The sequence below is a fragment of the Chaetodon auriga genome, chromosome 1 (assembly GCF_051107435.1).
Source record: "Chaetodon auriga isolate fChaAug3 chromosome 1, fChaAug3.hap1, whole genome shotgun sequence".
Lineage (NCBI taxonomy): Eukaryota > Metazoa > Chordata > Actinopteri > Chaetodontiformes > Chaetodontidae > Chaetodon > Chaetodon auriga.
In genome coordinates this window covers 9740388-9884566 of record NC_135074.1, presented here as the reverse complement: position 1 = coordinate 9884566, position 144179 = coordinate 9740388, and the positions used below count along the sequence as shown (strand labels likewise).

At 42.1% G+C, this 144179-nt stretch overlaps 3 protein-coding genes across 6 annotated transcripts; all 3 read right to left on the bottom strand.

The window, feature by feature from the left end:
- Positions 1 to 39293: 39293 nt before the first annotated feature.
- cyld (cylindromatosis (turban tumor syndrome)) lies at positions 39294 to 63694 on the bottom strand. Of its 3 annotated transcripts, XM_076748426.1 has the most exons (17): positions 63317 to 63694; positions 61289 to 61831; positions 57220 to 57531; positions 54973 to 55078; positions 54078 to 54179; positions 53415 to 53531; positions 49601 to 49989; positions 48524 to 48689; positions 48283 to 48424; positions 47549 to 47671; positions 47152 to 47243; positions 46826 to 46892; positions 45553 to 45685; positions 43488 to 43596; positions 43120 to 43238; positions 42513 to 42729; positions 39294 to 41627 (listed from the first exon to the last, which is right to left on the bottom strand). In XM_076748426.1, exons 2-17 carry the CDS (start codon positions 61778 to 61780, stop codon positions 41443 to 41445), a joined length of 2871 nt encoding a protein of 956 aa, XP_076604541.1. In that variant the 5' UTR covers positions 61781 to 61831; positions 63317 to 63694; the 3' UTR covers positions 39294 to 41442. The 3 variants fall into 3 exon arrangements, with proteins under 3 accessions (XP_076604541.1, XP_076604632.1, XP_076604716.1); XM_076748517.1 differs by lacking the exon at positions 53415 to 53531; XM_076748601.1 differs by lacking the exons at positions 53415 to 53531; positions 54078 to 54179.
- Positions 63695 to 64633: 939 nt separating this feature from the next.
- nod2 (nucleotide-binding oligomerization domain containing 2) lies at positions 64634 to 69717 on the bottom strand. Its single transcript, XM_076737125.1, is given in 12 exon segments — positions 64634 to 64738; positions 64972 to 65055; positions 65192 to 65275; positions 65416 to 65499; positions 65578 to 65661; positions 65779 to 65862; positions 65940 to 66023; positions 66168 to 67947; positions 68225 to 68351; positions 68833 to 69311; positions 69314 to 69388; positions 69617 to 69717. Coding segments are annotated over 11 exon segments (3003 nt in total). The 5' UTR covers positions 69354 to 69388; positions 69617 to 69717; the 3' UTR covers positions 64634 to 64665.
- A 15036-nt stretch (positions 69718 to 84753) lies between these two features.
- On the bottom strand, positions 84754 to 114028 carry nkd1 (NKD inhibitor of WNT signaling pathway 1). Of its 2 annotated transcripts, none has more exons than XM_076748210.1 (10): positions 113863 to 114028; positions 113723 to 113755; positions 113364 to 113503; positions 94914 to 94971; positions 90634 to 90737; positions 90395 to 90490; positions 88303 to 88450; positions 87340 to 87421; positions 86702 to 86829; positions 84754 to 86081 (listed from the first exon to the last, which is right to left on the bottom strand). In XM_076748210.1, exons 1-10 carry the CDS (start codon positions 113885 to 113887, stop codon positions 85546 to 85548), a joined length of 1350 nt encoding a protein of 449 aa, XP_076604325.1. In that variant the 5' UTR covers positions 113888 to 114028; the 3' UTR covers positions 84754 to 85545. The 2 variants fall into 2 exon arrangements, with proteins under 2 accessions (XP_076604325.1, XP_076604413.1); XM_076748298.1 differs by having other exon boundaries at positions 88312 to 88450; positions 113863 to 113999.
- Between the last annotated feature and the right edge of the window lie 30151 nt (positions 114029 to 144179).

Below are 144179 nucleotides of genomic sequence, written 5' to 3'. Positions count from 1 at the left end.
TGATAACATGATACAGAAAACGGATCTTTTGATTGGTGTAATTGTAGTCCTGCATAACCACAGCATTATCCCTGCCATGTGAGGAGCCTAACTCCAGAGTAAGCACCTTTCAGTGAACAGTGTTGTCTAATGTACAACACAAACTGGTGTGTTCAGTGAATGCAGCCAGCTTTGTACCTTTATCAACCATTTTAACCTCCTCTGTAACTCTATCCCAGCAAGCACTTTTTCATTAGCATCTTTTTTCCCTTTCTTTTCAAGGTCATCTGTAATGTGGAATCTATAAAATTCTCAATGAAGAAAGTTATTTGAATTCTTAGATTTTAATGGCTGAGCTTAAAAATTCCCATTTCAGACCTGCAGTTTTAAAATGATCCTACAATGTGTATGTCAGCAGATGAAATTACTGAGGGTAATTGCTCTCACGCTATGCCTCCCTCTCTTTTTCTCTATCTCGCTCTCTCTAATACACACTTAGGGTACACACACATCTCACACCCTCTCTGTCACATTTTGCATCTCTGACAGAGGTAGTCACAAAATATTACTGTTGCATCGCACTTTTTCCATCTAACAGCAACCTTACAAACAGCTATGGATTACAAGCTCAAACCCACAGCACTTAGTGGAGAAATAAACCTTTGGATTGGAAAATACATTTAGTGTCAATAATCATCCATTTTTCTGTTTTACCCTCTCTCTGAAAGTTTGATGTTTGACTCTTTTGAGCAGTTACATTGATCAAATTTCGCCTCAGGCTTTAAAACGTTTTCATTTTTTGCTACAGATTTACATTACCAATGAAAACACTTGATATTGTCATGAGGACGTATGACTCTTAAAGTCAGATGGAAGTAAATGCTGCTCTTGGTTATGTCTTGTGTTATCCTGGCCCTCCAAAGAAAACCTGCTCATGATGCCACCAGAAACATAAACCAAAGATTACATTAGAACAGATGCTGGTGCAAACAAATCCTCCAAATAAAACAGCAAAATACATCCTTTTAAAGTGCCGGCTGATCTGACGTCCAGTCAGCAGAGCGACATAATTTCTCAGGTTTCAACAATAAAACCATTTTCTGGTCTTACATAACCTCGGTGAAGGTTTTGTTATATTTAGGAACACAAAACAACTTGGTTAGAGGTAGAGAAAGATCATGGTTTGCATGAAGATATCCACTTGGTTTGGGTGGTTGTTGCAGAAGGACAGCAGATTTCAAACAACTGAATATCCCTCGCCTCACTCCCCTTTCCATGCATGTAGGAGAACCCATGGCTGCTGCAAAACTCGTGAACTGGTTTTCTAGAGTCAGTCTTTGGTTTGTCTCTTCTGGGCTACTGTAGATGGTGTACTCCCTCTGTAGATATAAAAAGCTCATTCTTGAGTAATGAGAATATAGCAATGATTTTCATGTGATTAAACATGAATGAAAACATATTTATGAGTATTATTTTCCATTTCTGCCATATTCTGCCAATAGATCTCCAGAAATTTTACACACTGGCCCTTTAAAGTCATAGAGAGTAGGAAAGTAAAATAGGAAAAGCAGGTTATTCCCGTCATGTGATATTTAATATAAGAAAACTGCGTGCAGGTGCAGAGTCTTGCTCCTTGTGGTTACCCTGGATGAAGAAATCTCTCTTCCCTCCTCCCTCCTCCCCACCCCCCCTCTCATTGTCCCCTCCTGACAGTGACGGTAATGCGTGAGTAGGTGAGCTGCCCTCAGGGCTCTGTACATCCGTGTCCACCTCGATATAAATCAGCACTTGTCATCACAGACTCATATCACACGCACTGATCCCACGTCCCCTCCACAAACGTGCAGATTCCTCCTTGTTGCTCGATACCGTCCGAGACGCCAGTGGCCACAGCATTAAACCTGTCCAGTCTCACCGGCAGTGTCTCCCTCTCTCTGTGTCGCTTTGTTTTCTCCCTCCTAGACCTGAAGGTGCTGCTGCATGGTGAAGTTAAACAGATGTGACTGCATTAGATTCAGCCCGGACAGCAGCACACCTCTGCTGCCCTGAATGCATTCTATAATTATCCACCACACCTTGTATCAGGAAGTCAGCTCATGTCAAAAGTGCAAGTGAAAGCTAGGGTCACTGCCAGAAAAATGAGTCCGATAGTGACAAGAGCCAAAGAAGCTACAGAGAAGTGAAATAAGGTTTAGTGTGCTGGAAAGATGCAGTCTGATGTCAATGTTGGATTTTTACTGTAAAGGTATGTCCAACATTGTGTCTTTGCCTTGTACCGTGACGCCCTGCTGACACTGTATCAGGACAGTCACGATGTCATTTTGTAAGTGATTCTGATTCTGACATCTTCTCTACTGCATTTCAAAGACTCTACCACACACTGACATTATACTTCTAAATAACAAGGATTAAGGTACGCTCACATTACACTATTCCCTCTAATTTCCCTCCACTAATTCCCCAGATAGACGATTTCTAGCGTGTGTTGCCCATTTCGGTGTGGACTCCAGCCAACTCCTGTGGATACGCTGAGTCCACCTTTGTTCAGCATTGACTGAGAGGGTTTGCACGTTTGGCCAATAGAAAAACTGCTGAAATGTGTTTGGAAATGCAGAAATTATTATGGCTGTTTCATCACCATTTTTGGTAAATCATCACACCACTAGTGCACAAACTGTTGCATCACTCTCACACAATGTTTATAGTTTGTGGTTGCTCCGATAAATGTATTTATTTCAATTTATTATCAGAAACGCAATATCATCTTATTTTTCAGGGCAGGATGTCCAATGTTAAGCTCGATGCTAACATCAGCACACAAACATGCTCGTCTTGACAATGTTACCATGTTGATGTGAACCAAGTATAATGATTACCATGTTCACCATAGCAGTTAAACATTGTTAGAATGCTTCATGACAATCCACATAACGGTTCACTAAAAATTACAAATGTCATTGTTATGGTGGCCCTTGACAAAAAGTCACTGTACCACCATTGGGGTTCATCCTCTGGCGACTGTGAATATCTGTACAAAATTTCTTGAGAATCCATCCAATAATTGTTGTGATATTTCAGTCTGACCAACAGTGGCGGACCAACCAGCTATCAGACCAACACCTTCATCCCTAGAGCGACGCCACTGTTGCGCAGCTTAAAACAGATCTCATCGTTACCAACACATATATCATTACATTACACTACTGAAATATTTGGTTGTCCTTAGAAACTTTCAGGTGGAAAAGTGTACATCTGTGAATGAACAGCACAGCATCAAGGCAATTTGTGAAATAGTAACACAATTTAATCAATTAAATGAATGTTTTAACCCAACCTGAATTTTTTGCCAGCAAGCTTCATTTTGAAAGTTCTGATGCTGCATATTTATTATTGCTAACTTGACCACAGAATGAGAACAGGTCCTCCAGTGAGAGGCATGCATTTTGACTTGTCTGCACTGAATGGATTGAGTTAATTTGAATACAGTTCATTTTAAAATAAAGAACTAATATATTTAATACATTCTAGCCTGTTTTATGTGAGATAAGTGCTGCATATAAATTATGTAAAAATTCTTCATGGAGAGTTAAAATTAATTTGATGCCTCAGAGATTATTTGATAGAGGAGGAGCAGCTGCCTTGGCCTGGATTCATCCAGCAACTCTGATTGTGGGACTGATTGATTTTCAAGTTAGGAAGAGGCAATCAGTAAATACCACCCAATCAGGGACCAAGAACATAGAAAAGATTAGACAATTTGAGGTAATCAATGAAAATATTCTCTTGATTTGTAGGCGCTCAATTACTGCCATAAATCAGGCATCATAGCACGCAAGTTAGTTCACAATAAAACAAAGGCCAGTGACAGGCGAACTATAAGAGATGAATTAAAGGTCCTGGGGAGGAAGTGCAGACTGGCGTGGTAATGAGACAGAATTACAGGCCACAGATTCCGGCCTGCTTCCCTTGCAGAAGCTGTCAACAACTAATGGGCTGCAGCGAGAGCTGCTATCCGTCATCCTGCTTCCTGTCCACATATTTACACACTTATTTATTGCCGCGATGCAATATCATCATTTTTAATGTTAAACACCCTCCACTCCCAGTAAACACAGAGTCCCTCCTCAGAGGACAGGATATGGATATAGACAGGATGTTGCCCTTGGTAAGTCAACACTACTTTGCATTTGAGATGGCCACCTCAGATTCTGGAGCTGCATCTTGATGACCAAAGGTGATGCTGTTTCAAGTTGGGTGAGTTCTAGTTTTGTTTCCAGTGAGTTCAGAGATTTTTCATCAGGATCTTAAGTGGCATGGAGATATCAGAACAAAGGGCAGTGTGGCCCTGTGGTCTGAGGTTCCATCACATAACTAGCAGGTGACAGTATCAGCTGCAGAATGGCCCATAAACAAGACGACCTCAATTCCCAACCTGCTCCGTCATTCAAAGGTGTTCTGGTTAAAGCTGCCGAACTGCAGACAGTAATCTCCTCATTTTCTTGTGTTCCCCCATCTTCGTGAGGGATGTACCCACTGAGGACCATGGAGCATCATGCTGTCCTGGCAGGGAGTCGGAGCTTCCGCATTCAGCCTTAATGGACTGACTAGACAGATGGTCCTGACAGCGACCCGTGCGAGTGCTTTTGATTCTATCATCTGCCATGGGGTCGGGCTGCTTTATCAGAGGAATTACCTAAAGTGCCTCTTATTTCATCATCCAGAATGTCAACGAGACGGCATTCTTTTAATTTATACACACCCCAAACAATCACTACATCATACATCACGCAACTGCCTCTAAAAACTTATGGTTAGGAGCCCGGGCCAGGTGCAGAGTCATTAACCTACACCGTGGTTTTGAGAGCAAGGTCATTATAGAACACTCCTGCAACGTTTGTCTGAGAGTGGCTTTTGTTACTTGACCTCTCCTTTATAAGACTATCTACACAGACAGAGGCCTGCATCGATAAACTCATTTCCTGCTCCCCTGGGCAGCTATGAAGGGTCAACAAATGTATTTTTCAACAATAACCCACCTCAGTTTAGTATCATACGTCTTTAAAAGTTAACTGAATTCTAGAGACTTTTTTTTCCTCAACACTTCCTCAAGATGTTATTTCCTGAAGTGCAGCTGTCTTTGATGTCTCCATTCTTTATCGGGTCAAAGCCGTTTCAGGAGTTCATTCCTTAAGTGGATACAAGGCATAAGAAATACTACATTTACTTCAGGTAAGTCTTTGCTGTAGCCTACTTGGAGTCACAAGTTGAGGGTTCCAATAGGTGAGACTGTCTCAGGTAAGTTTTCAGTCAAGCAAAAGTACACCATATATGTCACTTTTTAAAAAAATCAAGTTCAAATAAATTCAGACAAGCACATAATTTAATCTATATTAATTCAAACGCAGCCCACAGCCCAGCGTATGCTGAATGACATTGTGGCTGCAGTTATTTCTATGAGCAGCTGGCCAAGACTCTGACATTGACTCTGGGTAATTGCAATAAAGTGATATAACACTTTGCATCTGTCACCATGTGGCATGTTGTTTTTACTCCTGTATGGCTACACTAGTTCCTGCAGGTTATGTCTACAACAATGCTCACACCTTTTCCCTGTTCCTCCTGCTTTTTGCTCCAGCACGAGTGAATTTTGCCAGGAGAAATCCACTTCCACAGTGGCATTTCACAAGCACACACACAGGTGGACAGTACATTTTAGGAACACACCTCACTTGAATACAAGGCATGTATGTAGCACTAAGAATTTTGAATTTGAACAGATTGAATATTTAATTTTTGACAGCCCTGGTACGAAGGTTGGAGACATAGTCAGTGATTGTACAGTTGCTCTGACGCTCTGTCCTCTGTTCTGTTGCCTTTGCAACTTTTGTTGTACCTTACCATAGAGTTCTTTAACATTTGACATTGAAAAGGCATATAGACATACAAATATACAAGTACATTAAGCTATACAATAAACAGAGACAGCAGGACCTCACATATAGTGCAGACGGATAGTGCAAGAAAACACTATGACATGCGAATTAATCATGTGGGTGGAGGCATGTGCTGGTACAGTACTGACTCCTCTGACTTTGCTTACCCTTGGAAAGCTTGCTGCGCCCTATGATCCAACATCTGAAGAGCTGATAAAAACCCCTCAGTTGCCTCAAAGCAGCTGCGAGGCTTAACATTGTCAAAAAGGGGTTTTTATTTCCCTACCGTTTCGACCTCCTGTGTATATTTTATTGAGCTGTTCTCATCCCACAGCGGTGCGCAGCAGCCATAAGCTGCCGAAAATGTATTTTGAAGCTCATTAACACAGAGCGTGCATGCTTGGAACATGTAGCATCCTTTTTCAGAGACACTTGAGAAAGAGTGTGGAGGCGATGACGAAGAGCTCAGAAATCGTTGTTTTTGATATTCAGTGAGCTTTTCATCTTTTTTTTCTGCTGCAACACCACATGAGAGGATTAGGGAAGTTAATGAATTATCCTCACAGGACAAGACAGTATGTGCAAGCTGCACTATCCCACGTCTCATAACATGGAGCTGTTTGAATTTATTAAACTGAGGGCTGAATTTTCCCACACTGATCTGACCCAGTTCAAGATTATACCCAGTCCCCTTACTCTGTAATCAAGATGACAACGTGAAAGTCGTCTTAATCTTTATAAGTCAGAAATATCATTAACCTCAACCGAAAGCGAAGTTGACTGCATAGTTTAATGTTCACAGCAGCCTCACTACTCACTCTACAAGTTGCTAGATATATACAAAAGTTTCTGTGATCAAATCAAAGCCTTAAAGCGTGTGTCTGTGTGTGTGTGTGTGTGTGTGTGTTGGTGGGGGCTGGAGCTGGTGGATCCCCTGGGCAGCTAATGTTGGAAATTGTATGCTCCTGAACTTCTGTTAAGTGAAAACAGTCCGCAAAAGTGAAATATCACTTTAAGATGTCGCCTCTCGCCATTGGCGTCTGTTTGCTCAACCCACAGAGGCAGCCCAGTATCAAATGCACCAGCACAAATGATAATAACACAGCAAGACCTTTCTATTTTTCCAAATTAGGTTGAGCCTCAGATCAGTGCCCTTGAGGCCGGCACAAAGGCTCTAATTCTTCCCCGAAGATTTTTCTCTTCAGTTTTCTATCATATAAAGCAAATATCAAAAATGTGATTTGAATCCTGGAAAAAATTAAAGCTGAAGGGCGCCAGAAGGAGAAACAGTGTAGTGCGCTGGATGACAACACACCACCTCACTTGCCTCTCTTTTACAGCCATCGATTGAGTCTGTTTGGCTTACTCTCAGATGGCTACACTGCTAGGCAAACCCTGGAGAGGCTGTGCCCAGAGTCACTGAGCTGCAGACCAGACTGCCCCTGGGGTTAATTGAAGTCCCTCGAGTGACTCAAGTGCCCTCTCTTTAATGGGTCAACCCATAAAATGTTGGATTTCTGAACAGCAATGGGAAAAAATGGATCCTCTTACAGGCCTTTTTTTCACATCGCTTCTGTCCTTGAGAGGGGGACTCGGAAGTAGCCGGACCTAAAAACACTTAGCTTCTTGAACTTGAATAACAAAAGACACATCTTGAACAAGGTTAGGCTCATAATTATATGGCTGTCTCTCGTTTCCTGTGTTTTTTGTGTCTTTTTTTGTTTTGTTTTTTTTGTTTTGTTTTTGCTGCTACCACAAGTATTTCTTTAGGGCCAAGTGGATGGTGCTCACTTAAAGGTTGGAGCATTAGCTTGTGAGAATGGCTAAATACCTGGGCAGCTTGGGAAAATCATGATGAAACTTGAGTAGGACTCTTTTCTTCCCATAAAAGAAAAGTTTAACCATTTCTGTATATATTTGTTCACTTTCCTTTTGATAGTTAAATGATAAGTTTGATAAATTCTGTCTGTAAGTACAGTGGCAGACTCACAATGCACTTAGCCAATTTTAGTGTGAAGAGTGGACAATTTGTGTTTTAGTGGACATTTCATGTTGTTAGTATTTCTTCACCAACAGTAGACTACAGTGGTGTCCGGCAGTCTTGTCATCCCGGTTACCACACAATTTGCATTATTGACCTTATGAAACCCACCCGTTTTTTTGTTCCATGCCCAGTTTTGTTCCAGGTCTTATTGCTGGCTGTAGGACATACAAGTAAGAAGCTGCAATTCTACTATAAATTTGTTAGGAACAACAAATTGTTCAACAAACTGGCTCAGGAGGGGGAGCAGTCATCCACTTATCTGATGGTTGGACGTTCGATGCCTGGCCTTGGAAGTCTACGTGTCAAAGTATGCTTGGCCAAGATACCGAACCAGGCCTAGCTACTATTGTAAGAATGTGTGTGTAGGTGAATGAAGAGTTGTGTTGGAAAAAGTGCTTTGAGTGGTCATCGGACAAGAAAAGCCCTACATAAGTCAATTTACCATTTAACATGTACCACAGATTCAAACAATTAAAATGAAAGACCATCTTTGTATGGTGGCCGACAAAATGAAAAATTTGCTGGTAAAAGCCAAAGCAAATACATTAACAGCAAACATGGTGCAAATACAGAAATGGTATAAAGTCTGAAACACAAAAACTCTGAAAACAAGTCCAACAGAAAAACAATGCATATCCATTTAACACAACGGAAGCACTCCAGGCCTGTAGGGGCAGCACTAGTCTTTTTCCTTCCAGCGCTGTATCTTTGGCTCCTATGGCTAGTTACCTATTATGTTCACTAGCTAAACTATCTCAACTGTCTTTGTGTCGCAGAAGTAGCTTGATGTTTTTAAAATAAAACATTTCAAAGGTACTGATGTTTAACTTATCAGTTTATGATGGCAGATTTTGACTACAAGCTGTGCTTCCAGCTTTCCTTTCCATCATCAAGCTTACAGTGCCCTGGGTAAGGGAGGAGGCTTACAAGTGAGCACAAACTAAAACTGAGGTACACTTAGCTTGCAGCCGATGTTCAGCAGTGTGGTTCGAAAGCAAGGGTCCAATCAGTTGAGGTAAGATGCAGAAGGTTCATAGCCACATCAACATCAAGGCTACTCTGGGAGATGGGAGTTCAGGGCAAGGCCTGCCAGCAAGCAGTAACTGCCCTCTGGAGCTGGTGAAATGGGCTGTCAGTGCCTGTGCAAGAGGTGAAAGGACTCTACCTGAGTCCCCAAGTAAAATAGACGGCATGTAGGAGGTGAGCCTGGGAATCATTGCTGAACCTTCTGGAGGTGTCATGGAGGCAAATCAAATCAGAGAAAAGACAGCACCTACTTGATAACCCAGAAGATGCCATTGCTCACTTGCAGAGTCAAGGCAGCATGACTAAGGTGTGCAATGTAAGGAATACAAACAACTAGTCCTACAGAGCAGACCTGATTGTCAAGTTACTGACATTATTTGCATTCCTCAAAAATATAAACAAAAAAAGTTGATTTTGATTTGTTGGACTGGAAATTGATTGATAAAGATAAAGCTATGTACAACTTTTCATTTATTTTAATTGCTTTGTTATATTTTGTTAATCATGCCATTTTGAATAGTTTGTTAAACAATAATAAGCACAGTCAAAGAAAAGTGGACTGTTGTTGTTTTTGTGTGATTTATTGAACTTCATACAGACATTTGAAGGCACACAGTGATCACAAGCATCACATGTCAACCTGTTGTTGGTTCAATCCCTGGGACCAGCATTACCACCACTGAGGTGCCCTTAAGCAAGGCCCTTAACCCCAGCTGCTCCAGCAGCAGGAGCAGGAGCAGCTGTGTCTGGCAGATCAGACTGCAGTTGTACTGAGCAGCTTCCAGGTGTGAATGTATAAATGTGTGAATGTGATCAGGGCGCTCCGGAAAAAGAGGGCATTGCTTTCAGTGAAATTTCCCTGCATGAATAAAGAAGAAGAAAATTCAAACAAATAAGATACAAAGTGTTAATTGGTGAGCTTTGAAGGTGTTGGTAGGTGTACTGAACTTCCAACAAAGTCAGACTCGCTGTTTTTATCCTGCTTACAGTTTTTTTGCTTACCTAAGCTGATCGCCTCTTGACTCTCTACTTCACACATACACATGAATGTCAGGAGGAAAGGGAGCGACAAGCACGTTTCCCAAAATGTTAAAATGCATTTTGAAGAACCACAATCAAAGTGCTGATGAGCGTGGCACTGAATCCCCCAGCTGTACCAGTGGAGCTTGTTGGAGAAAAAAACTGAAAGATTATGTTTCTATTCCTCAGCCACAAGCTGTGAAAGCACACACACATAAATTAGTGTGAAGTAAGTATTACTGGAACACAGCATGTGTGCTCAGTTAAACATTTCACTGGATAAATAAAGGTTAAAAACATACACGGGGAAATGCGAGGTAAATACTGTTCCATAATGAAGCCTGGCTTTGCAGTGTCAACACATTTTACAGAGCCCCACCATCTATCAGTTTCAATCAACAGTGATTCCCCATGCTACATTGAATCAGAGGTATCTGCAAATGAAATCTTTAAACATCTTAAATCTTTAAAAACTAATTTACTTAATGTCTTACCATTCCCGATTAAAAGCTCTGTCTGCAATTATATTAGGCCAGTGATTACCAAGTTCCATGATTTACTCTGCAATTGTGTAGTGAGTGTGTCCATCTGCTTGTGTCTGTGTCTTTCACATGTGCTTATTCATGCAAGTTATGCTTTAAAGTGGTGAATCATTGTGTGAGAATGTACTAGCAAGCGTGTGTGTGTTTGGAGGGGTGTTAGAGAAAAACAAGATGGGGAGAGATGATTTTATTGGCCTGCGTTCAGAATGCCTTCCTTGCATCTCTGTCATTTGTTGGAAGACAATCTTGCCATCGATTCGTAAAAATGCTTGAAAATGAAATGAGAGTCTCTCATCCCACTTAATCAAGAGAGCATATTGATCAGGTTTCTAATGAAGGATCATTTAGATAGGGTGGAGAAGAATAGGCCAGCATATCATATCATGTCAAGCAGTAATAGGATGTCTTTATCTGAAGATTCCCGGATATCAGTAAAAGCAAGCCTTCTATATCTTCATAATGGAAAACCAGCTCTGCTGTCTCATTATCTAATGTTCTCTGCTTAAAGGGATATTACAAATATAACACACTGTGAAAACTATAGCAAAATCCCCCAGGTTTTCTTTGTAAAGGTGTCGTTTGATCTTTTTTAATTTTGCGTGGTTCAATGTGACAGTTGTTGGGGTCGAAAGTCAGCACTTTGGCTGCTCCTGAACAGAACCCTGAACCCTGAGCAGAGCAACTTAGCCTCAGCAACTGTGCCATAAAATGTGTGCATCTATGAAACTGTCCCAAAAAAATGGCAGCATCATTCATTTGAGCAACATATGATCAAGCTGAAGTATGACAAAAGCAAATGGGGAAGTCAGGTCATGTCGTTATATAGTCACAAAGCCCACATCAGGAGGAGGTCAGGGTGGATGGATGGGTCAATTAAACTTCAGACTTTAACACACTGTTCGTTTCCCATTTCAAACCAATAGACAATGTCTAACATTTAGCATTGACATGTAACCATGATTGTTCCTGACCTTAACAACATCTTTATTATTGTGGCCATGATGACTAAGTTCCCTAACCCTTAAGAAACAGTCAGTTTGACCCAAACCACATTTGCCAGACCTTAACTAAGTGCTTATTTTAACACAAACAACAACCTTTCCCTAAACCTAACCAAGCCGTTTTTGTGCCTAAACCTAATCCAACCTCAACCACAGCGCCGTCAGATCGTGAAAGTGCAGTTTTTCAGCAGTGGTTTGTAACGATTTTGGAAATGATGTCATGATCAGTCATGAAATCTTCTATTTTGTTGTTACATATGGAAAGCTTACTCAGTCTTACTGCTGATCCAGTGATGTCCATAAATGCTTCTTTACATTATTTAATTTCATATGAGATCAATGTTTTCAGTGACTCTATTTTTAATGGCAGATATTTTTGAAACATACGGCTTGCTCTAAATATGGATGAAGATGCAAAACAGAAAAACAGTATTTCAATACTTATTTAATTTTCTGGACGGTTTTGCATCTTCATTCTATTGACCAGAGCATGTTCCGGTAAATCCTAAGGCAACAATTATTACATTCTCAAAACACCTGCCATTAGCAAATAAAATGCCAACAAATATTCCATATGATGTTGATGATAACAGAAGCACACATTTCTAGGGAGCTGGATAGACTGTTGGATGCAGCAGAGTGAGGGGGTATATGTTTGGCAAAGGCAGTTACAGGAGGAATTAAACCTCACCCAGAGTTAACCCATGGTTATGTGACAGTGCCATGCTCACCCATTGAGCTACACTGTTCTGCTACGCAGAACCATAACAGTCTAATGCTGTGCTGTGAGTATAACATGGACCAAGTTCTTGGCAGTGGAGTGACCATTACACTGAGTGAACTGAGTGACCTTCCTCTAACAAAAGAGGGCTATGGACTCACCTCTTTTTCTGTTCGTTTCTAAGGGCCTCTCACATGTCTTTGTATCCCCAATGCTAGCACTCTCACGCAAAGTTTGAATCCATAATGCACTTCCCATAAAGGCCGAAAGAGTCATTCACACCTAATGGCGGTGTGTTAAAACACAGTGAGCGCAGCCTCCAGGGGTCCATATACTACCCAGAGAGCATTGACCACTGTGACTGCGTCCAGAAGGGCACCGTGTTTTGATCAAAAGACAGCAGCGGGGCTAGTGGGGACGGGAGACCGAAATCAGCTCTCATTATGGCTGTGAGACATCCATTTAAGCATTTTTAATATGTGTATCCTATTAGGCAGTTTAAGTGCTTTTTGATAATTGTGCTTTGTACTTTTACAGCACTTCAGTCTATTCCCAGTTCAATTTCCTCTTTTATCGGACGTTTGAAATATTGATCTCTGACAGATAAAAGCAAACACCATAATCTCACTCGGGTGAGCTGGTGAGTGAGTGAGCGTGCAGTGCGAGGGGAATACACCGGGGACCGGTCGCCCCTCCAAGCCCTTTCTGTTTTATTACCTTTATTCGTCAACAGAATTTGCTTACTGCTCTGGGATGTTTATGTAGAGCACCTGCACACTGATGGGTGGTTGATATGACCATCTCTTCCAGTGCTCCCCCCCAACCACCCCACGTACACCCCAGTCTCCCCACCAGCCCACCTGTCTCCACCCCTTCCATCAACCCCCCATGACATTTTGCAAAATGCAGCGCAGGGGCTCCTGAGGTGCTTCTGATGATTGCCGCTGCTTAAACTGCTGTCACTGCTGTCAGGATAACAGTGATTTATCTCCATAGCACTTTATGGAAGTTAGTGTTTTCTGTTAACCTGAGCACTGAATACTGCTTGGTGCTGGCTCGTAGTCACATTAACCTGAATCAATCACGTCTTGATTTTTCCATAAAAGAAAAACCCTCTGTAAATAACACTCGAGTGATTGGCGCAGTGAATACACTAAGCCCAATAGCAGCCCTGCTGAGCTTTGTTTGATGCGCAGATATCATTGTTACCTGTTTCCAATATCCTCATGCCAACGCAGGGATTTGATGCTTTGACTTGTGCGTATATTTTCTTCAAATGGAGCTACACTTAATACCAGCACTGTCAAGAGACACACTGAACCTGTGGTGTAAGGCCGAGAACTATGAAAAAAAAGAAGTTTGAAATCACAATCTTGCAGAAGTGAAACAATAATGCACATTGATTGTGTATGAAGCAGTATATGCTTTGGTCTGAGCTGAATCTGTTCAGTTTTAGATGGCAGGTCCCTCTCGAGATAATAGAAAGGGCTGTTTTGATGTTTAAAGCATTGCTAATCTCCTAAAGCCTCAGGCTACTCATCCCACCGCATATTTGCAGGCCTGTCAGTTTGAGTGGGGATGCAAGAGGATGGTCCTCTGAGCAAATGAATTTTTTTTTTTTTTTTTTTTGGGTCTGTTTTTCCTTTTTAGCTTTGCAGACACTATTTGAGATTTACTGCAAACATTTGACCACCGGCCTGGTGTATTGACTGCGTTTGACAAGCGTAATCCTTTTCTTCTTTCCAGTCACTTCCATTCTGCGATCAATCAGAGCATCAATGCCCTGTAGGCTGCTATGAAGTGCAGACGCAGTGTTCGATCATGAGCCAGGCACCTTGTGGACTTTCACTATAATATAGTGATTGATTCATCTTCAAAGATATCTTAAGTGGTTGGCTGGGCACGGTATATAATGCCTTTTGTTGACTGCAGCCTTTTCCTTTACCCAGCTTGCAATCCTTTAAAACAGCAACACAAGCACACACATCAAAACTTAACTCAAGACAAATAAACTGCTCCTTCATGTGATTCATTCCCGCTCACCTCTTGAATTTCTCTTGCGGGACAGAACTTTGATTTGAAAAATGATAAAGTGTCAAATTGTACAAACAGAAGATGTATTTTGAATCCCTTTGGATTTCACCATTACTTTCCTGTTTGAAAATTGCTCATTTGAACCTGAATCGCAATCGAAAACTGTTCCATAATAATCTGGCAGAAACCCTGTACTTTAGGGGAAAGTTTCAGTAGACCTATACTTTGAACAAACACAGAATAAGGCCAAATAATAGACTTTAGTTTCAGTGGAGACCAGACCAAGCCCATAGGTCTGCAATAGCTTTCATGTGCATTTGAGTTAGTGCGTGTTCAGATTTGGTTTACCTATTTCAGCTGTGATACGCATGATCAACGCTGTGACCTGAAGTTTAATGCCACAGTCATGCTACCAGAAACCAAAGCGCTGCCATTACTATGTCTCTTATTCACCTATTGACAGTCAGCGGAGGGAGATATGAGCATAAGGAATATGTTACCTCGCATGATCCTAGGTGAAGGGTCACAAACCTGCTCTTTGTCATCTAATAACAACAAGATCAGCACATTAAAAAGCTCAATTGTGAGAAAATGAAGAGAGTGTCGAGCTCACAATACAGCTGTAACTGCTCTCTTACTGATATGTTCATGTTCATCTGGAAGAGGTCTGTGTGTGTGTGTGTCTGTGCGTGTGTGTGTTGGGGTGGTGATGGGGGTGGCAGAGCAGTTGCATTGCAGAAGTATTAAAGGAAGTGTAGTAATTACAGCAGAGGCAGTGTCAGTGACCTCTAGATTGCACTATCTTGTCTCCTTTGTGCCTGCCTTTGCAGCCCGCCTCATTGAGTGAAATTGTATCTTTTCACTTTGGCTCTCTTAAAAATGTGCATGGTATTGGGAGCCAGTGAGGCGTGATGTTTTTTTTTTTTATGCCTTTTCTCCACCTCCTCCTCTATACCCCTCCCTCCAGCCTCCCCCAGCTGCCCCTCTCCTCCATCCCCACTGTCTTACTGGGAGGTATTTCATGAACAGCTGGGTCCCGGGAGAGGAGAGGTTAGTGAAAGAGGCGCACTGTGTATAATTCAATGATTATCAGGTGTGTGTATGGGTGTGTGTGTGTGTGTGTGTGTGTGTGTGTGTTTGTGTGTGTGTGTGTGTGTGTGCGTGTGGCCCTCCCCCTCTATTGGCAGGTGTCAGGTGACGGGCAGGCCATGTCACTGGCTGTCAGCTGGCTTTCTGTTGGAGCAGTCACACTGTTCACAACATTACCATAAGCTGATGAGGAACGCTCGAGCCCGTCTCAGCACACACACTCTGATCTGCAGCTCTGATGTCACAAGGGAGACTTGGACCATGTCAACTCCAAAGCACATGAATCTGAAAACCAGTCTTTTTTTTTTTTTTTCTCCCTTTTGGGCTTCCATTCACTCTCAGCGAGTATTTTCCATCACAGGAGACAGAATTTATCCAGAGTGGATGGATTTTTTAAAACACTGGCATCGTGTTGTATGAAAACCTTAAGTTTTTAAAGAGGCGGACAGATGATTGTCAACCTTCTCACAGAGCACTGCTTCCTATAGTAGTCTACTTCACATTGGCTACAATACTGTGCTAACTTATTTTATGTATTGATATAGTTGATAATCTAATATAGGTGTTGCTATGAATCAGACCAACACACCTGCACATATATTAGCCCTATTAACTTTGTCAGTTTTGTTATCAGTAAATATTCATGTGTCTTGATCGAATGCCCATCTTATACTTTCATGGTGGACTGACCAAAGACAATAAAAGAATAGAATGTATTTTATGTTTGGTTCTATCAAAATAAGATATCACAGAACAAACCTGCCAAGTCTAGTGCTGCAGCAATTGGTTGATAAACAACTGATGGGAAAATTTGGAGGCAACAGTTTTGATAATTAATTACTCGATTTAGTAGATTTTCAAGCAAAAGCTGACTTTTGCTTCCAGCATCTCTAGTGTGTGGAGTTACTGGTTTCTAAAGTTCTATATCATTTCAAACTTTGAACATGTGCATGGGAACTGTGGAAATAATATTACAGCAGAATGCACAATATGATCCATATGACTGAGGGTATTTAAAACAGCAGCTGAGTTTGTTGCAGCTTTAAATATCCTCAATCATATGGATCATGCTGTGTATGCATGTTATTAATGGTACGTTGTGTTTCAGACACTGTGGATGTCCATCCTGTCTGTCCTCACCTCCACAGGATGATACTGGGCTAGATGCTGCTCTGTGTGCGCAAGAGGATACTGACATTGTGGCTACATCCACACTGGTATGCTAGATTTTCGCTAGATTTACGCTTATCATCCATGCTACTCTGGTGTTGTAGAACCCCTAAAGCTGACACTTTTTGAAATGCTGCTGACCCCATTTTAATTTGAAAACTTTAGTTTGGGATAGTGTTGCCATTTGTCTTATCAGTCACGACGTATATTTCGCTGATTCAGTGCTATCAGCCATTAAGAATGTATGCGCCTTGTCTACCAGCAGTTCATTCAACATGGATAACAGCTACAGGCGTCGCTGACCTTGTTGTCTATGCTAGCAGCTGTTGTGTAGTTAAATTCTGCATTTTATGGCAAATACCTAACACTGACACACGTCTTCTCAGTGTACGTGAATGATCATGTGATCTGCATTTTCAGTCTGGATAGAGATTGTTTTCATTTTAAAACACTGTTTTATACTGAAACATATGAAGCCTCTGACACACCACCTGCCTTCCTGCGGTAGTGCGTTTGAAGACGTCACACTGGACTCCTGATGGACATTTTTGACAATTTATGATTAATGTATAATCGATAAAATAACCAATAACCTTAGCACAGACCAAAGACAATATCCAGCTATTTTTGTAAAAACAGTCCATCACTACTACCAGCTCCTCACTAAACAAGGAGATGGCGATGAAGAATCACTGTTTTTGTATATTATTCTCAGTTGGGACACGCAGGTTTTGTGAACGATCTTCTTTTGACACATAAGCACAATTTTCAAATTTATCCATAATTTTTCAATGGATTGCATTTTGCACACATGTACGACTTAAAATGAATTTCCCACCACAAGACATATAAAGCTCATCAACACCAGGATAAAGATCAAACCATTTGTAATTATGTATATTGTCCTCTCCGTACTACAGAATTTAATATGGTCTTCTTTTAATAAATAAATGTCTTTAATGTGGCTCCATGTGAGGCTCCAGTTCACATCCCTGCTGACTGACTCTCTGACCCTCAGTTTAACACAAGTTAGCCTCCAATCTCTGCACACTAAACTCCACATGCTTGATTATCCTGTATAAACACTGAGCCAATCTGCCCATTGCCAAGGATATGGCAAGACTGGTTCAGAGCGGGTTCAAAGATGGTCTCGCATTAGTGCTACCTTTAGCATGCTAATTGCTATTCTTCTCCTCAGTGGGGATCCTGTTTGAGATGGAGGGGACATGGGAACTGCGCTCGATCCCGAGCTGCTGTTCGTGGCTGTAATGTCAACATGCTCGGCCACGGGGAGGAGAGGAGAGCTGACACCAACATTAGCCAGGGATCTTTAAACCTAACAGCTTTCCTTTCATTTCTCTTCTTTCCTCAGAGCGCGTAATCTTAACCACTACACTGGTGTGAGAGCAGGTTCTCCATCGCTGTGTGTTGAAATAAGCACAAACGACAAGATAATATCACAGACATGCAAAGAAATAGGAATCTCCTGACTTTAAGCACTGACTTTATTTTTAACACTGAATTTGAATTTTTACAGGAGACAAAATCTGTAAATTGTGTGTATATATCTGTATATTGTGACTGTATTTTGTACGTAACTACATAGCACATCTTTGCTTAGGATAGTTCATAATCTAAATCTTCTGAAATTTCTAAAGACAAAAAAAAAGATGTAGCACATCAGAATATTCTTTAAACCTCCTCCATGGTCTGTTTATGAGAGGTGCACAATCTCGCACCAAGGATAATTAATGCCTCTAAAAGGACACCAGACACTTTTGAGGCTAAATGGCACACACAAAAAAGAACTTGTGTAAGTTTTAAAGGGGGCATGGCTAGTGGCAGCTCTGATCGATAGCATTAGCTGTGACAAAATACATAAAAAAGGGAATCAATGCTAATAAAGTGAGCTCAGCCTTGCAAGAAAGCCTCTGCCTTCTCCGTTCACCTCCAGATCTGTTGTCCTCGTTGTCCAGTCATATGTGAGACATGGTTGACTATCAGTGACATAAGGTCCAGGTCAGAGATCACATCTATTAACAATTATCAATGGCCAGGTTCCTGCAAAACAGCAGCAACTGAAAAGAAGATGATGACAATAGCAAGTTTTCTCATTAGAAGAAGGAGGCAAATAAAAAACTATGATACCGCTGCACCAAAAAACAATCTTTCAAGCACATGTTTACTTCAAAAGTGTATTGCATAATTAACACTTTTCCACAGACCTGATTGCTCTATAAAAATCTTTAAAAGTAACAGCATAATAGCACAGTGGTTGAAGGAAAGTGTACTGTTAAATGTCGTGCAAAGTGATGAATATGTTCCATCTGCTTGCCATGGTGTTTTTCCAGTGCTAACAACCAGGACTCCACTCAACATACCTGTGTTAACCTCCACTCTGTCAGCAGGTCTCCCTCTCTTAAGTCTCAAGCACGTGTTAAACTGGAAGAACACTTGACTGCATGACTGTGCGCTCAAAAAAATCTTGAGATGGCCAGTTCGCCTGGGAAAGCACAGCGTCTTTGTAAGCATCCAAATAGTTTTATGGTTAGAATGAAACCCAAGTGCCAGAAATTGTAATGTTTGTAACAGGAATCACAGAAATTAAGCATGTTCTGTTGTTATACTCATTGAAAGTCAATGTGGATACACTCAATGGTACATGAGAGTTAAATAAAGCATGCAGCTTTGGGGAATAATGGCCTTTTTCATGTGAAATATAACATATTTCAAACTTTGTGAAGAAATTCAGCTCCATCATCTACTGTTTTATATTTCATGTATTAGATCAGTGTTATGTGGCCTCATGTTGTTTTGTATCTTGTTTTCATGTACATAGTACAGTCCTACTGGGATTGCACATAGAGGTCAAGTTACACAAGGCCTGTTTGATTTAATCTACATTCATGGAATAAATGTTCATGGAAACTGAATGAACTCTACTCTTTTTTGTCATTCTGAAACTTGTGACTTTGTTTAAACGGAGATTAAATTCATGTTATAAGGCACAAGGATGCATTAGCATTGGGAACCTTAAAGCTTCAGTTTCATCAGGTCTAAATACAGATCTGTCTGTCAGTGTAATCGTTAAATCTTAATTTCTAATCACATAACAGAAACATTCAGGATACAGTGTGGAGTTATTTACTGAGAGCTCTACATAAAACTTTAAAAGTCTACTGAAATTGATCTACAGTATACCAATAAGTTCAGCCCTTATATTATTACCCCAGCACATAGCAACTTGTAATGGTTGATATAATGTTAAGGCAAAAAAGGAGAAAAAAAAGAGCAGCACTAGTGTGTGTAGTATGTTTTCTGATAATAATAATAATAATAGGATGTATTCCAGTTCAGTCTGGAAACACCATATTCAAAGAAAAGAAAACACTGATTCAACTTATGATCACAGCTATATTTGTATATATGTGTGTGAGTGTGTATGTCATTACCACACAAAAAACATGCACATACTGGATGTGTTTGTGTATTCATTCAAGCTCCGTCTGATTGCAGTTTGTGATCTGGAGCACAGCGCCCCACAGTGGCCCAGCCTGGAACAGTGATCCTCTCCTCCAGCACCTCTGTCCTCCTCAACGCATGAGCCTCTGCTCCAAGGTGAACAGCACATTTACATAAAGGTGCAGCCCCTTTGCGCCTGTGATCATCAGCGCTGTTTATCGTTTGATCAGCTATGATTGATGCTCTGTTAATACAAATTTAACTTAGCGTATTTTCCCTGCCAAGGGACCCATGAAGAGGTTCAATTACAGAGCAATCTCATTAATTCGAGAGCTTGTTACGGAGAGAGGAGAGCGGGCTTTTTTAAAATTCTGGAATGCAGATGTGTAAGGGACATAATTAGTAGATAAGAGTCCTAATTGGATCCTGCTGTGTGGCTGCAGAGGGTGTAGCCCTGGCTATGTTTTACAAGTTCCACGGTGTGGAAGTACACTTTTTTATAACCTGCTCACACACACGCACCATCCGTCACACACCAAGTGGGAGGGGAGTCTTTCGTGGTATTGTTAGAGAAAGATCGTCGCTGCAGACCTTCACTTGGCAAACTTTGCGTTTGGTTGTATGACATTTTAAACAGTGAAGCAGTTGTATGTACTGTACTATATGTGAATATCATTTGCTTTTAACAAAGTACAATTTGCTTAACATGGACCGCTAATTCAAGAGGTTGGTTAAGTTGAGTTAGATGAGCAAAGTTAAACAAAACCCAGCACTCTCTGAAGTGGACACGTTTTTTTGGTTGACAAAGAATGCAGGGTGAAAACATCAAACAGCCCTGTACGTCTGCTTCACAGCACTGTTGTAATGTTTTTATGACACAGGTCCTTTTTCCTGGCCTTCTCTCCTAGGCCACGTAAAATGTCAGAGAGGTGGAGGGTTGAGCAAGCCCACAGGGCTGCTCCACAGAGGCATATCAAAAGGCCGACCACCCCCTGGTCCAGCACAAATAGCCGGCTTCATTGCCCTCGTTAGATGGTCGTGTTATTTAAGCATGCCTGTCTCTTGGCCTCTGTGGGGGGACTTGCTATGTGGAAACGGGCAAGGCAATGCATCCGCCCTTCTCTGAGGGCAGATACGAGCCTGACGGCACTCATCACGGTGGTCCACCCACGTCTGGAACTCCCACGCTCACCTCCCCTTCTCTTAGGAGTGAGCAGACTGAAGGCTGAGGGCCAGCAGTGGCACAGCAGGACTGGGAGGCAGGGGCGCGGGGGAGGAGGTGGCAGCTGGGTGTGGAGGGGGGTGTAACCCCAGCTCTGGGTGGCGGATCTCCCCCAGCTGTGCCCATCTGAGGGGAAAAGCGGCCCAGAGGAAGCTCCATTAGTTCCAGGGGCAGGCCGGGCCCTGAGCAGCCGATGGCAGCAGCAGAGCAGAAACACACTCTCCCTCTCTTCCAGCATCAGCGACCCTCCACACTCAATTACTTCTCTGGGAAAGAGGTCTTTGGACAATGAACACAGCCTCTGGAGCACCGATTAAGAGTTTACACAAGTTTCTTCATGTTCTCAGTGAAATAAGCTTTTGGAAAAACGTGCATTGGAGTTGTACCTGAGTCTTGCTTGTGGCCAAGGCCCTGAGAGCTCTTTACAACATGTTCCTCTTTGATGCAGGCCCCTGACTGTGAACAGTGTCGAGCTTGTACTTTGCTCCGAGTATTGTATCACTGAAAAAGCAATCAGTCGAGGAAGTCTTACCTGAACTCCAAGTGTCTGATGACTTTGTCCTGTCTTCTACAGTGCAACGCCTGTATAATGTAGCTGATCCAGCATCAGTACAGATGTATTAATTGTGAAGCGGTTTTCTAATACTATTTAGACTGAGCATTTGAACTGCTGAAGAACAAAAGTTGAGCGGGACAGTTTTACAGAGAAGGATCGTGTTAACATCAAAGTCAGACATGCTCTCAGGAGCTCCTCCCCACCCTGAGAGCCTCACCAGAGGTTGATTCATTCACATCAGGGTGTTTCTTTAGCCAAAATGAAAGAAAAATGTCCCTATTTTGGAAGATGAGACTCACTGCACAGGGAGGAAAAAGAACGACAGAAAGAGCCAGTTGGCAAACGAGGCCTCGGTTGCCCACTGACCCACATCTCTGTTAATTACAAGTGTAGTTTATCTCTCACACCCCCCTCGGTTCTTACAGTGAGGCTCCTTCCCCCATAAAAATGGACAAGGGCACAGATTTGTGTCAGCTCCGTGACCTCTCTGCGACACAAACAGCCCTTATCTTCCGTCTATCTGCTCACCCTGGAGACGTTGTTGCAGTATCTTACATGTGACACTGGCATTTGAGAACATGTTTTCTTCCTGCTAAATATCATGTGTTAGCCCTACGTGGATGATTTATTCTTGCTTTTCTGTAAAGGAGAAACACTGCAGAAGTCTGTGTGTGCAGCAGAAATTGATTCATTGTTTGAGTACTTTACATGCAACCAACATTATGTCCTGATGATAAACATGTTGGCTTTGGAGGGTCAGGGTTTTTATCCTTGTGTTCCTTTGAAGGCAGAACATTCAGCCATCTCCCCCATATTCTTTGTTTTATTTGTCTGTTGCTCCTTTTTTTTGTCATTGATACCACCTACTTTGGCTCTGTGTCTGTGTCTCCATGTTAACTCGGTTTGTGTGTGTTTGTTTATGTGTCTCATAAGTCTTGGCCAGGCAATCTTGGCCTGGTTGCCTGCTGTGCTGTCTGTCATTCTTGCTTCCATTGACATTCACACTGAGCAGCTGTGCCTCTTCATGTTTTTCAATTAGACATCGCTTCAAACCACCTTGTTTGGAATTTAAAGGGCTCACTCCTTGTTTACACAACCAGGGACAAGAGGAATAAAAATCTGTGAAGAGGATTTCTTTAAATATAAAAATAAATATGCATCCTTTCTCTCTTACGACCTTGCGCTGTACTTTACTCAGTGCTGTTGATGTTTGCCTGCCTGTGTGACACCGTGATCAGTCAAATTGAAATAATAAAAGAGAGAATTGGATTCAGCAGCGACTGAAGGTGCTCTCTGTTAGTGGAAAACAGATACACAAAGCACGGGATCTTAGTTTGAAAGGAGAAGACACTAAGTTTTTGAATATTTTGGTGAAGAAAGTAGCAGCAGACAGTCAGAGAATATCCGACTCATCTCAACAGGTGTTCCCTCTGGAAAACAGGCGAGCACCCAGAAGTGGGACTAAATAACCCAAAAAGCTTGCATTTTTCCAATCACAACAGAGGTGTCATTTTCTTCCCCGTCACCAAGCGTGACCTGGACCCAGACTGAGCCCTGAGGAGACATGCTATTGATCCGCACAGCCAAGAAAGCCAGCTGCCATTAAAGCCACGACAGTGGAACTGTACGGCATCGATCGGCAGCGCCGTGGCCCCACCATATTATTTATAGAGGAGAGCTCCATCCACTACTCTCTTATGTCTGATAATTGATGGCAAGTGGGGCCTTGCTTCCTACCCTGACCCCGACAAACTGAAAGTCAGATGGATTACGTCTAACACAATTATGATTGATATTATCAGATTACGCCAAGCACGACAAGGCATGGTGGGTGAGCCGAGCTGAGGTATTCACTCTTTCGGGTTGTCTCACTTAATTCCTCCAGTGGGAAAAATGCTGTGCCTGTGGTGAAGAGGTGAAGGTGCACGTAGCTGTGAACAATAAACATGTGTGTCGGTGAGTAATGAGTTGGTGCGTGTATGAGCAAAATAAAGCCCAGAAATAAACAGGCTTTAAGATTTAAGGAAGGGTAATATCTAATGTCCTCACATCCATGAAGCTAAAACAAAAGATCTATGTTACCAAGGCGATGTACGCAGGCATATTAGAGGATCCACTTGCACAAAATTCCTTCTCTCCAGCAGAAGGTGTGAAAATATCTTTGCAGTTGACTTTGCTCGACTCGAGTAAATTAATAGGTTTGCTGAAATCCACGTTAGTGCATCCTCTCATTGATTTATTTCCACCACATGAATATGAGCTTCCCAAGTGTAATGATTTGATTGGACACTTCACATTGTCTTCCACCTCAATACATTAACATTGTTTTATGGTTTTGTGGTTTTTCTTCTCTTTTGGAAACAACACTTCCTCCGTTTTTCTTTGTCAAGGCACGAGAGATAAATAATGAGCTCTTTCATCTTTTCTAATGCTGCTTCCTCGACTATGAATATGTTGAGGATTTTGCTATGATAATACTAGTTTAAACTGGAGTCAGAGGCTGTGAGGGAACAGAGTCTTTCACATGCAGAACCTGAAGCTGACACATCATTTTGTATGTTTTTACTTACAGTCGAAGTGCGGCTTCTGTTTGCATGCATGTGTGAGCGAGCTTGTCCATGCTCATTCGCCTGACTATGAAACCTCTATTGCAGACACAGCAGGCTCAAAGTGGCACATTCAGAGAGCTACCGCAGTGCCCAACACAGACCCCTCCTGTCCCATCAATGACCAGCGTACTGTTCTCAATCCATTTCTTTATATGTTATTATTATGTGGTTCACTTGCATTTTTCCTCTAATCCAATTACCCTGGACAGCTATAATGCAATTTAGGCATTGTTTATTATTCAATTACCGGACATATCTGTCCCTCTCAAACATGCAATGCTTGCCTTTAAAGCCCCTCTTTATGGTTCAGAAGTTTCTGTGGAGATCATCATGATGGGGAATTGAATTAACGTGACAGAAGGGGCAGCTCCTTATGAGTCTTAAATTGTAACGACAAGCCCGTTAAAATTCATTTTCCACTCTGATTAGATTTAGTGTTATCATCATGGCTTCACAGATATGTCTGTTCTTCATTCATATTTAAGAAGAAAAAAAACATAAATCTCCCAAATTGGTTCCTGTCTCCTCTTGTTAAAATGATGGAGATTTATGGCTCGGCCACAGGACAAGGTCTCAACCGCCTGCCTGTCCTCAACATGAGCTTCATAAATATACCAACAAAAATGTTTCATTCTCCAATACTCACAGCAATTGTACCAAATTAAATTAAATCTGCATCTGTCTCCCCTTAGAGTTTTATGTCCAATTAATTAGCCAAACTAACATTCTTATTAGATACTGAGAGCGTGTGTGTTGAGCACTTGGCTAAATGTCTGCTGAGTGTTTTAGAAGGAAACATAATATTGTAATAAGCACTTTCAATAGCTGTGGCCTCCCACTTATGGACCTATGGTTTTGTGTGTGTGCGTGTGCGTGTGTGTTTGTGTGTGCAAGTTCTTGTATTTTTATACTTCTTCCATACTTCTCTAAGCCGGTTTATATTTTATGTTTAATTCGGGGGAATGTTCACACGAGGGTTAATGTAAAGGCTAGACGTGCAGTAGAGATGGTTATGTGACTGGCATGAAAGGAATTAATGTGTTAATGTCCTCACCTGATGGGAGGCCATTGTGTAATAAATAAAACGTGTGTCGATTTGTGTGTGTGCTTGCACGTGTGTGTCTCTCTGAGCAGACCTGGAGTTCCCTGTAGTGAATAAGTCGAGGAGGTGAGGAGGAGTAGGCTGGCTGGCTGGCTGAGTCTCCTGCTGGTCTGGTCCGGCTGAGCTGAGCCAAGTGCGTTTTAACACCTGGAGTCCTGGCGAGGCCCTCTCCAAGCACCACACTATAATGACTTGTTAAGGAGCTCAATAGAGGCAATTCACCTGATGAAAAAGAGAGGGGGAGAAAACCAACTTGAGATATTGAGTGTCAGCGAAACAAAAAAATGTCCCATTCAAAGGATGGTGTGTGTTACACTACGCTTAGTTCATCATCTTAATTTAATGGCCTCTCCTCATTTGTGAGATTTGATTTCATTTTTCACTTCGGCAAAGAGAAGGGGTCCTATATGTATGGTCAACATATGGCACATATTAGATTACTCATATATTGTGTTTTGTTTTGGCAGTATCATCTTTCTCATCCAATGGCTTCATGCAACATATGTTCCTCATATCACACCGGCTATTCAAGTGTATCTGGTACCTGATAGCAGCTATTACACTACTTTATATCTGCATTAAGGACCACTAAGCTCTGATAAATAGTTTTTCCTTCGGAAAAAAGAAAAAAACCTGTTATGAACATGAGGACTACCTGCAAACGCAGTCACCTGCCTGCCCAACATTTGGGAGCAATCGAACACATTAACTGGAACCACTGGGGCTCAGTGCTTTGCTTAATGGCACTTCAGTGGTGGTTGCTGAGGGATCAAATCTTTCTAATAGCCATTCAAACCATTTACAAGAGTCTACAGCCCCGCTAGCAGCTTTGTGAGGCTTTGGGTTTGGTGAATTGGACTTGAAACACTTGTGCGAAAGAAGCCTCAGAGAGCGAAGTAACAGAGGTTTAAGGCAATACAGCATCGCTTGAGTCCGAACGTTTTTCATGGTCTCATCTTAGTTTTGAGTGTTAGCACACCAACATTCACGGATTAGCACTGAACTCAATGTCCTGATGGGACAGCCATTAATTAGTCAGGTATTTAAATTACACTTAGACTTAGATTTATTGCCCCAGATGGAGATTTGTTTTCACAGCCACAATCAATCACAACAATCACCAAAGTCATTCTAATTCATTATGAGAGGGAGTGACAGTTCAACTGTCAGGATATTTAGCTGAAAAATAAAAATATCAACCTCATGCTGATGTGAGAGTCTTGGCATCATCAGAGTCAGTAGGATTCATCCTCGGGGGACCATGAATGTCTGTGCGAAATTTCATGACAGTCACTGAACTTCAGTGTAATTTAACAGAAAAGGTCTAACTACTGCTTTTCACATTATGTATAGAGCACAATAAACTGCCAATAAATGGATGATCCACATTTTAACATAACACTACTCTTAAGATTATTATAGTTCATTGTGTTGGCTGTGATAACAGCAGCACGCCTTTTATTAAGCCTTTTAATTTTGATTAATATGTGTTAAACAGTATGTCTGACTCTGAACCGACTCAACTGATATTCAACGATGTCCTTTGCTGCTGGCTGCAACACTGCAACAGAGACAGCAGGGCACTGGAAACACTGGGATAATGCTTTGCTGAGGGGAGAAAAGTGACATCATCCTGGACACTACTGGACTTCCTGTGTTTTTCCCTTCACAAAACATAACGGCAGTTTGTCTCTCTAGTGGTGCCCAGTCTTTGTATCTCTCCTCAGGGACAGGAAATCCATGCTGAAGGTGACCAAAAGAAAGTGATGACTGCAGAGAAATAAATGCAGTCATACATAGCTGGAGAGGTTGAACTGCTGTAATGATTTTGCATCAGGACAAAAATAAGTAGTGTACCCACACACAACACAGAAATAACTTAAAGCACTTTCATCACCCTATGATTTGTTCTAAATATTGGTAGATTGTGAAATTCAATTCTTGCTTGCTTTTATTGAGACCTTCAGTGAGAAATAACAATGCTGCTGAGATGACATTCATTTTCTTTGCCCACGTTTGGTGTGTGGCATCCTGAATGAATCATCAATTGTCTCATGTCTCTGTCTTTATCTAAATTGTATTATTAAGTCAAAACGGCATACAATACATCTTCAGCACAGCTACCGTGGATGTAATTGAACATATCAGTTCACAGAAGCTAATAAGACCTAGTTTTGTAATGTAGGAATTGTACATTGACAAACGGATTGCATTTACTTCTTCCTGCCCTGCTTATTATCAGTAACTTGTAATATAAATATGCAAATCTGCTGCCTGAACTTTACAATCCTCTGTTGAGGCTATTCATCTCCTTTAAAGTGTTCATTTACATGTGGAGAGCCCCCATGCATCAAACTGTGTCATTTTGAAAGCAAATATTAATCAATTTTGCATTGTGGATTGCCCCCGAGCAGTGTGTAATACATGCGGTGTCTTCGGCAGGATGGATGTACGCAGACGCTTCTCCACTCAAACTTCTGATGATAACTGTGGAGAGGCTGCACCGTTAAGGAGACTCTGCATCTCTAAGCTTTATCATATTAGGAGCACACATGCCCTGCCATGCCCCGCTCTGAGACCATTTTTTAATGAGAAATCAGTTTTTGCTCTAATGTTAACTGCCTTTTATCCCACCTAAATACACTGAATCGGGTGATTCAGCCTGGTATCCTTTTGTTGACTGTCTGGCTTCTCCTTGTTAACATTAGAGGAACGTATTTTCCTTGCTTGCTTTGGAAACTCATTAGGAAATACTCCACTGGTTTAAAAGTTGTAAATATGATCTAAAATGGATGATTGTAAAGAATCTGCAAAGCCAGCTGGTATGCTGGTTTACTGGCAGTGGCACATGCGTTAACTGACAGTGAATCACCCATATCGTCCAACCAACACGCTGCCTATTTAGTTCATAATACCTACTGAGCCACTCATGATAATCTTTCATAAACAGGCTGAAGTTTGTCTGAGTCATGCAAACTGGTCTGTTTCAGCCGACACGGTCCGTTAATGTTGGTCAGAACTCATTAACCTCATTCCACTGGGCCACAGCATGACTATTCAGTTTCATAGGAAGCTACATCAGTTTCACTTGAGTATAATGCATTGGAATAAGACTGTGATTTCCTGTGCTCAGGCTCACAGCCCATGTAATTTGCTTCTCGGCATAATAATGTTGCACTAATGAGCTCCTAACGTTGTGTCATGTTTTCATATGGTGAGTGCTGCTAATATCATGTGCTGGTGATGGGGAGAGACTGCATGTCTTTAGCCTTGTTACAGAGCTTCAGAAGCTGAGATGGATTCAAGGCTGTTTATCCATCTGCTGGTACCTTATGCACTGAGCTTCTCTCTTCAAGGCTGTCTTAGCAAGGAAACGTCTGGGTCAGATTTGGGTCTTTCTGTTGAGACTGCAAATATTTTAAAATATGGTGCTAATGTGTGACTTTCAGCCACACTGGCAGTTGGTGGGTCCACCACTTTGGTTCAGACTGAAATATCTCAACCTGCACAAGATGGATTGGCACCAAATTTGTACAGACATTCATAATTCCCAGCCGATTTATCCTAAAGACCTTGGTGATCCCCTGACTTTTGCTATAACACCACCATACGGTTGACAATTGTGAGTTTGAGTGAAATGTTGTCACTATTAACTATTGGATGGATTGCCATGAAATTTGGTACAAAAATCCATACGTCCAAGCTGTACTTTGTGTCTCATGCTAATTACCAGGTATTAGCATGCTAATACACTAAAGTAAGATGGTGAATATGGTGAACTTTATGCCTGCTAAACACACGTTAGCCTCGTAATTGTTGGTATGATTTAGCTAACAAGTCTTGTTATACGACAGTTTTCAACAGATCTACTTTCCAAACGTTTTACGTTCAAAGTGGTTGCTGAGCCATACAGAAAGAATATAATCCAATGAGAAAAGAGCTTAACAGGTATAGTCACTGTTTCCACATTACGTGTACAATATAGAAAAGCAAAAGAAATCATATACACAGTTGTACTGCTTCTTTGACCAATGGGTGCTCTCTGATTGTATGTTCTGTTTTTGTGTAAATGCAGCCAGGCCTTACAGAGCAGCTTTGTTATAGCACCACTGGGGCCTTGACGAGCTGTCATACTGAGTAATACCACATGAGGCCAGCCTCCTGGTTTTTGGGAACCGTGTAACAAACCTTACCAAGCAATCTGACAGGCTGGAACAACAATCCTGATAAAGCCAAGCTAGCAACTAAGTAAAAACGGAGCATACAGCAAATACAGCAGCCAGCCCCCATTTCCCTAAGGGCTCCCTCCTACTCAATAGCGTCAGACACGGCAGACAAACGATGATAAAGTGATCCTCTCATGACTTTGACAGGCACGACAGACAGCAGCAGGGCTGGCCCACGCAATAACGCCAGTCACCCAGGCTCTCGCTCAAAGCACAGGACTGAGACACGCGTTTCATCTGCAACAATGCAGTCAAAGTAAACGCCTACGCAAACAGTCATGCTCCTAATTACTGGCAACAGCATGTTAATAAATAAAAGCATATTGCTGCTTTCAGATCAGTAGCACACTCCTCTAAATGTCAGTTTTTTATTGGCACTTCAGAACAACAAACATGCATTTAATCTCAACTAAAAACAATGGTCCGTTCCGTTAGACACATGGTCTGTGCAGTATACACATGATGTAAGATAGTATGCCAGTGAAGGATCACCTTAATTCTTTGAGGATGTTTATTCTATTTTTCAATTCAAATTTGAATTTAAATTATTCAGGAGTGTCAAAAAGTATGTTTTGTCCTTCCAGTGCATTTGAGAAATAACATGTGTTAAATATAACATACAATTGATCTTTGACACAAAGGAAAGTGAAAAGCTGTGGTGTCGCAACTGCAATCATTCTGCAATATGATTAGGACGGTCTATTCAGAAGTCAGCCAAAGCAAAAGGATGATCTTTTTAACAGAAGACTAAATATTCCTTGACTAGTTTATGATACATGTCTGTAACTCTTTCATTTGTCCTCTTCATGCATCATACTGTGGTGCAACTGGGAGGCAACAACCGAAGAGTTTCTGATTGTAGAAATCTTTTTTTAGGTATTCCTCAAAGTGAAATACAAGTAAATGAAAATAGAGTTTTTAGTCTGTACCTAAACAGGTCCAAACACTGCCTTGCTTGGTCTGCCGGGTGATTTTAAAGCACCTGGAAGGACCATATTTGATTTGAAGAAGCTCAGGAAATGCAACGAGGCCACAAGGCGAGTGGTAGAACCAAAAGGTCAAGCATGTAATATCAAGGAGACAGCGCACTTGTCTCCAGTGCACAATAGGCTCCGGGAGCAAACAGCCTCCAGCCATTTCAACATAAGCCATCCATTTCTTTGTTAATTATAGTCATATTGCTGTATTGAAGTCCAGCGTTCCTTAACATATTCTTTGTTTTGAGTCCTTTTTGTCTCAGGTAATGGAATGTCAGCTTGGTGTGATTCCCGTGTGTTGCAGAGTGTTGATCAAAGTGACCTCTGTACCCCTCTGCTCTTGCAAATCAATACACACAGTCAACAGGAGCTGACAGAGGCAGGCACAACATATAATAAATGACAATTCACCATCACAATGGCAAGAGCATATCTGACAACTACTGCTCATGGCAGTAATTTTCATGTGATGCCAAGCTGTTATGTTCAAAGTGGGATTCATTTGCCAGGACTGTCTCACACAGATGCTGATATTACAAGGCTGACTTGTAAGCACCTCATCCCCCAGTCATACGTTCCTACTGAAGCTGTCCCAGCCAAGTGCTGACAGAGGCAACGGAATTACAGTTGTATCTTTTTATTGTTGTTGTCTTTCAAAGGGAGCTTATATTGAAAGCAATTTTCCTCTTAAGGCAGCAAATTGTTCACAGAAAATTGTAACTGCCATCGCTTGGAGATGATTGGCTGCATCTTTTGGTGTTGGCAGCCAAGAATGGAAGGATTTCATACGCGGGAGGGGTGAGGAGGAAAAGAGGGAGCATTAAAAGATGTGTTGTGAAAAATGAGTGTGAAATTTCACACGCTCCGGATGATGAAGATGGCTGCTGATAGATAAAGAAATCTGATGTGTATTTGTTGACGTGCAAAGAGACGGAGGCAATGTGTTGTGGGGTTGGGAAACGCAGGTTTTATTATGAGCTTCACTGTGGGCCCATCAGAAAAACTGAGACTGGCCATTTCCCTTCATGTTTTGCAGCTTTGTAAGGATCAAGAGGATTTGTTTCTGCTGGCAGCTTGCCCGTCACCTGAAACAGAAAAGCCAATTAAAGGAAAGGGACTTCTGGGTTGTGTTGTGGCCAAGTCGACCACAACTGATGCCAAAATGTCAAATGTCTGCTACTTGAGTTGGGTCAAAAACAATTAGACAAATGTCACATGCATGGCTCTGGCACTTGTTTCATAGGCTTTGCATTTGCGTGTGTGTGTGTGTGTGTGTGTGTGTGTGTGTGTGTGTTTGTGTTCTGGCTCTTATTTTTACCCAGCTGTTAGTGAATATTTCTGCCTGTCAGACAGTTCTGCAGACTTACAGTATGATGGCTTATGTACTTTTATGGTGTTAACACCATATAAGTACATCATTCTGTTGGCATCTGCATTGGGTCTGTATGACCACATGTATTACATTAATATCAATCTAGATTAAGTGCATAAGGTGCCAGATGCTTGCTGTTTATACATTTTTCTTTAAAGTCAAACTGTTGTTAAACTGTAGGTTTTCAGTTCACTGGCAGACATTAGTTAGTCTCACTGTAGTTGTTTCTGCTCCATCTCAGCCTTTCCCCCAGTACACAGCCCCCGTGCCCCCCTCCTCCACTACCACCAACCAACAGGTCCCTGCAGCTGCTGCTAATTGCCCATATCCTGACATTTCTCTTACTATAGACATAATGAATTATGAAAGTGTCAGACCAAGCCCAGCCTCCCTCTGCACACACACATTAACACACATGCATGCGCACACCTTCCCACACCTCCCAATAAACCTATTTGCTTTGGGCTGGCTTGCCCCATCCATTAGTTGTTATTGTTTTCTCTAAACATGACATTGATTCAATTTACCACCAATCAATTTCAAATGGTTCTGACATTCAGATATGACCTTAAAGCCAGGCAGACCAAGAACTATGATTAGGATTAAACTTTTGTTAATGAGGTGATTTCTCTTCACACGGGGGCGTGTGACACGATCCAACAGGAATGGTCAGTAAAAATTAGATCAATTATTGCGAACGAAATCGCTTTAACTTGATTACCCTATGCACCCGCTAGTTTGTGTAATTAATAACCCCCTCTCAGCTGCAGAGAGCAGTTTATTAATAACAGTCTATATCTGTGCTCCTTAATGAAATGGCAGGGGCCAGGCCATCCGTTCTGCAGGTAATGTCATAATCAATGGTGCCCAACACACATGTTAATTACCATAGTTATTAATTGTTACAGTTGGGCTTGAATGCTACATGCTGTCAGCTCCTTTGTCCTACCATGTATAGCAATCAGTGGATTGAAAATGGCAAATCTAATTAGCCATTCAGCAAGCAGGCTGGGAATCCAAATGAGACGGTATCAGCCCTGACAGCTGGCAGCCGAGGCGCCGTTCACACTGGGCCGTGAACAAAACCAGCATTATCCACTGCCACGGGAACAACAGGAAAAGGCATGTATCGCAAACTAATAAATACATTCACAGCAGCGGCCTGCCATATCACACAATGGTCTAATGAAATGCCTGCTTGATGCCTTTGTTTGGGTACAAGAAGAGTTTATGCATTTATCTGTACAGGGTGCACCTCGTCCATCCAGCAGGCGGTGAAGAGTCATTGTGGGGCAAGAGAGAGATTCTGCAACAAGAGCTGCTCCTGGTAAACATATGCAGTGATGTAATAACATGGTCATATGGGAGAGGGCAGATGTTTTCCTTCATTTGTTTTATTAATAATTAATCTATCCATTTCATTTTAATTTTCTGAAAAAATTCCAGATATTACTGAGATGATCCATTGTATTTAATGAAACATTACAAAGCTGACAGATTAAAAGCATAATGTGCGTTTTTGCATCTGCTTTTCTTTCTTCACACTCTCTACTTTGATACGTATCACCTACCCTCAGATTAATCATTTAATTGGCCTTTGATCGTCACATGATTATTTGCTTCAGATAACTGCGAGTCCCTGTGCACACAGCTGTCCAATCTGACCATTGTTGCTCAGTTTGTGAGAGGAAATAGTGAGGGAGATGGTGAAAGGTCACTGATGAGGAGAACAGGACATACATTATTTAACCTAATCTAACCCTCACGGTCATTTTGAACTCATTATAATGGATGATCAGGAAAGAGCACAATATTTAGTGTCTGTCTAAGGCCAGTCTCTCTATGTGCTGGTACACACTGTATCTTCAAATAATTTTATCTGGATTTGGTATTTGTTTGTGTCAGTTTACTTTAGCCATATTAGAAAAACATTTTTTTTAAAAAGTATAGTGGGTGGTGGATGTTACGTCTTGGGGTGTGGGACTCACAGTACTGAGGACATCATAACGGTGGGGGTAACTGACAGTCTCGTTGGTAGATGGTCACAGATCCACTTCCCGCTGCTCCCCGTGCTGTGCAGCCTGTCAGAGAGTACAGGGAAACAGAAGGTCTCTGTCTCTTGAAAACCATGTATCTCCAAAATATCAAGTATTGACAAGTTAATACAGTTGATAATACAGTTTTCCAGACAATTAAATGCCTTTTCAGATGGTTTTGCCAGTTGATGAAGTAAGAAATTGACTATAATTTACCATAAAGGATCACTTCACATCATTCTATCATTTAGGGACACATGGTTTTCATTGGACAGCAAATAAAACATCCTTTTTGAATTTGTTGTCAAGCTGCAACAACTGTGAGCAAACAGTTACTTTTATACACGTCAAGTAGCTGCTAAATGAACCACTATGTTCACCAGATAGTTAACCTGTGTAACCTGTATTTAACACTTCTCTCCCGCTGTCCTCGCGTAACCACAGAGTCCTCCGGTAACAAAGGTGGCAGTATGGAGAGCATTAGCTGTAGCATGTAGAGACAAGAAGTCATTAAGAGGACAGACACTTCTCAACATAACCGTTAGCTGGAAGAACATCAACTATGACTGAAAGGATGACAAGCCAACAAACATTAATGAACCTTCCTGAAAGTGATGTTTTCTGTGGACACAATGTGACGCAGAGTCTTTGTTGGTGGAAAATGTCTCGATGTGGATGGACGGCCAAGCTGCATTGGTGTGGACATGGTATGTCTCTCACTCTTTCACCAGCAATCTCTCTCTCTCTCTCTCTCTCTCTCTCTCACACACACACACACACACACACACACACACACACACACACACACACAACCATCCATATTTAAAGCTGACAGCAGCTTGTGTCTCCATCCAGAGAGCACCTGTAAATAATGCAGTGTTAAAGGTGGCAGCCAGGAGGGAATTAGAGGGCGAACAGGTGGATGGACCCCCCCGCCCATCCTCCACTCACACACCCACCCAGTCACCAACCCTACCACGACAAACTGACATGCCAAGTCTCACTCTCAGCCTCACCATCCGTAGTCTTTACACTTCAGGTGCTGAGCTCCAGCATGGCAGGCCCAGGGGGGCTGCCGGCCTTTCCTCTCGCCACACTCAAAGCAGTGATGGGCAATAAAAACACTTCACACCTTAAGTGAAAGATACGACTTTAAATATTTTACACACATTCTGCATATGCAATTTATCCACACCTGGCTCTTAGGAGCAACAACATCTGGTAGCTGTTGCTTTAGAGGCAATTAATTCTTCATCCAAGCGGCCAGGGTCCTTTCTGAAAATGTGGGAGAAGGACTGATGTGTTATTTCGATGAGCACAAATGTGAAGATTGCAATGCAGTGTAGTAGCATCATAGTAATACCCACTGGTGAAACAAAAGCGGCAATGACTTTTTGCACTAATACTCATTTTGCAGCACCCAAAGACACCAGAAAGCGTCAGAACTTGGATTGTAATTGCTATAAAACAATTTAAATTTGAATTATTTTGTCTACATTTTAAGAATGAAATGAAGGAAAAGCAGTGCTAATGCAAAAACATATTCAAATAATCACTGAAGATGATTATTAGTCTGTTCAATATCAATTTATATAAAATATTTTCTCAGTGTTATTGTAAAACTCACTGAAAGCAAGAGACAACAATGACAGGAAACAGAAATACAAATTTTGTGTCCTGACAACATTCAAACCAGAGGCACTCGTGTCCCCTGCTGATGAATCGAACGGATAGGCTAAATGTCTGACTGAGTGTAATTTTGGCAGGGCATGTGTCCACGGAAAGAAAACCGATCTGGGTAATGATGAAAAATAACTGTCTTCCGAGGCCTGAAGAAAAACTAAAACAATGATTTTAAGATAGCTTACGGTGACTGAGTAACTGCTGAGTTAATACTTGTGGCTATAAACATTTAGGTTGATTACACTACTTTGACTTCATCAGAAAGTGACCTTTGAAGACACTAAATAAAACTGGTTATCATGATGGAGTTAAAACAACACCTAAGTGGTATATTGAGTTAGGACTGATTGGCTTAAAACTGTTCATGCCCCACTCTTTTTCATCTTTAGTGCCGGAAATCACTGCTTTCCTGTTGTCTTAATGGCCTTAAACGTTTACCTTCCTTCTACACTGATAGGATTCCTTTGTTTAATGCTGTCTTTTCCCATGGGAATGAAAGTAGATCTGGAGTTCAGTGCTAAGTGAGAACTATCCTGCATTCCCATGTACTGTATAACAACAGGGGACACCATAGTACCTTATGAGATTGTGTTTACTGTGACCATACTGCCACCAAGGCCTGTGTCCATGGCAGGGATGTGAGAACCGCAGCAATAAAATGTTGACAAGGTTATAAAAGAACAAAACAGTCCTGTCTCAGTGAGAAAGAACAGGGAAGTCAGACATTTCAAAATCAGCAACAAAATAAGAGATTCTGTTTTGAGAGAATTTTACAGTTTAAGGTCAAGGCGGTAAAAGCGGACTCACTGTGGTGGATAGGAACGATGGAAACTCTGCAGAGGAAAGGTTAAGCCATAATGTACTTCAGGTCTTCTGCCTGTTTGGGTTTGCCTGCTGTTTGGGTGAATGGGGAGCTGAAACCCAGTCCAGGTTAAACTACTGTAATCCTGCTTCCTGTTAGTGTGTTTGGAGGGTGGGGTTAAGGTGTGAGATGGACACTGGTTGTGCTGGCTGTTTATCATAAACACAGCCTAGCCCAGAGAGGTCCATCTGCTTTGATTTTATTTAGTGATTCCCCCCAGGGGCCCTGAGCTGGAGCGAGAATAACAATACTTGAGCCCATCTGTTCCTGTAGAACCAGCCCCGGCTAAATTACCACACGCTACGAGCGGCTGGCATATGCTGTGGCATAAAGCTACAAGAGGGCATTGTGTGCCAGCTGTTCTGTTGACAAATACTTATCTGGCACTTCTGAAGTCAGCTTGCTAAGCTGGTTTCAAGTTTGACTAAAAACTAAACGGGGTAAGGTGTGGAATAGGGTTCCTGTGGGGGAGCTGCATGTATAATACATGCCGATTTATCCGGGGTATCGTTTTATCAGAGCTGGTTTGGGGAATTGGGTCACTGGATGTAAACCTAATCTGAACATGTAGGCCACATAGAGAACTAAAGCCAACCAAGTGGTCAAAACAGACCATACTTACTGTAATCTTTCGCGTTCTCCTGAGCATAACAAGCTGTGATTATATTGTTGTTGTATGTTTACAAGTCAGTGGATTATCACTGTGTCAGAGGCCTAAATTGGGCTTGATAATAGTAATCCAATCAGCAAAGAATCGTATCTTTGTCGGAGCGGATAATATACATCTTAAACACTGTAAAATACACCCAAAAGCTTGGTTTTACAGGGATTTAATGCTACAGCCTGCAAAACCTAGAGTACTGATATGAATACTAATACCTCCAATAATGATGATGATAAATTTTATACATTTAATAAAATGATCATGAATAAAAGCTGCATGTTCCTGAAAATGTACAGCCACTGCTCACATGCTGCTCTGCCACTCTCAGCGTCAGCGTAGCGACTATAACTCTGTGTACTGTTATCTTATCCCTAAAAGTGCAACACAGTTTTTATTTTCCTTAACAATGCAATAATATGTGAGATTTTGACTTCATAATAAGAGTCTAACAAGAAAACATGAGACTTGGTAGGCTTGTGCTGCATTAACCATCAAACCGTAGTGTGGATAAATGTGTGTTAAGATTTTTTTCTCCACTTCAGCTGCAAAGCTGCTACAGTTCCCTGCTTTTAAAGCCCCGCAGTGCATTTACAGTCACAACAGTCAACAGTCAGACAGACAAACAGTACGATAAAAACAGCACATGAAAATAAAGTTCAAAACGTCCCACTTCATTTAAAAGCCTAAGCAGGCTTATTGTGTGGGAACAGCTATTTGTATTGTCTTACAGTATATTGATGCTAGATGTATGGGTAAGTCAGTGTACACTGTATAATCAGCAAAATGTACTGAAGGGATCAAAAGCAAAAGCACTTGTTACATAAAATATGTGCCCTCACACTGATATATTATCATATCATATACATTATTAGATTGTTCATACTTATTCATCAGTGTGTAAGCAGGTTTAACCACTTTAGATGCAGTTCGGTAGTCCAGAGGTTCCCAACTGAAGGGGTGGCGCCTCCCAAAGGGTCACAAGATAAATCTGAGGGGTTGTGAGATGATTCATGGGAAAGCACACAAAAGTTTTGCAACACAAATTTACATTCACTTTGTGGACTTTGATCTTTGTATTTTGTGAAATATTTCATAATTTGACCTCTTTGGGGCTCAAACAGTTATTTAATTGAAACCATGTGAAAACTCTGTGGTGCAACTAACAATTCACAGATATCTAAAACACAACCAAGAGCCCAAACACGACAGATATCTTTTGTAAGGGCTCACAAGCCAAAAAGGTTGGGAACCATTCATTTAATATTTAACAATGTACTGAACGTTACGGGTTCATGTGTTTTGGGGGTTTTTTTTGTGGAAAATCTAAATATGCAAAGAAACAAGTAATTACAGATGTCAAATGCAGACGAGTAAAAAGCACAATATTTATCTCTCTCTAAAATGTACTGGACTAGAAGTATTAAGTAGCAATAAATAAATAAATACTTAAGTAAAGTCCAAGTATGTCAACATTGCATTACTTACCACCACTGCCACTGACACACCCTGTGGTTAACTTGCTAATTAAAAGGGAAATTTTGCTCCCATTCATATCTGATGGGATGAGTCTTTTCCTGTCATGTGCTGCAGACTGTATCCATCACAGTTACTGGTTGAACTGAAATAGTAAGTTAATGTTAAGCAATATATTTCATGTAGAAATCAAACATTCCAGCATCACACACAAGTAACCAGGTCAAATCAGACACTAAGATGAGCTTCTTCTTTTTGTTTTATCAATCCAGTGTGGTGGTCTGTGATTTGTCCACTTGGACGTGCTAATAACTGACTGTGCGCTAATAACTGTCCTGTGTAAGTGAAATGATTAATGAAAGTACAGACATAGTAATATGTTCATAAAATCCCTCCCACCCCAACCCAAAGCATCTGCAAAAGTCAGCCCTCGATCCCTGACGCTCACCTGCACTGCACCTCCCAAGCTGTCATCACACCACTCACAACATGCTGTGTACCCCTCAAAATGGGCTTTATTTTGTTAACATTTACAGGAACATCACTGACATTAATTTTCCACCCGTTACATATGTCTATACTGTACAGATGCAACAGAAAAAAAACAAAAACAAAAACAAAAAAAAAATCCCATCCTCCGTTCTGAGACTTCTCTCACAGAGAACAAGGCTCCAGTCAGTGACAAGCTTCAGCAGTGCAGAAAAAAGTTCACACAGGAAGGTCTCCTGTCAGGATCCCTGGGACAGTGGACATGACCACAGAGCAAAATGGAAGTTGTCAACTGGAACCTAATTTATAAAACGCCCTCACACATTTATTTTATACTCACAACTAAATCCGAGATCAAGTTATGATTTAGGAAAAATATATGTAATGCTGATGCCAACATGTGCAGCTTGTTGATCTTATCCAATTTTGTGTCATATAAAAAAAACAAGAATTATTCAGCTTGACTGACAGTATGATCGGTTTGCTTGAAGTACTCTTTAAAATTGGAACACAATGGAATCAAGGGTCTTTTTAACTTAATTGTTTTAATTTAAATACATATATATATATGTTGCCCCAAGGTTACCAGCCTTGTGCCTCATTCATTACCCGTCCTTTTACTCTACACTGTTCAATGTATCACTATTAACATTCAGTAGTTGCTATAAGACAGCGTAAACTACAATAACGCACTTCAATATACAGTGAAAGAGGACATGGAGTAACCAAACCAGTATCTTCAACCCCATTTCATCTTCTTAAAAAAGGGACGACGTATGAGTTTGTAATAGGATTAGAATATAATAAATAATAGTATTTGATCATTGTTCTGTTATCTGGTGTGTGGCTGAGAATATTGCATGTCTCGCCGTCATGGAGGGCAGCCAAAGTCAATACTTGCCATGACGGGCAGAGAAAAGGCTTCGTAAACATAAAATATAATTTAGATTAGAACTTAAAAAACACTGCATGTGAAATTCTTCAGAACCTACTAACTACTTTCAAGAAAATGGCCAGTCTTTTCCAGTATTTCACCTCATTGACCCTATGAATGCATGGAGTGCTCCACCAACCAGCTTTACAACAGGAGCCATTGTACAAGTCTCCCTTCATGCATTTATCTGGCATCTACTTTGCATTAGCAATGCAGAGCGTTCTTTACAGCTACAGAGGAGAAGCAAATTTGTATTCTGTAACACAAAACTCTGATGCCTCCCAACCAACAAATTAGCACTCACTGTGACTTCCAATGGGAGAGGAAAAAAAGAGCAAAGCCTAAATGTTTCCTGATAGGTCCACTTGGGGATAGAGCAAAAGTGCAGCATCAGTTGAGCAAGTATGTGGTAAAACGTGAGACTTTAACAATGGCTACATCTGTTTCTGCAAAACATGTACTGTATAAGACATTTACACAGTGTGATGGGGAAATATGCAAACCGGTTCACAAAGAGCAGAGTATTCTGGTCTTAATGCAACTGCACAGTAGGTTGACATCTATACTTTTGATGTTACTACCTTGAGAAATCTATGCTACTAAGAGATTTTACACAAGATTTTAGAACAGCACACAGAGGTTGGATGAGGATTTGCGCACTGCGTTGCTTCCTTAATGTGACGTTATGGAAAGCTCCCAACTTTTACAGTGATTAAGAATAGCAGGACTCCTCTTTTCTTAAGGTAAATGAGGTGGCCAAGGACCTCCCACTAGCTCATCTTGTTTTGTTGCACATGTTTTGTCAGCCGCGGCGACGTGAACATGCCCTCCGGCCCATCTCCCAACCCCCCGTCCTCCCAGACCAGGGAGTGAACGTTCATAAGGCCTACCTTTGCTTCGTCATCCACCACCTTTGCTCAGCTGTGAGACACAGGGAAGCTACATAGGACTACATGAAGAACACGACACTTCAACTAATGCACAGTGCAAATAGGCTTCTCCCCCTCTCCTCCATCTCTCCAGCCTCCAGAGATGGGCAGGCATTAAGGAGAGGTGGGGTGGAAAGGGTTAACTCCGGACGACACCCCTGCTGGCAGGCAGCCTTTCTTCTTTTAGTTTATTTTTCATTTTTGGTCTTTCTGGGAATCTCCGGCCCTGGGGGAGGGGAAGGCGGTGTGGCTGAGGGGTGGAGGGGTCGGGGGTCAGGGAGAGGATTCTACTTGTACAGGCTCATGGTTGGACTCTGGTACATGCACATGTAGGCATCGCACAGCAGGCGTCGGGCCTGGCCCTGGATGCTCTTGGGATCCAGGGCGTGCAGCTCCTCTGGGGTCATTTTCAGGTAGGCCTCCACCTCCGGACAGGGGGACACCTGGGGAATGTTGAAACCATTCTGCCCTCCTGCAACGCCACATGCATGGTTATTAGAATATGATCATTTGTAAGAGCAAACCCAGTGTCACGTCATACTCACAACGTTTGGAATACTACATGGCTGATTTCATCCATCGGGACAAATGAAACCCAGAAGTTGCCACAGGCACATAACAATGTTTTTAAAATACTTTCAAGTCAAATTTCTTCTTCCCAGCACTCATTATGTTGTTTTATATGACTTAAATAATTATGCACTTAAATGTTTGGACCAAAATAAAATAAAACAACAATTAGAGGTAAAACTATTTGTCAGATTGTCATTTAGCTGATCACCAAGCATGAATGAGAAACTATTGTGATGACTGACTTATCAAATAAGCATCTCCGGCTTCCAGCTGTGAATATTTGCTGCTTTTCTCTTTTTAAACATGACCAAATTTTACAAAACTTTCTTTGACATTTCACAGATCAAACAATTCACTGATTTATTGTAAAAGATCATCAGAAAGTTAATTTGTGATTAAAACAATGTACATTTGCAGCCCTAATAGCAGTTTTGCCCAGGTCAGATTAGAGCTACATCTCCAGCAGTACTTATCAGCCGTGGGAGTCATGTTTGATACCATAGGAAGAATAAATAGTCACAGTGTATCTCAAAGTGTTCGAATGCAAAACAATAACTTTGGTTCAAAATTTACACATTCATTTAGAGCGCATGAATGTCATTAATTGGTGTATTCTTCTCTGGATTTCTGAGGCCCCTTAATACCATCTGTGTCACTGAGCCCTGTGAATTCTTTCACCAGTGTTACGGAGACACTTTTCTGTACGCCCTGTACTTCACACATTCATTTCAAGGATCAGTTTGATGTCATAACAAATAAAGCATCCAAAGGCCGTGACACTTACCATCACGGTCAGCCATGCTGTCGAAGAAGAGCCAGGCAGAATCCGCGCTGCCGTACTTGACAAAGGCCACGTAGTGACTGGTTTCGATGCACAGCACAGCAAACAGCTCCATCCTCTGGCGGGGAAAACTGCCCTGCCGTCCCGTGCCTTCTTGCAGCTCCTTGGGGACAGACAGCTTGCCATGCCGATGGGATTTCCTCCTCGGGTGGAGGTGAACCTGAATCAGTACAAGCAGGTACACACCATCACACAGACTGTTTGTTAGTGTGGCTTCCTGGTTACATGTAATATGCAGAACATGTTTCATATAACATACAGACTATGGGTCACAGAAAAAAACTCTCCAGCACATTGGAGGAGTTATACTGCCAGGTGGGCAATTCATACATAAAACCAACAATATTTCAGTAAATGAGTATTGGTGAGAGAAATGAACAGCCCATTTGTGACGGTCTACTGCAGAGGCCACTCTGCGGCAACATAACTTCAGCACTGGCACAGTGTGATTCCTTTGGATTTGGCGCCACCAAAAGGTCAATCCTGACCCACACGCTACAGCTACTTTTTTGTTTTAACTGGTGTTGTAATAATGCCCTCTGTTGTTTACCTGTGTATTGCACTTTTCACAGAACTGTTTAATCTTGCCAGCGGTGATATCCCCGTCCTCATAACAGTCTCGACACTCGTAGAGCGCCAGGCCTCCGCAGATTCGACATTCCCTTGGAGCTGGATAATAAAACATATGCCTTTGTTCTGGTTGACACACTGCACAGAAGTGTAGTTCTTGGAAAAGTTAAGAGTCAGTTTGAAACCAAGACAAAAAAAAAAAAAAAAAAAGGATTCCTTCATCTCAGCTGAGCAGCAGTGACAACTCAGTGGGATTTCATTACCGAATGCCACACAGCTCTGAATCGCCATTGATCAGCAAGAACACATCAGACCTACACGCGGGAGAGAATATTAGCTATGACTCACTGTCTTCAAGAAGGTCTGTGATGTCTAACTCTAGTGAGGGGAAAATCTTGTTGAACATTTTGAAGTCCTTGCCAAAGCGGGGCATCTGGATGATAAGGCAGGAGGGAGCCTGGAGGGTCAGGAAAAAGAGAAAGAGAAAACTTGTGTAGTCATCAACAAAGCAGCACGGACACATCAGCAAAGCTGAGCGCACACAGGAACTGAAACCTGTGGCCAGACAGCAGCCAGAACACAGTCTGCACGATGTGCTCGATATCTAACACATTACAAGGAAAAAAGTAAAAGTAAAAAGTCTTAAAAAGTAAAAAGAGATGACAGAGTGCCTTTGAAAAGTTGTTATTTTCTACAGGGTTACTAAATGTAAGCAAATGAGGATATAACATTCAAAATATAAAGCAGAAGCTGCATCATGCTCAAGATATGCGACTGCACTCTATGTGAACTATGTTCCCCTTGTTTGAATAATGTGTCTGACAGGACATGGATAAGTACTGTCAATACATCAAGCGAGGTCCACACCAAGAATGACAACTATAACAACAGCTTTAAATATACTGTTTTAAAAATGAAAGTGGATGGTGGAGTCAAACCCACAACTGTAACATCAACAACAATATCGCTGAGATCACTTTCAGAGCCACTTGATGAACGATAGAAACACTGGTATGAAATCAGAAATCATCTGAATTTACACGTTCAGCATGGCAGATGACACTGGAGAGAGTCACTGAGGTTCAAAAACACACGGCCCTGTTTGATGAAACAGTCCTAATAAAGACACGATGAGGAAGAGAGACATCTGGAATGTAATCGGGCTACGTATCTGAATCAGGAAGTGTTTCGTTATTATTAACAGAGATGAGGAGACAAGGCTATTGTGATATGCAACCTATTAAATGCTTATATGAAGTGTTACTAGGCTGCAAATTACAGATTAAAAAACTGAATTTTACTACTGATCGGTCTTTGGCGATGATGGGGTCACTAAAGTTTATTTTTTCCTGACTGAAATCCTTTTTGATAATCACCAGGATACCGTCAAATTGATGTTGACTCACACATAAATATGAACAAAATTGGCTTCAGAAGACAACAACTCTCGTCACAGAGTCTTGGATTCTCCTCATTCTTTTCATCTTTTAAGAGTTTCGTGCATCCACATCTTCCAGTTGTCTTTTTGTTTCTTTGCACAACGTACAGCAGAAACAGGTCATCAATATCCATTTTCCTGAGCTGCTGACACAGCTGGAGCGCAGGATGTGCCTGGTGCCACTGTTTATAGAGCACTATCGTTCACCAGCATGGATGTTCAAATTGTTCATTCCTGTTATTGTTATAGTTAATGTTCTCGGTGTGGATGACCCTTTAGATCACTGCGTGGGCCATTTTGTTCTCTTCTCCAACAACCCAAAGAAGATGGGTTTACTTTCATTAACTTTAATTTAGAAAATGAACTGTCGGCGTTGATACATGGATGTACCCTCGCAGAAATTTTAGATGTAGAGTTCCAATTACCAACAATAAACACAGGAGGGAGCCGTTCTCACAGAATGTGATAGTGTAGAGGCCAACAATAGCACAGGAGTGTTTTCACATTAGTTAAGGGCTGCACAATTTATTTATATCTGGTCTGAAAAGCCCCAAAAAGTCCCATTCAGAAGTGAAGAGTACATTGCGTGCTTTGCTGATGTTTTCTGAATTTGATTCTACCCAATCATTTCACACTCCTTCTCCTGAGGTTTGTTTTCTGCTTTAGTTAGGTAAAAGGGAAAACTTTGAATGGTAATTAATAACCGAAGCTACAAAACAACCTGTCACTGTAATTTGAATATGAGATTTCCACAGCATTAAGTATGAAACGATGCTAATACCTATCTGACATCTTACTGCATAAGATATTTTCATTTCTTTACAACATTAGGAGAACATCAGGTATAAAAATGGTCAATCATTTCACTATGATGTCATTTTTGTAATTAAAAAATACAAAGAAACCAAACCACATCAATCTTTTGACTTAACTCAAGCTTATGTTTCAAAAAAGTGGAAACAAAATGAAATTCACCTCTGCAAACTTGAGGTCGCTGTTGATGAAGGACCACTCCAGGAGCTGCTGGATGGTGGGAACTCCAACCTTGTCCTTCTTGTCCATGAAGATCTGGTAGAAGTAACAGTCCTGGACCTTCTGTCCTGCTGATCTGGAAAACAACAACAAAGTTCGCTTAGCTTTTTTTAAGTTTAACTCACATCATCCTTCCTCACAAGAAAAAGGTAACAACTGTAACTTGACAAGTTTTTAAAAGCACTTTCTGTAGTGTTTAGCTTAAAGGTGCAGTCTGTAAGATTTCATTCTGAGGTTAGTCTGCATGTAATTTTAAGAATTTCATACCAAAGAGTACCTGAGCACCAATTCATCAATCAACCAACCCTGAACTGTACACTGAAATCACTAAACTACTATATAATAATATTACTATTTTTCAAAAAGTATACTTGAAAATAACATCTTGAGAAATTTTCTTAACTATCAACACTTTATTATGAAATGTGTATAAATAACAACAATAAATCGCTTACTACAACAACTGGGAATTTGTATTGTTCCTTTCAAAGCAGTTTAATCAACGGGAAGTTTAATTTGACATTCAACAGCTTGAGATATGACAAAAACATTTTCTGAAATATCTGTATTCTGATAAACTGTAAAGACAGATTTAACACTGCTAATTATTCATTTCTAAGACAACGATATGTTTCAGATTAGGCCTGACATGCTACAAATCAAGGAAGTCTGTCACCGCTTGGCTTTGGTGCGAAAGGGTGAACCCTCACTATAGATTTACTACGGAAATACTACCACATAACCCCACAATACTGCTAGTCTGAACTTCAAAGATCCTTAAACAGGACGACAAAGGGAGTTTGCATAACGGGACCAAAAAACTCCTACATTTAAACCACCTTGCCCACACTGTCTGTCATTCATTCTCCAGCATAAGTGCTGCAGCAGAAGTGAAACTTAACGTTGGCTGTGTAAATCTACATATTGCAGACTAAGACAAGCTGTAGTATAATTCTGTGGTTTAACAGTCATGTATTTGAAACTAGATTTGCAGCGTCTGGTAAGTACCAGCAGTCAGAGATGTTGGTTACTCCACGTTATACACATGGTTTCCGTGTGAAAAGTAACTATATCAGTGAACTATTTCAGCCATTTCAAAACAGTTTAACAAAGTAATAACAATTCAGCAATGACATTAATTTTGCATATGTGACTTTTGGCACTAGATGTAGCCAAAGAAGTTTAGAGTTACTTCCGAAAGATAACTGACCCTTACCTTAGCTTGAGCAACGGGTCCACCCTCAGTATGTGATGGAACAGGATATTGAGGAACTCTTCAGGATCTGCAGTAAAAATATGGGCTTAAATGAGACATGATGTAACATTGCTGTGGAAATGGTGCCAACCAGTGGAGACACTGTAAAAGCTGTTAAGCCCATGGTGTGAATATGTTTCTAAATGTTTCTATTCAATAATAATCAACAAAATTCTGATTCTCATGGGGGTCCTGGACTAGTAAGCAACAGCACTACAAAGAAGCTGAAAAGATCATCATGACACGTCGAAGGACCAATAAACAAATTTTCGGTTTCATTCCTTTACCTTTTTCTTCAGAGGTAAATCCCGAGGCGGCTTCGACTTTCTCCAGGATCCTCCTTAGCTTCATCACTTTAGTGGCACAAACATACCCATGTCTGCAGGACAGAGAACACGCAACTTAGAAGCTAGCTAAACAGCCACATCTGGTTCAGTGACATTACATTTAGTGTTACATTCAAGGTTTGATGAAGTAAATAATGCAACCAATAATCCACATTCAAAACTATGGGTCTGTATTGTTTCATCTCAATTTGAGGCGTTATTTTAAAGTCTTAGAGGACCTAATCAAGAACAGATTTTAGAGTAGCTTTTAGCATCCAGTAAAAAAAAAATCCCACACTGTGAGCAGAGGCAACAAACCTGCGACAGAGTATGTGTGGAATGACACACTCAGACTTACATGCGCAGGGGGTTGACTATCTCTGTGCGTAGCAGCTCTTGCGTCTCTCTGTAATACTCCACATCAGTCTTTGAGCGTGGTCTCAGCAGAACTGTGTCCAGTACTGAGCTGAAGGAGAACAGACTGCAGAGCAAAACACACAACCAAGGAATTACAATTGACAATAATGTACCTGCTACCTTGTTTTGACAAGATAAATGATGATGATGATCTCTGGCTGATATTTACCAACTATGTCAATGCCGTAAACTTTCATATGATGGATAAAATGCCGTTTGTTCGATTATATTTGTATTTATGGCATGGTTAATTAAAAATGCTTAGCCTCAATTTCCCAATTTTCCTCAATTTTTTAATTATTTCTGGGATTGTTCAAATCAAAAGTAAAAACGCCACAACTCCAAACAAGTCAATACTCAAAGCAAGGGATCTTCTGTCGCTTTCCGAAGCAGTTTGGGCTGACTGCTTTGTTCAATGGCCCTTTGGCAGTGTTGGCAGAAACAACAGATCCACTATCCACCAGCCCGCTCACAGCAGGAATACACCCTCCTGTTACAGCCAGTGGGCAAAGTCAAAACAGTTTAACAAGCTTCTGCCTCCTAGCAAGCACAGCACTGCCGGCTGAGGTAGCACCATAGAGTCAATCAATATGACTGAAGTACAGAGTCGTTAATATGAAACAGAATAAACTGCAGCTGATAAAGTATTTACTGTTAGGCTAAAAGAGTACTGACCAGAAGAGAGTAGAATCCAGGTAGCAGGAGTTGTAGTGGCCCTGGATGCCTTTCTTTTTTCCCACCATAACATCCAGACCATCATTCTCTGTGCGGGGAGGCGTGTTCTCGTGTACTACCTCACTTAGGTAACCTCCAAATGCTGCATAAACACACATGGCACAAGCGTAAACACAAAGATTTGGGGGAGGATTGCTAATTTGGTGGCATTAATCATCATCAGTTCCTCCCACTGACTCACCAATGGAGTTGCACCGCTCTATGGGGTTGGAGGAGTGATGCAGGGACGGGAAGCGGGAGTCAGGCCGGCAGCACTTGAGCTTCACAAACAGGGCTTTTTTGGGTGGACAGGTGAAGTACCGCGTGCCTTTGAAGGTGCCGTCAGTGCAACCAGGGCACTCTTCCTCCTGGAAGAGGAGGTGAAGATCCCATCATCCAGTTACTGTCATGTGCTGCATGTGTGTTCAGTAAAAAGTTTTCATTTACTCTGTCCTTTTCCAAACGTCTTCGGTTCTACTTTAGGACCACCTGATCAGATATTTCATAACTCACATTTTTTAACCAATAATGTCAGCGGTGATATGAGCGAGTGGCACATACGCACACAAACTATCAAAGGAAAAATATCAATGTGCCATTGTGTTTAAAGGAATAGTTCAACATTTTGGGAAACATGCTGTCACTACGAGGCTGCAATCAGTAGACAATCCGGGACCATTTCTTGACTGGGCACAGTGACTCACTGTCATTCTTACTCTTCAATTAGATGATCAAAATAGACTGAAGGAATGACTAATCAAAGAGGACTTGGCTGCTATTTTTTGTGGTCATCAGTCAATCAGAGTTAGTAGCAACAACAGTTACAAACAGGACACATTTTGCTGCGGAAAGTTTAATACCATAAAATGAATATCTTAGTGGAGGCTCAGGTGGTGGGTGTTGCGTGTCAGACTGCAATGTACTGCAATCATCTGCCAGTGAACAGCACCCAACAACAGCAGTGGTTACTCACAGAAATACCTTTAACTGAACAACATACAAATTAAAGCTGGGGTCATGACCGAGCTGGTGATGATCAGCTGATCTGGGTGGCAGTAATCACTTCATGAGTAAAGGCTCCACAAATGTGTGCATGCAAGCTGTCAGTATGTATTTAATGGCAAAAATCACTCAAGAAAAAAATGTTAACAGACCATCTTCTGGTATATGATCATATAATCTGTCCCACCAACATTATCCAGTTTCTAGGACTCTCTTCCCACTTCCTGGTACTGAAGTCTAAATCTAACTTTGGGTTTACATCATTGTGTTGTCTCACCAGCTCCAGCCCAGCCAAAGGCTCCAGCAGGCCAGGGGGGAGCCCCACCCAGCGGATGACACCACACAGAGGGGGGTTCTCCTTCACCTCCACCAGAGAGCCCACCTCCAGACCTGGCTGTCCTCGGGGCGGCGTCGGAGGCCGCGGTGAGGGAGGGGCAGCGGGTGACAGGGGCTCGGGCTGCTCTCCCATCACCGACTGGACAGAAAGGGAGAGAGGCCCATGACTCATGCTGTCAGTGGGCCCGGTCTTCCGGTTCAGGCTGAAGGGCAGAGAGTGGAACTTGTTGTCACTGGACAACGAGGCAGAGGGCGGGGCCCTGGTGGGCGGGGAGGACTGGTTGAAGTCAGGAGGCGTGTCAGTAAGTGACTTGGCGGGGTCCTCCCCAACTGCAGGAGAGAAACCAGAAACCAAAACTGATCACATGATATAAATCATCTTTACTCTTGTAGAGATGTCCATACCACCATGCTGAATATCCCCGTCTCACTGACCTCTTACAGTTGAAAATCTGTTGCAATGTGAGAACATCAACCATTGGAGGCCAACAAAAACAAGACGTTCAGATGGTGGCATTCAGATGTAAAGAAATACTATATTGGAATTTCTACCCAAACAATCTCAGCATCTCAGGGCATTTTCACATGCGGGCCAAGCAGTTTTTAGTCAACACGAGGATGCACTCCCCTTGCCAATGCATTTTTTGTACACTGCTCAAATGGAACATTCTGGGTGTGATTTGGTGACAGGACATCTTCCTCTGAGGTGCTGCTGCCATCACAAGTGAAAGAATTGTTGCCGAGGTGTAAAAACACCCAGTCGACTACAAGCAGAAGTCTGCATTTGAAAGGTATTCAAGAAGACATTTACTGGTTAACCGTGCTGGAGAGACTCATCTGCACTGAGAAGAAAATACAGGGTGTACTGTGGAGTGTATGGTGTTGAAAGGGTTGATCCATAGCTAAGGGAGATTCTTGTGTGTAAAAACTGTTGATGATGAACTTCCTTCCTTAATTCCTGCAGGAACAAGCCAACATCTGGACTCAAGCACCTGCATTATGGACTGTGAAAATGCCCTGAGCTGAGACGTAATGCTTGCAGAAGTCTTTTCCCACCTGATGGTGTTCCGGAAAACGCTTTACTGTGCGCTTTTGAGCTGACACACCTGAATTACTATGAGCACTTCCTTCAATTTACATGCAGTACCAGAAGTCAGAAATGCCACACTTGGAATCAGTCTTCTTTGACGGACTGGAGAATTGTGGGATGTCACTGGGATTCAATATCTGGCTCTGCTCTAAAAATAACAACTTTTTGACCAGGTTGTTCATTTATGTGCAAGTTCTTGAAGCCTGGAAAAACCAGGCGACAAAAACTTTAAACATCACCCGTTGCAGAAGTGAGACGACCCTTACAATGAAACCAGATTTCTGTCAGAGAAGTGAGACTGTGCTTCTTCTCTGTGGAAATTTGTGTGTGAAATTCTGGACATAATATGAAGCCTGTTATTTACCGTCCAGTGGCTGTCATCAACAGATTTTACTGTCACCTAGGACAGATGCTCTACAGCAATCTCATCAACATTACGTAATCTGGAATTTTGGCTCAAGAAAGTCATCACAACATGTATTGTCTTGGTGAGTAGCACCTGATTTTGTAAACCACTGCCATCGCCACAGTTTCTCTGAATTCTGATGCAAAATCACAACTACTCACTGACCTATCTGACAGACAATATGAATTCTTCAATGGAGTGGCATTAGCCTGAGAGTATAGTCCGGCAACCTCTATGTGACAGAAATGGAAGTACCATAACCAGAAAGAAAAAAAAGCCCGAAGTGTGGAAAGCGGCCCCTGAGGAAGATGAAAATGATTACGCATTCACAGGATGAGTAAGCAGCTGTGAAAACAGCACGTCAGCCATTTATGACTGACCTCTCCTAATTTCTGTATTAGCACTGAAATACCAAAGCAGGCACTCCAATATCCTGCTTTGCCTTGGCAGCTAGCGAAACACTTATTTGTGATCAGAACGTGAATGGCACCACAAACAGAATCATGAGTTCATATCCAGAATGCTGTGTACATGTAAAATACACTGAGTGATCATCTGACACAATGACACAATGCGCTGAGTGAATCAGTCCAGAGATGAGAAATAAAGGGTTTTACTAATGCTTTGGCCTGCAAACAATATCACACAGAAATTTGAATCTTTTAACTGCATCTGCAGCCAAAATAAGACTACAACCAGTTAAGGAGTCATTTGCGGCATGGAGCATTATTAAAAACCTTTAGGGGACCATCAATTACTCCATGCAGGTGGAATATCACACTGAAATGCTGATGAAGGACAAGACTAGTGAGAAAGGTCTTTATAGCAAGCTACTGCAACAAACCACTGATTGTTGTTCTTCTGAAAACCATGTTTGAGGCATACATTTACCAAAGGCATGTTATAACAACTGACTGAGATGAGCTGTCCTCCTAATACAGAATCAAGGGGGGCCTTTTTAATAAAAGAATACAGTAATTAATGTGCATAACCTACATATACATACAGTTAATATATCTGTATGGAACTTGCTACTTCCCACTAAAAAGGTGAAACAAAAAAGTCTCAACCTTTAATTCATTTTATAATGACTTAAGGTTTCCTACAGTGTGTTATACAAATGTGTTACTCCACACCAGAGATGCATATCGATATGTAATGCCTCCCTTTTTGTTTTTATTCTCCAAGTCTTTTTATTTTGTATCACACACCCTGAGAAGCAAACAGCCAAGGCACACAAATCTCCTACTTTGTGTACAGTAGGATCTTAATGTCAACAGCTGATGTTGAAGATGCCCGGCAAGACTATAAAATATACAAAAATCTTTAATGGGAGCAAATCAGTCAATAATCTCTGCTTTTCTTCTGAATACATCTAAAACGCACCTCTTCTCTAACCTACTGGAAAACTATTTCTGTCCACGGATCAGATCAGCTGTGTTGGTGGTTATTTCTTACATTAGCCAGCATGGTGAAGACAGCTGACTGCCACTGTTTCAGCGCCACAGCTCTGTTCAGTTGCTGCTGAAATTATATTAAGAAGCTAACTGGCTAATTCAGCTACTGGACAAATAATATGCAGTGCAGATCCCATGGTGAGACATTAAAAAACAGAAAATTATGAGCAACTGAGCCTCAGGATTATACTTTATACAATATTATAAATATAATAAATTATTAATAGAAATGATAAACTGAATACATTTACCAGTATTATTACCAGAAAATCTGCGATCGGCTGGCGACCGGTTCAGGGTGTACCCCGCCTCTCGCCCATTGCTAGCTGGGATAGGCTCCAGCCCCCCGCAACCCCGAAATGGGATGCGCGGGTATAGAAGATGAATGAATGAATGAATTACCAGAAAATCTCCTCATTGTGACTTTGCATTTATAAGAAACCTTAAGTCATTTAATAAAAATAATTCAAAGGGTAATTAATCATTAAAGAAAGGATTATGGGCCACGTGTTTTGGGGGGAGAAATAGGTTCCCATACATGACTTTACCAATTGCTAAAAGTAGCTAAGCTCTATTGTATGCTACTTTTGGAGGACACTTGTACTGAGAGCAACCCACAGCAGTAGAGTGCAAATATCTGTCAGGACAGCAGGAGTAGAACCCCTGATCCTGCCAATGTCGATAAGTTCAAATGATACAGCACCTATAAAAGTGCCATCGTGAAACGGATTAGTATGTAGCTTGTTGTAAACAGGAGCTTGCCGGCAAGATGGTTGACATCCCATGAGTACCCATGTTTTACCTTCATCAATGTACCATGTGCTTTTGGATTTGGACTGGGCTGGGGAATCAACAGAGCTGCCATTTAAAGTATAGTAAAATTCAGACTTGCTTCTACTGCCACACTGGTGACCTAATCCTGTAAATAACACAAGTACATGAAAAAAAACACACAGAGATAAGCAAAATGTGTACATGTGCATGTGTGAGCGTGTGTCTGAGTAGACCAAGTGAGAAATAAAAGCGTACAAAATAGCAGAAAAAGGTTAATTAATCAGCAACTGTTGTTAGTTTTTTCCATGAAAGAAACAGAAGAGAAAAACAAATCACCTCTAATATGTTGTGTAAAATGGAGTTAAGCATGCTCTCTATTATCTTTTTAAAGAGACATTCCACCAAAAGCGTTTGTTGCTTTGCTTGCCTACAATAGTACAAGCTTGACAGAGCCGTTTCATTTTAAGAGCTATTTAAAACAAAGAACAGACTTGTTCTATCGAGACAAGGGGATCCCTCAAAGGGATCACCACAACTTTGTGAGACCAACATCAGAGCGAAAAAGTTTGAGCGTTTTTATATTTTTTGAATCACAACCTGACAATTTTGATGGAATGCCCCTTTAACAATTATCATCACACCAAGCTGTGGGGACGTCAGTTAGGTGTGTATCACAGCAGCAGTGCAGTACCTTTGCTCTTTGGTTTGCTTTGGCCAGAGGACGACTTGTCACTGCTGGTGCCTCTGGGGGCAAAACTGTGCTTTTGCAGCCTTTGGTCCTGCATGGAATATTCTGCACAGCCCACAAATGCATCCACATTAGAGGCACAACCCACCATCAGCTTATCTAACTGCAGCTTAATAAAAACAGGTTTAAATATCCAACGAGAAGTCTCAAAAGTCTATTTAAATTTCCTTTGCTATAGGAAACATAATTTTAATGTATGACACTTTAGCCGATGTAATCTTCCATGTTGAACAGTGTTGTGCTACAGCCAGTGAAGTAATATTCTGGCCTCCAACATTTAGCCAATGGCAACAGATTGTGTGTTGCTTAAGGAAAGTTCCAGGGTAAATATGTTGTTTTTAACTGCACATCAATCTTAACTTTTACCACAAATGTTCTCGCCTCACAGTTGTGCAAACACACTCTTAACTGTCTAGTTCCACAAGCATCACAAATTAGGAACCAATGAATAACTTGTTTTGTTTGGGAATATAAAGTAGCTCTAGTGACAGCATGCACTTCATGTAGCCTGTCTAGAGTGTGCAAAAGGAAGGGTTTCACAAACAAGAGACACATTTGCAAAATTAAGAATCCCATCTTCACGATTTCCTAGATGCCACTCTGAATAGACAGAGAGGCAGCAGCAGCACACATAAACAAATCAATATGCCAATGTGGAGAACAAAGAGCCTGAGTATCTCACTTGACTTTCAAAAACAAGTGAGCCATGTACACAAAAGGCACTCTGTTCCCGCTGCAAGCAAAACACAAACTCAGAACGCTCAGAAGGAGCTCAGAACTGGTCCAAGAGAGGGACAGATTAGTGTTTTCAGAAAACACAAATAACTAGGTGACTCACCTGGCATTACGTCACAGATGGGGACGAGGCGAGTGTGCTCCAAACTGGCAAAATTACACAGCAACTTCCCATCAAACACGCCATCCCAGTCCCCTATAGGATTGTCCTGAAAGAGTTGGAGACATGAGAACCATATAAGCTTCCCAGCTGTTCTTCATCTCTGCAAAACTGATCAAGCTAGTGCCACACGTGCTTCTTCCCCTAGTATCCTCTTGGTGATTAATGAGGTCTGTTGTCTTATTGTTTAAAATGATGCTTAAGCTTGATCCTCTGTATTGTGTGTCCCTTGTATCCTTATCTTCTCCACATAAACAACAGATCTTCCACCTCAAATCCTTCCACCTGATGGCTCTACTTTCTCTGCAAGCACAGCCACACCATTCTTCTTCTTTAGTTTGGAATCCAGGATTCTGCTCCAGCGGGATAATCAAAGATAAGCGTGAGGCCAGGGCCACTCGCTGGAGAAGGCTGGGCGAGGCTGGACGCAGAGTGAGGCAGAGCAGTGGGCTCTCCTCAGCTGCCTGCTGGCCCCTTGCCACGCTGTTGGGTCATACAGCACTAAGTCTTTACCTCACTCCCCGCGTGACTGCCTTGCCTTTGTGTGGGTGGCTCAGATGCACTGAGTGGGCTGCTGCTGCTGCTGCTGTTGGTGGTGCTGCTGCTAACGATCAGCAGGCAAATGCCTCAGATATGTGTTTCAATCTCTCTATGACTACAATACAACTCCCGCCTGACAACAGTAGTCATAGATACCAGCTACTGGCAACAAGACATGTTCCCATAACATAAAGAGGAGCGGTCGTAAAAAAAGAAAAAGAACAACACTGGAAAGTCATGACAGAGAGGCTGAGACATTAACTCTGATAATGTGACTCTGTAACTTTCTGCACATTGCCACCCTCTACTGAGGCGAGAGCGAGAACAAATGAAATCATCGTGGCAGAGCATCCTTAGTCATGACTGACACATCATCTCACTTCATTATAAACAGCTGTCAAGATGAATATAAATGTAACGCTGAGTAGGTAACAACATTTTAAAAAACTGATGAAAGATAACACTAGCAAAGCAACAGAAGATGCGGATTTTACATGAATGAATAGTTGATGAATAGAATGAATAGTTTCCTAAGTTTACTGCCACAAAGCCCCCCACCCTGACTGGGCTGGTTTGTATCACTCACTGAAGCACCAAGATGACATTTTAAGAGTAACACACTCTGGAAGCCATAGTGGAAAAGCTCTGTTTTAGTCAGGGCGGAGGGCTGAACAAATGTAACTGGCTTAACGTGGATGTACTCTAAGTTCAAAGACAATAACTGTGCCAGTTGGGAGCATGCACATGAGACAAATGTATGATATTCGAATGACTCAAACCAGCAGTTACATAGTTTAAATTTAATGTGCAAAATTTGGATTTATTGAAAGAAGTGGCCCCTAATGAACTGTATTCAAAGGAAAAGTTCACCATTTTAGGAAATCTCAAGTTTTCAATCAATTCTTTCTTGCTTCCTGTAAAGCTGTAAAACGTCAAATCACTTTTTAAAAAATGTTTATGTGCCAGAATATTTCTTGGCTTGCCTAGCAAGCACAGAAGACTCCAGGAAGTTACTGACTCCTACTAAGAAAGAGCCAAACACATAACCGCCATAAAATTGCAATTTGATGCTTATACATGTTTATACAACGTGTTAATTAGTGAGCTTTAGAGGAGCTGGTTGGCAGATTTTGCTACCTTTGGACTGAGCAAGAGCTAGCTGTTTATCCCTGTTTCCTGTCTAAGTTAGTTAATCAGCTGCTTGTCGTAGCTTCATATTTAGCATGCAGACATGAAAGTGGTATCAGTCTTGTCGCCTATCTCTCAGCAGGAAAGCAAATAAGTGCATTTCCCAAAATGTTGAACTTCTCCTTCGAGGGAAGCAAGTCATATTGTCAGGGAGAAAAATGCCTTCGATCTTACTTTTTCTTTAACTGACCAACAGAAGCTGAAGTCCAAGACTGTGTACTTCTGTCAATTTTTTTTTTAAACAATTAACTTGATTGATTGAGGATTTTTTTTAAACAGAATCCTCACATTTGACAAGCTGGACGCAGCAAATATTGGATATTTACTTGATCAAAGACAATTTTCTGTCAATTGAACTAACCCACTCCAATCATTTCAGCACTATCTTGGCCATCATGATTTACTATTTGTTCCTGCACCTGTCTAGGCATAAACTACATTTTGAGAGAGAACCTTACTTACCATGTCAACTCCAACATAGTAGCCCAGACTCTCGTTGCCTGGCAGCAGGTCACAAAAAATTATGGTGCCTCTCTCCGGTCCGTCCCTGGTTTGCACCAGGACCCTGGAGTTGATCTCCAGTCGAGGGAAGTCCTGGTCCTCTTCCACCAGACTGACGTGGTCCACCTCCAGCTCGCCCAAAGGTTCATCATCATCATCCTCCCAGAGTTCAAGCTTGTCCAGGGCCACGAACACACCACACTCGTCCTCACAGCGGAAAAGTTGGCGGCCCTGGTAGGAGCCCTCTGTGAAGCCCTGGCCCCGGCCCTCCTCCTAGGAAACAGAAGTAAAAGAAAGATGACGAGATGACACGGAACAGGAGCAAGAGGGATGAGCAACCTATTGTAATAACAAGTAGGGCAGGTAGAGAGGCTGCTTGCTCAGCATTTGTCAGTGAAGGAAAGTTAATATGACAGAGCTGTGAGAGCGTATTATTGATTACTGCAGCAGGAATATGACTTGACTTACTGCGATGACAAACACATGGTACAGATAATAGATGCTCCTCACAAACCAAACTGTAATATACTGTGCTTTGTTTTTCAAATGCAGGCTTTGGATATGAAAATGTTCTCAAGCATTATTTGGGAAGGGGCATAAAATCTGGATTTTATCTGAAGCATACATGCAAACTTTGAGGCCTTTATATTGAGCTACAGTCTGAATGCTTGAGCTCCATCAGCCCACTCACACAAAATACAGCTGGACAAGAATAAAAACAACATTGTGCTGCAATAAGCAATCCTTTGTATTTTGTTACTTACTGCGCTGTACACACAGTACAGAATGAATGGCATGACATCAAATAATCAGATTTAGTGTTGAGATTAAAAGACTAGTTAACACAAAAGCTTAAATGTTGTCATCATCCGCTCGCCCTCATGTCAGTGAAAACTGACAACTGCAGCTTTGTTTTAGCCTTCTCTAGAACAACATCTGAAGCCAGACTCTATGGACTATAAACTCAAGAAATCTGAAGCCAAACAAACAATCTGGAAGTCCAACATGTACTTCCTCTAATCCTACGTTTTCCACAAATCACAACGTGCAATATATGTGGTGCACAAGACCTGACCTTCTCATGGCAAATGTCACACAAATATGAATGCTTAGCTTGCCATTCTGGCTTGGCAGCACTGCTTTGTGCTCCATACAAACAGTTCTAAAAAGTCACCAAAACTGCTCTACAATAGACAGCAAAAACTTTGATTTGTTTCTGGGTCCGTTTTCTTTCCAAACATGCCAAGTGAGTTGTATTTACAACTTTCCAACACCAAACAAGTGCAAGTTGAAAAGCACATGAGAAACCAGCAAGACACTTAGATTAGTGTGGAGACACAGTCTGGATGAATAAATCTGGTGGTTGTTTTTTCCTCTCCATAATGTACAGTTTGTAGGTACTGAAATGCATTGATCTTAAAATAGCACACTCACACTCCAGCAAATGAACTGTGTTGTTTACAGAATCACATACTTCTTTCAGTATTATTTATTTGGAACAAGAGTACTTAAATACATTGCAATTGCTACGATCATGCTGGACTATCTGCACAAGTTGCAAAGACACAAACATAACCTGCAGGGCTTAAAGCAAGGAATATTTGTACGCCTGAAACATTAACGAGGCAGTGATGCACGGATTGCAGCTACATCCACGGGCTCTAATCCACAGATCAGGCAGGCCAGGTCTCAAAAATTAAGATTCTGATGAATAGCGGATGGAATGCAGGTGGGTGGAAAAATATAATTAAGAGTAAAATATCAATTACATTATCTGAAGCAATGTCCTCGGAGCAGAAATGATAAGTGCGTACCTCCATTAAGAGAGACGCTTTGCGTTTCCGCACAAGGCACAGCAGTGTAACTCCATAGATTAAGCTATTTAAATTTCCCAACACGCCAACAGGACTGGTCAGAATAATATTAATTGATGTTCCGTGTTCTTCAGCACATGCAAAAGGTCACACATACAGTCCTGATAAATCCTCGCCATTAGAGCTGCCAGAAAAATTTACTTCTAAAGCTAAAAGTTACTACAATGTTTAGTTTTGCTGCTGCTGTGACAATACTCTGCGCATGGAAATGTTTAAAATTACTGAAAGCAGCCTCTCTAATCATTAACGTACATCATTAAAACTCAGACATCAAAACAACACACCATAAAGAAATCGCCTGGAAAGCTTGCGCTGCTGAACATAATATTAAAGGCAATATAAGCAACAGGGACTGGTAGAGGTGGAGTCAAATGTCCGTGTGAGTGTGGATCTCTAAATCAGACAAAATAATTCATCTGGGTGGGTGGCATGTGGATGATGTGTGCGTACATGGAGATTCATAGGACATAGGAGCAGATCCGCCTATCACTAGCGTGGGATCGGGAGGAATGCAGGGTTCACAAAATGAAGAAATTAACTGAAAATGAACATGCGCATTTAAAATGCTAAAAACATAGCCGAGCAAGATGTAGGCTACAAGCCTGATGGATGGTGGCGGCGGCGCATATTGCAACCAGTTTCCAAAAAGAAAAGAACACCAAATCTAATCGTTTCTAAATGTGAATCTTCATGTTAACCTGAATCAAAGCACAACTTTTAAAGCCATAAAGAATGTCCAAAGAAATGTCTTTCAACTTTTCAGCCCTCACTCCTCCATTGGTGTCCAAACATGCAGCATGATAAGCCCACTATTGATAAAAGATTGTCAAAGTAGTCCAAAAGAGAGTGATATGAAAACTAAATGAATAGCCTATTCACTGTGGTGCTTCTTCAAAGTGGTGTGGTCACGTCCATTACTGAGCTGACACATAACTGAGCCACAGTGTAACCAAACGTTTTCATCAATAAAGTAGAGCTACTTTAATTATACATACGTACTGTAGACATACAGCCATATTCCTGCCAGAACTATTTTCAAATGTAAAACGAACATTCCAGATTTCAGGAGTCACGCCAAAAAGTGACCGTCCGCCAAAAACTAAATGCAGACTGTTTTAAAGCTTTTTAGACTGGTAAAAATGATTGGATTGGTTACAATCTAGCAGGTAAAATAATGTCGGACAAATAATGCACAGTCATAAGGATAACTGCAAAAGAGATAATTTCATTATGTTATATATAACCCATCCTTAAATCATGTTAAATAGTCTGGTTTCCAAATATAGGCCTAAAAACGCAGATTATACATATTCAACACATATAAACATTTGAAACAATGGTATAAAATCGTCTATAATCACTTAGGTCTCATGTCTGATTACACTATGAACTGAAGAGACTTCTCTGGCCACAACTGAGATTATTTGGTTACAAGAAACATTAAACTTTCACAAAGACATACTTGCTATTACCACGGACAGAAAGTTGTGTGTGTATATTTGCGTGTTGGGACTGTTTGATCCAGATGAAAACAGTTGTAAACTGGGCGAAAGAATCAGTTTTTGGCAGACGATCACTTTTTGGCAGTGCCGGAGAATTTGAAGTTATGAATCTGATTGAATGAGATTGCACTGATGTAATGCTATGTGATCACATTAAATGATTGCCTGGAATATACTCTAATGTGATTGGCTGAAAAGGAAGGACACATCTGACTGTCTACAGATAATTTCCTGTTGGAAAACATGCATTTGCAAGTGGAGCCACATCAGAGGACTCTAAACAAACCCACACACAAAAGCAGTGAGGTTCACGCACGACAAGCAGTTTGTAAATGAAGGCTCAGCAGTTTGTCTATAAATGTAACAACATTCAAATATGTTTTGGATGAAAATTGCAAATACGCTTATATGTTTGTGGATTTATGCTATATCTATTTACAACAGCTATTTGTGTCTTCATCAGAAATACATTTGTGAAGCCTCTTTTTTTATGAGGATTTGCTTTTACATCTATATACAATATTCTTGTGTCCACTGAAAAATGTTTTTGTGGAGAGAGTCATTTATGATATATTTTACATTTGTGAATATTTCTGTGTGAATGCATTAATATTGAGACACCGAAAAAGAAACAAAAGGCACTTGAGTTCTCACCAGCAGCTCCACTCCAAACCAGATTCCAGAGAGCGCTCTATCAGGCAGCAGTGAGCCCTTGAAGCGGACCACCCCAGGCAGCCGTTCATCCCCTGAGCGCAGCTGGACGCGTACCTTTGAACCACAGTCAATGTCGCGGACGCGCTCTAGCCGTGACTTGTTGCAGAGCAAAGCATATCGCTCCTCACAGTTGGTAATGGGGAACAGCAGCTCAGCCAGCTTCTCATCTAGCTCTAGCACATCCCGCTCATCCAGGCTCAGCACCACGTTGGTCTGGTCCAAGATGCGGAGACTTTTCTTGCCCTTGCATGGGGGCAGTGTTCGCCCCAGGCTGTTGCGCTCCTGGCAGGCCTGACCAAGACTGCCACGGGGGATTCTCAGGGTCTTCTGAGGAGGCTTCTCCACCGTACACTCCTTTATGACCATGTAGAAGCGCCAGTCTTCCCTGAAGCCCCCGCTGGGCTTCTCCTGGCTCCACAGGGCAGAGCTCATGGCTGCATGCTAGGCAGGAGGTCCAACATCAAGGCAAGCTTGACCTCTGGTCTGTAGGAACATGTAACAAATGACCACCTTTAAAAGACGTACTCAGGGAAAAGAAGACACATAGAGTACAATTGAAATTAAAAGTGAAAGCTTGCTGGTATAGTAAATTGTCATGAATTTCCACAGCATGTTTTCAATTAGTTGGCCAGCAAAATAACAGTAAATGCTTACTAATATACCCCACAGGGCAAAGGACATGTATGTCCTCATATGCAACAGTCTGTGTGTTTTTGATTAGACAGCTGAAGCATTCTATGGTTTGAAAAAGTGCATTTGTGCACCACAACAGGTTAACCAGAAATAAAAGTGCAACAATTGATTAAACTAAGCACTGTACAAGTTGTATATATAGGATCAACAAAAGTGTTATAGTACAGAGTTTGTATTTCAGTTGGTACCACTACAGTATCTCATTCCTGAGCACAGATTAAAACCAAGTAACTACCACAACGTGTTTATTTTGTCTCAAAGCAGACTTCTGCATTAACAAGCAGAGATAGTTATATTATTCAGTTGTAAATGAATGGATGGCTGATGGTGAGCCACACCGACATTAGAAACTTCTGACCATGATCAAACATTTGGTAAATTATTCTTCATCACATTCAGGTGAAGGAATGTATTTTCTGAATGGCGACGGCTGCTGATCCCCACGTTAAGAAACACAAAAATAGATTCCAATCTGCAAAGTAACTTTACGCCTTTATTCGCTGATTACTCATCTTTAACTAACAGATCTCTGACCCACTTTGCTTGTTGTGGTTTGTTGTGAGATGTGTAATAGCTCACGATGGCCTTGGCTGTGGATTCTGCTGGCCAGTCGTCCCTGCGCAGTAGCCCCTGTTTTTAGCAGCAGCTCGTGTGCCATTACTCATATCTACTAATTTGAATATGCTAAAAAAAGATTTAATCTAACACCCAGGGCAAGGCTCCGATACCAGACAGCTGGATTTCCCCTGATGACACCTCAGATGTGATGATCAACCACCCGACACAGACAAGAGCACATTACATCCGTCATTTGCTTCAAGCATGATACATTCAATATTAACTTGGTTATCATATTGTTTTCAAGAAAAGCTGTAACATCAACAGCGTAACAGCTTATCGGCATTAAGACAATATCGTTATAGCTAAAGCCATACAGGGCTAAGAAACAGCACAAGTAGAAAATTGAAAGTAATTTCAGAACTGACATGGGCTAGCGCTGACCTCATCTGACATGTAGTTGACGTTAGAGTGTCCTCTGAGGTGACGAGCACGTTAATTACGTTTTTGTTTATTCTTGTGTCAGAGCCACTGACTGCAATATCGGTATTCGTTTTCATGAGCATTTTCCCTGACAACCAGAGCAGCAGTGTGTCATCACCAGGCAAAAGCTGTCAGTCAAAGGCCCTTTTAAGAGAGGGAAGTAGCTAGCGTACCGTCAGCTAAAATGCACCAAACAGTCATTTACGTTCCCTGCTAACGACACGGACACCTTACCTTTGATACGCGTCAGCTCACTTAGAGGCTACAGATGGCTGTCATTTCACATGTCCATCTCAATTAGACACAGGCCTCTGAAAACAAGCTATATTCCTCCCGTGGTAACCGCTGATTAGCTAAATGGCTAGCTAATGCTAACGGTCTAACAAGCTAAGTATCACGCTTAAGTTAGCCCAGCGAGCTGCTCGACAGCAAGCAGGCTGGCAGAGGACTGCCACCCACTACAGTATGCTATCAGCATTTAGATAAAACTGTTCTCCATGGGAAATACGTGAAACAACACAGTGAATGGCTACTGCTTTTAAATATATTATTTACAGGAGACGACCTCACGAAACTTAATGTATGACTTCATTGCACTCCCTGAGAGGCATTGGTCCTTCGCTTAGTTCTCAAGCGCTGATTGGCTGCTCGTTGTGTTTGTAACCAAGACCATTCTGTGGGGTTTTCCCATGAATGGCAGGTCATAGTTAGGTTGAAGTGTATCTGTCAGTGCAGACGATGCTATCTGGTGAACTACAGGCAGTGGTGGAAGGAGTACGATACAATACGAAAGTATACAAAAAAGGAAAGAAAAAAAAAAAAGAATAGATCAGGTGAGCACTAAAGAAAATTACCAAACTAAATCTAAATTAACTAGATAAAGATTAAGTAGACCTAAATTATTTTCAGCAATACCTATTTAGAATCAAAAGTAAAAGATGCTCAATATGCAGAATTCCCCCCCTTAATTGTGCTGTATATTATATAATGTGTTACACATCGTATTGTTGGATTGTTATTAGTGATGCATTCATAGTATATATGAAGCATTTTAATGTTGCAGCTGGTTGAGACAGAGCTATTTACCACAGCTTTATATATTGTGGGCAGATTTAACATATATCACTGTGTCATATTCATGTGTGTTGGATGGAAATTTGAATCCAAAACTAATAAATTGTCAAATAGTAGGTAGAACAGTAACTTGAGTGAATTTGTTAATTTTCCAACACTGACTACAGGCAGCTTATTTTCAGGAGAGACAAACTGCTTGTTTTTGTACATTACATTTGAACAAATTGTTTTCTTATTATTATAGTAGTAATTGTAATAATAGTAGTAATGGTGGTGGTGTTATGGGATCCTATCACCACCTACACCTACAAAAGAAACCCAAGATATTGATGAATATATTTTGTGTACTTGGATAAACCCTGAAAAGTGGTATTTTGTTCCTCTAATCAGAATATACTTTGGCAAACACATTTTACATTTTACATTTTAATATAAAATATTTTCTGTAATAAATAGAAACAATCCTTAAAGCACAGTCCTACACAGTCCCCAGACAGCTTAATACCAAATCAGAAGACCAGTCTTGATTCACGTTGTGTCATCTCTTCTACTTCCTCCAAACTGAGGTCATTGTTTCTCAACCTGCAGTATGATGTGAAAAGACAAAATCAATCACTGACGATGCACAGCAAGTTTGGAGAAAAAAACTAAGCCAAAATAACATTTTTGCCATATTAGGATACGGTTTCAAGCATCAGCATTACGGCCACGCACTGCGATGCAAACAGCATCCAATCAAATGTGCCAACCACACAAGCAACAAACAGTGGGAACTTTTGTATTTGTGAGTGTATGGCTCAGTGTTCATCCCATACCATATTGATTTCACATGAGCGCTGTGTTCTAGGGCTTGAATGAGACATTCCACCCCTGTTCTGGTTATGCAGTTGTCTGTCAGCCTTTTACAGGAAATAAGAGGGTGGAGAAATTTAAGCACTACTCTGCAGTGACTATTCAAATGTCAAATGAGCCATTTGGTTAACACAAGTGTCATGTACATTGTCAATACAAATATAACTTGTCTCCAACACTTACCAAAGCTCTTCCAGTGATGTACTGTTCTTGACAATGTTTGCAAGGGCACATGCTCCTGCACTCCCTACACCATTGCCCACCAGGCTACCGTTACATAAAACATATTATACATACAATTGGTCATTGTGCAACTTCTCACAAAATGCAGAGTTTCATATTTATATATTTCATATTTCATATTTCCACACTGTCTTAAGTCTGCCAATATTGAAAGCGACTATTACCTAAGCCACACTAGAGATTTGCTGCTCTCTAGGGCTCTGGCAAGGGCCTCTGCTCCTGCATCACCTATCTTATTGCCCCAAAGCCTGTGAATGCAGAGAAAGAGTTGTAAGTTGAAATGCACTACCAGCAAGATGCATGCAATTTTGCAGGAGGACTTTTACCCTAAATGCTGCAGTGAACAGTTGAATTTCAGTCCCTCTGCCAGCTGCTTTGCTCCCTCAGCTGTTATTTTATTGTTGCCTAGCCTGAAAGAAAACACAGAAGCTTATTTGCTATACATTTTACACTACACAGTCAAAGTGCATATTATTATAGTTCCATATTAGTGTCACATCTGATGAGAAAATACTGCATATGCTGACCTTAGAGCAAGGAAATCCTGTTTGGTTTTCAGAAGATGAGAAAAGTGCTGTGTGCAAGCATCAGTTAGCTTGTTGTTGAAGAGCCTACAAAGAAACAACATGATTATAAAAGGGCCACTGTCATGATAGTGTTAATAAGTACTCATCCTGACAATACTTACGCAATTTTCTGGAAGTTGTCACATTGAATACCTTTAGCAATCAGTTTGCGGATCCCCTCATCTGTAATATTATTGTTCCTGAGGCTGATAAAGGGAAATATGGGACACTTAAGCATAACATGTCTTTTCTGCCTTATAGTAATGTATAGTGCTGTCTAGTGCTATTGTGGAAGCTGAGTTCACTCTAATGAATAAATGGGAGGAAGAATGCAACCTTTGAATACTCACTGCAGGGAATTACAAATGTGCATGCAGGGAAGAAGCTGCTCCACTCCAACATCACCCACTGAGTTGTTGTCCAGCTGGAGGCCTACAGGATTCCTCAAATGCTGAAGCACATAGGCTAGTGCAGTGCACTCTACAGGACCAATGTTACAGTAGGTCAGTTTCAGGTGGTCCACCTGCAGCTTACTCATGGCATCTTTAGCAATCCTGCTCTCCTGCATCTCATAGATGCATTTGATAAGCCAGACAAAGTCTGGCATCGCATGCATGCTCTTCTTCTCCCCCTCCACAGGTTTAGGGATAGACTTGAAGTGTTTCTGCATGCCCTTGGACAGGCATCTCACCACCTGTCTGACCCTCTTCTCCAGCACAGTGCTGGGGCAACATTGGAGCCACAGGCTTTGATGGCGCTGGGACAGTAAACCTGACACAAAAGTGGCTGTGATTTGCAGATTTGCTGTTTCAGCTGCTGTAGCTTCCCTCTCTAAAGCCCACTCTTGATGGTTAGAGGAAAGCAAGCAGGACCTGAAGCATGCACTGATCACGTCTGTCTCCCTCATGTCCTTCGTCTCAAAGAGCTTAGGAATAGTTGAGTGGTTGGTGTTATTTGACAAAACAATGTACAGAGCAGCAAAGAAACACTGTAAAGTCACATGAAGGAATTCATAGCGTTTACTGTGGGTGGAGGACATGTCTTTGCTTTGTATGAGAAAGCCCATGCAGATGTCCTTTTCAGATACAGCACATGTCTCCAGGTCTGCATCTGTGAAAATGTAACAGGTGGTTCCTATTCCTTCAAAGGCAAGCTGCCCTAGGTGCAGGACCATTTCTAGATGTTCCTGGAGCCAGCCCAATCCCACGGTGCTCCTCAGCAAGCTTTGGTGTTGCAAGAAGTGCTGCAAGATCATTAGGTACACGTCGGTGATTGTTTGTGGACTGCCCTCTCCACAGCCTAGCAGCTCCTTATGGCACTGTGAGACAATCCAGCAGAGGACTGGACTATGACAAAGTCCAAGTAAAGCAGTGTTTGTCTGCAGGGACTCCAAAACCTTTGTAGCCACAGCGGGGTCACTGTGATGCTTCCTCACAAAACAGTCAATCCCACCTGGAGAAAAGCCTTTCAGGAGGACCTCTTTGTAAAGGTGTTTCTTCAACACAGGGACCACTGCCTCTGGGCGACTAGTTACCACTTTCCGCACTCCCTTCATTAGGGAACCCTGGATTAAGTTGAACAATAGTATATGAACAGGTGCACGCTGGGTGGGGCAGCAGAGCCGCTGCTCATCTGAAAAGCTCTGCTTGAGCTCATCCAGGCCATCAAAAGTGAAGAGGATGAGATGCGGGTGGTCCAGGATGAACTGGAAAATCTCTTCCTGCTTCCTGTCTGGCCAGCAGCAGTGCTGGAACATCAATTCTTGGATAGACAGCTCCCTGTGCTCTGAGTTCAACCTGCGACAGCTGAATGGAAATAGAAGGAGAAATTCCTGTAGGGCTGCCCCGCGAGCCCAAAGCAAGTGTAGCCTCTGGAGTAACGTGCTCTTCCCACTGCCTGCCTCCCCAGACACTAGCACTGTGTCGGCCTGCTCATTCACTGTACCCACCGTACCGACTATGTCCTCCAGGCCCAAAGGTCCATGAACATCAGCACAGTCATGAGCTAGTTCCAGCTGGCCTTCAGTGTAGATGTCATCCAGGGACATGTGGCTGGTCCCTCCATAAGTACTGAGAAAGCAGCTCTGGGCAGACACAGAACTGCTGAGCTTCTTCTGATACTTAAAGAACTCTGGGACAGAAAGCATGAGATAAAGTACTGAGATGAAGTACAATAAATACACAGCAAAGCAAAATATTATACACTTGTAACATGGCATGCTGACAACTGGTCTTTTCACATTTTTTTTTATTTTTCCACCAAGGAAATGCATGCATTTTGTATATTTCAGACAGATCACCCACAAGTTTATGCAAGTATGAGCATCTGCCATAGGTTTAGTTTGCACCTACATTTGTGTATATAATTACATACTGTAATAGTTTTCAGCAAGATTATAATGATATACCTTCGGAAGGAGTCAATTTCTCCTGGTTCAGTGGGGATCCAGATTCCTGTTTTTGCTGAATGTACTGCAGTACAACCTTTGCCGCTGATTCTCCTTTTGATCTGACGTGGTCAAGCAAACGCCTTGCCTGATAGACATGTCAACAGCAACAGATTCAATATTAATTTCAGTATTTTCGCATACAGTTACTCTCTTTCTTGCTCAGAGTTAGATTGGAAGATCGATACAACTTTTATGTTTTTAGTACCCTAGGTTTCAAGGTAGCACACAGTTAGCTTAGCTTAGCACAAAGACTGGAAATGGGCAAACAGCTAGCCTGGTTCTGCCCAAAGTTCACTCTTTATATCTTGTTTGTTGAGTCCTTGGGAGAATCCAAAGAGTAAAAAAGACACACTGTGGTGTTACGGGACTCAGGGCAAGCTCTCAGCAAGAAAGTCAGTGTAAAGTGTATGAGCATCTATTTTTAGAAAGAAAAAAACTAGACTGTGGGTGTATGAGAAGTGCAAAAAAAAGCATCAGTTTAATTCCATTTTGAATGAAGTACAGTAATAAGAAGTTGTCAAGCCACAGTGTAATAATGTGTGTTAAACATGAACCATTTACTGTACCTGCTGAGAGGGGGTGTGTATGGGGAGACGCACTTCATTGCAGTCTGCTGAGGTAAAGTGTCCTGACACAACGAGAGCTTCTAGAGCACCATCAATGCAGCCTTGTAGCTTGCTGACCAGGCTTGGTCTTTGAGTCAGAAGAGTCTGAGCAGATGTGCTCTGGTGCTCTTCTTTTTCTTCTAGATATGAACAGCATCCTGACAAAGACAGGCCAAATTCCTGTACTTCAGGTAGGACCTGTTTGAGAGCAGCTAGGAAGAACCCACAAGTGTCCACTCCCTTTGTATAAACCAGGTCAAGTAATTGTCTGGCATTAGTGTACAGCGCCCGACCTGGTACCTGTATGTTCTGGTAGTCCTCCCATATGAGCTCCCCCTTGGCAAGTAGTATGTCCAGCACCCGTTCCAGATTTTCAGCTGACCCGCTGCTGCACAGAGCATGCAGTATCTCTGTCCGTTGTTTCAGCACAAGTTCCTGGACAAACATGCTTCTTGCACGTCAGCATCCATACTCAGGGACATCCGACGTGTACTTATGCTGCTTCTAGTATCACAACCTGGCACAGCAAACACCCACATGCCATCAAGCAACTAACAGCCACCACAAGTTTCGTTTTCATTGTCCTCATTTGATACTGTGGGATGTCCTCACTAATACCATTACCGTTTCGTACACAGTGACCACCCTCATTTAACACATGTACAAACACACAAGATTAGCCTAAGAAACTTGAACTGCAAAGGTATGCAACACATAGTAACAGCAGTGTAAGATTATCACTCACGAAATTGCCTCCACAACCGAGAACTTTCTTCCCTCCAGCTGTCATTTGAGTAAAGAGGCTGCACTACTTTAGACTTGTCTCTTCCTCTTTTCACAGCTGAAAGTGAAACATGTTCTGTCACCGAGTCCCCCCTGTAAAATGGCAAATCAAGCATTACCTTCTCTTGCCAGCAAATGACATCAAATGAAACTTCAACAAAATTCAAACACAAACTGGACTGACCTGCAGCATAGTGTAATACCTGAGTGCACACATCACAATGCAACATTCCATTCACTTCCCTGTTTTTTTAAAGCAGAACAAAAGCGATGTTTCACAGTTGGTTGCTGCAGGAATTGTAGTTTGCCACATGCTAATGCTCAATGCTCAAATGCATTGACATTTCCTCATCCTCGTAGCAGAGCTTTTCCGGGTGAGTGTACTGCATTTAGTAAAACCATAAAGAGGAAGTAAAGTTTTTAAAAAGCAGAAGCTCTGGCACAATTAAATAGACATGGTTTCATTTGTCATCTTTACAAGAAAAGCCACCAGAAATACACTAAAGGGGAAAGATGTTGGTCCAAATCAATGGTTACATACTAGTTGCAATTTGGTCATACAGCCACTTGATGGAACTATTGCATATATAAAATAACCTGGTTCCTTCATGCTGACGATTATTCTGTTTCTTACCTTCTGACACATGACTTCATTCCTCTTTTAGTGACATTTCTTTATTCCTTTTTAGATCTCAGACTTCATCCCATCATCCTATCGCCACAGCCCTCTTTTTGTGCACCATGTAAAGTTCATTTTCAGTGGAAAACCTTTGATGATTACAAGCTATTATGTGTGAATTTGAAAAGGTTTTTTTTGGAAAAAAGACATGCAATGTGATAATGTTAGTATGGTAATAATCCTACAGTGTTATAACTAATAAATCTGTAGCCACTGGGAACCTTCAACCTTGCCAGCGTGCTGTGTATCTGATGTAAACTTCAAAAAGCACATATAAAAGACAACCCTGGAAACGGCTCGTGTTGTGTTTGCCTCTTACTCCCCTTGTGTTCTTTGATGTCAAGATTTAAAAAAGTGCAAGAATGACTTTTTGGACAGTCAGATGATTTATAATTATTGTTATTATAGCTCCCTCCTGAGTACCATGATTAGTTTACTGTGTGTCTTCACTGTGCCCCGTGGGGGAAAAATCTCAAACACAGAAAGGCAGGAGTAATCAAAGACAGACTGGAATAAAACTTTTTAAAGCGAGTTTCTTTTTTTCATTCTTCTTCTTGTCTAAGAAACAGGCAACTCCACCAAGGGGAGTGTAATGCAGAGTGCTCTCTGTCAGGCATCCTACATGAAGCTCTAACGTGGAGTTCTGTCATCCAAATCACAGTAGGGGGTCCAGACAAGTTTGGATGGATAAGAGAGAAGGTAAGATATTGTCAATAGAAAAAATCCAGACATAATCCCAAAAGACATCTCTGAGTATTTCTGTCCTCTGTTGCAACAGAATTCTTAACACCTTGTGTCAAAGTAAGGAAAATATGTGGCTCCAATTTCATCTACTTGGACTACATAACCTTCTTCATTATTAATGAAGACATGTTTGGACTAGTTAAGCGTGGACTAGCCAAGAAACACAATTTTTCTGCATATGTGGCCAAAGCCATAACTCATTAACTTTGAATTACTAACAAATCCAGATTTGGATAAAGTCTGAGTTATGTTCTTCTGCTCGTGATTGTTTGAATAGTCTGTCAGCTTGCTGTAAACGTCATATCTCCAAATAGTCAGCAATCTAGGAATTAAGAAAAGTTTAGATAAGATGGGTTGGCAGGGGAGACTGCTATACATCACACGTCCAGCTGCCTTTGTTGTTGGAGCAAAACAAGGGTTTGCATTGTACTAGCAAATCATGCACCATAGGTGTTCAGTCTGTGCTGAGCCTAAACTGAGGACTTACTTCTTAATTGGCATCAGGCATCCACTGTTCAATGTTGCTTTTGGTCTGATCTCAAGAAAGATTTCAACAGCCAGGGTTTTTGGATCAAGAGAGAGAATTACTCTGGGTCTTTATGTTCCTCCAAAATTTCTTTACAGAACATCATTATGAGAGCTTATTCATTTTTTCTACCGTAGACACACAGATAGGGTGACCTAAAATTGCCCTGGAAGATCCACTCCTCAGCTTGCAGTTTACTGGGCATGAAAGTAAAGTCTTGCTCCATATGGGCTCAGTTCAGCTCTGTGTACTCCAGTAAAATTGCTGCCCAGCACTAAATAACCTTGTCCACCCAAGTCAAGTTTTAAACTGTATGTCAATGAATAACAGTGCGGTTCAGTGCTGGATCCACCCCTCTCTCATAGCAGAGATGAAATACTTTGGCTCCAGTCAATTCATAGCTGTGCATTCTTTCTGTGCAGATATCAAAAGCACATGTGGTGAGCTCAGTGTTAGGCCAGGTGCACTGATGTGCTGTGTGTGAGCTGATTGGTTTGCCAGACACAGAACTCCCAGAAGCAAATCAGCACATCTCATCCTCTATGAAGTCTGAAGTAAATCCACATGCAAGTTGTCATACACAACCAATTATCCTCATGTTCAGCAATAATTATTTATTTGTACAATGTTGTGAACTTTAAAAGAATGCACAACTGTACCACACAAAGAGCCGCACTACAATGACACAAATACAGTACACAAAATGATACAAGCAAAGATTCAATCAATCGGCCAACACAAAATAACATAAAAACTGTATTTTACCATTGTGATGGAAAATGCATATGTGACAACAACACACAGTAACATACATCTATACAGCCATGAAAACAAATCAGTCTTTATGTCATTCCACTGTAAGAGATTGGGGACAAAATCCAGTCTTCATTATGTGCAATGACGCAAAAGCTAAAGTCTTATTGCTATGAACTTTCCTTCATGGTGTTCAGTGGAGGGATGGTAAAATAAAGAGGAACTCTGGAACATACCCACTTCATTTGTTTAACGTAGACTGCTGAAGCCTAATATCAACTTCAGATACATACAGATGAGATGGGGATTGATACAGTGTTTACTGGACTGGTATAGTATTGGTTCTATGATCCACAGTAATTTGTAATGCGTAGCTACAACTTCAAGGTAATATCTTAATTAATCAACATTCATAAATAGCTGACATTAATATTACAATCTCAAAGATTCTCATCTCAATAAACATCTGTTAAGTCAGCGTCTGTCGCCAAATGAGGTCACGCAGTGGTGCCTGAGCTTATGGTGCAGTGATGACAGTGTTGCAGTATTTTTATATCTATAGTATTACAAACTGGGTGTGCAAACCAAACATTTCCTACTGCAGCAGCATCACCTTAAAAGCATTTAAGTGGCGAAATACTTGTTGACTTTTATTGGGAAGAAGTCAAATAAAATGCAAGACAACAGCCATTTTCCAATTTTTTTTTAAACAGTGGATCAGTTTGAGATCTTGCCACAGTGAGCCGTGAAATGAAGAGCTGCGGGCAGCAGGCTGCACACCTCCAATGTCCCAGCAAGGCAACAAACTCCTTTCACTGTGTCCTGCTGTTTGCAGACTTGTGCTGTATGCAGCATAAAAAAAGGTACAGTTGAAAGGTTAATTATTGTCTGACTTCTTTCTTAAAACAACAGTAGTTTTGCTGCCCACAGAATTCTATGACATGCAGCATTAAGCCACACTTATGAAAATGTAAAGAAAAAACTCAACCACCTCATCAATGGTGTCGAGCAAAAAAGCCGTTATACATGAACACCTGGAATCTCACATTCCTCTGAGACAGAGTGGTGACAAATAAAGAAGAATTACCTCATTTGATTAATGAGACATTAGCAGTAAGAGGATCATTACGTACAGTAATACTAAAGCAATGCAGACGTTGGAGCCTCAAATTGACTCATACATTGGAAGGATTAGTGCAGAATTGGAAAAGGCCTCCCCAAGCCAGAACGAGAGCTATTCAACAGAGGAAGTGGATGGCATCTCTTTCAGAGGAGCACATGTGCATGACCATGTGTACGTGGGTGTGGGTGTCAATCAGGATTTAATTGACAGGAAGATTAAAGCTCACATCTGAGAGCCCCCTGCCCCTTTTTTTCGGGAGCAGCCAAGTTGAAGGAGCCTGGTCTCCAGCGTCTGCCCGAAGTTTGGGGTGCTGCGCTCAAGGTTAGCGCAGGCACCCCGCTGCGTGTGCGCTGTCTGAGATGGGTCCTACTTGTTGGACATTCATTATCAAACTCTGTTTGCTCCTTTCATCTGCAGCTTTCTGCAGCACTCAACGTAAACTACAGAGGCACCTTGCAGCTTGACATCTCTCCATTCACTCTGTACCTTAAACAGCATGCTGCCACATCAAAGAGCTGCGGCTGCCTTTGATGTTGCAAAAAGAAAGAGCTCCAATGATCTACTAAAAACCAATGCAACTTTCTGGAGCCTTGTTTTATTCATTTGCTATCTCTAGACTTCTGGACTCGGTCTCGAGAAGTCCAGACAGCACATTTGTAATTTGGAAAAGTTGTACTGTGCTCTTCACAAGATAAAGTGAAGGAAAACTGGTCAAAAGAGAGTCTACAACCTCTAACTACCTCTTACTTATATTGCCATAGTGACGTTTGTGTTTTCAGCATTATACTTCCGAATCATATCTTCAAGTTGAAGGGGACTGTCAGTGAGCATCAGCTTTAAAGCTTGTGTAAAATGGCAAAGCCACAGCAAACATCCAGTACTACTGACTCTAACTAAAAAATGGGTCAACACGTCCCTTTATACAGGGCATCACATTAATGCATGTATTAATGCACAAAAATGAAAAACATGAAGGTGACAAGCTTTGTTTTCTGATTCTACCACTGCTGCAAGTCGGGTAGTGGGCATATCAAGAATAAAAGAACATTCAAGTGCTTCTACTAACGATGGAGCAGCTTCTTAATATAACAATATCCACATTTATATCATCAAGATCATTCTTAATAATAATATTTTCATTGTGTAAGTTTTACATGCAAAATATTGATTAATATATTTCATAGAGTGTACAAATTCCATGAAAGACCAAACTGGCTCTATCTGTCTCTCTGCCCTCTCCTGTATCCCGAGTCTGTGGTTCTCAGCCGCAAATGCATTCATTCCTACTGAAGATGTAAATCATTAAAAAGGGGTTTCTTTTTCTTTCTTTTTTTTTTTTTTTAACAAAAACGCTTAATACTTCCCTTAAACAGCTGTGCAAGGCACTTTTTAACTAACTTTACGGAAACATAAAAAAAGAGTGCACTTGTTGGGGACTATTTTTAGCAGTGGATTAATGCATATATGTAGTTTGTATTTACAGCTGAAGGACAGTGTATGTGGGATTGACAGCAGATGCAACAGTGCTCATTTATGCGTTGCTTTCAGTTTTTGGACCACAGAGCATCTATAGCACAAGAATACAATATACCAGGCTTTGGCTGCACAGACAATACGTGTTAGTTAAATCTATCTGGAAGTAATCACCTTCAAAGTGTTTGTCTTTTTCTTCCCGGTATTCGGGCAGTTGATTTTGTCCTTTCCTTGTTGCTTGTTTGCTTCTCTCTGGTACAAATGGCAGGTGATGACACTGAAAGATGTAAACTCTCTACAGGACACAATGGCCCTTCTGTGGCTCAGCTGCCTGTCGTGAATCTGAGGGATCCTAAAAAATAGGCAAAAACTCAAGCTGATGTTTGTGACTTGCAGTGCATGTTGAGTCACTATCATACTGACTCCAGCTCTCAGCCATGGAGGTGCTCGTTTGCTATTGCTCCATTGCATTGCTTTGCTTAAAGAGGGATATCTTTTGAAGTGAAGATGTTTTCAGCATCTTTTGAGGGCATGGGTTTAATGGTCCAAGCACTGTGCATGAGCAGCGAAACACTGGACTAACAGATGAATAAGTTCTACCCCCAGGCCCCACAGCATCAGAGCTGAACAAAACAGCCTCTCTGTGCAGTGCCAGCTTGGTGATTATTGGGTGGATTTAATCCTGCTAATTATAACTTCATCAGATATAAGAAGGGAAATAGCACCAGTGAAAAGTGGCATTTAATGCAAATGGCCACTGGGTCGGGCACGCTGAACTTCAGCACTTTGTCAGCTTGTTTCCTAATTGAATGAACTTGACAATAATTGAAGTGTTTTATTTTTGCCCTTCTTCCCACACATAAAAGAGCGCCATGCCAATTAGCTTTAATTCTCCCTTACCCCTCTTTCTTTTCATGCTCTCGAGTAGGCAGGAACCGGCATATTCCGATCATTTGCATTATCCAAAGCAAATCTGCTTTGAAGTTCTGAGAAAGTAAGAAAAAGGATCCACTTATCCCACATGAAAAAATGTTCAAAGCTCATAAATTCACTGGAACAGATGTACATTATCATTGGATTTGCCTTTTTTTTTTCTCTTTGCTCCTGTATTGGTAATAGACTACCTCATGTCCTTCTCATCCTTAGCGTTTAGCATCTTGCCTTTACAGAAGCTAGCACCCCGCTGTGCCAATCCACACTTCAAAGCTCTCTGCCTATCTGCTGGAAACAAAGCACACAGAACATATTATGGCAGCCTCTCATTTCCCCATATTTAAGTCAATATCATTGCTTTTTTTTGCCAGTGGCGACACAAAGATAGGGTTTATTTATACCCAAAAAGACCATTCCCTGTAACCCATTAGCCAACAACACAAATACAGCACAGTACACATGCACAGGGAAGGTTTATCCCATTTTAGACCTGTCTAATGTTGAATTTTTCCATGACAGTCACCAAACTGTTCAGAGCTCAGGGTATGGAAACGCCAGGGGTGTACTTATTATTCTCTAAAATATTACATTGAACTTAAATTAAATAAAGAAAAAAAAACAACAATTAATGTTTAAACTAGTGTCTTATTTACTGTTCAGGAAAATGACACTGTGCAGAACTCCTCATCCCTTGATTAACTTGTTGGACACCAGTTTTTAATACAAATTGATATCCTCATGGGCACTAGCAGAGTCATTGAGGTGAGTGAATGAAATATTTTAGATTGTAGTTTTAAATACCTCTCTGCTGTGAAGTAATGAGAGATCACTGTCGATCTTTATTTCAGGTGTACAGGTCTCTGTGCTGGAGGATGACTCTCAGAATAATTGCAGTAAAAGCACTCACCTATAAATGATCATGTACCCTTTGCTCAGACAGCAACTTCCCATTTCGTAAGCTACTGACCTTCGTTCACATCAACACTTACAGATCCTTTGTCCTCTTTTATACTGCAGCTTTGCAGATAAATATGTAGAAGATAACAGCAGGGTGCATGAACCCTCAGACTATTGCGATAATGTTCACCATATCAACTTACAACCCCGACTCCAAAAAGTTGGGAAGTTGTGTAAAACATGAATAAAAACAGAACGCAGTCATTTGCAAACAGTGTTTAAAGACAGTGGTTTTGCAAAGTGTTTCTGTTCCTGTAGTAATACCCTTTATACGATCATGTGGTCACAAAGTGGTGAACTGCATCGCCTGCATCCCTGCTTGTGAAGTCTTTTGAGGATGCCCCTTTCACACCCAATGCTGCTGTATGACACATTTGGTGATGAGTCAGAATCCAACAAGCTCTATTCATATTGTTAATATTATTGTCTTTAATTCCAAATGGCAGAAAATCTGCCATGACAGATTTTTATGGTGGAACTTTTTTGAAGAGCACATTGAGCTGGAGTTGTTTGTCCAATTTTAAGTCAAATGGACTGTCGGCGTGATGGGCGTGGCCTCTCCAAATGTACTTTGTTACATTCCACCAGTGGATAGCAGTACAGTAGAGACTGAATCCAAAAGATGCTTGACTCAGAAGTCAACCATCGCAGACACTCGTGCATTTTATGCAATATAATTTCCAACCGAAAGGTTTGATTTACAACTAAAATGTGTGTGTGTGGCCATGCATTAATCACATTGTGGGCACATAAATCAGTTTACAAAGTCACATTGAGTGGCCTCGCCTTCCATATGGGGACAAAACGCAAGTCCCTGTAATGTAAATCATGACATTTTAGGGTGTAGACTTTAAGGTTAGAGTAAAGGTTAGGTTTAGGTCTCCAGGAAATGACTGTAAATCTGTGTAATGTCCCCAGAAATTATGGAAACACGTGTTTTTGCGTGTGTGTGTGTGTGTGTGTGTGTGTGTGTGTGTGTGTGTGTGTGTGTGTGGATTCCATGTTTTCTAACTCATGGCAGAGCACGTTTTTAAGTGTATATCTGTGAAGCTAAAGAGGAATTTCCTTATGAATGAACAATAAAGGTGTCTATCTCCTCCAATGAGGGAATGATCCACTCGCATTGTAAGTTATGTATAAGTTGTATGTTATAGTTCCCCTTGTAATGCAGCTACGGTTCTTACCTGATATGCATTTGTGGCCACCACATGATAAGCAAAGGTATTACAGTATCTGAACCTACATGAGCCTCGACCGAGGAGACTAAGATCTGCTGTGGTTGAGCGAAAAGAAAGGACTAATAGAGAGCAAAGACAATCATTCATGTACAGTAGTGAAGCCTGAGTAATCCACTAGTTAAGAAGCAGATGAAATGTATTGTGGTGCACTGAGCAAGTGTAATCATCTTTCTTCACAATTCCAAAGCAAACTTTAGTTTGAACTTGTACTGCATGTTCTACACCCCTCACGCTCTTACCTGACACACTTCCAGTCCAGAACCAACGAGATTGAGCAGCAGAGACAGGCTTAGAGATGAGAGGAAGGACACTGTCTCCAGTGCTGTCATTTCAAAAGGCGTGAATGCATTATCCAACCGTTACTCTGCTCTAAAGAAAATCTCCATGAACACCAAGGCTATTACCAACATACTGTATGTGAAGAGTTGAAAGGAGTGCAGATCAAAGTCAAAGTAAAAAAAAACTGAATAAAATGTCAAAAAAAAGAAAAAGAGAGAGAAGAGAAGAGAGGATGCAGGAGGATACAGTAGGAAATGGTCCCTTCGGCTATATGGCATCTGAGACTTGCAATGAAGATGCAAGTAAAGAAAGTTTTTGAGCATTTCTTTTAAAGACTGCTGCAGAGGACAAAGAGAATCCTGGATTTGGAGCACACAATCTGCATTTCACTCAACAACAAAACAATGTGTCACCAGTTCAATATGCACTCAGTCAGACTTATTGTGATTCGGGAAGAAAACGTGAAGTAAAAGGGGGCCGAAACTCGAGCGTAGTTTAGAGTTCATCATTGTTTGCTGGCTTGTGCTTAGAGAGCTTTCATCTCGGAAAGTTTCTTCACTTTGATACATCAGGTTGGGACCGTTGTTCTATTGTTCTTCATGTCTAACGTGAAGCTTTCAAGGCTTTCATTAGTTATGGCAAATGCGGCGAAGCAGTTCTATGCAGAGCAAACATGGAATCTACTAGACCTGCCAAGCGCTTACAAAACATTGCTGCTTCCTCTTGTACTGAGTGATGCTCCCTTGGGCAATCTTTAAATCACTTCAGACATTTTTTTTCTCCATCTCCGTCTCCTTCCTACAATGTTAACAAAAAACTTTTGGTGAACAGACGACGAAGCAGAGCACTGTGGCCATGCTGCCCGTTTATTTCTCCCGTAACTTGCAGCACAGCGGCGTTTTATTCTCTGCCAGGCTGTGCTGTAAATTCTACACCAGGATAAACAGAACTGTACGATGCTTGCAGGGCAAAGATATGCTTTCTTCCAAAAAAGTCAATCCTGAAAACTTTTCGAGGCTCGGTGACTCTTTTTTTTTTCTGCACGAGTTCCCGTGCTCTTTAATAGACTTAATACTTCATAGACTTTATTGTTCATAATTTGTATGCAATGGTGCAACTCACGCCAGGACTATACTTCTTCTGGTGTCTTTGAAAAAGAAAAATCTCCAGGCTAAGCACAAGTAAGCCTGCCTCATCGTAGGGGGTGAGTTTAAAAGTGCATCTAATGACTACAAATGGCCAGCCACATGGAGATTTCTCAAAAATCATATAGTTAAAAGGCTTCTGCATTTCTGATTTCTGCTTTGTTGTTGACTGCAGACATCTCTGTTCATTTTAAACCCAGAAATCTCAAAACATGTTGTTTCATCAACTGACTGATCATTTGACTTTAAGATCTTGTTATTCCTCCTTAGCCTTCAAAAAAAAAAAAAAAAAAAAACATTACTGGAAATTAAAAGATTTGTTTTACCACACATTGCATACTACCATATATTTAAAATATACCAAACTTGCATGAAAATTAACACGAGTCTTCTAAATATTATGCAGATATTTTTTCCCGTACAATGAAACATTTTCCTGTAGCCTCTTGGAGTTAATGTGCTACTGTAACGACTGACTTTACACCTCTGATACGGATGTCTGACGCTTTTATTAGCTGAAACGTGTAAAGCAGGAGCAATAATAACCTGGTAGGGTGTGTTCGGATAGAAACCATTTGCAATGATGACACAAGTTCTGCGGGTTACATTGCCTTGCTTACACAGATAGCCACGTTCGTGAGAGGAAAGCGTATCACATAGCCAAGAGGCAGACTCTCTGTGGTTGCCCCGACCAGAGATAAGCTGCTAAGCTGCAGATGAAAGTGTGTGTGCATGTAGAGAGTGTCGCGTGGTGAGCAGCTGTGGTCAGGCAGATTTGGGAACCCTCTGTGACACCACAGTTAGGATACAGTGGAGAGGAGCTTTACTTCACAACACACACACACACACACACACACACGCACACACACATACACACACACCCTTCACACCAATCCAGCTGACTTCTTGGAAACTCTAAATAAAAAAAGCAGATAAAAGGAAAAGATGCACCACAAGAATGTACAAAACACATGAGAAAAATACTGCAGATAAAATCTTATCAGTGACAAATAATGAAGTTAGAATTTGGTCTGGTTTTGTAAAAGTATGCCAGGCAACAGTGAACACGTTAAGCCAAGTAATACAGGCCCTCTCTCATACAGCGTTGTCTTCTTTTGATCCTAAAGGCCCTGCTCTGTACAGCCGTCTGCAGGGTAGCTGCTCAGGGGACAGCACCATCACATTCTGGGGCCACTCTGTGAGGACCGTGCATGTTGTCCTGGTGCCTGTGTGGATTGGATGAAACGGAGGTTCGCTGTAGATGTGAAATTAGTTTGTGAATGGTGGTTTCTGAATCCAGCACAGGAAGAAATGGGTGATATGGTTAGATGGATTCTTGCCTTGAAAAAATGTTTAAACTATTTCAACTTTAAGGTCATCTACTGACTTCATGGCTCCATGAGCTAATGAAGAGGCTGAGAGACACTCCCAATAATGCAACAAGTGGTTTAATGCCCCATGAGTGAGAGTGACTGTAAGAGGGCTGATTGGTATGGCAACAGTTTATTCACTTTTATGCCTCTCACAAGGTGTGCAGTCGTTAGACCTACGGTTACAGGCGGTTAGCTTAGCTTAGCGTTAAGACTGGAAACAGAGGGAAACTGCTAGCGCACCACCCAGCACTCTAAAGCTCATGTCTTCACGTTAGACCTATCTTTTAGTGTGAAAACACTGCTTTCATGGGGGTTTATGTGCCCGACTATTTCTCAGACAGGTGCAGGTGCTGGTTTTCTGGAAATCTCATGGTGACTCAAGAAATGCACCCTTACCATGAATAAAATCACAGATTTCTCTGGGTTTCAACATTGTTGGAAACATTCGGGATAATGTTAGTACACAACTCAGAATATTTAACAAAGGTTTGGTCGGTTTTAGACATTTTAATGTGGAAATGTTACATATTCTCCCTTTGCCTGGTGTATTTTGAAGGCGCAGAAACTATATCTCCTTATTGTAAACAAAGGAAAAAACAGATATCTGTCTCATTTTCCCAAATCATCTTTTCTTATTTTTGTGCAGTCCAGTCTGTCAAACTGGTTGTTTTGATATCTCGTTTTTTTTTTTTTTTTTTTTAATATTATTATCAAATGTCAATCACCCTGGTGTCAGTTTCCTCATTCTAAGAATGGATTTTATGCACAGTGAGTGTAAAAATCAAATAAAATGAGCCCAGACGTCGGTGTGTTTATAAGGAACAGGTTCATACTTTAATAAAAGGGTACTTTCCCTTGGCACAGATCTGCTATCAAATAAATAAAGCAATTAATCAAATACAATCTATATAAACTAAACAAAGTCATGAAAAAACATTAGGAGGGAGGGGAAAAAACGGCTAGAGCTAAACAACTTTCTTTTACAATTAACACCGAGTGAAAGTGTGTCTGTGTGGAGAGACAGATAATTATTCCTCCCTCTGCTCAGAGGGATGTGCGTGGTGGATACTGGAGTACTAGCTGACAGTAGGCAAGTGAGATAGCTTGACAGTTATTTCATTATAAATAAGCCGTATATTCTTTCTATATGATGCTGGTTTATCCTTTCTGCAGTCCACTATATACATCAGATTTTTCAAAATGTCGATACACAGATATAACAAAGCAAATTAGTGGTGCAATACATACTGTGTTAACACGTCAGATTGGCTCTGAATACTGAAAATTCTATACAACGGATGATGGTGGATGTAGATAAGTGTCGACGACTTGGTTTAAACCGTTTTGTTTCCTGACAACTGGCATTCATAATTTCAAATAGAAAATATAAAACGAATGGGAAAAGACAGTCTGGGAGATTTTCATGGATAGCTGAAGACCTTGACATTAGTATTTTATTTGAAGTTTATTTCCCAGAGCAAGTCTGTGTGACAAAAGTGAGGAAAAAAAAACTGCTTTCCCAACTCTCAACAAACACTGTTGAGGCACTCTTAAGCAAGGCATATCATCCCCAGTTGCTCCAGCAATGCAGCTTTGAAGTCGACAGTATGAAAGTGTGTTATCAACAGCTTTCTAGTGTGAGCTCAGGTACGAATGTGTAGCAGTGCGTTCAAAAAAGGGAATTCACTTTGTTCAGTAAAACTCTCTCCAGGTGAAAGAAGTTAAAAAATTGCAACCTGGCTGTGGGTCTGACCGAGCCTTTACACCCAAATTCCTTCAGAAAGTCTCTCTCCCCGTGTCCAATTGGACCACCCTGCAGGACGAGCCGTCACCAGCACGCTGTCCGTTCACACAACCACACCGACATTTCCACACTATTTATACTCGGAGCGTCACGCTGGTATCTACACTGTTTCGGGTGAGGGGAAGCCACTGACAAAGGAGCTGCAGTGTTATGAGGGTTCCGGCAGCAAGGACCTGTTGTCCAGGAAAAGCAGCATGAGGTGAGGAAGCTGAGGTATGGAGCGCAGCTGTGATCCCCCCACCTCCTCAGGGAATGACGGCGTTTCCAACACCGGCTCCCGTGAGATGACCCGTCTGACTGGTGCCTCTGCTAAAGGACGGCCTGCAGCTGTGAGAGGACACCGCAGGGCTGAGGGCAAGACTGGCATACGCTGCATTCCTGCTCATCACAGACACATGCACACGCTTACGGCAGACTAACACAGCCAAACATGGTGGATATAGCTTGAGCACTTGTGGGCCCAGGGATCATTTCTCTGTACAGATGATGTTGCACTTATATCAGGTCATTTATAAATGTGACGCTGGAGCTCACCAACAAGCGACAAGCTGATCGAAACCCTTAAACTGTCAGCTCAATGCCGCACGCCTCAGTGGGATAAACACCTGCATGCTTATGGCGGCACCCGTCAAGCATCATGGGGCACGATGAACAGACAGTGCCTGGTGCTGGCAGGTGAGCAGCAATGGTGAGTTATGGGTCGAGTGGAGACTGTGGGCCGGGCCCAGTGTTATCCAGCACCAGAGGAATGGGACAGCTGAAAGAGCCATCGCCCCGCTGCACCACAAACAGAGCCTTGTTGGCTGAGCTCTGAGGCCACATGGCGGCACGGTGAAAGACCTGCTGACAGCTGGGGGACAGGAAGATGCCATGGAAACAGAGGGAGCAGCCGTGTGACCCTGAGCCAGGCCGAGGGCTGGATGAGAGCTGCTACAATTTAGGGAGAGAGCTAGCACGGAAGTCAGAAAAGGAAAGTCCAAAAAGTAAACCAGTGGATCTGAAGCAGGGCGAAAGATGACATGCATGCTCAGCAAAACACTTCCCTGCATTAATAACTGTAAAAAAAAAAAAAAAAAAACCTCTCTCCTTAAAGGTCAAACTCCATACTGATGAATGAATGCACCAACCTCTAACTGGCTGGATGGAACAAGGGTTCAGTTTATGCAAATCTGCCAAAAGCACTAACATTAAGATCACACCATCTGTAGTTTGGCTTTCAAGTGTATCATGGGACTAAGGAAACCTGATTTAACAGCCGACATCTTGGACAGTCAATTGAAAAAGAGGTCTTTTGTTACAAACACAGTCTGACATGACTAGAGCTTTACAACGGATCTATTTTAGGGCAGTAACTGGGCTGGAACTTCTAAAAATATGTGGAATTTTATAGAAGCTGCAAAGATTCATTTCTTATTCTTCTCATTTATCTGGATGCAGAACCCACACGAGTGCACAGCAGTCCATGAACAGCATGGAGGCCATTCAAATGCAAATTATACGTGTATGTATGGTATGTATATGTATTCTACACCAGTCATGTGGCTTAAAATGATTCCTTTCTTTTTATGTTTCCATGATAACAGTCAAGCATATAAACATGTATGCTTGTTTTGTGCATGTGATGTGAGGTCGAGCTGCTGAACAGAACTGTTGAGAGTCGGGATTTTAGTCATTCGGCCGTTAATACTAGATCACAGTTATCACATGGTGAGACATTTTCTAGTCAAAATGAGGCTCCTAGTGGTCTTATAAAATGCAGGTGTGAGGGAAAACAAACATAAAAGCTTCAGATAGTGAATACAAAGATATCACATTATCAATAAAGCTTAGAAAATCAATAACAATATATACCTTATGTACAGTAAATGTTAGTTCATAAAAGTAAGGAGCTTTTCGAGACTTTAGTACTGAAGGTTTTGAGACGATTTCTTTCAAAAAAGTTTGGAAGTAATTTGAAAATAACCTCTGAATGCTTAGTCAAAGTCACCATTACAACAACAATTAGGATAAAATTAGAGGTAGCAGCAGATTTGGGATCTCTGTTCTTTTTTTCCTTTTTTTTTTTTTTTTTACTTTATCATGGTTCAGCTTCTTCCTTCCTCTTTTTGCTTACGGGGTATTGCGTGCTTGAATCAGAATCTTCTTTTTCATCTTCAAAAACCTGCCAGACAGCTTGCTTTAAATACTCACGCACCCATGAGCGCACTTAAAGTGGTTTTCAACAGACACCAGTGTCGTGACACTCACACACACACACGCTTGCTACGCCCACACATTCATATGCTGCTTTACACACACACACACACACACACACACACACACATTTACACGCTATGCCCTGCTCTCCTATCACCTATATTCCTTCATATATTTTCATCTTTACATCACAGTCTGTCTTCCTCTTGTCCCTCTTTATCCTCAAAAACCTTTTGGCTTAGTGGTCTGGAAAGGTTGTGGTGCTGGTTTGGAGCCGTAGAGTTCATCAGGTAGAGGATCACAGGGTCAAGGGGGAGAGGAACTTCTGTGTTGTTTATTAAATTGCTCCTATATGCTTCTCTAGTCCCAGCTGTGATCCTCAGTCCTGGCCACACTGTGGCCCTGAATCACTGTCCTGCTGCATACCCGAGCTTTTGAATGTCTGACCAAACTCTTTATAACACTGATTAATAACCTCCCAGCACTGGGACACCCCTCCCATGATCCTCCTCTCCCACTCATGTCCTGTGTCCACTACAAAGCCACTGCAGTGCTGCACAATGTAAGGTTCCCCGGCGTTTGACTGCTCACGGCAGTCGGTGTCCGCTGGCCTGGCTGGGTTTTACAGGGCTGCAGTAGTGCTGAGCTGTCTCAGGTAAAGTGGAAATTCACGACTGGTAAAAGTGGTGGTAGTGGTGATGGTGTTCGTGGTGGTGGTGATGCTCATGCCGCTGCACCACTTGTGCCAGGCCGCCGTCGTACAGCAGCACGCTGGGCAGGTCCCTCACGTGCTCTTTCTCCATCACTGGTCCTGGAGCTGCCAGAGAGCCTAAGGCCCTGTAGCCCTGAGTCTCCTTGGACCGCTGCTTGTGCTTGCGGTAGGGGGCTGTGGACTGATGAGGGGGGGTCTGGCTGGGTAGCGCCGGGGGAGGAGGGACACCTCGGCTTCTCATCACCCTGCCGTTGATCTGTGCGGGAGGTGTGCGGCTGTGGGTCTTAGGAGAACGGAGGGCGTGTTTCCCTGAGTCTTGGCCTCGGGTACGGGGGGCGGGGTGGAGGCTGTCTGTAGCAACAGTGTCCACAGCAGTCTGCAAGCGACGGTGGTGGGAATGGGAGTGGCCATTTTCTGGTTCATGGGAGCGAGAACGAGTCTGGTTGGACGACCGGGTCTGAGGCTCGGCCTTCGTGGGCTCGGTGGCGGGGGCTGTGAGGAAGACACACACGTGTTTTTATTTTAACTGAGGAAGCAGCATCAACAACAAACTCTGCAGAGAAGCAACAAGAATTCTGTCACACCACTGGTCAATGTCGAAATTCATTACATGGGATCTCAAAACCCTAAAAACAGGAAGAAAAATAACCCATTATGTGCAAATTATTGTGCCAGCAGCTCAATAATAAAGATCCACTAATTGGCTCCATGATAAGATTCTGGCAGCTTTACTTCAGGTTCTTTCTTCAGAGCCCCGACACAATGTGACATAGAGCAGATCTCTGTTAGCACTTTCCTAACAGGGCCGACATTAAAATAATCACATGTCATCACTGACCGTCAGATCAAGGCTGCTGCTTATTAGACCTAATATTTCACTTCACAGCAGCCCGTTCTGTTGATGGGTTTTAGCCTTGAACACTTGATGTATTGTGCTTGCCTGAGCCCAGATGTTTGTACTGGCGAGGTGCGCAGTGGGCTGGTAGTTCCACCTAATGGCTCCAAGCAGGTGCCGCAGTAATGAGGGCCCCTGGATGCAGCTTCAAAGGGCCACGGTCTGTGCTTCCCCCTCCACCTCTCCCCCTCTACACCCCTGGCCCCAGTCCACTCACCGGCTCCGAAGCGGGATGTGTAGTTTTCAATGCCTGCCAGGTCCAAGTAGTGGTTCCTGCGTTCCAGGTTCTCATCCACACAGTGGCGCTGGCAGCCCGGCTGGGTGTGGTGGTCACTGTGGTGGCGCCTGTGGACACGAGCGGCACCTCTCATTAGGTAGCAGTTTGGGCCAGAGAGGTTCAGTATGGTAGTGTTTGGAGAAAGTAAAACAAGTGTTCCTTATGATCAGGCAGAAGCAGAGTAATTGTTAGAGAAGTGAGACTGTGACTGGAAAATCACAGGTTTAAACCTCAACTGGGAGTATATGAGCAGTGCAGTAAGACGGCTGACTCTCTCCTCCACTGTTAACTCCTCCTCAGGACAGCGGAGGTTCATTTGGGCAAAACTAATTAAAGAGTAGAGGCCGACTGCGGCTCCCAAGTGTGAATCCTTCCTCAAACAACCACTGGCCCTGGCCACTTTGAATAAGAAAGTTTCGGGTTCCCTCCTTTATAAAGTGGATGTTCCAGTACAATCAGTGACACAATACAAACATATGATAATAATAATAATAAATGTCAGTCTTCTTCTTGTTATTGTTGTAAACACCACAAGCTTCAACAATAGAGACTGAGGCATGCAGGGGAGGCGGGCTTACCTGAGGAGTGCTCGAGTCTTCTTGTCTGCACTCTTGGGGTCTTCTATGCACTTGTCACTTTTCTCTCTGGGGTGGGACATATCTGTGCATGTGTGAAAGACGGGAGGCTATTATCAAAGAGAGCTACACAGAGCAGCCACACACACACACACACACACACACACAAACACACACACACACACACACACACGACAACAGTCACACAAGCCTCAGAAGAAAGCAACCTTTGTTTTGGGTTTTACTTTGAAGATCTATAGAAAAGGAAAAACAACAATGCTTTATTTATTCTATTTTCAACTCCCAGCCTCTTATAAGGCACAGAATGAAATAAAAAACATGCAGACTTCAGAAATAGATTATTAAGGACGCGAGATCTGATGCTGTTTCAAATTAGCATGAAGGCAATCGGCAATACTTTCAAAGCTTGCTCTGTTTGAATCTCTTGACGGATATTTATAGCTGAAACAATAGGACACAAACACACAGGAATATATACTTTTTGAGCTATTTTTCCTGACTACTTGTTTACCAAGTCGTCAGTGAGAAAAGTTAAGTTGAACGTAGCTATATTTTCCCGGCAGCTCTGAGAAGGCGGGATGAGGAGAGGGGGAGAAGAGGGGAGAAAAAGGGAACTTTGGAGAAAAGAAAAATGGCTGTGGTTATCAAAAGGACTCGGCACATCTCTTAAGGTTTCTTTCAGAGTATTTGAAGGCGCTGAGGGAGGGGGGCCCTCTCTTAGCTCTGTCACTCCCCCCGTCATTAAAAATGAACCCCATTGAGTGGGAGAGATGGAGCGACGCCGAGACTGCGAGGAACAAAGCTCTGACAGGCCTGAAGCAGGCGCCTTTCTGCATGACAACAAACACATCTCTGGGTGAGCTGACAGCAGGCAACTCTAGGGGGGACCCCAAAATGCCCTCTCTTCTCCTCCGCTCCCACCCACTGCGCTAATGCAAGCTATACCTGCCGCACCCTGCGTGCAGCTCCTCCACCGCTGGCTGGAGTCAGGAGCCACCGAGAGCTTGACCCGCAGTGTCTTGCTGCTGCTGGGAGAGTGGTTGACGGAGGCGTCCACGACCTCGTAGATGGTGTGCAGCAGGCTGGTGATATCCTGCAGGACACGAGAGCTGAAGTTTAATCTGGCCTGTTTGATACACAGCTGAGATGACAATCATTTGATCGGCAAGTACAAAAAGGTTCTTACAGATTCTCGGTGACTGTGATGCAGAGATACAGATATTCAGTTTTACAAAAAAAAAAAAAATCAAGAAAAAAGGAACAGAGGAGACTATTCTTATCACTTTCCTGCGTGAATTCAACATTCTGCAGCTTTGCGCATTAAAACTCTGTATCATAAACTTTGTGCTAGCTAGGAATTTAAAGAAGTGAAGGGAGAAACGCACTGATGCGAGTTGTTTTAGTTCAGCTTTCCAAGCGGAGCGATCAGACGTGGTGTAAAGGCAAGTTATAAATTCATGAAAAAGAAACGTCTTGGTGGCAACAGCAGAGGCTGACTGCCATGTCAGGCCCCATGTGAGTCGTGTTACAGCTGTGTGAGCTCTACAATGTCTCTATCTAATGCCTCAGTGTCTCTTAAATTACATCCAGTTAGAAAGCAACACCTGCACACACTTTCTAATCAATGCACAAAGGCATGTATACATACACTCAAACACACATTCACATGCGGAGCAGCACATGTCCACACATGTAGGAACGCGCAAGCATGCAAACACATATTCCCGTGTGACTAAGAGTTACTAAAAAGACAGAGAGAGGGAATTATAGGAACAAAGAAAAATAAAGCAATTATCAGCATCAATACTTTCAAATTAAAAGTGAATAAGGTAAGTGCTTCATTAGCACATAAAATAATGAAGACTCTTAATAATGCAGCAGCTGTTTAGAAGCTATATCTTGCACTGGTGAGTGGTTCTGTGCACCCTGCTGAGCTAATGACTTCCCCTTGGGCGTTAGCAACTGTGCCGAATCGCTTCATAGCAAACCAGACTCTAATTGTCCATACAAATCTCACCTGGTACAGATGTGAAATGAACTGACTCACACAGTGTCTCATTATCTCATTAGTGATTTACTTTAGAAGGCAACACAGCTTCACCATTAGAGCTCCTTTGACAGAACTGCAGAAGATTAAGGCACAAAAAGACTCTAAAGCATGATTTTCACTCACTATAGTACTCTGTCTCATAACAAAAAGGACTATTATGAATTCTTCAGGGACCGGTTCCACATACTGGTTTCAGACACACATGCACTGTTAAAAAAAAAAAAAGGAAATAAAGTAAAAGCTTGCTGTGTCATTTTTGGTTTCCTTCTGTTTTTTATTTGTGTGAAGGGATGAAAAAAACGAGTTGGAGAAGAAAGCTTTTCTTTCCCCCTCCAAGCCGCCGCCTGACGTCTCATGAGCCATGGAGCCACAGGCAATGCCAAAAAAACTGCACAGCCAACCACACAGAGGACAGCTCCAGTCTCTTTGCGCTGTTTCAAGTTGTTTTCAAAAAACACGGGCCTTTCTGGATGTTCTCTCAGATCTGTACCAGGCAGACGCAAGCCACAAGGTACCTCGCAGGAGCAGAAACACACAGATGTCACTGGAATTGGTTCTTAGGAGTGAGATTGGGTTAGAGGCTTGTAACGTCTCTCCTCACTTTCCTTTTGGACTGCGGTGAAGCCAGAATAAGGTTTGAAGGGGAAGTTTTTGATTTGTTCCCATTCCCAAAAAAGGAGGGTGTCTCATAGCTGCGAGCTGCTGACCGCAACATTTTTGTGACATTTCAAATTTGCGTATTCAAAATGTTTCTTTCATATTGTTTTATTTTCGTAAAACAATAAAATTGAGAAAACCTACTTTTTTAAAGGGCTCATATCACACTACAACTCTCAACTTGTTATGGCCTGCAACAAAGCAGACTAACTAAATACCTTTTAAAGGAATTCCTGTTATTGTGTGGTGCTGACGGATGTTTATTGTTCATTCATTCATCAAAGCTTTACTCCTCCAGATGAATCGCCGCTGGCGGCAGCAGATCATTACCTCTCTGGTGACTTTGCCGTTGTTGTCAAAGTCGTAGAGGGTGAAGGTCCACTCCTGCCTGTTATCCTCCTCCACAGAAACAGCACACTCCAACTCCTGAAACAGTGCAGCGTCGAACTATCAGCATCATTCAGTGTGTGTGTGTGTGTGTGTGTGTGTGTGTGTATTTGTGTCCCACCACTGCCCTAGTTTCATCCAGAGGGGAAGTAATAAACGTCCTGTTCGCTGTTGACACTCACTTCAAACTGGAGCTGTTTCTGTGGCCCTGCGGGAGATTGGCTGTCCCTCTCCTGCATCTTCTCCTCCACACAGCAGCTGTCTGTCTTCTCTGGGGGTAAAGCCACTGCAGCGACACACACACACACACACACACACACACACACACACACAAAGATAAAAGAGAAAGCCTGAGGATGGAAACGCTGGGTGCAGTCATAACCTGAGGATATGTCGTCGCCTTCAAGTGTTCCTTGTAAGCTCCTACTTCCGAGTTTGGCATCCGCAATTAAGATGTGTCACACATTCAGGAGCCGCTGGTGGGAAATAACCCGACACAGCCAAACTCCTCACCGCTTTTGTCTCACTGCCTGTATTCTGAAATTGTATTTTTATATTAATATCAACACATTCATTAGTAATGTCGTATTTTTAAGGCGGTGCAGGCTCTCTTGTGCGAAGCATAAATAATGCATACGCAGCATCACCAACTTTAAATGTTGCAACCTGCAAATCAGAACAATTTTTCTCTGCTGCTGAAATGCACTGAACTTCTAGGCTGTATTTATACCACATTTGTATCAGATTTGAGCGATGGTGCTCTCATTGAACTTTTGAATGAGTGCCTTGTTTTGCGGTGTTTCGCATCAGGTAGCCAGTTCATTACTGCTTCATTCCAGAGAGCAGAAATAATGTTGAGTCAAAGCAGCAATATCCAGAGAGGTACTGGGATCCAAAATGTCAATCCAAAGAAAAAAGAAAAAAATACTGAAACTGTGACAGACTGTGATTCTCCAGTGGCAGAAGCTGTTTCATCAGTCACACATATAGTAATAGTTTTTAAGCTCTTAGCTACAGTATATATATCCCACTGGGTTCACACTGAGAAGGGATGTCAAACATAAAACTGAATGACATTAACATGTCTAAAACATGATAGAAAATTAGGTGGCATTCGGATATATAAATGGTGGTTCGGAAACAGCGAGCGAACATCAAAAGGCCTATAGGAGACCCCCGAGTCCCCGGCTCAGCGCAGCAGAGCTCATCATTTCATGGAATGACATTCACCGTAAATTACCATTCAGACACACAGCAAAGACAGGCGCTCCAGGGGGAGTACTAATTTGTCATATGCATTTAAACTGAGGACCTGTGCAGAGCCAGATACTGTAGAAGTCACTGATCATTTCACTGTACTACACTTTGAATGCATTCACACTGGGTGGGACTCCGCTAGAGAAAGCAAACAAACAAAAAAAAACATCTTACGAGGATACAGTCCATTCTAGTAATCCAATTAAAAACATTTTAGCAGCCTTAAATCATGATTGCATATATTAAAACTGTGTCATACAGGGGTACGTGAACTTTATATGGCCACAGTTAATGCTGGTGCATTTTTGGATTACGCTATATTTTAAAGCGGTCCGCCCTGGTGGACAAAAATAACACAACCGTCACTGTCTGGTTCCATGTTTCAGTTTCAGTGCTGGATGTCGGCCCAGATGTAATGCCACCGGATATCCTTCTCTGCTTTGAAATCGAGCATTTGTTTGACACGTGAGGCCGCAGACACACACGACATGCGACTGAGAATTGGGAGGTGTACATGTCGGCTCCTTTGTGAGCCTCTGTGAGTTACAGTTCAGCCCCTCGCTTCATCCTCGTATATGTTTATGTGTATTTTCGCAGAAGCTAGTTACAGCCTTCGCCCAGGCGCAGCCCCTGTATGCTTCATCGCTGGTCAATTAGCTTTGAGCATCAGCCCCTTCTTCATCCAATCACAGTCCCGCAGGCCACGCACACACCCATCAACCCACACAGACCACACCCCTCTCTCTCCACCCTCCCTCTGCTCCTCTCTCCTCCCGCCACACTTTGAAGTCCCATTCTCAAACCTTTTGGAAGAAGATCAGACCGGCTGTAAAACAGAATCACTAATTAATTAAGCCAAGTCAAATCTGAAACACTGTTTGTTTGCTCGCCAACGGAGCAGACACAACAGCCCAATTTCTTTCCTCCTGATCCAAAGCAGATCAAAGCAGACCTGTCTCATCCCTGGGTAGGGGAAAATGCCAGTAATGAAAGGCATCATCCCAGGGAGCTTTTACCAACTTTTTGGAGAGGAGCAGCATTTGGGGTCCCGCTGTTTGATCATCTGAGGTGCTCAAAGGGAACATTGTGTGCGAGGGCAAATCTGTTCCGTAGCAGGCTCAATATGGTGGTGAGATGCTTATCTCGGAGCTAATGAAATGCCGGGAGGAGTAACAGTAATCTGCTATCACCCTCCTCCCCCTCTGACCCCCTCCCCACTCCTCCAGCACAGACATAAGCCGGCTCTTTATGAGAGGAGCTGAGCCAGAGGATTGGTTGCACATCAGATCTGAGGGGCAAGACGAGGGCAGCCGAGGCAGGCACCCTCCAAGACGAGCCTGTTCCAGCAGCCCTGCCACACACACACACACACACACACACACACACACACACACACACACACACGCGTGCATACATTGGAACGCACACGCAGAAACAAAGGCAGGTCAGGAAAGCTGCCACACACTGTGAGCAATCACACCCAGCTTAGCTAGGCTACTATATTACACGTAACTGTGCCTGCCTCATACATTGAGGCAGCTCAGTGCTACTGAGCTGCCCCGGTACTAAGCTGATTCTGGGATGGCCAGGATGGGATGGACTTTGTGGTGATCATAACTTTTTCTCCTCCTAAAGTACTCACGAGCAAGGCCTTTAATCATCCAGCTTTAGCTTCTTCGGGACTAAGAGAGGCAGACTGTGCTGTCTGTAATATAATCTGAAACAAGGTGCTGATGAACAAGACTCTCTTCAGCAAACTCTTTCCTTGTTAACAAAAGCTTAACAGAGCTTAAGAAAAAGCCCACGTAGGCTATTCTTCATGCATGCTTGCAGTACCGATGTAGTATCCTAAAGACGCTTTCATCATTGAGCCCTTCTTCCCTACTTTGCAGTTTTTGCCGACAAATTCTTTTTTTTGCTCAAACCCAAAGGAAAGAAGGACTGCCTGCATGTTGGCTGTCTTATCATTGCTGCTCTCACTGATTTCTCTCTCATTTGTGTTTGTCCGACGTGCGGACAATGGGTCTGATCACTGCACTAAAAACAGTTCATGCAGGGGACATCATGAATCCTCCACAGCTGTCTTCATTTGGGTCTCAGTGCGCCTCAGAGGGTAGAAAATGGCTCGCTAGGTGAACATTCCAAACTGAAATCAAGAACTTTTTAGATAACAAATGTTTTTCATTAGTGGTCATGAACACAGGAGCTGCAAATCAAACATTTGACAATTTCTCTGGAAGAGAAAATAACTTCCACCTCTAGCTCATAAAGTAAATCCAAACTCTGACACCATTTTCAAAGGTGTGAAGCCTGCTGGTATGAAACAAGGTTTAAACCCGACTCCACTCAGATTCTCCTGCACTGCAAAGCAGAGCAGCAAAACCATGTCCCATCCTCCCTGAGACTACAATTCACCCCACTTCAGTTTCTCCACCCACAAACGTGACACAGTTGCCGCTAGCTGTGAGTGAATGAGTTTGCTTTAGAAACCTGAACTTGAAAGATAAAATGATTGTATTACGTGAAAGTTCACACATAATCTATGGCGAATTATTTAGGCCTTCAACTTTTAATCACTGAGAATGAACAGAGCAGCCTGTTTTAATTAGTAACATCTGTCTTAAAGGGAGGACAACCTCAATCTAGACTCAGGCTCAGCCCAGCGACTAAAAATCATATCATATGCAATTTATCAGTCGAGTTTTCGGTTGCCTCTCTTCTTTGTCTGTTACCGAGGGAAGCAGAGCTGAAATAAAAATGAATTCTCTGCCACGCTTCCAAATTCTGGGCTGGTTTTGTTCAACTCTTCATTTCTGTCTCCACCTCACGTCCAATCCTGTCTTTAAATGGGAGGGAGAGACTTTTTCCTCCCGGAGCTCTTAATCCAGGATCACATCACATCAGGGAAAAAACACGGAGGAATGGAGGCACTTTGCAGAGCACTGCAGGGGGAGGGGCGGATGAGAGTCGGAGGAGGTGGAGAGGCAGGAGGGAAGGTAAAGGGGACCTCATCAGCACATTGCTGGGGCTTAGAGAATGGGTGTGGAGCTGAGGGGAAGGGATGAACAACTGCAAAAAAGAGCCACACAAGTACCTGGAGGGAAACTGCAAAGAGTCTTTTCACAGGTTTTCATTCAAATCAAAATAAAGGGGAGCAAACTCAGTGAAATGAGCTGGTGATGACGATGAAGGACGGGGGGCATACCTTCCAAACGGTAGTGTTCGTCACTGATCCCCTCTGCACATGTTTCATCCATGGAGTCCTGGTGGAGAGAAAAAGACAGAACAAGACACATATTTCAAGTCATATGACAGAGAAGCATCATATTTTTGTCACATAAAAACAAACATCTTTAACGGTGCAAATCCACAGCACAGCGTTCCAACGCCGAGTGACATGCCCGAATCGAAATTACAGCGTTTATATATCTATATATGCACAGAGTTTGACAACTGTGCGCTGAACTTAAACAGCAGCGGAAAGTTTAAGAGGATGGTAATTGCAGGACTGAGACAAACTGAGCATAAGACTGGCAGTCACAATTGAAAGTATGAAAGAAGTATCTAAATCGCTGCCGCTGGCCCTGCAGGGAGTTTTGAGAAGGAAGGCTGGTAGTAAGGCTATTTCGGTGGCGTGCTACCGTCACAGTGATACATTCGGCGGCTTGTTTTTATCCCGGACTGTTTTCACCCGGGCCCCCTCTCCTGGCAGCTCTGTCTGTTAGCACATACCAAAGAGACTGGAGGGACATGTGATCCTCCGGGCTTCACTATGGAAAAGGCTGGCTCAGGTGTCCATGTGGCATTACTGTCATCTGGCTGAAAAACCATTACTCACGGGCTGACAAACGCATACACATGCACACGTCTGTACACACATAGTCCAACACATACACACACATTCAAAGACCCACCACTGGCCTCATGTCAAAGGTTTCCATTGCACCCAAACTACCACAAAGAACATTTCTGTCAGTCATCAAAAAACGGGATGAACTGCACGCAGACTCTGCTGAGACACGTCGACAGCAGTGTTATCGTGGGTGATAATTAATGTTAATAATTAATAATTCACTTCATGGAATTCCTGCTTGAATATGAGTGTAGTGCTGGTGAGCTCATAGCTCTGTGTGTGTGTGTGTGTGTGTGTGTGTGTGTGTGTGTGTGTGTGTGTCCGTGTGTGTTCCAGAGGCGAGGCTGTGACAGTGTGAGAGGGGATTTCTGTGTAATCCAGAGAGGTAGAAGGTCAGATGGTGTGATCCTACACTCCTCAGACTAGTGCCGGTCAGGCTGCACAGCTGTGGGTGGCCTCATCGAGAATACAGCAAACCACAGGACTGACTGGCTGCCTGGCTGTCAGACTGATACCCCGTAGCAGGGACCCGGGATACACCTGTGTTTTTTGCTAGGATGAACGGGTCAACACACATTCCGATCTGGCTTCATGACCCTGTTCCTGAGCTGGTTTTAATGTGGTCTGCTCAGCTTTGGTGTGGTCAGGAGGTATCAACTGAGAATTGCAGGACTACATAAGTGTAACTACAGAATGCAGACAAATGACAGCAGAACTATGAACTTGTGCAAGCGGCTCAACAATACATAAACAAACGATAGATTTCTCAGATTTATATATGATTTATATGACTGTATTCATTTCTCAGAAGAACACATTTTGCACATCTGCCAGCTAAATGAACCATTCAGTTTGTCAATAAATAGTTCAGACTTGATGTATTATTTCCAGTCAAATGGAAGGCAGCTACTTCTACAAGTGTTTGTTGGGTTCATGGCGTTTGCTATGACCCGAGTCACTCTGTTGATCTGAATGGGGTACTGGTCTGTGGGAACATCAACGCTGGCCTCTTTTTCCACGTGGCCCCACAAGAAATAACACCACTCCACAATAAACATTCCTTCAATTCCTCACACACACACATGCGGATACAGCATCTTTAATGTATTTCTTTTTTTTAATTTTTTTTTTTTGATGAATGACTCAACATTATTCAGGGGTTAGCCAAGAACATGAGAAAAAGGGGGAAGAGGAATGTGCTAATTGGCTGTTGTCTGTGGTGATGGATTGGAGCTGTATTATTAGTCTGCGAGGGTTACTCTGGGGTTTGCTCTGGTCAGTGTATAAAATATCCCATGGTTTCTTTTACTTTAAACAGACACACACACACACATACACACACACACACACACACACACACACACACACACACACACACACACTTCCTCCCCTCATGCAAAGTCTGACCACTGAACAGTAATGGATATACAAGGACCCATAAACGAGAAACGAAAGAAACGAGACTTTTCAAAAAGTTCTCACAACCTGAAGAAGAAACCTTAAAGTTGACACAATGCCGGGGATAAAGTCTGTTTCTGTTTCATAACAACAAATTGGAAATTTTTGCTCGAGCTTCTACGATGATACAGCTTTGAGCCAAAGCCTGCATCTATTTCCTCAGATAATCGCCTGATCTGACATACTCATCCTCACAATCTGTTTCCATACACGCTCTAAAGAGCAGACTGACTGACTCGGTCACACCACCACCTTCTCTCGCAGCCTTTCTAGTTTCTGGCTTTAGCGGTGATTGATAAGATAGTCCTGCGCCAAAAAATAACATGTAGGAGTTCTAAAAATAAGGAGTGTTTGTTTCTGAGTTTCCTGTGTTCCCACCAGCCTGCTGGTCACAAGAATAATGAGGCATATTTCGTTGCCTGGCTCCAGAAAAGACATGTTTTAATAGCAGAAGTAACGGTTCGGACTGCACGATTTAGACCCAGAAGGTGATTAATCTACCAGTAATTTGAGTAATACACTTACAGGGCTGTGCAGTGCAGCATATATGTCACACATGCTATGAAAAAATCCATCCAAGCAATGGTGGAAATTACCACGGTATCAGCATGCACTGCAGCTTCGTATGACCATCTGAAACGGTGCTAAAACACTCATCTGAGATTTGTGCTGCTCATTTGATGAGTAATTCTGGATCTGGATTTTCTGTATAGCCAGAGGTGCTGTGTCCATGCAATTTACCAGTGCGGTCAAATAAAGAAAACGGTCTGAATGGTGGCCTGTATGCGACATTCATGACCATTGCCAGTCAAGAGTGATCAAGTGCACTACGCGTGGTTGCTTTTAGAGATGGAAACAGAATTTTGTGGCCTCTGCTATAAGCTTTCTATCTCTGTAGCACCGAGAGAAAAAAAAAGTTAACGGATCACCCTAACTTAACAATTCTGTCACTGCGACTCTATAGCTCTATAAAGTGCTGCAAATGCACAAAAATGATACAAAGCATTATTTTACATCAAATGTTGTTTTAAAAAGAAAAAAGAGATTAAAACTATGTTTTGAAAAAGCATCAAATATTGTAATACGATCTTTAATATGGCAAACTGGGGGCGGCACATAAATTACATTTCACAGACATCAAAAGACTGAGTATCTGTTGTAAAGGACAGAAAACAGTTACAATCTTACATACTGAAGAAGAAGTACAGTGAAGTGAAGAAGTACAGAAGTAAGTGGCACTAACAACAGTAGCAACAGCTGTAGTAACTGTATGTTAAAGCTGGTGTTTGACAAGAAAGTCAGTCAGTCCAGTTTGTTAAGTCACAGTGAATTAAGGCTTGAGCTCCCTTCCTTCAGTTTGATTTAAATGAAAGAGCTCAAAGTGGATTTGCCCAAAACTGCAATGCTGGTCATCCTCCTCTAAAGTGATTTCTCAACTAATGAGTAAAGACGAGGCTCTGCTGATGCAACATTTGCAAACAGTTAGTGAATCTGAAAACTGGGTCTCACTCACTTCCAGCCCACATGGTATGCATGCCCAATGACCATGATGACTATATGTATGTAAAACGGGAACCTCAAAAGAGCCATCAATCTCTTTTGGTCTGGCAATGAGCCAATGATAGCTTCTCTTGAGACCCTTGTTAATTCAAAGGTCAGAGGTCACTGAGTATTTGAGGCCAAACGAGAAGCCACCCCACCCTCTCACCCACCGTAGCTCTACCACAGCTTGAACAACAAAAATGTGAGGTGGTAAGGAGCCAGTATGATATAGAACCAACACTACATGATTCAAATACGCTGCTGATTAACGTTGCTACACATTGTTGACTGTCTCTGTAACTTGGGGTCTAAACAGTGTGGTCCCACTTCCTCACCACTCTGCAGGATTCGCTCAGAGGTGCTGGCTTCAGGGCACAAACAAGCATCTTTCTACTGCACTTGGGACCAGCTAAAACAATTTTCCAGACATGATGTTAAATGTTCTGTGGAGACCAGAGCATAAAGTGCTTGGCTTTCAACAGCTGCCAGGTCCTTCAGAGGTTCTTCTGCGCCTTTAGGAGATGGGATTGTATGGCCCCTGTGTGTTTTAAAGTTGTTCAAACCCCTTCACAGAAAGTGATTTATTACTGGACTTTAACACAGAACACAGTGTGCCTGCCCCATTACAACATCCCAACTGCATCACTAGCAGGCCTGAAGGCCTGTTTGGTTTGGCCAATGGAAGTATTTGGCAAACCTCATCAATGGCACACTTTAAGAATATGAATTTGGATATAGCAGAGAGAGATTAGCATATGAAAGAATACCATTATTTACTGAACAAACACTATATTAAGTTATTTCTTTGAGACTAGAGACCTCTCTGTTCCCGTCAGTATGGTTTCCTGACGTCAGCTTTACAGCAAGGAATGCTCCTTCAACAGCAGCCTTTTCACTCATTAATGTCAACTATAGCAAACTAATTATCAATTGTCAACAATATATGTTTAGACAGCTGTTAAATTTCGATCAAAGGGCAATGTGTGTGATTAACATAGCTTACAGAGGTAAACACGTGTTCCTTCTGGTTTAACTTGGTGTTGTCAGTGTAATATACTGTGCATATAGGCCAAAGATGTGGTGGGTGGGTATAACATGCTAACTAAAATAAATTTCATTCCAGTAACAAAAATTTATTGTAATTCACCAACATGCAGTTTAGATGGAATAGTGGTAGCCTTGACCCTACATCCATATGAGGACAGCCTGAGGCCAAATTCTTAGGGAAATTGAATTTGAAAATGCCACACTGCTATCAACACCAGCCATTTTCAACTTGGCCCACATGTTGAATATGACAGCCCTGAGAAGGGAGCTAACCTCACAGCCTTATAACACTCCGTCTTGTCAGCAGCTTGAATCATCGTTTTCTTCAGCACAGTGACATTTCAGGGTCCATATTGTATGTTGATGTTTTTGTCTTGTTCCTCTGGATAGAGAGCAAGCGAGACCGAGAAAGAGAAAAAGACAGTGAGCGTATGCTGGCACAGAACCGGCTTGGTGAGTTAAGACAAAGTTGACTCCAGTATCATCCTGACTCTGGCTCTGCAGACACAGACCCACTGGGCCAATTTTTTTCTGCTCTGAGTCTGTGTTTGAGAGCAAAGGGGTACATTAAAGTGCAAATAATATGTACTTGTATGTGATTGTGGGAAAGTCCCACAAGGCTTCTTGGTCTCTACGCTGTCTGCCTCCACGACCCACCACACAGGCTGACAATTTATGCGGCCGACGACAGCTCCCCCTGATCGTGCGCCAGGGCTCAGTGGAGGCAGGCCTCTAGAGCAATGGCAGTGCTACTGGCACTCTATCAAACCTAGGAAAAATCTCATTAGGACTGCGGCTGGGTGCCTCCTGCTCTGTCCCCCACCCATCACAAGAGAACACCTTCAGGACTGTGACGTTCGTTGCAGTGGTGCCGACTTAAAGTAGAGAGCGACACACATGAAAGGCCATTTAGCCAAGTGGGCGAGACAGGCAGTGACAGAGGCAAGGGAGAATGTGGGAATAGCAGCAGCGCTTCTCCAAGTACATGTCTGCTTCCCCTGAGCCTTTCAAACTGGAGACGGCTGAGGTCGTTGACACTCACATAAAAGCCACCCAGCACTGGAGAGTGTGAAACAGAGCATTACAGAAAGTGAGAGGTAATTATTCTCACTTCACCACAGCTACAGCGTGTCCAATATCTGTACTATAGGCAGATTGATGGGCATGGTAGACTACGGAGAGCATCATAAAATAAAAAGGGACAGTTACAGACATGTGGTGTCTTGCTGTCCTTGTAGCAGGTATGCTAAAGTACACTTAACTTGTCATCACATCTCTGTACTTTGCCCCATAAAAGTAGTGCACTTGGCAAATAAAATGATTTGGAATGATTCTGTCTAGCCTGGATAGCAGCCATTAGCTAAAGCTGACGAAATGCTAATGGTGAAAACAGCTGTATAGCATGGGAATTTTCAAAAGCTCTGGTGCACACACAGCCCCAATGTTGAAAACCAAGAAGTAAAACAACAAAGAAAAAAACTCTTATTAGCTTTAGAGCTGCAAATTAGCTTATAGGTGTAGTGTTACTCGCTAGAGATCTCAAGAGAGGAAATACCCATCCCCCCCTCCACCATCCCAAAGAGTAAACTGAGATCCACCGGAGGCAGTTTCAAAGGACCGAGCAGCGCGACTCTTGCAATCTGGAGCAGCGCCTGTCCTGCACTGTGTGGTAAGTGTGGCGGTGCTTCTGGAGGGAGGGAAAAAGACCACCAGTCATCATCAGACAGCAGTTTAAGTCCAGTCTTTTGCAGTTGTTTCCGCTGGAGTGCTCCTCACCTTCCAGCAACATTAAACAGCCTCATTCAAAGCTCCACGTAGCAGTAAAACATGACGCCCCGAGATGGAGCCAAGATAGAGAGTGTTGATGTGAGGTAGTGAAGCGCTGCGCTGCTTCTGAGTGAGGCTTCAAAGGGGATCAGTTTTCACACATGAAATAAAGATCTCAGATAATCATATAGCATAGCAAAGCTGACGCGAGATGGAGGGAGGGAAGATGGAGCCAATTTTCATACAACACCTACAGACTGAGAGTCGTGGCAAATTAATGTGTCTGCATATCTCTCTAGCCAAACAAGATAAATCTGTTTGGGTTTTCTTTTACAAAGAGGCTATCAGGCTCATCATCATAGGACGCACTGAGGTAGTGTCTTGAATTAAGTCCAGTAGAACAGATGCTCGAGTCTCCTTGCATGTCAGAGCTTTACCGAACAAATGCATAAAACTGATCTCATGAGCAGTCTGTAGTGCCAAGAGGAAGTCATATCTGCAGCGTTTTACAATGCAATTTTATGCCTTTGAAAAGATTCTCAATGCCTTTCCAGAGGTCACAGACTGTAAATCGTTTGATGTTGGGCCCTTCACATGCACCATTACCAAAATGTAAGCTAACTGGTGGATGCTTTTAATCAGAAGCAGCTTACAGTGCATTTAGTTTTATTTTTCAGGATGAATATTACACAGCTGAACAATATTATTACAAAGTTAACTGTGCAGCAACACATTCATAATTAAGGGCTTTTGTCACATGGGAAAATTGTGTAAATATCATCAAGTGGTTACAACACCCAACTTTAAAACCACACGATGCCCCAAATGACCACTAAAGCTTTCTCTTCTGCATCACAACCACTCTGTCTGAATGGTTTTTCATCATCTCTGGAGCAATACTTGAGTTAGGTGGACAAGAAACTGGATAAATATTTTTTTAAGTCCTCTGACGAAAGGGTGCTAATGTCCCAGTGGGAGCATCAAAGACAAACACCTTCTCTCCAGACACTGCGGCCCCATGCCTGACACCCCTCACTGTCACTCTCTTCTCTTCCTGCACCCCAGGAAGGAAATTATACCCATGGAGTTGGGATCCATCACCAGGCAGGTTGGAGGAAGCTGCTCTTTTTAAGTGTGCATGGTCAGCAAGACCAAGACAGGAGGGGTTTGAGCAGGCAGCACATGCCAGAGGGCTTACCGTGTTAACTGTAGATCACAAGACAGGTCATACAGAGATTCTCCACAAAAACACACACACACACAGACCAAAGGCACTTCAGTGACATCCTGCATATGGTCGAGGTGTGGCTCAGTTCTGCTTGTGAACTATATATTCAGTGAAATTATACTGTATGTCTGTGTAAATGAACTCTCTGACATTGCAGGATAAGAGGCTGCAATGACACGTGTCTGGGTGTGCATTTTTGTGCACACGTTGTAGGTATGTATGTTTGTTTTTTGTCCCTTTTTTTTGCTTGTTTGTTTTATTCTTTTACAGGACCCACAAGGGCCGTGATTGGTTGGCTGTCTTTTGTAGAGCAATAGCGCACAGCCACCACTCATCTCTCCGCGTCAGATTTACATTGCAAACACTGCTGGTCACATTACCTCACCCACATCAAAGGCTGCCTCCTGAAAGGCTCAGTGGAATATTAGCAGAGATTTACAGCCCTCATCTCTACGCTGCGAGAAACATGCTGATCTGAAGTAATCTCCCTCCCCCTCTCCCTTTTTTGTGTTTTATGTGTGAAGTTGGCCAACACTTTAATGACCCATTTACAAAACTTTTACACCTGCAAAGATAAGCTTTTACAACTCAGCCAGCCCCTCGGGCACTAAACCCTACCTGTTACTCAAGGTAACAGCCTTTATTAGCTTTTAAAAAATATATAACCACAGCAATTAACATTTATCACGCTGTTTATCAAAGCCTTATCTCACCGGAGAGGGGGAGAGGGAGAGGATACAAGGTGTCAAGATCAAGAGTCGAACTGTATGATCACCCCTCCAGCAATTTAGAGACACCAATTGCTGAGAGTGCTTTCATTTTCTAGAACCAGCCACAGTCACGAACGCTTGCTTACTTTTCCCTTAAATTTGTTTGTACAAATTGAAAAAGATAAAAAAAAAGACCAACCTCTGATGTACAAAACTTATGTGAGTGCAAGAAATTAGCAAAAGTTTGGAGTCCTGAAGATTATTGTTGTGGCCTCAGACGAAATGAGACCAATGCTACGACTACTAATGAGTCACTGCTGACTTGGCAATGCTCATATTCAGTCACAAACTAGGCATTAAAGCAACATGTGAGCGGACAGCGTGAGCAAAGCCACTTCTGTTTTTATCCTCAAGTTTCCTTGGGAGTAAGAGAGTTAACAGGGGAATCTGAGCTAGAGGTGAATCCTTAACGCACATTCTCCACCAGCCAACGAACTCCACTTTGAGACCTTGCATTCCCAAGAGGAAGCTTTGGTTTGGAAGGGAATGGAGACAGCCTGTCGCTTGGCCTTGATTTACAGGTGGTCTCCGCCTGCCAAGAGTAACAAATCACAACATTATGGCCCTCTGAATTCAGAGTAAAGCTTGGTTCCAAAGAATGAGAGAGAGAAGAGAGGAAGTCTTATGCAAAATGACACACCTCATCTCCAAAAGCTTGTGCGGTTAGAACAGCAATAGGATCTCTCACCCTTCAAGAAGGAAATTAGTTTGCTCTGGAACCTTTAACTTATTTGGCAAAAAGGAGCAAAGCAGTCTTCCTGAGGAGACATGGGCTCACAGAGCATGTGCACGTGTATCAGTCTTTACGGAAAAAATAGGATGGCTTATACATTCAAGGCAACTGGTTGGCAACGTGCCTGCTTCCATGCATGTTGTGCTCCACAGAGAGTGTGCTACACCGTCTCTAGGGGGGCTTAGTAATTAGTTAAAGCTCTCTTTGAGGACAGACAGCCCTTCAGTCGTCTGGGTGGCTTCAGACGCCAGTCTCAAGTGCTGCAAAGTGCAGGAGGAACAAGGTTTTAGTCAGGGAGTCTACCTCGAGGGCAGCAAGAAAGTGACAGCCACTTCAACCTTTAACCACAGCTGAGTGAGAAGAAACACTTGTGTAACTTGTCATGTCAGCAGCTGCAGCTTAAGGATCTCACTCTAAAATAGTCCATATTCATGCTGAGACAACTCTTCCTTGATGTTTCCACAACACTCAATTGTGTTTTAAAAAATTCAAAAGATTACATTACCTACAGAAAATTAGCTCACTTAGAAGTCACCCTCAAGAAAAGACATTAGACTTCGACAAGCCCTGAAGTTCATAATGTTTTCTAATAAAGGATGTCATTTAGGATCAAAGTCTTCTCTTGATCTGATCCAGCCAGGACATGTCAGACTAAAAGCTGGAATGCGCAAAATAGATAATGGTTTTAGCTCATAATACTATCTGATCTACAGAACCAGTTTTGTAAGTTGTCAGATTTGCATTGTGAACGCAGTCTGGATGCAGTCCAGCCACTAAACAGTGAAACAGAAGCAAACTGTGGATGAGGAGATGTCATAAAAACTAATGTTTCTAATCAGATCTCTACAATTCCTCCACATGACAGTCATCAGTAACATCTATAAGGACCAGCCCATCATTTTTAATTCAAAGCCAGCGACTAAACCTCATCACTGCAATCAAGCTCCATGTGCTCCATGTGGTAGGTGGCAGTTACGAAAACCTCTGACGTGCGCATGTTGACCAGATGGAGCTGACCTCCCCACCAAGGTGGCAATTCTTCCTCTCTGCCTATGCACACATATGTCCATACGGTCACACACACAAGTGTACACATAGACACACGCACATCATGTTTGGAGCAGACATCCTGCCAGCCACAAGCCACTACCTCTAAACATCCCTCACATCTGACCTTTTAACTGTGGACCTAAAATCTCTGTAATTACAGAGAGTGTTTCAACTTTGCAAGTAAACATAGCAGCAGAAATAGACACTTCAACTACTATATACAAGTACGCTGGTGCCAGGGGCAGGTTTCTATTCATAGCTGACTGGAATTAGTGGCTTGTGTCACTGCTCGCCATAATGAACTTGCAGTGTAGTAGGTTACTCAGTTGCAAACTGCTACCAAATACTACTGCCGATGCTCGCACATACATTAATATACAGTACACACAGAAATAGAAATCCTACAGAAATACACACACATCCACACAAACCACTAACCAGGAAACATTTATGGAAAAGCTAAAGCATGCACGCTCTCTATATGTACTCTCAAACCCTGAATTCGGACAGCAGGTGCATCACTTCCACTGTATTTGTATCACAGCTCCACTGTATGTGTGTCTTGAATATAAGTGAGATAATCACATCATCAACATACATCCAGAAATACAAATACCAGTGAAGAAACAGAGGGATCAAATTCAACATCCCATGTGAGCCTCTGAATAAGCTTACGTAACATGAAGTTGACTATATAAGGAGGACTGAGTTTATGTTAAAACACCGGAACACTTTAAACACAAGCTTATAGGCCTGGCATGTTACACAACAGCATTGGCATCTAGTGCAATATTGCTGTGTCGGGTGCTTTTGTTAGACGTGCACATTCTGCAGACGCTCCTTTTTTGAGGTAGCTGCTAACTGCTCCTAGCTGCTTTTTTAGTGGTGGCTCACACACGTAAGACGTCATTAAAACGTCTCACCCCTGTCCCATCCTGCCGGCTCCCCATTTTACCACAGACATCGATTAAGCTCTGTTACTACCTCTCCTGCTGGCTTAACGGCAGAACAACAATGCCCCCCCTTCTGCGTCGGTACGTTTCATACAGAACAGTAAGATGGAATGGCGGTGCAACATTCCCACCTAGAACGGGTTGTGTAAAAGGGGCTTATGTTGAAGCAGTTCACCAAAGACTTATAAAACCCTTTTGTTTGTTTTTTACAAATTAAGCAAGAAACTTGCTTGGGGGGGGGGGGTTGACAGACAGGGCAAATGGTCCTCTGGAGAACACAGGGTTGGCCTGCTTCATTGACAGTCTACAGGGTGAGGTCGTCTTTGGGTTGTGGCACCTGTGGAGCATAAACACACCAGGGGAGGACAGCTTTCCTTTCAGCAGGGCCGCTCCTCTGTTTAGCTTTCCTTCCACCAAAAACATCCTCTAACAGACAATCCAGACCTCCTCCAGCCCCGGCGCCACAGGAAGAGCTGAAGAGCCCTGAAACCTCTGTGGGAGGCACAATGCTCTCCCAACTTGTTTACCTAAATCCACTTCCTTCATCCCTATACCTCAGGTGGCCTTAGAGCCCTGGTCAGAAAAGCTCTCAATCACAAGGGGGTAAATGCAACAGAAGGGCTCATGGAAGCTGTGGAGTCCATCGCTGGTGTTTCCCTTCAACCAGTTTGTAAGAAAAACAAGTGGAGGGGAATCATGCTGGGACACTGCGTCTGATATCAGTGATGAATGGATTCATCTATTAGGGTAAACACATGGCTAATGTGTGTATGCATCTCTGTGAGTGCCTGTGTGCTTCAAGGCACATAAGCATGTGTGCACCTTCCTCTGCATGCATGCAGTCTCATGAGAGCTTGACAGCAGCTTTATGCAGATGTTGATCTCGTTTATTTGAGAGCCACTCTGAGTGCTCAGTCAAATTATTCAGCGCTTACTGCACGGGCCAGAGCGCAACCCGCAGGGGAACCTGATAAACAAACAAGAGAGAATTATTCAGGGTTTAAACACTTAAACACCCACTTCAGCAGAGCCTTTTAAGTGGGTGGGTGATTAAAATGGGCAGTGTGCTCCCGCAGAATGCTCCGAGGAGCCCGAGTCACATCGAGTTTCTCCCTGACCCATACAGCCCTGTCAGTCCCTCACCTGAAACACACGTCTTACATTCAGAACTTTATTTTCAATATTTGCAGGCGAACATGCGATGGTGAATCATACAATCAAGACATCTACCAGATGAAAAAATCATCATCTATGACCACTGCTTGCTGTTCCTCTCACTCCTCTGACATGCCAGAGCAGGAAAAGCACATGTGTAATTAACAACATTATTTGCTGCATTCCATTTAGGTGAGCTGGGTCCAGCATCCTGGTATTTTGGGTGCTGCCTCACTGTCATGGCCTACCGGGACACTTAAGTGAACTGATCCATCATTACTGGTACTAGTTACACCTGTGCTACAAGTCAAACTGCCAACAGTGAAACATGTTTATGCACTGTTATGGCAGTCTATTAGTGTGTAGCATTGTAGTAGTAGTAGTAGTAGTAGTAGTAGTAGTATTGTGCTATTTATCAATGCATGTGTAATGACAGACCTTCTCTTTAGTGTAGTTTGCTATAATATGAATAGCATTGTAAGGAACATGTGGTCTCTCATATTTAATGCTGTGATAGATGAAACCGTAATCTTGAAGTACTGCCTTTCATTAGAATCAACATTAATCTATCAAAGGAAGTATATAAAATGTGCATGCCCAGTTGTAAAAGTCTTTGATCTGCCATATTGACGGCACGAAACCAGCCATTATCTATCAGCTAAAATATTTGACAATTAATTGCTCTCCTGTCTAACTTAATATTTTGAGGCAAAGTGGAAAGGAGCACTTTCCAGAAGCTTTTCAAAATACATTAGCATTTCTAAGGCATACACACACATCAAAAGGTTGCAGATATGTAAGCATTACGGCAAAGATGATGATGTCAGTTAAATGAACTCTAGCTGTAGAAGGACTATCTGCTCAGAGTATCACACCATTCAAACTATTTACAGGCCACATGCTTATCAATCGCAAGCCATTTCAATCTGAGGATGAGTCCAGTTTCAAAACAAAGAAAAACCAAACAGCCGAGCATCCTTAAAATCTATCGCTTTCCTAGAATTGTGAACTAAATGCCACCCTCGAGTGTGGAACAAACCCTCCAGCCTAAATGTGACTGTGAAAGGGCGGTGAGAGACACTTTGATCAACAGCTATCCGTCACTCCAAACTGAGCATATATTTGGGGAAACAAAGCACAATCTCAGACACTAATCCCCTCAGATTTAGAGCACATTCTCCCAGAAGCCTTTGATCTCTGGTGTGCATCCATACAGCTGACTCCAGACATACTGCACACTCACATACACATGCATGAACAGATTTGCACATACATGAGCACCATTTCTGTCATACTTTTAAGATGCCAAATTGTTTTATTCTTACTGACACCTACAAGTGACAGCTGTCATTGCTTTTAGAAACTTAAATATATATATACATATATACACACACATATATATACATATGCTGTATAGACACATATATACATATATATATATATGTAGGTGGATAAGCCTGATCAAATGTCTACATGCCACTAGAGCTTTACCTTACTCTAAACCAGTATCACTCTTCCACAGAAATCCTCTCCAGAGGAGCACCATTCACAGCAGAAGAGAGGTATCTGCTCTGCTTTGTCACAGGGGAGAAACTCCTCCAGCTTTCAGTAATCTATGTGACATATGATGCCAAATGTGACATTAAAGCCACCTGCACCTCCTCAAACCTCCCAGTCCGCCAGCTACATTGACGTCAGCCCAACACTTCCACCCCATCTTCTCATGGGAAAATTAAAAAAAAAAAATCACAGAGCCCCTCTATGGCCAGGTGCTACCCCTCCTCCCCAAAGGCTAAGGCTTTTCTTCTCTTTAGAGTGTGGCTCCAAACTTTTCTCCCAGCCTCTTCAAAGAGCAACAACAGGCCCTCGGTCCCTTGGGAGCACAGAGGGGGTAGAGCCCGGTGGGAGAGGGGCATACGTCACACAGCACGCACAACAAGCCAGCCGGTGGGAAAAGAAAACGCACAGGGAGACGACAGAAAGAAGGAGAGAAAGAGGAAGAGGAGTCTGCATTTGAAAGGTGCTTTCAGCTTCTAGACAAGGGCCCTCGCTTTGTGGGAACGACAAGGAGAGAAAAAGCACAACAGCAGAAGCGAAAGACGAAGGGGGCGCAAAACCTGCCATGTCTTTTATCAGACTCGGAGGCTGAGGGAATGCGTTTAAAAGCTTTAGGCCTACTTCCAAAAAAACCTTTCTACTTTCAAAAAAATCAAAGGGCTGGAAACCAACTGCGAGACAAGGGGGTTGGGGGCAGAAGTTTCACTGTGATTCAGTTTTGAGTTGTAGTCTGTCGTCAGATGTACCTTTCCTTTTTGTCTATGGCTCCACACAAGTTGATGGGAGCTCGGTTTGAAAACAGATATATGTAAGCTTTAGAATTGTGAGAGTGGCGGCTTGGGAAGACTGGAAGTGGCTTTTGCTACACAGAGGATAGGACTTCAGAGCGGAGGAGGGGCCATCGGTGTCACTACAAACACCTCCCTGCACGGCCCACTTCAAATGTAGTCTCATTTCATCAGCCAGAATCAACACAGGGCCACAGGGTAAACTCAAGAAACAGATGGAGGCTAGGAGAGGAGCAAGGAGGAGAGGGGAGAACCAGGGGAGGGGGAAGGGGATTTTAAGAATAGAAAGGGGCAACTTGGTGAGGAATAACCATTAAACAAGATTATATTTTCAACGTGATGAGCTGTTCTTTCATCTGATGCCAAGAGGAGCAACCCAACAAACTAACCAACAGAAATTTGAACTTCCAAGTCATAAGTTGTGAAAACCTTCCTCCCTATCAATGTGTATGTCAGCGACATAATCCTACAGGGTGCACATAGCATATCAAATTTACGGGTAGGTGTAGACATCATGCTGTACACAGGGGGGAAAGTGTGCCGAGGCTCACATGACCTGGACCTCGTGCTGAGATCCACAGATCCACCTGCTCGCACCACTCACTCACTGTCCGCCAAACAAATGCTGCATCTGACGGCACAACTCATGAATGGGTGTAGAGTCTGCATGGAGACATCGTTAAGCCGTCAAGTGTGTCTTTATGTCTCAGTCTATCCGTGCGCGCTCCGATTTCAATTCTAAAACCATTAATGAAGACAAAGTGTAAGTGTGAGCGGCTCTTCCAAACAATGACTTGTGAGAAACGGGCACTGTTCCTGTGGGGAATATGGTTCAAAAAAGATCAGATCAAAAGAATTCCTAGCGTGGACTCCCTACTGTTGACACCTGACCCACATTCTCCTGGACCCTGGTTCAGCTGGGAGGGGGGCTCAAAGAACAGCGGCTATAAATAACTGTCTCCACAGGTACTCTATACAATATAGACAGCTTTTAAAACTATGAGGGTTTCATTCACATTCTCTCACCTAAGAGGCTCGCTTCTGTTTCTATCTGAAGGCCCAGCGGGGTCGAGCTTTTAAACCTCCTCTCACAGAGCGCGAAGACTTCTAATACAGTTAAAGCGTGTGTCACAGAGGGCTATAGATTCGTCTTGAAGTATAATTCATATTTCAAGATTTGAGATCATTTTGAGCATCTATTATTTTTAGGGTACATCTTTTGAAGAAAAATGACTTCCACACTTGGAATTTAGTCCATAAATGCTCTGGACGCATTGGGACCTCGTAATATTTGAGCAATGTTCTCATGTGAACTAAAGCAGCGAATGAAACATTTACTTGCAATGTTCTACGATGCATAAATGTTGAAATCGTAACATTTAGTAGTTTTAGGCTTTAGGGAGGCTACTGACAGCGACTCAAAGCCATGACTTTTTTGGTGCAGGTCAACAGCATTGAAGCACACGTCTCCTGAACCCTGTCATATCTGATTGATGAGAACATTTATTTGAAGTGCGGGGGCAGAAATGTTGGAGGTCTCCCTCTAGCAGTGCAGACGATCAGTATGCTGACAAGATAATCATGTCATCAACCTTTGAGGCAGCCTGTGTAGAGGTGCCACCGCATTTAAAAAAGGCTAATGTATGTGATGTCACGTGTGGATACACTCAACGTGTAATTGTGACACTGAAAATACAGCAAGAAGCAAACAAATGGTTTAAACTTATGAAATATTTAAGATTTCTAATTCACTTTAAAATGACAACACAAAAAGGGGAAAGCACCCAAATAAATATTGATGGTGGAAACACCTTTCTTCTTTTGTTCATTTTCCCTCTGAGCTATAAAAGCCATTAGGCACGGGGACTTGAATTATTTATACAAACTGAGCTCCGCTAACTCCAGATTTTTCGGAAACATCCAACCCTTTGACCAACCTGGGCCAAAACTTCACACGCTGCTGTTGTTCGGAAAAGAAACACATGCCTATTTCCAGGAACAGACTAATGAAAATTTGTTTTTGTGGCGATAATGGCTGGTAATTGCATGGTAATAACGTGGTTTTAAATGCTTAAATGGCCCAAACCATATGAACCCACTCAACACATAAGCAACCATGTAAACGGCACAGTTTTTCTGCTGCAGCAGCATCGAAATGCTCTCAAAAATAAATATAGTTCCAGGTGTTTCTCGTAGCACCACTCCCCCAAAACAGCTCAGAGCCTGCAGTGAGTGGTGTCCTGTTCCTATATGACATTTATGGTAGCTTTGGGCACATGGCAGAATTAGCAACTTTGACACCATGTGAGTGCGACATGTGAAGCCCGTCTCAACCTCAGACGGGACTTTAATAAAAGAATAATTTCTTCTCTCATCACTAACCCAACATTCAACGCCTTCAGGCAAAGGAAAGCTATCGACAACATCTTCCCGCAGAAAGCAAAACAATGGTGGACTTTAGACCTGGTTTGGGCTGGAATCAGTAGATATTTCAGTTGCCTGAGACTTCCTCAAGTCTGATGTTTGCCTTCTCCTCACCAGCATGCCGATAAATCCTCATACCAACAGCCCGTTTTTTTTCAACAACCGAGCCAGCATGTGCAATTGTGTCGTGCTTGCTTTACAGCAGAACTGCTGCATGCCATGAAAGCATAAGTTTTATCATCATAAAACCAAATGAGAGGGGACGAGAAGGGAACATAAGATTGCTCACTTCACGCAGCAGCTACACGCCAGTGATGAGAGGACTCTGCTTTTTCATAGCAGCCAGCATCTAAAAGAACTGTCAAGTATGGTAAAGGAAAATCATGCCACACAACATCTCAACGCATTATTACAGCTGGTGCTCTAATGCGTTAAATGCAAGAGATCCTGTATTCTAGGATGCGGATTGGTGCATTTCTGCTCAAAGTGTCTGGATCGTGGGTGGAGGAACTGATTTTCCTTTTGTCTTGATGGGCTCCAGTTCCTCAAATATGCCGCCTTTGAGGAAGGCATCGCTAACCAAAGAGGCTTAAGGCTCCTCTGAAGCAATTCCAAAGGATTTCCTCACTTGACAACAACAGCACAGTGTTTACGGCAATGCCAAAATACAAAACAAGCGTGACCTCCAACATTTCTCACCAGCCTTTACAATCCACACTTGTCACCACACTGTCACCGAGCAGTGCTTTCAGCTCAGGCTTGATCTATTGTTACCTGTAAAAAAAAAAAATCCCTCTCAGATCAGTGCAGAGGCTGATCCCAACATTTCAGCCCTACAGGAGCAGATGAGAGGTCTACCGAAGGAGTGTTAAAATCCGTCCTTTCATTTTGTCACCGTGGAGGAGAAAACAGGAAAACAAAGCCTGGAGCAGACACAAAAGTAAGGTGCTTTGTGGTTTCTCTTCAAGAGTGCCAGCGATGTGTAAATTCAACTTCAATCACTGCACCTCTCTGAAAACAGAAACACTGAACTCCAGCATGAATAGACACCCAGGTCTGTCCACCAAGAGGGCTTTGAGAAAGTTTGTGAAGACTTCGAGTGCGTCAGAAGAGGAAGACCTCGGCACATGACGGACTCGAGCTGGAGTCTCCGTTAAATGTAGCCTCATGTCTAACTCCTAACGAGGGGGAAAACCTTGAAACGCACAGTTAAAAAGCCTCGTCCTAATTGTGCGAAAGCACCCCGAGGAGACCATTCACAAGCATTTCTAATCGGCTGCCTCCTATTTCCCCACAAGTGCGTAAAGCTCGCGGACAGCGTCGTACTCACCCGTGCAGTCAGACCGCAGTTATTCTTGTGGTGACAGTCCCGCTGCTCGAGACGAGAGCTCGTGCAGTAGTATTTCTGCTTCACGAGCCAGTCGTCGATTCCCTTTCTCGCCAAACAGGCATTGACTACAAAACTGTCGCCTGAAACAAAGAAGCGCAGTATTAGCAGCTACAAAGTCTCTCTCTACGCGCTGCACTCATGTTTTCCATAAGCGCTCCATCTTCAAAGAGTCGGACCCTGCGCTGCAATGCTGCTCTGAGGAGCCGCGAGCTCACTCCGAAAACTGCTCTGCTGTTCACAAACTGACAGAATGAGAGACTTAAGCATGCACTGTACGATAAGGAAACAAGGGCGCTTACCTTCTGGGCTCTCCCTCGGTTTACAAATAGCGGCTTGAGGGGAAGAAAGTGAGAAGACAATGAATACTGTTACTCGAAAGTACCGCAGCACCAGAAGAAGAGCTACAGCTGTGATTTCTCTCAGGAATAAGAAAGCTTACCATGTTTCGAGTGCAGTTTACCCATTTCTATGCATCGAGTTGGAGTTGAAAACCATCCGAAGAATATAATCCAGAGGAAAAAAAAGAAAGCAGGCGACGATATCCAGACAGAGGAGCGTCCGTGGAGACCGAGAGCAGACTGCGCTCAGCACAGGACCGTATGACTGGAGAGCCAAGCGAGCCTTTGATCCAGAGCGCCGCCACTGACAACACGCGCGGGACGACACGCGACTTCCTGTTCACGCTTTCATAATAAAACACGTCACTGCTGAGACCTTTGCTTCATAAAATGATTAGCAAAGCGAAAATACAGATGACGTGTGGCCAATTACTATTAGAATTGGAAACACAAAAGCAAACATTTTAGTATAATATGTGCTATAATGCTATCCTTACGAATGTATGATTCATGAAGCAAGAAAAAGTTGTTCACAGAGCCAATTCTCAATGCCTGCAATTTTGAAAAGTGCAAAATGTAAGTTTCTGTAAACCTGGGCTTGCTGAAGTTTAAACCATCGGTTGAAAAAAACTCAACCAACCGGTCAGAAATAAACCAACAGCAGTTTCACGCGTCAATTTTATAGTTTGTCTCCATGTATTTATTATGAAAATTGATATCATAACTTCCGGTGTTAGTTGACTTTTTCTGGCAGACTTGACGCAGCTCGCCCAGCTCTCCCTCTCTAGACTCTGTTCAAAGCGCAGAAGAGGCGTCGAGAGAACCTTGATTTCAGCCGCTGGAAGATCAGGATGTACACCTCTCCCCAGACTGCAAGCAAGTGCGTTTAAACGCACTTACAGAGTCAGTGGGTCCCGAAGATGAGTGTAGGCACTTCCTCAGGTGCTGCAGGGGCCCCATGACATTAGCAGGTTAATTGTGACCAACCCCCTCAACTCAAATGAGTCCTAGTCCCACCATGTAGTTTGTAACATCTATTTGAAAGCTGATAAAACAAGCAGAACGCCAAAGACACTCATTAGGAATTGTTAAAAAATAGTTTTCTCAGTGGAGCTGGATGGATGATTCTTCAATGTTTTGTTACATAAGTTACATATAACTTAACACTTAACACTTATATAGACAGAGCATACCAGCAGACAATAAAATTGGATTCCCTCTTGACCTATGAAGTTGTTCATTTAAACCATGCCAGCAATAATTTACTCACATGGGCTTCCTGGGGACGAAATCATATCGAAGGCCTGTTGGGATCTGTGGTCAGCATGCCTCTGTCTTTTTGGGGTCTTTGACATGAGAGTAAGGTTTAGAAAGTCTTATTGGACTGAGGCAGCAGATGAAAGCAGGCTATGATTCTTTTGAAGTCTTCAATAATCTAATAAAAGACAGAGGCCACTGTGCCACGTGTCATGCCAGACTCAGTGTGACAGTACTACACACACACTGTGGGCATCATCTTGTGAGAAAGCACTGATAAAGTTTCAGACATTCTTAAGCAGTACCACATCAGTGTTTGACACTTAACAATGCATGCTCCAAACATGAATGAAGTTTAAGAGTTTTGCATTAGTTTTTTTTTTCTGAATCTGTGCTGAATGGTTCTAAATGAACGATATTGACCTTTTACACTGAAGTGCAGCAAAAATCCTCAAAGAGAAAATTCATACTATGATCTGGGGGGAAAATGTATGTATCTTAACTAGAACCAAGAGAAAACACGATCTATGATCTGTAATACAACATTTTTCCTCTGCTTCACTAAAAAATTGTACTGTAATTCGGTTTTATAATATAACTGGACTAGTTTCATGTGTACATCAAATAAGTGCATCTTCAGAAACAGTACACTTAAATACATTTAGATAATAAGCTTAGCAAAGGTTTTCTGAAGCCTGTCAGCTGGTGCAGGTTGGCAGTGTTACTTAAAAGGTAGTGTGTGTGTGTGTGTGTGTGTGTGTGTGTGTGTGTGTGTGTGTCATCAATCAAGTTGCAAAAAAAAACGTGCCATGTTTGCTGGATGTCTAATTTTAGAGCAAAACTCTTCTCTTGTCATTTCTGTGTCATGGTGTATTTTCCCTTTTAAGTCTAAAAACAGCAGATTAAAATCTTAGAGGAGGCTCTGTTCAATTTCAGGACATAATTGTAAAATTAAACATCTGTAAAAGCAAGTGAACTTGTGGAAGTGATACTTAAATGGCAAAATATATCACCATTTCAGCCGATGGCTCCCACATGGTTGGGTGGTATGACCTCTAAATTACCATGGGCCTCTATAGTCCAGACTGTGTTTAAGGTTACGGGTCTGGTTTTCTTTACCTGTATCCATTTGCCTTCAGCACATACATCTTGGTCTAACTATGTATCTACCATGTGCACCTTAAGCAATTGCCATGTTGGCATCACATATAAAACCAGTTAAACTTCCATATATGTAACAGCAGCAATTTGTCAGCACAGGACCTTGTAACATTCCTGTAAGTCATCCTCTGTGGTAGAAAGAAAAGCCCAAATCTGGCATTACTGCTGGAGGAAAATCTGCCAGCCAGCAAATGTAAGACAGTGAGAAGTTGCCCTATTGGTGAGCTTCAGTCATTTCTGGTTCCCTCTGCCACATGCTTCAAAAAAGAGTAGAGGCAGGATCAGTCAGTGTGTTGCAGTGTGTCTGTGTCATACCGCACTGGCACATCCAATTCCTGTGCTCTCGGAATGGCATAACCATTGAAGCACTTCACATGGGAAGTACAGTACAGCCTCAGCATCAGACCTCACCCACTCATAGCTCCTTACATTACCATACATTATTTTATTATTAGATTGAACAATAAAGTTCAATCTAATCTAGTCTAATCTAATCTCTAACGTCAGAAACTAGATAAAATTCTAGCAGCCCTCACATGGTGCCTCTGTAGTCACCGTAGCCCCAACATGTAGTTACACATTTGAGGAGGCACAGACAGGTCAGTCAGCGTAGCCTACAGTGTAGATAAGAAGCCTACACACACACGCCACAGGCTATGTAACCCTTTAACACACAACTGTAAATTGAGCTCGAGCCTACATAGAGTTTAATACACTATCAACAGCACCTGCAGACGAGGTCCTATAAATTCCTGCACATAGTGAAGCTCCTAATAGCCAAAGGTGACATATGCAAATATAACTGAGTTGGGATGATTTCTGGGGAAGTCAAGATCAAAAATGTAATCTGGCACCAATTTTCTGGGAAAGATTTTCATATCTTTAGGGATGGGACTATACACTGGACACATGTCTCTAATGCAGCCCTGCAGTTGTGTTTCTACTAAACAGTGGTTTCCGCATCCTGACTCTATCATCACATGTTGTACCAAGAGGAATCAGGCTCCCCTTTGAACTAGTCTGCCACAGACACACAGATGAGCTTGTTATTATAGCAACTCGCCTGAATTTGCTGGGAAAGAAGGCCGGTCCCTCTGACACACTTCCTGTCCTTTGAAGAGGCCAACGGAGAGATGGCTTTGCGGGCCCTATTTCCAAGCTTCGCCTTTGATGCCTGCGAGAGAGGAGGTGGCGGGGGCTTTAAGCCAGAGTTCCATCTCATGGACGCGAACCCCCAAACCTCCAATCAATCCCCATTATCGTGGGATGCAGTTATATTAGCTTGACACATCATCAAATCAGAGAATGAATGAAGTAAATATCTGTCTTTTATTGAGGCATTTGTCAACTCTGGTGGAAATTTGTCTCCTAAATATCTGCTGTGGTTTTTTTTTTTTCTTTTTTTTTTTTGGTGGAAAACCTTCATAGAACAAAAGCAAAATTCTCTAGGCACCTGCCTGATTGATGTAGGTATTTATTGACCTGGGGGAGCTCCTGCTTTGGTGGCCAACTCTTGCTCATTCCACCATAAAACTCAGCATTCTCCCTGGAAACCGGCATAATGGGGGGCATTCAGATGGCCCGATTCAGGAGGATCTAATGGTTTGTCTGTGTTTATATCCTTGTAACAATGTTAGCGGCCTGATGCCTGGAGAGCCCACCGGAGGGAACGCTGCCTGGTGGTGAGGAGGGGGATGTGAAGCATGTAGAGGGAGAGAAGAGCAGCTGCTGGGCGCTTAAAGCTCAAACATGTGACTGTTGCCTTTATCTTGAGGAACAAAAGAGCATAGATATTGTAAAGGGCAGAAGACAATCATGACTGAAGTACAGTGTTGATTCCTGCAGCGGTGGTGACTCAGCCCATTGTGGTGGCCCAGCGTGTGATGTGTCAGGCGAAGGGTCCACAGGGAGGGAAAGACAGCCTGGCATGCGTTTGCCATTCTGCATACTGGAAGCTTTCACAGCAATAAGCAGAGTGGAGGGAAATTCAGTGTCAGAGCAGATGCAACCGTACACTGCTAATAGCACTTTTGATATTCATTCATACAAACTAGCTGCTCCTTCCCTTGAGAGCATCTGATGCCCAGCAAGACCATTATCAGTCATTTTACATGACAGTTTATAAAAGAGAAATAACATGTACACCCATAACAGACTCAAAGGATGTGGTTTAAACATTTTACATGTGAAGATGTTATCAAAATCATTTTGTAAATGCACATATTAAAGATTAAAAATCCTACATTACGCGTTGTGTGCAGTTTCAATAAGAGTTAGTACATGTAACAAAAGCTGAAGAACTGTATAGTTAGAGCACCTCAAAGCTTGCTTTGGTTTTAATTTGTTTTCTCAAGTTAGAGCAAAAAAATCAGTGAGCTGCACATCTGAATTAAAAAAAATCTTCTCCATGGAACTTCCTAAGGTTTAGTCTTGATGAGGTATCTGATCCTGTGGTTAGCATTATTGGTTTATGGTGTGAAATAAGAGTATCCTTACCGGTCTCACAAAAAAATCCTTTTTATCTTAAAAGCAGCACATAAAACAGTCATAAAAAGGGCCTTAAGCCCACTGACATTTCCTTTTTGCAAAATGTGTCTACAGTAAAACTGAACAGAGCAAGTGCAGTAAACAAACACACACACTTGTGCAGACTTTTAGGCGTGCCGCTGAATGACTGGTAATTTTTCCAACGTTAAAAACTCCCCACATTTAGGCCTGTATAATCAATACTTTCTGCTTCTGTTCGTCTCTTTACTATCTGCACTCGGCACTGGCTGCTTTTTTGAAGCGGTGGGGGTGTAGCCCCATCCAGAACGAGGACACAATTAGTGTATTCAGCCGAAAACAGTGGGGTTCCCCCTTTGATGTGAGGATCAAATGAAGGAGCTGTGTGTTTTTGTCCAAAATGACAGGCTTGCCAGGTTTACTAATGGGTAGCTAATAGAAAGAGAGGTTTATGATGCTCATTAATTACACAGTCTGTCATGTGTTGGAAGGGTAGAATAGAGGAGATTGAGAAAAAGAAAGAGAGAGTGGGGTGCAGCAGAGGAAGCAGAGGGAACAGAGTGGGGGTGGTGGCAAAAGAGGAATGAGTGTACTCTGCGAGGGAGAAATAGGAAATGAGTGGAGAAAGAGCAAGGGCAAGGAGAGGATCTCCTAAGAGAACCGCTCAAAACCTGAGCTGATGGAAAGTGAGAGAGCGACGACGAAGAAGAAGGAGGAGAAGAAGAGAAAGAAAGGAACAGGAGGAGATAAAATAATCCTTTCACAAGATAAGAGCAGCCACCAAGACAGGAGCTTCAAAGAGCAGGAGACACTCTCATGGGAGCGTGCCATAAACCTTTTCCTCATCTTCAGAGGAAAATTCAGTCCCTGATCCAAACACGCCCAAGCTCTCAGCACCCACCACTCTGCAGGTGTCTGAGGCCCGGCGACTCCTGGGGTGGCGTGCACACTTCCAAGCAACGCCGCCTTTGAACTGCTTGGACCCATGTCGAGTGGCGATGGTGATCTGCACATAAGGTGCAAATGTGAATAGTTAATGAAGAGAGAAGGGGGGAAAAAAGTCAGAATCTGTCACTCCCACCACAGGGAAGAGTTATGATCTCTGCTATCAGCTTCAACCAGCACAACTGCAATGAACTCTCTGTAGACACAGTTTGTCATTTCAAGCTGAGCCACGAACAATGCCCTTGCCAAAAGTAGCCTATCCTTTGTGACAGAGTAGAGGTGTGACTTGTGGGATGCTGCTAGAGGATGGAACCGTGAGTTTAGGGTAAATGAGGCTGTCATTAACACTGAGCCCGTCCAGTGACCTGTGAGAAACCAGGCTGCTTTCGTCCCCATAGGGCCGGGCACCAGTGGGGCCACTCAGCCAGACAAGGTTTATTTAGCTAAGCTCTGAGTCTCCCACACGTAGAGGCCCGCACTGCCATGGAATTCATTATCCTGGGCCGTTAACAGGCCGCTGGTGTTTTGAATAGTTTCCGCAGGCTTTGAAATTGCACTCTCTGCTTGGGTTCAATCACAGAGGCCACGATCAAATTGCACTGAGTGTTATATCATCTTCAGGGCATTGGGCTTGAGACGCGAGACTGAGGTCCACACAGGAAAACAATGGCAGGCTAATACCCAAATATTTAGCAGCGCTTTCCACAGCGAAGAGGCATGTTTCGGAATAACATGGCTAAGGCTCGGGACAGTGAGACTCTGGGCTCTTGTTGCAGAAAGGCTTCCTGTCCACAAACCTGTGACCTTTCACCTACAGATCTTCACGGAAATAAGCAGGACAATTCCTCTTTCTTTTGGGAGAATGGAAAATCAAAATACGCACCTCCGCTGATAAGAAGCCAATAACACAACAATAACAATCGTATCTATTTCCCGTTTTACTGCTTGATGTTGATGATGTCATGAGTCATCAGATTTGCTATAAAACAGATAACACAGGTCCCTTGTTGTGAAACTCTGAAGACAGTCCTTGTTGTAGCTAAATGAAGGTACTTCATGAAGGTGTAGAAGCACAGCAGAAGCCATCAAGGTCACCCGTTCTGATGCAACTGATGCAGTTTTGGTCTGAAAATTTCCAAATGATTAATGATCTCGACAATATACTCTCTTGTTTATTTCACAGATTAAGAGGTTCATCTCATCCACTGAAGGAAAAAGACAGAGAAGTTACATGAATGTAATGAAAGAATTTCATGTAATGTGATTCCTGCATGGATGAACAGAACAAGGCACATTAGACTTTTCCACAGAGAACGCATCGTTACACTGAGAGGCGATCAGGCTCGTTTAAAGGCTCGTGCATTCACTGATGTTGCTCAGGAGAAAAAGGCGTCATGTGGAGCTCTTTTTGAACAGAACGATTCTGAAGAGCATTTCACAACACACCGTTTTGACATTGTTCTTTGTGTGTTTACCTTTAAAAAAAATCTTGTAAAGCATATCATTTAACCAGACAAAAGCTACAGAGGGCTGTCAGCAGAAGCAGGCATGCCTCAAGCAGCATTGTGAACAAGTACTTAAAATAATTTTTCCACAACAATAAAACATTTCTGAGTTGGCACATAGCCAACCCCACAGACTTCTGCCTGTAGCTGCTTGGCAAGAAAGCATCAAGGACATTTCATAAGAAAAGCAATAAAAGGAACATTAATTCTTTACTGGCTGCTTCTTACCTCCATAAAATGTTTGAACGACTATATGTTACAATGAACAAATAAATAATAAAGCATATTGATTCCCTTTTATAGCACTATTTCTGGCACAAAACAAGTTATTATATGTACCAGCCTCGACACTTGAATATGGTGGTAGGATAAGTAGGACTCTGTCTTTCAAAACAACTTGCATGGTTTGAATAATTTGGAATGGCATAGCAATTACAAGCATAAGTGTTTTTCCTATTCCATCCACTTTATGGATGCTGTGATTGCACTGGACAACTGTGAATATGTGTAACTCACAACACAATACAGGGAAACGCTTGCAAACAACAGGTACACTCACATATTTGCCAACAAGCTAAAACAAAGTTTGACAAGATAAATCTAAACCAATGCTAGCAGCAGAACTTTGAGCAAATAATAGCATCAACATGGCAAGACGGTTATGATACAAATTTTACAGACAAAATGTTTACCATGTTCACCATCCTAGTCTGGCATGTTAGCATGCTAACACTTGTTACTTAGCCCTAAACACAAACTATAGCCACGGACGAATGGAGTGTCATTGCACCTGCAAAATACTTTGCAAGAATTGGACAAACCTAATTGTTTTTACTTAACGATGCTATAAAAGGTAAGCCACTAAAATTATTACAAATCATCCTGTGAGAAACATGAAAGCAAATTTCATTTTTTTTTTTTTTTCCAAGATATTTCACTTTGGACCAAAGCGATGGACCAAGCAATCCATCAACAGTCACCCCAAGAGCCCCACTAAGGCCGTCACTAAAGTCGTTAAAATGCTTTCTTGAAGCAAGCTGGCACACAAGACTAAGTCTGGATAAAATTGGTGGGCATAATTGAAGTGTTACTGTGCAAAAACAGGTATCTTCTTATTGATTTTTTTTTTTTGTGCACTCCATAGGAACAGCTATCAGACTGGTATTGGTCATTCACTTTAACAATGGATTTTTTCTGTTTCTGCGAATGCAGTTTTACACCAGGCTGAAAATCAGGGCTCTGCTGCACCTGTTCCCACAAGATTGTTGTCGATGGTCAGAGTGAATAACATGTTACTCTTAAGCTTCCCTTGAGTCCAATATTCACTCTCACACTCGTTAGCTGCAAAATGCTCCAGTATGTTCACCAGCTTGCTGCTGTGTCTGTCTGCTGTTTTGGTGCTGAACAGGTAGTGTACAGTGGCTTTTTGAGCTTTTTCACTGAGCAAAGCTGCATGCTGCATCCACAAACGATGCTATCAGAATAGTGACAGTGAATCAAAGCAGTAAAGCTGTGGGCCAGACAACTAGAAAAAATGAGCTGAAACTCATTGTAAAGCTCCGTAAAGCTGACACTGCACATTCAGATGATAATTCTCTGTGGGTTCAACACTACGAGCGACTCTTTTCACGTCATCATATTGTTTGAACAATTGCTTGAATGAGGTTGTAGAAAAATATTGATTACAGGTGCTTATGCAATTGTACGTTTCAATATCCTGTTGAGAGATGCATGTGTTCAGGTTCCTATAGTTTACGGGACATATATGGACTATGTCCTCCACAGGAGGAAACTGCTGCTTCCTCCAGGAGCTGATCAAACACTCTCCAACCAGCCTGACTCTTCATAACTCACCCACAGATGTCTGCCTCCGAGGGTTTGCCTGTCTACTGCCTACTTTGCAAGAAAAAGGACTGATTTTCCATACACATTTGTTAAAGCCGACTGGACCTGACAGTGCACATGCCTTGTGAAGAAATTGTCCTCTTTCCTACACAATGGCAACCAAGGTCAGCTGTTAGTCTTCAAATAGACCACCATCAAAGACCATAAATTCTGCTTATGCCAGTAAATGACCATCCACAAACTCCTTTCATCATGAGAAGGTTTAGTACTTTCAGGGTCACATTGCAGAGTAAAACCAACCTCAAAATTAAAGTGCAGGAATTAAACAAGAACTCAACAATATTGCTCAAGTAGGGGTAAAGCTGCGGGTAAGACTACATGGCTAGAAAATCAAATCCATCCAATAAAACTGAAAAGATAGAAAACTTCTTTTGTTTAAAAATATTTCAGGATTTTCTCTCAGAAGAACAAACTGGTTACTTTAGCATAAAACATTATGTGTTATATGTGGGTAGTGTCCATAAGCGCACGCTCATTAAGAATTGTCAAAGATGTACAATGATGTTCAGCACGTTGATGCCTGGTGTAGCTGTGAGAGGGCCCTCAGCTGAGAAGAGGGGGCAGTCAGCCAGTGATGCGTTACGTGAGATGCTTTCCAAACAGTGGGTGAAATGACCCCTGAAGCCGGGTCACCGCATGATGCCCCAGTGTCCAGCGAGGCCCCACCCTCTCCTGCAAAAGGGGGCAGTTAGGTCTTCACAATAAGACAATTCATGTCTGTAATGAAGTCGTGTTCCCAGAGAGAGAAAGGCTGGCCAGATGGATAGCTGGTGCTCCAACGACTGGCTCTGAAGGTGGGTGTGGGGGTGAAGGTGAGGGGACAGGGGGTGGAGGGTCCATAGAGGCCAGTGATGTCATCCTGCTGGAGACTGCCCCTTTCATTGCCCACTGGTACAAGCAGAAAATTTGGAGTGGAATAGGAACTGGATCCAGTGACTTTGAACATTGCAAAATAGGACACATTTGAACATTTTCATGATATAATCATTAGAGTCCCTGTTTTTCTTTATGTTCCTACTGATTAATGTTTGAGTGTGTGACACTAGAAGGCCATTTTCACATTAATTTCTGAAAATGAAAATTTTACTAATTGAAAATCTGATCTTAAAAGGTGGGCCTATGAGCATGAGCACAAATAGTTTGGGAGTTAAACCTGGAGCCTCTCGTGCACAAATACTGGACACTACAATGACGTAGTCCAATGAAAAAATATTTGCATATTCATGTTTTCTGGAAATTTTAATGAAGGAGTAGGAGTAGGTCTTTAACAACAGCATTTAGAGGACCAGTGTGTAGGATTTAGGGGGATCTGTTGGCAGAATAGGGCAGAAATTAAACATAATATTCCTAAGTTTTTATTACTCTATCTGAAGATAGGGATTGTTAGAACGACCTCTTTAGAGGGAGCTGGTCCTCTTCCACAGAGTCCACCATGTCACACTGCCATGTTTCTACAGTAGCCCAGAACAGACAAACCAAACACTGGCGGCTTTTGCAAGTTTTGTGGCCACTCTAGGTTCTGCGACACGCTTGGTAAGGGAAGGGTGGGGCAAGGGGTTACAGTTGGTTGTAATCTGCAACATTCAAGGCTAGATGCCACTAAATCTTGCCCATTTATCCTGTGATTGATTATTATTATGTGTTAGGGCTGTGACTTTTCAAAAAGCAAGTTCAAATGAATTCAATCCTGCACGATTTGTTCGAATTATATGGTGAAATAATACAGGCAGCAGAAAAAGGAGGTTTGCTTTTCTGCAGTGAGTGCAAGGACATAACAGGTATTGACAGTAAGGTGTTTGACAAAGAGCTGTGTAATTTTCTGTTGTTAGCCATGCTAGCTCTTGCAGTTTAAACTAACAATCTTACCTGTATACTGTTGGTAACAGTTAAGTTGTCAGTTATGACCAAAGTAAATGACTCAGCACATGTCATGCCCCCCGTGTTTTACTGTCCTCCAACCAACATAATACAAGGGCCCCTGCCAGAGTAACACTTACATACGTGCAGCCTAATGGTCAGTCTCTGAAGCATGATATTAATTTTCGTTTCATTTGTTATTGACTTTTGTTCTCACAAACACAGCAAAACCAGTTTTTCATTTGAAAAGCACTTATCATCCATTCTGCTCCCTCCTGCTCTTTGTGATCACCTACACTGTGTTTTAATGCAGTCAATTCCAAGATGTAGCTTGCTATTTACATAATTTTTCTGTTTTTCTTTTTTTTTTCTTCAGAAAACTTAACGGTTAAGAACTTTGATTGCAGTTCATGAATACTATGCCGACCATCAGGTACAAGGTAGTGACAGTATGGCTAAAAAGCATCTGTTGCCACATCTAAATGAGACACAAATTTGTATTCATGCTTGAAAAACACAAAAATGTTGGCAAAATAACTAAACTATACTAGAAATGTGTCTGCTGAAGAACAGACTCGCCGCCTCTGAAACATGTCCAGTGTACACTGAAACTGTGACTGAGGCGGAGTGCAGCCGGATGCTGCGTGCGTTCGGCATAATACTTCACTGCCCACAGTATTTTTCAGTTCCACCTTTCTGCTCAGCAGGCGACTGAACTTTGGCAGGCGAGATCTGTGCTGACTGTGTTCTGTTCATTTGTGGTGACTGCGCTGCCTCAGTCGAGAGACGAGCTCACATCTTGAGGCCGTGGCGTTTTACAAAGTCAGCAAACAGACAGACATTGCACTGTAGGAGCAGTGTAAATTTGGAATTCAAACAGATGATTACAGATCGAATATCTGATTCTTTCCAATGTTCAGATTTTCTAATGAAAGGTTACAGCACTAATGTGCAGTTTGAAGCAAATCCAGCATCTGATGAAAAGTATTTACTTAAAAAATTTAGAGGACTATGAATCTTAGAGAAACGTGTGTGCTCTCTGAGTGCTTTGCAGTTTTCAGAAGTGTCGTATTGGTGGATGGAGCAGGGTCAGGTCTGTCTCCCTTTGCATGTTGGGAAACATCTGGAGAGCGTATGGGTCATAGCACAATCTCTCACAGCGAGATTCTCAATGTCAGTGACCTTCACAATCACCTGTGAAAACACTACGTGTGCCAGCTACTTGATACACACCCTTATTACCTCAGTGACTCTTATCAGTGTTGAAGCATCACACTTTCATTGGCTCAGGTTTACACATTTTACACTCCTGGGTGGTTCCACTTGGACTGAAAACACAGAATCCCTGCAGTGTTCAGTGTGCTTAACATGTAGCTCCATGGACTGTGATTTATAGCTACAAAGAGAGAAAGTGATGAGTATGTGCAATCTAAATCACACATTTTTACAATGTTGTTGAATATGTTTCTAGGTTTGCCACAAACTAATAAAACATTTTTTTTTTTTTTCCATTGTTGTATACAGATTGTTCATGTTTGATCAACCAAGCACTTCTTTAACATTTTTGCTGCCAGTTTCACCAGCCATGTAAGTCTTTACTAAGTGGAGATTAAGCTACGCACCACAGAAACTAGTTCTTCGGTAGAGAAAAGTTGTTACTGGTTATGTACACCTGCAGCGTCCAGGTGTAGCCGTTGTGTAGCTAACGGAAAGAACTGACAAAGGTAATTTTCAGGGTGAATGAGGTGATTGATTAAAATTCTGCTTGATTATGACATAAACTGGGAAGATTTTAAATCAAATTTCACGAAAACAACACAATATATATATATATGTATGCTAAATGAGGTAATTAATGCAAATTAGGTTAGCATAATCACATATTCCACTCACTCTAAACTGTGTGAATACTATGAACTCTGACCCAACTTTTCATGCATGCATATATAAATAAAATGCAGTCACACTTAGGTTCGCAAAGTATGACTGTAATTTATCTCTTAAATTTCTTGCCTCCTAAAACTGTAATTTTTTGGACAGTTATGTTACATCTCTCACTGCAGTGACTATGTACAGATATTACCTTGCATTGGATTTGCAATTACTTGGTATAACCAAGTCCAGGGAATCAGCATTTGCTTATTTTGTCTTATTTTGTCTCCTTACACAGTATGAAAACGGTCACGTCTCAATCCAACTTTGATCACAGCAGACTCAAAGAGGGTCTTCCACAGTATCTGTGTTGTTTCTGCTCTACTGTATCTGACTTTGATGCATGATGACTGCGAGTGGACCTCTGACCTTAAAATGGTAATGCAGCTTAATCCAAGATTAGGCATGTTTTCTCAGTACGAAGTACAAATCTCCCTCCATCTATCAAAACAGAAATGTTTTTGAAATTTTGAAAAATGGCTCAGGATAAATCTGTGAGGATAAAAAGATGTCGACGCTGAACCAAAAACAGCAACAAATATGAACAGGCCATTTGTGGCATTTCATTTTTAACCTCTCTGGGTTTCATGGCCTCCTATGTATTTGGCACAGGACAACCCTGAAGTTCAAACAGAAGTCAGCCGGACTGTCCTGTTTATTCTCACCCAAACTCAGTGGGAATGGGAAACATCATACTCTCATTCTTTCTTTTGGGGCTGCTGCATATCCAGACCTTGCTTGCCATGTTGGAACATCTTACATTTCCACATCCACAATGCTGCCTCTGATAATATCCTCTAAGCCCTGCTGAAGCCTTAATTTGAAGCAAAGTGTCGTCGGATGATCACACACAGATCCACACCTTGCCAGACCTACTGGTGGCAGAGCCTCGTCAGCGGTTTGTTTTCTCGAGGTCTCAGGTTGTTCCTCTCGGTTTCATAACAGTTTGAAGTCTTTTCCGTGGAGGAGTTTGTGAGGCTGTAATTGGGAGCAGATGAGGAGGCCCCTGCGTGCCTCCCTGGTGATGTCAGCCCTGGTGGAGGGAAAACCATGGCGGGATGGGGGTGGGAGGGGGAACGTGCGGTGAGCCAGAATGTCTGAGAGGAGGCCGACTCTGCAGGTCTACAGGTGGGCAGACTGGCAGCAACGCCACAGCAAAACATAGCCAAAGAGCTCAAACATATATCAAACAAGGAAAAAAATATTTAAAACAAGACCCTCAAGAAACATCTTAAGAGAAAAGTAATGGGATGGGTAATTTTCCACAAAACATGAGGGTGAAAAAGAAGATTACAGCCTCGTTATCTGGTCCTGGAAAATGAAGAAAAGACATCTTTGTAATACAATACTTATTAACATGCTACACAAAGTTTTCACCATCCATTATCTAATCAAAGAGACTTGTGAGGCCGTTTTTCACTTTAAGCATTAGTATGGCTGCTTTTGGTTGTGCTCTGCTTGTTGAGATTCTGTGATCTAAAATGTAAATTCGTTAAGCACTTTGCTCTTATCCTGGTACACACAAACTGTGCCCACCTAGTGCTGCCCTGACCCATTTCGCTGCATGCAGGACATTTGCATGAAAGGAATGAAACTCGATGCCAAAATAAACATCAATTAAAGCTGTCAAACACCACCAAAAACAGCTGCAGCTTTGAACAGCTCGACCAGCAGGCTTCAAAAGCGAGGCGTCTTTAAAGGACTGCCTCACATGTACGAAAGGCCAGGCTGGAATTAGCATGGCTTAGGTTAAAACAGAAATTACCTCTGCGAATGAACCGAGGCAAGATGATTTCAGTAATACAAGAGCAATTCCCTCTGTCATTTACCCTTTATTTAAAAGTCTATATTAAGAAAGAAGCCACAGAAACTGGCACTCTAACATAAATGGAATAAAAAAATGCATGTGCAGTTTTTAGTGATGAGCTCAGTTCTTAATAGAGATACTTATTTAAAGTGGAGAGAATAAAAAGAAAAGGTTTTCAGTTTGCTTTTTGCAGTTATAGAGTTAAAAGAAAGCACAGCTACAGTACAACTAAAGGTACTAACAAGATATTAACAGAGCAGGCAGGTCCTCAGGAGGAGCAGCAAGCAAACAGGTATTTATTCCCTCCTGCGATTTTGCAGGAAGGACTGCAGTGATTTGTCAATACAGGTTTTTGTCTGATTTTAATCTATGATGGCTCTTCTCCTCTTGTCTATTTGCTCATACAGAGCTCCCATTGAGTAACTGCCATGGCTCATTACTGCTTCAAACAATTTTTGCCCGAACTGGCTGGATTAGGTTGTTCCTGAGTTCTCGCTTATCTTCCACAACACTCACACTGACTGAGAGAGGCATGGGCTGCTGTTGACCTTCACGAAAAGCAAGCTGAGATAAAGAAAATGACAAATCTTAAGACCAGTTTTGAATCATAGAAGATCAACCATCCAAAAGCAATTAAAACAAGAAGGAAACAGGTCTTTTTTCTTTAAAAGTTATAGTAAGAGTGGATGCTCGAGGCTCAGTGATGCTTGTTAAACATCAGCAAGCTAGCAATGATGCTAGCATGCTGATGTTTAACAGTAAAATGTCTACCTTGCCACTCCACTGAGTTAACTGACATCCTGACATGTAAAAGCGGTATCTCAGTGGAACAAGCAGTCGATCCAGTGAGCCCCGCAATGGGACTAACAATTAGCCAATCAGCACCAGCAGCAGGATGAGCGCCAGTGTCGAACTGTGTACCAGAACCAAGGAGGAGTAATTACAACAATGGCTACCACTATGATAGATGCTGATAGGTTGTCTTTCACCCAATAGCATAGTTTGTCTCTACATTGGTCCGCTCCACGCATGGGAAAAACAGTATGTTGGCGTGGCTGTGCATCAGTGTTGAGTTAAAATGACTTTAGCTTCAGGTTGATATGTTGGTCTCTGGTGACTGAAATCGAATTGAAATCGAATTTTTCTTTTAGAACGTTTGCATGCTAACACTTGGTGATTACCACTAAACACAAAGTCCAGCTGAGACTGATGGGAACTGCTTTACTTTTGCAGGTATTTGACCTGATGGTGGTGCCAAATTTCTTGACAATTCATGAGCATTACCATTCAATAGCTGTCAAACTACTTCAGCAACAATCGCAAAGTGAAGTCTATGGTGGTGCTGGAGGAAAAGTCATGAGGATGCATCCTCTGGGCACCATGAATGTCAGTACAAATTTCTTGGCAAAAGTGATTAAACAACTGACCAAACAACTCGTTTTGCCATCCACAAAGTCAGCATGGTTAAAAAGAGAAATATAACAAAGGATAAACACTGAAATTACATTCCTTTTTTCAAAATCTGAGTGCATGGACTGTGTCTGTCTGTCTTTGGTACAACCTTTTAAATAATGTCCCTGTACTGTTTGCAATGTCTTTCATCGGTATCCTTTCCAAATGAAAGCAGACTGTGTGTATTCGGCAGTGATTGTTCTCTGAAGTGTACAATAAAACATTTCTGCCTCTGAAAAGTTTACATCATCTCATGCAGGAGGTGATATTGAGCACCTTCATGTTCCTGAAGACTGAAATAAATGCTGGATTCTTTGTTGTATTTCATATGAAAAGCAAAGCAAAGGCGCCCCCCAGATGTTTCTCCAAATACGGAAAGGTAAACACACTTTCAGCTTGCTACACACAGAGTAAAACACCAGCCAAATTACTAAATTAACACTGAGTCAGTGGAACGTCGCAGGAGAAGGAATAAAAGCTTTGCTTCGCTTTGATCTGACGTCTTTGAGAGGAATCTTCTCTGCAAAATGTTAATCTACCCTCTACATTGCAGATTACCCCCACCCCCCTCCAAAATGTGACTGTTCTCAGATGGTCAAGGTAATTTTGACCCACTTAGGCTGCTTTGATCCAAAACCCCTTTAAACAGGTCCTCCACACAAGAGTTCAAACTGATTTTGTCATTGCCGACCACAGCCTCTCTGCAAAGATTCAGAGTCGAAGCTAAAGCTCTTCCAAGCTGCCCAAGTTGCTGACAGCCAGCAGAGTTGAAAGCACTTTCTAATGCTGACGATCAGTACGAGTGACTCGCTGCTAATGGGTTGCACTCCCACTTTTTGAGTAGCGAGTGGGGGGCTCTGTCTCATACTTTGGGACAGGAATGGATCTTTATTTCCTTTCAAGAAAATCATGAAGTTTGCAAATTATCTTATTTGCTCTTGTATTCCTCTGGCGTTTGCTAAGCCTTTATGCGGCTCTCCTTTTAAAGTCTCTCTTACTCTGATTCTGGCTTCTCTGTTCTGAGGCAGTGAATCAGCTTGGATTCGCAACGGTACCCCACAGTAGCTGTGAGGTGACAGCAGCAAAGCACTGCCACAGCAGCATCGCAAAGGAACAGAAATGTGATTAAAGAGTCAGATAACGAGACAGAAACACAAGAGAGTGTTGAGAGACATGTTCACGGACTCTTCAGAAGTAGCCTCAAAGTCTCTTTACTTGGGGACCTCTTCCCTTTTTCAGGAACGTTTGAGCAGTACTCTGAGTGTACTTAACTCAGAAACCAGCTTTTGTGCCAGAGAAGTAAAAGCTTTTCATTTCAGCCTCATACTGCAGGTGATGTATGTTGTCATCCTTCATTGATGATGGACTGGTCACTTTTTTCCCCCTTAGCTGATATCACTGAGGTACCTGTGTTAGCTTATGGACCCATTATACTTGCTGTGGAAACAGGTCTGGCAGTAAAGTGCAGCATGGGCATCAGACTCTAGAGGATGGAAGAATTATGGTCAAATTCTTCACACATCAGGTCCTAGAGTAGGGGTGGGGAAAAAATGTAATCACTTAAGTATCGTGATTCTTTTCTTAGGGAAATCCTCAATCAATTCTGTGATCCTGAATCTATTTCTTAATATGTAGAGGCATAGTGTTCAGAGATTTTGGTCTTATTTTTTTTTATTTATTATTGTCTTATGGCATTAAATTGATGAGCAGGAACAGCTAAATGTAGCAGTTTACCTCAAAAAGTGTTTTATTTGCCATTTTATATGCAGTGTAGCGATGATGCTGCTGACGTAAAACTCAGACTGACATGTGATGCAATGTTTTTGGAAGTATGTCTCATGATATACAGTCTACAGAAGTGTATTGTTCAACTTGGTCCCCCCATGGTCTAGTGTTGTAAAATCAAAAAAAGTTGTTCTAAATGTTAATATCGAATCACAATACTCGCAGAATCACAACACACATTGAATCAGCACCCAAGTATCATGATAGTATCAAAGATAAGGATATCGTCCTACCCCTATCCTGGAGACTCTGCTTAACCGGTCTAAAATATGTAGGTCACAGTGACATTGTATCATTGTTTTAGTGGAAATCCCCATGTAAACATACCCCGTCTAACCCTCAGAATGATTTTGAGGCTTGTCTTGCTGGACTTGTTTAAGGGTATCAAAAGTTCACCATCAGTCAGTTTGGCTGCAGGTAGCACAACAGGCAGTAAGGCAAAATCTGCTGCAAGTTAAAAGGCAATTTACTTTGCCAAGATCCAGCATATGATGGTCAGTGAGAGGGAGAGAGGATCAGAAAAACATCTCAGAATCAACAGGTACACATTGACAACATACAGTCAGAACAGGCCGGGTGTCCCTACAGGCTGAGAATTCTTCATGGTGCTTGACCTCCATGGTAGGACCACCAGCAATCAACATGTTACAGGCTACAGTGGCAGGTTCCCTTCTAATTAGGAAACTTATCTCTAATATGCTGCACATAATTGTGTACTCTAGCTTAATTACTCGGCACTTACAACTGCATTTCTTTAAAGATTTGTGAAAAGAAGACTTTAATGTGGTAGAAGGACCTTTTTGTGGGTAGGGGAAAACCTATTTGGGTGGGTCACCTAAATAAATTTTATAAGAAGCACAAAGAGGGAAAGAGGTAAAGTGAGCTTGAATGTACGGCTACATTAACAATCTACCACCCACACAAGCAATTCTGCTGTCTATAGGTGTCACAAGAAAAGGTACAAGACAACAAAGATATATGTTTAAAAAGTATTTTGTATCATGTAAAGTATTTTACCAGTGTATGTTAAGTTTTTGAGAAAACACAGCCAACTGAAAAGAACTTGACTGGCATTTACTTATGACTCAGCTGGTTCCCACTAATTACATGGAAGCATTTCAGCAAGGGTACCGTAGCTTTTTGTCCAGTTTTATCTCTACCACAATATGCAGGTTAGATGTAAAATGAGCTGTACTTTTGAAGTGTAAGATTTTTTTTCCCATCCTCTATAAATACACTCTGGTGAAGACTAAGATGTTTGCAGAGGAAGAGGAGTTACTGAGCAGGATGTGCAGCCCATAATCTAAGGTAGAGAAGTTCATCTCAAACGGTTTTTAATTGCATGCGTGCTTTGATAATACTTTAAACTACGGTAATGACTGGATATAACTGTGTGGTAATGACTGGATATAACTAAGTGTAGAATTAGCTTTAGCATTACCATTACTGGAAATGACTCATGAAGATAAAAATATGTTCTACCTCTTCCACGCAATTTTGAAAAGCTGAAAACTCTACATTCAATTTTTGCTGCGATATTCAAAATGTTTCTGTATTTAAAAGTATGTTTTCATCCTTTTATAATATAGAAAACATCAAATACCTGAAATATAAGGAAAGCCACAGATGTAACTGATATCATTAATGACGGCTCTGTTCCATTTAGGTTTTTCCAGTGAGCGAGCATGAATAACACCACAAGCCTGGATCTGACATACCTGAATAAAATACAGCTTTTATTAATGTAATTACTTACAGCTGTGTTGAATACGTCAAAATGCCGACTGGGAGCATGTTGCATTATATAAAAGAATATTAGAAACGGGCATGTCTAGTGTATGGTTCTATAATAATTACATACTGACCATGTATGGTGTGCACATACAGATGTAGGTCATACTGTAGTACCTCCAGAGGAGTGGGCCTGCTTTACTGCTGCTGCTGATTGGACCGCTTCACACCTCTCTTGTTGTTGCTCACTTTCACTCACCTGCGCTGTGGTCATGTGCCAAATGAACCATAAATTTGCAGCTTGCAGCGAGTATTTACAGATGTGTTTGAGACCTTGAGGCCTTATTGTTCCTCATCACCACCACTGCCTTCAGATTCCTGGTCCACTTTACAGTCTACTCTCTTTGTGAAATCGACTAAATAAACACTTTCACTTCAAAGGATTTGCTTAATGAAGCTGTTTATCATAATTCAAATAATCCCACAACACAAAGTAATAGAATTTATACTGCAGATTTATTTGGTCCCACTGTTCTCAGCTCTGAAAAACAAGAACTCAATTCAACAACAGCTTGAGTTTTCCCACAGTGATCCCCTGAGTGGGACCTACACTTTTTCCTTGGGAGTGGAATGTGTCCCAGCTCTCCATGTGGAGAAAGAACAAGGCTTTTAACTTCCACTCAAAAATGCAAGAAATCTGCGAAGAATTTTAGTTTCTCCCGTGGGTCACATTTGCACATTTGTGGCTAATGAAAAACCATTTGCTGTGCGCTTCACTGTGCTCTGGAATGAAGCCCTAATGGTAATTAATTGATTCCTAGTACTCTATGGCAATTATCACAGTTCTTGGGAGAAATGAAAGAGACTGCCAACATGTTCTGCATTAATAGCATAACCTTCATTTGGACACAAAGCAGACTGTGTGATGTTGTACCACAGGGACTGCTAATTTTAAAAAAAAAATGAATAAAAAAGCAAGAAAAGAAAAAAAAACAAATGTGTTGAGTTGTTATTAAGGGAATTTTTGGCCTCCATATTCCCATCTGCTAATATCACGACTACAGAAACAAAAAGGAGGGCCCTATATTTTACTGAGGTTGCTCAATATGAAACTCCAAAGATAGATGATTAGAGTGTAAATAAGTGTCCATTTAACATCACTTTCTGATTCAAAAAGTAAAAAAAAAAAAAAAAAAACTTTGAAAGCTGTTTTATGCTAATGTCAAGCTTAATTGGCATTAGAAAAATTGCTCTGGCATACGGAGGGGCTCCAAGATTAGCCAGAAGAGAAAGAACAAGATAAAGCCTTCAAAAGGCCTATTTCAGAGGAATTATAGCGTCCTTTGAACATCATCCAAGTTTTAAATACATTAAAAGCCTGTTGGCATACATGTAAATTAAGTGGTACCAAAGTGTTCCAAAGAATTCATGGTGAATCAGACCAAGGTTGTGAGGATAAAATGCAGGGGAAATGTGTCTCAGAGGGAGATGGGGAGGAATCCTGCCCGTCCTTTCTTCTCCATGTCCATTCTGCCGTGGGCCAAGTGGCTTAACTTAGATGAAAAGAACAACAGCTAGGAGCTCCCTTGGCAGCGGAGCCCTCACGCTGTCCAAAGTGCCAGTGATGGAGCGTTGTGTATAGCACATACAAAAGCCTGTTTAGCAGCACTAAGCACAGAGCACCAGGGATTCCTCTTATTTCTCTGACTGGCTGGCCAAACACTGGCACAGTTGGGTCAGGATAGGCTTGGGTGCAGGAATGTTTATTTCTGCCGTACATCATGTGAATAACTCGAAGAGTGTGTTCTGTGTGTCTTATGGCCCCCCTGGAGGCACCTTTACATCAGCGCACCAGAGCACAGGTGCACAGCATGTACACGCCTCATTACCATTTCCCTGCAAGTATGGAGAGATCCAAGTGCCAGTGACATATTGAGCAGATCATGTTTTGGATAAACATGCCATGACTGAAAATGGCAAGAAAGCTTTCCAGCCGCACAACTATCCTTAAATTTGGGTGATCATATTTTCAAACCCCCAAACCAGGACCCGTAGTTGTACTACACATTCATGCACACACACACACACACACACACACACACACACACACACACACACACGTGTACATGTGTACATATGTATTATGTATCTTGAACCAGGCAAGGTCATTGTGTTCATCCCGGAGTCCAAAATAAAGCACGGGTGGACAAGATGTGTGCTGACAGGGCCCCCATAGTTTGGACCAGTCTGCATTAGGATGTCAGGCTTCTCTTATAATGTTCATAAAATTCATGTAATGCCATAGTGGACTCATACCTCTGTGCTCATTTGGATATTAGCAAACTTAGTTTGATTGAGGTGGAGCTTTTTGTTTTATTATATATTTACCATGAACAGGTTAGATAACCAGAAAAGAGCTCAGAGAAAACTCTTCTGACAATCTGTAATGACCTTCTTACTGATGCTGACACTCGGCTGTGCTCCATCCTTGATCTATGTGCTTCATTGGATATTGCTACTCACAGAAACATTGTCGAACATTTTCAGATTTTTGTGAAGACACAGTTCTTAAATGGTTTAATTCATATCCATGTGCATCTTACAAATCAGACACTTGACAAGCAATTGTCAGATTCAGATTAATACCAGTCAGATTAATACCAGACTTGCCTAAAGGCCATTGCGTTTGGTTGCTGATGCTGTCACAGACGTTATGTTGAGACCAGTAGTTTGTCACAGAGAGGTCCTCTCAACTCCACCTTCATGCTAACTTCTTCAAGATAGCAACAAATGGGCAAGTAGGTGTGAGTAAAGAAGGAAAACATTCCCAAAGTGACTGAGGTGTGGATTTAAGCCATGGTGCCATGGCTTGCAACGTGTCTGAAAGTACAGTGGTTTGTATTTTTGTATTTGTGCATACATCATATGTTCCAAGTGAACCAAGTAAGTGGATTTATTCCAGAGTGTATAGAAATGAGAAACGATTGATGCTTTGCCATAAAAATTGAACATGCCAAGATTATTACTGTTTAAGATGCCTGGTTTTAATTTACATTTTAATTGAGCATATTGAAAGGGAATTAGCTTCAGCTTGCACAGTATGGAGCATTAAAAATCTATTAATGGGAAAGCTTCATCGCAGTGCTTTGTGACCAATCACTGTATATAACTCAAAGGGTATTGAGTATTATGGTCAGTGTAACAGGATTAAGACGAATTCACCCAGAAAGTACAGTAACTAAAGATCAAACAAAAACATCCAACAAATGTCAGATCTTGAGATCTGATCTTCTGCCCAAATGTGACACTGAATACTCTTTTTGTTAGACAGGTTATTTTCACTGAATAGAACAATGACAGAGAGACTGAATGTCCATACTTAAGTTCAGACCGTACTTGATCAACGGGATCAAGTCATCACGTCGCCAAGAGGATTTACATCTCAAGACAAACAGTGACATGAAAGCTCTGAATCTTCAAGAGGCTGAAGCACTTCATTTAAAGTTAAGAAGATTTAGATCAAAAGGTTAGAGAGGGAAAAAAAATACACTCAAAGGACGACCCTCTGAAAAAAAATCATGGCCTTCACAGTGCTAAGCTGTACAAGTTCACAGCCATGGCAGGACACAGTCCGTTCCTTCACAGCCTCAGAGAGATGAAAGGGAAGATTGTCTGCTCGCTTTGATTCAGACTTGGCCAAACGAAGTCTAAAGAATGCCTGGCAAAGTTTGTTTTCTGAAACCTCAAAAGTTCTTCAGTACCCTCACCCAACCCCACTCCTCCTTCCTCCTCCTCCTATTTAAAGCAAGTGAGCGGGGAGAATTTGTACAATGTTAATTGTTAATTAGTTTGCCTTGCTGTGATGCTTAGGTGTGCCCTGGGACTGCATCGTGCTGCTGAGCTCCTTCAGGCTACAGACCTGGTTTTCTTGTAACACATGGTCAGTAAATTTTCCAAAAGCTAAACACCCGTCTTTTGGAACAGACAGGGTGTGCTGCGTATCCAAATGTGATGGAGAATAAGAAATTAAAACCCTGAAGCAACAGAGAGCTGCTTCATCTGATCTGTCGGGAAGGTTTTGCTTGTGTTGCAAGCGACAGTTTTATCTTGTTAAAGTGTGTGTGATGCTTCTCAAAGCATGACATCTGCAAGAACTGCAGTTTCATTATTGATTATGTGAGTTAAGGCCTCGATTTACACCCTGTTGTAACGTGTGATCTCTAGCTTTCTATCTTATCTGGATAGGGAATAACACTTTGCATTTCATGATGTAAATGCATTCGGAATGCCATGCAAGTGACCTGATATTGAATCTGACCACATCCTGAGGTGGTTTGGTTTGCATTGTGATCAGTTCTCAGCTAGGCCAAAATGCGGTCTGGGCACTATGGCCATATGCTTAAAGGAGTAGCTTGGCATTTTTAGTAAACATGATTATTTGCTTTCCTGCCACATATATGTGTGTTAAACACAGAGCTAGAGCATGTTGGCAATTAGATTAGCATAAAGACTGGAAGCTGGGTGCGTGTTGACTAGTCCACCTGTTCTTCTAATTTGCATACATTTACATTACGATCCCATGTCCCAATTTGGCTGTATTTGTGTATTCTGAGGAAGGTGGAAACAATTTTCCTTGCAAAAGGACAAAGAAATCTAATCTAACCTGAACTGAGGACCATCAGTAATGGTGAAATGCAAGATCAAGATGTACTGCGGTGTTAAATGAAAAATCAGTCACAGTACAACAACAATCCTTGATGCACATGTCCACTCTACAGAGGAATTCTGAGAAGCCAACATGTGTTTGACTGAACACGTGTTGTGGAAAGTTCAGTCTGGTTTGATGATGGCTCTGGAGAGAATCACACATTTCTGAAATTCCAAAGCTTTATATCAGCTTGACAAGACTAACTGTTTGAAATAAATCTCTCAAATAACTTTGCATGACAAAGCCAAAATCCAAAACCATTTGATTTCAAGTTCACCCTCTGATGTGCAACTCAAAGTGATTCAATGTGAAAGACTTTCAGAATTAACTTCAGAGAAATCTCAAAGTAAACAATAATAGGAAACAATAATAATCACATGCATTTGCTTGTATTCATGCCTGCACATCAGAGAAGCTGCTCCCTCTGTAGTGGTGGATGATGCGAACTTCAATTGCGGATCACTTTAATTGACACAGTGCTTCATCTTCAAACCGCTGTTGACAATCCGCAATTCATGAGCGTAATAATTACATAAATAACACATATGAAAGGCCTGTGTGAGTCCACAGAGGGTCTGAAACAGCATTATCAGAGAGTACACAGCTCGCTGTGATCTTAGTCTCTCCCGACTTGGGCCGTTTGATGGAGATGCGAGCGTAAGATTACAGTGCAATGGTTTTATGCAGCCTGTAGCACAAAAATGCACATTTATATATATTTTCACAGCACTAATTAACTGGGCGATCACTTTCACTATGTCGGCTTTGTAGCCGGGTGGTATTACCACTCTGCCGCTCCCAGAGGAGTTCAGTGCTGCCATCAAACCACTAAGAGAGCCCCGATGCTGTCTGGTGCTCTGAACCCACGTGTTTTTTGTTTGTTTGTTTGTTTGCTTGTTTTTTGTTTTTTCTGCAAAATAAAATCAAACCTCCACAGACTAAACTATAAGAAGCAGCAAATTTTTCTGCCTATTGTTTGTGTGTGTGTGTGTGTGTGCGTGTGTGTGTGTGTGTGTGTGTGTGTGTGTGTGTGTGTGAACTGACTGCCCTGCTTTTCTGCCAAAAAAGGATGTGTTGAAAACGTGGGAGTATTTTTAAAAGGCACGTAAGCGTTGGGTGTGTCCTGTTGTGTTTATAATAGCAGAAAACACCCCTCCACTCCAACTTTGGATTAAACACTGGCAAACTCATGCCGCTCTACATCTCCACAAGCAGACGGCGGAAACCAAAAAAGGCAAGCACTTCAACATACTGGCTGGATGGTGATGCTTTAGATTACCGGACAACTGAAACACTTTACTCCCTCAGTTCCTTGAAATATGAATTCACAACCAGTAAGCTCTGTCTTGCTGACATGTTTGAGCTACTAAGCTGTAACTAGGACGTCCATGGATTCATATTCAGAGGAGTGGGCAGTGCTACTAGAACTACCCTCACAAACCAGTCAAGTTTCCATCCATGTCTGTCCAGACTCATAGATTTTATGTGGTGAAAACTTTGAGGGAATCTAATAAATGGTACGAACTCTATTTGCTGACAAAATGGACGTTTTCACTATATTGTCATGTATGATTCCAGTGAATAATTTCCAGAGAGAAACATGTTGCCTTCACTTAGCGACTGTTTTTACTAATGTGAAAAATGGTCACAGTCTCCCCTTCTGTTCCCGAGTCATGGTGTTGAATAATGGACAGAAAAGTGTTTTTGCAGAACATTATGATGTCACAGTGAAGTCGACCTTTCACCTTTCCGATATAAAATGCCATCACTTCATCATTTTATTATGTGAGATGTGAAATTTTGTCATAATAATGAATTCTTGATTCCCCAAAATGCATTTCATGAGGTCATGGTGACCTTTGACCACCAAAATCTGATCAGTTTATACCTCTGAGTTGAAGTGGACATTTGTCCTAGATGTAATGGCATTCCTGAGGTATAACTTTCATGAGAATTGGACATACAGACACATGGATGAACAGACGTACAGACAACCCAAAAACACATTGCCGCCAGCCACACCTGACACTATGGTCACATATAGATTCAAGCAAAGTCAAAGTGATATCCTACAAAAGGCATCATGGGTTTTATCCAACTAATATTATTTGCAGAAACTGACGAAAGTTGTTAGAACATGTTACTACTGCAAGATTTATACAAACTTTATCCAGCTATTTGTGTGTGTGCGTGTGTGTGTGTGTGTGTGTGTGTGTGTGTGTGTGTGTGTGTGTGCTGATATGATGCCCAATATATTTACATCAGCCTACTGGGGAAAGCAGGTTACACACGTTTGGCCAACAAGTAATGTTGTGGTTATTATTGTTGTTGTTGTTGTTGTTGTTGTTGTTGTTGTTGTTGTTGTTGTTGTTCTTATTGCTGTTGTTGTTATTTCTATTGTTGTTGTTGTTGTTGTTGTTGTTGTTGTTGTTGTTGTTGTTCCTGTTGTTGTTGTTGTTGCTGTAGTAAGGCAGCACTGTTTCTCCTTACCGCCAGAGTCGATCTGAATTGTCAGTTGGATTATAGTTCAGCTGTGGACACCGGTTTAGGTAGACTTGTTTGGATTTTAATATTTTGTGGTGTCACTATGAAATCTCTCTCATGAACACGCTCTCTTGTAAAACCCTGTTAAAAGTTAATCTCTTAACCCGATAAACAAATCCAGGTTCGTTGTTTATCCTTCAGAAAGCTGATAACGCACCTGCCAGCCTATTCAAAACAGCCTATCCAGTACTGTGTACGCACATGCAGTGAAAGAAACCTCCTTCATGGATGAGCCTGCACGGAGCCCCCCACCCACACCCGCCAACCCTGCTCCATCATCAGACATGCTGCTGTAGGCAGGCTCGTGTCTTTTGTTTTGACAGGTCTGCCCTGAGTCGGTGTTGTCTGTTCAGGGCGACTGCCCCGCAGGTTTGACAGAGCTCTCGGCTCTGCCTCCCTGTTCTGCTCTGCTGACTCTGCTCTTGTCAACGGCTCTGGCCACCGTAGAGGAGTTGATTTTTAGACAAGTGTTCGTTCAGAAAAAGCTTTCCAAGAGAACCTTTAATTATTAATTGATTAAAATCAGCATAATGGAGTCTGTCATCTGGTTTGTGACATTTTAATTCTGGCATGGAGGATTTTTCATCACAGAAGAAATAAGTGTAATTTTTATACCATAGAGTATTTTTTAGTCACCTACAATTACTTTTACAGACAAGTAATCAAACTCAGTGTATAAAAAATAACCAATTTGCTTCACATTTTCACAGCTTTAGTTTAAGCACTGAAAAGATCCTCCTCTTTAGGTCGATATCAGGTCATCTAAAAATCCCTTGATTTGTCTGACACCATTCCTGCTCAGGACACACATTTTCTTAATTTTGAAGGCATGAAACACAGTTAAAATACTGTCTATGTGGTTAGGGTCAGAGTTGACTTTCCTCAGAGCGTGTCCCAGACTTTTGTGCACTGCATTCTGGGAAAGGCTGTCCTCATGAGGACCACAACACTGAAACATGGTGGTGAAAGTTCCTACTGTGCTATTATGAACCAGCAATTTAATAAAGGTCTTTTCATCTTTCTCTGAGCTGCCTTGGTTTAAGTCTTGTGGAGTACTATGAATGTTTCATCCCCTCACCAACCAGCACCCACTATACCTGTTTGATTACCCACCACTGCACTGCTCTCCTCACACTGTTTTGAAGGTACTGAAAGTTCCCACTTGAGCTTGTCTCATAACTCTCGTAACTATCCCCCTCACAGCACCCATGTTTGTCCTGTCGTGTAGAATGTTAACATTCTTAATCACTACAGGATTAATTTTTACACTTTAGCATATAAACATGGGCCGCATGGAGCTAAATCTCTCCAACAGTAATGGCTCATATTGCAAGAGCTCAAAGGCTGCTGGGAAAATGAGTGCTGACATGTTTATCTTCAGTGAAAACATATGCATGTGAAGTAACACCACTGGGGGCACGGAGCAACATTTCTGTGACAGGAAGCAACAGGATTTCTGGGAAATAAGGTGTAATTTTAAGAAGCATAACCATAAATACCATCACTGCTGACATTGGTTGGTTTTAGATATGTATGTTTACTGTGTGCTTTAACCACTTTAAGATATTATGTTGCTGGGGTTTTTTTGTTTTTGTTTTGTTTTTTGCTGTTTCCAAAGAAATTCAACTGCCTCCATATATATTTCAATGATGTACAGTCAAGAGAAATACATTTCAGAACATTTTAGGAAGCTAGCATTTGCAAACTTTACAAGTATACATTTATGTGCATGACCAATGTTAAAAACCCATGAACATTTCCATCAAGAGGTATGATTAGTTTTATATTCCATCGCTGAGTGAAATAATGAAATGCTAGTTGGACCTTTGATGGGATATTAAAAGCAAAGGTACTGCTTTGTATAAGTCAAAACCTTTAATGATTTAAACATCCTCAGTGAGTGGCTCCTTCTGTCGATGTCTAGTTTAAACCAGGACACAAAACCTAAAAATATATTAATGTGGCGTTCACTCTATCTGACGACGGTTTTAAAGTAATCACAAAGACGCCCTGACTCCGACACATTCAACAAACAGACTTATATAAGACAGTCCATGTTGGATATTGTAGTGTTGTATAATGAATCAAACGTCTTCTCTCTTGTCCCAGCGGGAAGCATCCGCGGCACATGGCTTTTCATTCCTGGGACACATGTACTTGCTGTGACTGCTCCCATATTGAACACATCTGTGGAGTAAAGTGTTGCCAAGGCCAAACACGGTGAAGGGTAATTAGTCTTTGCATTCACAACATTGTTTGAAGCCAGCGATAGAGGGAATAAAAAGAGAAGAGATTTAACGTCATATGATTAATACTAATTAATGATTGAACCGTGTTTATTTTTCCTCCAAATACAATTTGTTTCCCTCTCTATAGTTACTGGCACATTTCCCTCTTTGGCAAAGGGTTGACATTGTAATGACTGTGTGTTCAGCAGCCACGCAGGTCGCTGAAAGGTTTGTAAATGTTCTTCCTCTGTGGGGCCGCTTTGGTATTCCCAAGCAAAGCTGCATCTCCGCCTGTGGCTATAAACGATATTCCAGCAAATGCTATAGAACATGCCACGTTTAGCAGTGAACACAATTAATGGGCTTGCCTCTTTTGCATGGGTAAAGTGATTTAAGCCATGGCAGGTGCCTCAGAGCGCAAAGAGTGGCTGCACAAAGAGTGCTGCTGTCTGGGCTTTGTAGGCAGGATATCCACAGATGTGGAGCCAGACCAGATGGCATGTACGTCTGAGACAGAGGGAGAAGCTGGAGACAGAGGGATAGAGACACACAGAGTTGGAGGGGGACAAGGACAAGGGCCAGACACAGGCCTGCATTAAGCTATGCAAGCGTGGCCATGTGCGCCTGACATTTAGCCGGCCCCTGACTCTCCATTGACTCACTCTGCGTAGCTCAAAACATGCCTGCAGGCCACAGAGGACAATGACCGCCTTCTCCTTTAACCAGCATCAAAAGGAGAGATGAAAACGGCCACACCATAAAGCGCCTGTCAGAAGTGTAAAAACGCAAATGTAATATATGAATATAGCTCTGTGGCACAGACTCGTCCTGAAGACCAGCCTTTAAACAAATTGGCCTTGTTCAACGTCGCCCACCCCCCACCACTTCATATCTGGAGTGTAATTTGTCTTGAGAGAATGCGAGATATGTGAAAAGAAGTAATGCATAAAATCAGAAAAATTCCTCTCTTTGTACCCGTGGTGTCTTTTTACATTGAGTCCATGTGGTTGCATAACAATGGGACAAAGAGAATATGAGATGAAAGCATTAGAGCGATTTAAATAACTTTGTCTGCTTGTGAAACAGAGATACAGAC

Excerpts from the sequence above, each read along its gene's own strand:
- cyld (XM_076748426.1), bottom strand. The coding sequence starts at position 61,780 with ATGAGCTCTGCCCTGTGGAGCCAGGAGAAGCCCAGCGGGGGCTTCAGG. Across the intron at positions 57,532-61,288 it reads GGTTTGGAGTGGAGCTGCTG|GAGGAGGGCCGGGGCCAGGG; the intron begins GTGAGAACTCAA and ends TCTGTTTCCTAG. Across the intron at positions 46,893-47,151 it reads ATTTACCTCTGAAGAAAAAG|ATCCTGAAGAGTTCCTCAAT; the intron begins GTAAAGGAATGA and ends TTTTTACTGCAG.
- nkd1 (XM_076748210.1), bottom strand. The coding sequence starts at position 113,887 with ATGGGTAAACTGCACTCGAAACATG. Across the intron at positions 113,756-113,862 it reads TAAACTGCACTCGAAACATG|CCGCTATTTGTAAACCGAGG; the intron begins GTAAGCTTTCTT and ends CTTCCCCTCAAG. Across the intron at positions 90,491-90,633 it reads AGAAACAGCTCCAGTTTGAA|GAGTTGGAGTGTGCTGTTTC; the intron begins GTGAGTGTCAAC and ends GCACTGTTTCAG.